Source organism: Manis pentadactyla, chromosome 10 (genome assembly GCF_030020395.1).
Source record: "Manis pentadactyla isolate mManPen7 chromosome 10, mManPen7.hap1, whole genome shotgun sequence".
In the NCBI taxonomy this organism is placed as follows: domain Eukaryota; kingdom Metazoa; phylum Chordata; class Mammalia; order Pholidota; family Manidae; genus Manis; species Manis pentadactyla.
The window spans coordinates 101,076,357-101,186,772 of NC_080028.1; the positions used below are offsets into that span (position 1 = coordinate 101,076,357).

The 110,416-nt window shown below is 51.0% G+C and overlaps 2 protein-coding genes across 15 annotated transcripts; both read left to right on the forward strand.

The window, feature by feature from the left end:
* The first annotated feature begins 857 nt into the window (after positions 1 to 857).
* On the forward strand, positions 858 to 108,353 carry LOC118936110 (monocyte to macrophage differentiation factor 2). 14 transcript variants are annotated; one of them, XM_036932916.2, is made up of 20 exons: positions 858 to 1,020; positions 25,166 to 25,247; positions 26,640 to 26,800; positions 28,822 to 28,896; positions 34,498 to 34,599; positions 35,312 to 35,381; positions 54,437 to 55,034; positions 84,693 to 84,925; positions 86,005 to 86,631; positions 88,519 to 88,556; positions 91,990 to 92,150; positions 96,451 to 96,563; positions 97,295 to 97,532; positions 98,269 to 98,441; positions 104,100 to 104,250; positions 105,246 to 105,436; positions 105,602 to 105,953; positions 106,943 to 107,085; positions 107,455 to 107,594; positions 108,109 to 108,353. In XM_036932916.2, the coding sequence occupies exons 1-20, from the start codon at positions 974 to 976 to the stop codon at positions 108,212 to 108,214; spliced, it is 3,801 nt and encodes a 1,266-aa protein (XP_036788811.2). In that variant the 5' UTR covers positions 858 to 973; the 3' UTR covers positions 108,215 to 108,353. The 14 variants fall into 14 exon arrangements, with proteins under 14 accessions (XP_036788811.2, XP_036788812.2, XP_036788815.2 ...); XM_036932917.2 differs by having other exon boundaries at positions 97,343 to 97,532; XM_036932919.2 differs by lacking the exon at positions 858 to 1,020 and adding an exon at positions 1,295 to 1,335.
* PAPOLB (poly(A) polymerase beta) lies at positions 63,120 to 67,881 on the forward strand. Its single transcript, XM_036932928.2, is given in 2 exon segments — positions 63,120 to 65,727; positions 65,729 to 67,881. Coding segments are annotated over 2 exon segments (2,082 nt in total). The 5' UTR covers positions 63,120 to 63,675; the 3' UTR covers positions 65,759 to 67,881.
* Positions 108,354 to 110,416: the final 2,063 nt, after the last annotated feature.

Genomic DNA, 110,416 nt, shown 5'->3' on the forward strand with positions numbered 1-110,416 from the left:
TTAGAGCACAGAAATGAATTAGATGGAGTGCCTTTGTCTTTCTCCCATCTTGTTCTAGCTACCTTGGGATGGAGGGATTATTTTTCTGAATGTGTAGCAGGATCTCAAATCCAGCCTTGGTATAAGAAGTAGCAGGGGGTCGTCTGGGGCTGGGAACCAAGGGAGAGGAGGGGAAGAGACAGAGGTGTGTGTACAGGAAGGAGGGGCCTGCCCTTCAATTTGGGCACCTGTCCTTCCTCGCTGAAGGTTGTCTTGCCTCTAGCAGCCCCCAAGGGTGTCACCTCTTCCAGCAGGTGGCTTCCCGTAGCCCATAGCCCAGCCAAGGTCTCCTAAAGGAGAAAGCTGGATTTTGTAGAAGATGCAGAGTGGGGTGAGCAGATCCCTGGTACGCTGGAATCCGGCAACCACATGTGTGTCCCCGGTCTGGGCGTCATGAGGGTCATGAGGGTCCCCAGAGTCACAGCCTCTAGGTGGGGGTCCCCAGACAGCGTCCATTCCCGTCGGACCCCTTGCGGCCGTCGCGCCTCGCAGGGGCGCCAAGGCGGGAGGCGCCGGCGGTGCGGGAACGAGCGCTACAAGTCCGCCCCGGGCCGCTCCCCTCCGGAGGGGACTCCGTCTGCCAGGCGTGTCCACGCTCGAAACACTCCAGGCGGAGGGGACGCACGAAGCGGAGCACGAGGCTGCAGTCGGAAGCCCCCTCCCTCCCGGGGCTCCCCTCCCCCCAGCGCGGGCCGGAGGCGACGCCGGGCGGGGAGGGGGCCGGGCGCGGAGACCGAGGCGATTGGCCCGGAGCCCCCCGCCCCGCCCCCGCCCCCATCTGCCCGGGATCGGCGTCGGCGGCTGGGCTGCGCGCCCCCGGCGGCCCCCGCCCGCGCCCGCCTACCTGCTGCTCCCGCGCCTCCCGCCGCCCTCCCGCGTTCGCTCCCGGTGCCCGCGGTCGGAGCCCGGGCCGGGGGCTAATGGGACCGCCGCGATGTTCGCTCCCCGGCTCCTGGATTTCCAGAAGACGAAGTACGCGAGGTGAGCGCGGGGGCGCCGGGACAGAAGAGGTCGCTCTCGGACGGGGAGGGGAGAGGAGTGGAGGGGGGCGGCGGCGGCGGGGAGGGGGCCGCGGCTCTCCCCCGGCCCTCTGCGCGGCCCGGCTCGCGCCCCCTCGCCTACAATATCCGAGTTGATAAATGCGCCCCAGCCCACGCCGGAAGAAACCAGAACCGAGACGCGGTGGTCTTTGTGAGCGCCCGGCTTGGACCCGGGAGTAGCGAGGATTCCCGGCGCCTCCTCTTAGCGGGGCACCCTGAGGCGAGTCGCTGCACTTCTCTGAACCTCGATATCCAGGTTTGCAAGATGGGATAATGAACATCTCCACCCCTGGGGTCCCCGCGAGGATTAAGTGAGATGACCTCTGGGAAGCATTTTGCACAGCGCCCGGAGCAAAATCATCTGATAAAAGGCTTTGGCGCCCCCCTGCCCCGCCCCCTTGCCCTTTCGGCAACACCCCTCCCCTCTTTGCCCCTCATCCCCGACACCCTCACTGAAAGCAGGAGCAATGGGTAAGTGCTTGTTTCAGGTGGCGAAAATGAGGTTTGGTACCCAGGTAGACTAGCGAGTGGTCAGTGGTCTTTCCTGAGCCTTAAGTTCTACTTCCCCTATTGTTGAGTGGAAGCCACCTCCTGTCGCTTTGATCACTGGTCAAGCAGGAGGAGGGTCACAATTACTAAGTTTCTGTAAGACTTGGGGGGTTTGGCTTGCCCAGAAGCTGGTCTGAATGCCCTTTCCTGGAGTCGCCCTCAGCCCCCAGGGGTGGCAGGGACAGGCCATTCTGGTAGTTTGGTTCCTCGGCTCCTGGCTCCAGCCCCTGTGCCTGGTTCAGTGGGGGACCCCCAGCTTGCCCTGCTCACCTCTTCCCCACCCCCCTCAGGCCTTCTACCTCCATGGGTGGAGTGGCAGAAGGATAATGTGAGACCAGCTGGCATCATTTTTGATGTCCACGTCCATGTAGTTCATTGTTTTTTTGGGATTGTTGGGATCCCTGGTCCCATGAAGTCTCTGCAAGTCCTGGGTCAGACTTACACAGCTTGACCACAGAGGCTCTGGGCTAGCATGGATGGGGGCAGGACTGGGGCCTTCCTCCACCATCTCACTCTCCATTTCCTACGAGTGCATTGTGCCTGTCTCCTTCACAAAGTTGGGGAGTCCCAGCAGGAAAGGGGATGAGAGAGGAAGGACTTGGGTAGGCGTGCCTGTGAGTTTTCTCTGGGCTGGAAGGTGGGAGGGTCTGGCTGCACAAATCTCTGGTGTGTCCCTTGGACTTTCAAAGACTGTTCTCAAGGGTCCTGTGTGCTGTTATGAGGTGCAAGCTGGTGGAGTGTTTATCCACAGGGAAGGGAGAAGCCCAGGGCCTCAGGCTGCGGGCTGCAGATGTGGACACACCAGGAAAGAGCTCTGAAGCCTTTGCCACCAGCCTTTACCTGTCCTACACCTGTTGTGTGATCTTGGGTAGCTGTCTCAACCTCTCTGGATCTCAGCTGGTTGATTTGTAAAGACAAGAGGCTCGTCTAGATGCTCTAGGTTTGGACATTGGTGCTACCCGCTCTGTAACTGGAATAGCGCTCTGCAGCTGGGGAGGCAGGGGGCGGGCATGAGCTGCTTCCTTTAACCTTGCGTTGCTGCAGTTTCTAGGGGTGATTAATCCAGTGAGGAGATGGAATGCATCCATTAGAACTGTTTCTGATCCCTTTCTTCTTCGTCTGGCCCTTACTATCCTGTACTCCACAAATTAGGTCCTTAATAAAGGTTTGTTGGGCAAATGAATTTAATACTATAGTCCAGTGCTATCCAATAGAAAATTACACAAGCCACAGACTAATTTTACATTTTCTATTAACCATTCCATTAAACTTGTGGTTGATTTACCATTTGCCATCTCATTGTCATAAAAAGAGAAGAAGAAACAGGTGAAACTAATTTTTTTTTTGCTGAAAAAGATGCTTTCTTTTTTTTATTATTACTATTATTAATATTATTTTTAGGCTTTTTTCACATGAAAAACAATGTGATTACTACATTTACTCATATTATTAAGTCCCCACCCATATCCCAATGCAGTCACTGTCCATCAGTATAGTAAGATGCCACAGATCAACTATGTGCCTTCTCTGTGCTACACTGTTCTCCCCATGATCCCCCACACTAAGTGTACTAAACATAACACCCCTCAGTCCCCTTCTCCCTCCCTCCCCACCCACCCTCCCAAACCCCTCCCCTTTGGTAACCACTAGTTCATTCCTGGAGTCTGTGAGTCTGGTGCCATTTTGTTCCTTCAGTTTTGCTCCATTGTTATACTCCACAAATGAGGGAAATCATTTGGCATTTGTCTTTCACCTGGGTTATTTCACTGAGCATAATGTCCTCCAGCTCCATCCATGTTGTTGCAAATGGTAGGATTTGTTTCTTTCTTATGGCTGAATAGTATTGCATCCTATATATGTACCACATCTTCTTTATCCATTCATCTACTGATGGACACTTAGGTTGCTTCCATATCTTGGCTATTGTAAGAAGTGCTGCGATAAACATAGGGATGTGTATGTCTTTTTGAATCTGAGAAGTTATATTCTTTGGGTAAATTCCAAGGAGTGGGATTCCCAGGTCAAATGGTATTTCTATTTTTAGTTTTTTGAGGAACCTCCATATTGCTTTCCACAATGGTTGAACTAACTTACATTCCCACCAGCAGTGTAGGAGGGTTCCCCTTTCTCCGCATCCTTGTCAGCATTTGTTTTTCTTAGTCTTTTTGATGCTGGCCATCCTTACTGGTGTGAGGTGATACCTCATTGTGGTTTTAATTAGCATTTCTCTGATGATTGATGATGTGGAGCATCTTTTCATGTGTCTGTTGGCCATCTGAATTTCTTCTTTGGAGAACTGTCTCTTCATATCCTCTGCCCATTTGTTAATCAGGCTATTTGCTTTTTGGGTGTTGAGGTGTGTAAGTTCTTTATATATTTTGGATGTTAACCCCTTGTCAGATATATCATTTACAAATATATTCTCCCATACTGTATGATGCCTTTTTGTTTTGTTGATGGTGTCCTTTGCCATACAGAAACTTTTTAGTTCGATGTAGTCCCATGAGTTCATTTTTGCTTTTGTTTCCCTTGCTCGAGGAGATGTGTTCAGGAAGAAGTTGCTCATGTTTATATTCAGGAGATGTTTGCCTATGTTGTCTTGTCTTCTAAGAGTTTTATGGTTTCATGACTTACATTCAAGTCTTTAATCCCTTTTGACTTTACTTTTGTGTATGGGGTTAAACAATAATCCAGTTTCATTCTCTTGCATGAGGCTGTCCAATTTTGCCAACATCAGCTGTTGAAGAGGCTGTCATTTCCCCATTGTATGCACATGGCTCCTTTATTGTATATTAATTGACCATATATGGTTAGGTTTATATCAGGGCTCTCTAGTCTGTTCCATTGGTCTATGGGTCTGTTCTTGTGCCAGAACCAAATTGTCTTGATTACTATTGCTTTGTAGTAGAGCTTGAGTTGGGGAGTGTAATTCCCCCAGCTTTATTATTCCTTCTCAGAATTGCTTTGGCTATTCAAGGTCTTTTGTGGTTCCTTATGAATTTTAGAATGATTTTCTCTGGTTCGTTGAAGAATGCTGTTGGTATTTTGATAGGAATTGCATTGAATCTATAGATTGCTTTAGGCAGGATGGCCATTTTGACAATATTAATTCTTTCTATCCTTGAACATGGGATGAGTTTCCATTTATTGGTATCTTCTTTAATTTCTGTCATGAGTGTCTTGTAGTTTTCAGAGTTAGGTCTTTCTCTTCCTTGGTTAGGTTTATTCCTAGGTATTTTATTCTTTTTGATGCAACTGTGAATGGAATTGTTTACCTGATTTCTCTCTCTGCTAGTTCATTGTTATTGTATAGGAATGCCACAGATTTCTGTGTATTAATTTTGTATCCTGCAACTTTGCTGAATTCAGATATTAGATCTAGTAGTTTTGAAGTGGATTCTTTAGGGTTTTTTATGTACAATATCATGTCATCTGCAAACAGGGACAGTTTAACTTCTTCCTTGCCAATGTGGATGCCTTTTATTTCTTTCTGTTGTCTGATTGCTGTGGCTAGGACCTCCAGTACTATGTTGAATAGAAGTGGGGAAAGTGGGCATCCTTGTCTTGTTCCTGATCTTAAAGGAAAAGCTTTCAGCTTCTCACTGTTAAGTATGATGTTGGCTGTGGGTTTGTCATATACGGTCTTTATTATGTTGAGGTACTTGCCCTCTATACCCATTTTGTTGAGAGTTTTTATCATGAATGGATGTTGAATTTTGTCAAATGCTTTTTCTGCATCTATGGAGATGATCATGTGGTTTTTGTCCTTCTTTTTGTTGATGTGGTGGATGATGTTGATGGATTTTCTAATGTTGTACCCTCCTTGCATCCCTGGAATAAATCCTACTTGACATGATGAATGATCTTTTTGATGTACTTTTGAATTTGGTTTGCTAATATTCTGTTGAGTATTTTTGCATCTCTGTTCATCAGGGATATTGGTCTGTAATTTTCTTTGTGGTGTCTTTGTCTGGTTTTGGTATTAGAGTGATGCTGGCCTCATAGAATGAGTTTGGAAGTATTCCCTCCTCTTCTACTCTTTGGAAAACTTTAAGGAGGATGGGTATTAGGTCTTCACTAAATGTTTGATAAAATTCAGCGGTGAAGCCATCTGGTCCAGAGGTTTTGTTCTTATGTAGTTTTTTGATTATCCGTTTGAGTTCATTGCTGGTAATTGTTCTGTTCAGATTTTCTGTTTCTTCCTTGATCAGTTTTCGGAGATTGTATTTTTCTAGAAAGTTGTCCATTTCTTCAAGTTATCCAGTTCGTTAGTATATAATTTTTCATAGTATTCTCTAATAATTATTTGTATTTCTGTGGTGTCCATAGTGATTTTTCCTTTCTCATTTCTGATTCTGTTTATGTGTATAGACTCTCTTTTTTTCTTGATAAGTCTGGCTTGGGGTTTATCTATTTTGTTTATTTTCTCGAAGAACCAGCTCTTGCTTTCATTGATTCTTTCTATTGTTTTATTCTTCTCTATTTTATTTATTTCTGCTCTAATCTTTGTTATGTCCCTTCTTCTACTGACTATGGGCCTCATTTGTTCTTCTTTTCCTCGTTTCATTAATTGTGAGTTTATCCTGCTTATATGGGATTGTTCTTTCCTGAGGTGGGCCTGTGTTGCAATATACTTTCCTCTTAGCACGGCGTTGGCTGCGTTCCACAGATTTTGCGGTGTTGAATTATTGTTGTCATTTGTCTCCATATATTGCTTAATCTCTGTGTTTATTTGGTCATTGATCCATTGGTTATTTAGGAGCATCTTGTAAAGCCTCCATGTATTTGTGGGATTTTTCATTTTCTTTGTGTAATTTATTTGTAGTTTCATACCTTTGTGGTCTGAGAAACTGGTTGGTACAATTTGAATCTTTTTTTGTTTACTGAGGCTCTTTTTGTGGCCTGGTATATGATCTATTCTTGAACATGTTCCATGTGCACTTGAGAAGAATGTGTATTCTGCTGCTTTTGGGTGTAGAGTTCTGGAGATATCTGTTGGGTCCATCTGTTCTAATGTGTTGTTCAGTGCCTCTGTGTCTTTACTTATCTTCTGTCTGGTTGATCTGTCCTTCAGAGTGGGTGGAGTGTTGAAGTCTCCTAGGATGAATGCATTGCATTTTATTTCCCCTTTTAATTAAGTTAGTATTTGTTTCACATATGTAGGTGCTCCTGTGTTGGGAGCATAGATGTTTATAATGGTTATATCTTCCTGTTGTATTGACCCCTTTATCATAATGTAATGTCCTTCTTCGTTTCTTGTGACTTTCTTTGTTTTGATGTCTTTTGTTTGATACAAGTACTGCAACTCCTTCTTTTTTCTCTCTATTAGTTGCATGAAATATCTCTTTCCATCCCTCCACTTTTAGTCTGTGTATGTCTTTGGGTTTAAAGTGAGTCTCTTGTAGGCAGCATATAGATGGGTCTTGTTGTTTTATCCATTCATGGACTCTATGTCTTTTGATTGGTGCATTCAGTCCATTTACATTTAGGGTGATAATTGATAGGTATGTACTTACTGCCATTGCAGACTTTAGATTCGTGGTTACCGAAGGTTCAAGGATAACTTCCTTAGTATCTAAGAGTCTAACTTAACTCACTTAATATGCTGTTACAAACACAATCTAAGTGTTTTTTTTCTTTTACTCCTCCTATTTCTTCCTCCTCCATTCTTTATATATTAGGTATCATATTCTGTGCTCTTTTTCTATCCCTCGATTGATCTTGGGAATAGTTAAATTAATTGTGCATTTGTTTAGTAATTAGCTGTTCTGCTTTCTTTACTGTGGTTTTATTACCTCTGGTGACAGCTATTCAACCTTAGGAACACCTCCACCTGTAGTAGTCCCTCCAAAATACACTGTAGAGATGGTTTGTGGGAGGTAAATTCTCTCAGCTTTCGCTTATCTGGAATTTGTTTAATCCCTCCTTCAAATTTAAATGATAATCTTGCTGGATAAAGTAATCTTGGTTCCAGGCCCTACTGCTTCATTGCATTAAATACATCATGCCACTCCCTTCTGGCCTGTAAGGTTTCTGCTGAGAAGTCTGATGTTAACTTTATGGGCTTTCCTTTGTATGTGATGTTATTTCTCTGTCTGGCTGCTTTTAAAAGTCTGTCCTTATCCTTGATCTTTGCCATTTTAATTACTATATGTCTTGGTGTTGTCTTCCTTGGGTCCCTTGTGTTGGGAGGTATGTGGATCTCCATGGCCTGAGAGACTATATCCTTGTCCACATTGGGGAACTTGTCAGCAATTACCTCCTCAAAGACACTTTCTAACCCTTTCCTTCTCTCTTCCTCTTCTGGTATCCCTATAATGTGAATATTGTTCTGTTTGGATTGGTCACACAGTTCTCTCGATATTTTTTCATTCTTATAGATCCTTTATTCTCTGTGTGCCTCAGCTTCTTTGTATTCATCTTCTCTAGTTTCTTACTTATCGTCTCCTCCACTGTATCGAACCTGCTTTTAATACCCTCCATTGTGCTCTTCAACAATTGCATCTCCGACTGGAATTCATTCCTGAGTTATTGAATATCTTTCTGTACCTCCATGAACATGTTAATGATTTTTATTTTGAACTCCATTTTAGGAAGAGTCATGAGGTTCATGGCATCTTTCTCAGGGTTTATATTAATTTTACTGTGAACTACGTACCTTTGACATTTCATGTTTGTATATGGCGCCCTCTAGTGTCCAGAAGCTCTACTCTCTGGACCTGCTCAGCCCCTGAGGCAATGTCGGGGATTGCAGGGGAGTGGGATTGGTGCCTCAGGGGAGGAAAGAGCTGTTTACTGCTTTCCAGCTGCTATGCCTGTTTCTACTACCTGAACCAGTGGGCCGATCACACAGATATAAGCTTTTGTCCCAGAGCAGCCGGATATGGATCCCTGCTTTCCACAAGTGGCTGGAATCTCAGTCTCTCCAGGAATTCTGCCTGTCTTAGCTTTCCAATCCCCTAATCACAAGAGTATCATGAAAGCACCATGAATTGTAGGTTTGTGCTCCCAGAGCAGATCTCCAGAGGTAGGTATTCAGCAGTCCCAGGCCTCCACTCCCTCCCTGCGCAGTTTCTCTTCCTCCTGTTGGTGAGCTGGGGTTGGGGAAGGGCTCGGGTCCTGCTGGGCCACAGCTTTGGTACGTTACCCTGTTCCGTGAGTTCTGCTCTTTTCTCCAGGTGTATGCAGTCTGGCATAGTCCTCTTTCCTATTGCTCTTTCAGGATTAGTTGTATTAATTATATTTTTGTATTATATGCGGTTTTAGGAGGAAGCCTCTGTCCCACCCTCACGCCACCATCTTTAATCCTTCAGGTGAAACTAATTTTAAGAGTCTAGTTAACCCTTTATATCCAGTGTTATCATTTCAAGATGTAGTTGATATAAACAGAATTATTCATGAACTATTTTACATTCTTTCTTCTTACTCCTAGTCTTTGAAATCCGGTGTTACTTTATACTTAAACAGCCCATCTCAGTTTGGACTAGCCATATTTCCAGTGCTCAGTAGCCACATGGGACCACTGGCTGCCATTTTGAACAGCACAGGAATGTGCTCCAGGTCGAGAGACTGATGTTTGACTTCGTTTGTTTGGGCTGCTAGAACAAAGTACCGCAGTTTGGGTGGCTTATAAAAGACAGATAACTATTTCTTCCAGTTCTGGAGGCTTGGGGTCTGAGATGAGGGTGTCAGTGTGATTGGGGTCTGGTGAGGGCCATATTTCAGGTTATCAACTGCACACTTCTTATTGTATCCTCATGTGGCAGAAAGAGAGGTAGCTAGTTTTCTGGACTTTTCTTAATAAGGGCACTAATTTGATTCATGAGGGGTTCCATCCTTGTGACTTCCTTATGTCCCAATAGCCCTACCTCCAAATATCATCACCCTGGGAATTAGATTTCTACATAAAATTGTTTTTTTGAAAGAGAGGGACACAAATGGTCCTTAATAGTGTTCTTAGTTAAATGCTGTGTGCAAAAGATGCTTTCGCTCTCTGAGTTTCTGTATCTCAAAGGATGTTTGGGCCAGCTCATCTTTAAGTTTCTAACCTATATCAAGAAAGATACTTGTTATAAAGTTATAGGCATTAAAGACAGGTTAGTGCTGGGTGCAGGACTAGGCAAATTTACCAGTGGAACAGAATAGAGAGGCCAGAAACAGATTCATGCATATAGAATTATCTGATTTTTGACAAAGGTGGTGTTACTTATCAGCCAGTCTATTGAATAAATGGTGCAGAAACAATAGGTAATCCAGATGGAAACAATGAAACTGGAGCCCTAGCTTGCACCATACAGAAAAAGCATTTCTGGATGGATTAAAAATTTATAAGTGAAATTTTCAAAAAACTTGAAAACTTTTAGAAAATATAAGAATATCTTTTGGGCTTACGGGTAGCTGAAGATTTCTGAAGGCACAAAAAGTACAAATCTTAAAAGAAAAGATGGATAGACTAGACTCTATGAAAAATTACAGACTTCTATTTACCAAAAAAATGCCATGAAGACAATAGAAGACAAGCCACAAACACACGGACATATTTGAAACACATTTAACCAACAAGTGATTAACATCCAGAACATACAAAGAAGTGCAATAAGGAAAAGACAAATAACCCAATAGGAAATGTAAAAAGTCATTGTGCAAAAGAGAACAGAGTGCAAGAAATGGTTCACTCGCTTTGGATGTCTACCCAGGAGAAACTGGTGCACTTGTGTGCTAGGGAGATGGCCAAGAATCTTCTTGCTAGCATTACTGGTGGTAAGCAAGACCTGGAGATAACCCAAACATCCATTGGTAGAATGGTGTGTGTTCATATCATGGACTAGTTTCCTACAATGAAAATGAACCCCAGTTCCACGCAACAATAAAGATAAATCTCATAGATGTGTTGCGTGATAGCAGACACAAAAGGAGGTATGGATCCTATCATGTAAAGCACTCTAAAACAGGCAAACATCTCTGTGGTTTAGGAATATGTATAAAAAGCCAGAAAGTGATGATTGCAAAATGACATTAACAGTTACCTCTGAAGGAGGGCAGGAAGGTATACAGGGTGCTTGTGAGTCCTGGCATATTCTAATTCTTGACTTGGGAAAAAAAATAAGCAGGATTCTGTGTGCAGGGGAAGACAGCATCCTGGGCAACGCTTACTCACAAGCCACATGACACGGCAGGGGAGGCTGGGAAGTGTAGTCCAGCTGTTTGTGTCCATTGCTGCCTTCCCTAGGCCCAGAGCAGCACCTGGCATCTGAGTAGGAACCAGTCAAAATCTGGTGAATGAATACTGGCTCTGTTTCTTTGGACAAGCAAATTAGCCTCTGGAGATATTGCTCCCTTCTCTTGCTGTAAGGTGACTTTAAATGGGGGTCATGATAATGCAACTTTATGGTTATAAATGCAACACTGTGGTTATAAATGTAAAAGTTTATGGTTATAAATGCAAATCTGCGCTGCTTGGAGAACATTTTTTAAATTGTGGGAAGTGGGTATGAAAAGGAAAGCACATGTACCCTTAATCCCACCATACTGAGGTCATTATTTTTAAACATGCTGGTTTGTTTCCTTCCAGTCTTTTTTCTGTAGATACACTATAGCTAGCACTGTATCCTAATTTTTAACATTTGACCTGCTGTGATCCTGTCTCTGTTGTTTTTAAGAATTATTTGCAACCCCAGTTTAACGTGGGTCTAGTATCCCAACTCATGATTCTACCCTGCTTTATTTTATTATTTCCCACTTTTTAGGTTGTTTCCCAGATCCATTTCTGTAAATAATGCTGCCAGGGACATCTCTGCAGCCAGGTTTCAGTATTTGGGAGAATTCTCTGTGCAGACACATCCCTTACCTGTTGTCAATTCTGGGCAAGTTCCATGGCTCATTGGTTCCATGTGACACTCACTGGCTGTCCATTTTACAACAACCAGGTCAAGGGACCCCCACTAGGAATGGCCCCTTCAGTGCAGTTCTTGCCACAGTCTTGGAGTTGCTCCTAAGACTGAAAGAAGGTTGGGTCTAACTGTTCCTATGGTGGCATCACTGGGAAGTAGAGGGAGCTTGGAATTTGTGTTTTGATTCTGCCCCCCTTTGCTGGGTTCTCTTGAGCAAGTAACTTATTCACTGTGCCTTTCTTTCCTCCTTATCATTGAGGCTAATGCATGGAGCTGGTAAAGTAAGCAGAGGCCCTGGTAGGCCTTCTGCAGGTTAGCCCCCTGTCCTGCTACCTGACATCCCTTCAAAGCCACTTAGAACTGGTCCTCTTCCAGCCAGGACTCTGACTTTCTGGAGGTCATGGGTTTCATAAGCAATGCGTGCTCTCAAGGTGATGAGGATAGGTACGAGGAGCATGTAGCACAGTTCCTTGGTGCTGCAGAATGGTGGTTATTTATGTCATAGTTACTGGTACTTACAGTACATCTCTTTCCAGAAAGGATTTGAGGCAGTATGTAAAAAACAAGTTTCTCAAGATCCATAGGGTTGTCAGAGAAATCCTTCTGTCTCGGCAAGCCTTTCTCTGATGTTGGCAGGTTTGTGTGGATAGAGAAGGTGTTGGGGGGTGTCTCACTGGTGCTCTGTCTTGCTCAGCTACTGTGGGACAGGAAGGCCCTGGGCTTCACAGAGTAGGGGAAGGTGAATCCTAACCCTGTGCCAGTTGTGTGCCATCCACTTTCCATACATCCTCTCATCTAATAAATAGCACTTTTTAAGGACAGACTTCCAATGGTAAAATAAATAAGTAACCGGTATGTAATGTATAGCATAAGGAATATAGTCAAGATATTGTAACAGCTTGGTAGGGTGATAGCTGGAACCTAGAATTATGTATATAAATGTTTTACCACTGTGTTGTACACTTGAAACTAATGTAATGTAATACTGTGCGTCAACTACCCTTCAATAAAAAATAATTATTTAAAAAAAAAAAATAAATAAATAGCACTTTTTAATCCCTACCTAGTTTGCCTGAGGACTTGTGGAATCTGCATCCTCATTTGCTTAATCATTGGTGATTACTGTGCATATGAAAGCTTGAGAGGCACTGATCAGGACACAGGCACAAGGACAGGCTTAGGGACAGTGCCCCTCTAGTTTAAAGGTGGTTTTGCCTGAACATCACTCTAATAGGATTATCAGATATGCAATGAACTTGCTGCATCCTCCCCTTGTGCCCAGGGCAGACATCACTAAATCGATTGTGTGATTCACATCATTCTTCCCACTGAGCACAGAAGGAGCCTCAGATGCATCAACCTAGTCCTCCTGGTGGGCAGGAGCAAATCGATACCATGACCAGATAGATAAGAAGTGTGATTGACTTTTGGGTAGACTAATTCCCAACATCCAGACTCCCTCTTCTTTGCCCCACCAGTGTTCTTATTAATTGTCACCATAATAATGACATCTATCATTTACCAAGTGTTTTGTACATTCCAGGCTCTGCTCTAGGTACTGCATGCATAGATTCTCATCCGTTCCAGACCCTGCTAGACAGTGAAGTTTCCTCTCCTCCCAAAATGTCCTGAAGGAATCATCAAAAGCATGAGGGGTAAAGGCTGAGCCCTTGACTTCCCTGTGACTCTGCCATGTGGGCAGATCTCCAGCCACATGGCAGGAGCATTAGAGGTCAGGAGGAGGAGGAGAGAGGTTGGGGCTGTGCCAAGTGTATTGTTTGATCAGAGTGAGCATAACCAAGAAAATATTGGTCACCCTCACCATGACACTTGGGTGCACCAGGTATTAGTCTTTATTGCATTTGCTCATTGGTTGAACCAGTGATTACTGAGTGCCTGTGATGCATCATTCTAGGTGCTGGGGTACAGGGCTGAGCAAGACAAATGCCCTGCCCTCATGGAGCTCCCAGTCTAGTGAGAAAAGCAGATACCTGTATGATACAGCTCCAGGTGGTAATGAAGTCAGGTGAGGGTGTGAGGGGCAGGGTGGGGCCCAGCGGGGATGATGGTGCTTTTCTCATAGGACTGTTTGGAGCATAATGTGAAGAAGTGCATGTGAACTGGCATACAGGGAATGGTGCCTATTCAGTATGGGCTGATACAGCGTAGGGTGGGGGCACTTGCTGCCCTGGGGAGCTGTCCTTTCAGCACCTGCAGGTCTGGGTGTGTCCCTTTCCTCCTCAACTGAAAACCTGAGCTGACAGGCAGGTAGGGAGACATAGGATGTGAGATTTATCCATAAACCCCACTTACGCTGAGGTGCAGAATTGCACCTTCAGATTCCTGAGACATAGCCCACCCCTCCAGGTCTGTCCCAAGTCCCAGTACTCAAGCAGGGAAGAGTATGGCAGGTCCCGAATCTTTGCTCACCTTTCTGCAGTCAGATTGTGAGCTGCTTGGAGCAGGGTTGAACTGGGGGCTGTTCAAACCCTCTGTGTCCCCTGAGGGGCCAGAATGGTCTGGCATATAGTGGGCATTCCAGGCTTGTCCATTGCTTGGCCACCCACAGGTGGTTAGTTGGTTCATTGGTTCATTCAAAAACCTTGTTGAGAGCCATGGGCTGGGGCACAAAAATTAATCCTATGCAGGGCTTGCTCCCTCCCCTCCAGAAGCTCATAGTGTAGAGGAGGACTCAGTTTCCTAATAATACTACGTGAACCCATGCATAATTGAGATACTGATAAATGTCCTGGAAACGTATGGTTTGTGCTTGAGTGCTGGAGCAGGGAGCTCTTGAGGGTGAATTTGTTACTTTCAGTTATGAGTAACAGAAGCCTCAGTTTGAACTGGTTTGAAGCAAAAAGAGAAGGAAGGAAGAGGAGGGAGGAGGAGGAGGAAGGGAAAAAAAGAAAAAAGAAATTACTCGTTGTTGAGAACTGAAAACTCTATGAGTTTAGGTTCAGGTACAGCTGGATCCAGGGCCTCAAAGAAGACTCTGGACCATCTACAGCCCTCGTAGACTGAGAGTTTCCTTTTCCCTGCAGGATCACCACTGTTCTGGAATCGAGTCTCCTTGTCCTGGCTTGGATTGCATGCCCATCCTGGAACCTGTCACCAGGTTCAAGGGAAGGACTACTCCAGGCCTCAGTCTCAACTCCTCCTTTGAAGCTTGGAGTTTGGGAGTCAGGCAGGGCTTGGGGTTGGCGTGGGGTGCAGCTCCACCTGAACCCAATGGGAAGGCATAGCTGTAAATGAGAGTGGGTGCTGGTACAGGATTGAGAGGGGATAGATGATAGGTGGGTAAAAACTGCAGGTACCCAGGGCATTTGGTGTGGGGCCTTCAGGATGAAAAGGAGTTCTGGTGGGGGTGGGAAAGGGAAGGGCACCCGTGAGGGCGTGGAGGGGGAGGTGCACAGGTGCCCAGGGAAGAGTCTGTGAGGTGGAGGCCTGAACTGGCAGTGGGGAGAATGTGGGCTGGCCCCCAAGGGCCCTGGGGTGTGCTCCACAGCTGGCCTTCCTCCTGTGGGCTCCGTGGGGCTTTCAGGCTGAGAGCAGCAAGGTCTGCGTCCCCAAAGGGGAGGAACTAGAGAGAGGAGGCTGCTCCGGAGACTGCCGCAGCAGTAAAGAAGTAGGGGGCTTCCTGGGATCTGGGGGGTGGGCAGGTAGTGGCTGGGGGGGCGCCTGTAGGGGCCGTTTGGGGGACATCTGCTTGCTTCCCTTGCAGACCACGGGAGGCTTACTTGCCAGTGTGCCCCTCTACCCCAGAGCCTTCAGAATGTATTTGCTCAGTGCCAAGGTGTGCCCTGTGGAAAGAGATTTAAAACAAAGGAAATTTAGCCTTTAAAAGGAAGGAAGTTCTGATACATGTTGCAACATGGATGAACCTTGAGGACATTATGCTAATAAACCTAATAAAACGTTATTATTGCATCATACTAATAAGCTCATAAACAAAAGGATGAACACTGTGTGATCCCACTTACATGAGGTCCCTAGAGTCGTCACAATCATGGAGACAGAGTAGAAGGGTGGGCGCTGGGGGCTGGGGGATTGGTATTTAATGGGGACAGTTTGAATTTGGGAAGATGAAAAGGTTCTGGACACGGATGGCAGGGATGCTGCCCAACAATGGAATGTGCTTCACGCCACTGAATTAGACACTGAAGAGTGGTTAAAATGGTAAACTTATGAGTATTTTGCTACGATTTAAGAAAATGTTAAAAAAGGAATCTTATTGAAAATGGTAAATATGCAGATCTTTTATTAAGTGTGAGAGGGGCTTTAGCTGCCATGTAGCTGAGCCCACATCTACGTTCTTCCTGGTGCCGCGTTCTCTGCCCCAGGTGCCACCTTCAGCAGATGCCTCTGATTGGGATCCGATGCGGGTGCACTGTGGCGTGTCCCCAGCCCTCTGCTCCGGAATCCACCGGCAGTCTTGCTCTGTCCCCAGACCTTCGCGTTCTCAGGTGTCCAGGCCAGCTGCATCGTAGACTGTGGCTTCCTGTCGGAGGCAGTTTTTCCTAGCCGGACAGAGGCTCTGCGTGCGACTGACACTTCGCTGGTCCTTCTCGGCACCTTAGCAGAGAGGACATGTCCTCGGTGCCTGTCGGCCAATGTTAACCCTGCTCGCTTGGTCACGCTGGTGTCCACCAGGCTCTCTGCAGTGTTACCACTTGTCTTGGTAGTTAGTAGCATCTGGGAGTGGAGTATTTGAGGTTATGTAAATATTCTCCTCCTCTTTTTAGGCAAACTCGTTCATGATAATGAGAGACTAGCATAATGAACTGCTGACGCCTGTGGCCTCCCTGTAGTGAATACTAACATTGTGGCAAATTTGCTTCATCTCTGCTTTTTCTCTGTCTGGTCTTTGAGGACAAATCCCAGGTGACGTTATGTCAGTCCCTATTTCTAACTGGTGAGGACAGTCTCTTCCTTAGCCACTGGACCCCATCATGCCTGAGAGCATCACCAGTAACTCCCTTCAGATGTGGCCAGTGTGGCTGAGGAACTGGATGGCGGGCTTTACTGAGTCCTAGTGAATTCGCATTTATTCTGTCTCGTGGGGCTTGTGGCAGAGGCTTGATCAGATTCAGGGTCCAACGGTCATGGCAAGAAAGGCAAGAAGCTCCGCACCGTGTCTTTCCGGGAGGCATGAGATATCTGTCCGTCCCATTTCCCACAAGGCTGAGATGATCTGAGGCCTCTGAGGAAATCGCCTGGCTCTCGCCCTCCTTTGAATGTCCTGTTGCTCAGCAACCTGCCATCAACCTCTGCATCGTTGGTGATTGTTGTTGGAGTCAGTGGCTTCATCCGGGCCAGTTTGGGATGTTCAGCATCCTCCCCTAACAAAGACCCCAGCCCCGGGCATCCCTGCCCTCAGTGTCCAGAGTGGCTGGGTGGTCATTATCATCCAGGAGAAAGGCCTTGGGGGAAGGAAAGGCCCAGTCCTGTTTGTAAGTAGATGTGTTTTAGGGCCTGTAGGTGGTGTTTCGGCCTCTGTGAACTCCTGGATGTGCCCAGTGTGTGTGCATGTGTACACGTGTGCATTTTGCCATAGAAGGTGTGTCTCTGGGGGAATCTGATTCTTTGCAGCAGGCAGGCACCCCGTTCAGGAACGGAGGCCTGGATCCTGGTCATAGGGGATGGAGTTGGGCTGAAAACCAGTTTCACCAAGTCAGAGAGCCCTCTGCTTTGGAGTTTCTGCGGCTACCCCCGGCCCCAGGATGGCACCCTGGACCCTTGGCCACTGGCAGGGCCAGGCTATGCCAGGGTGTGTGGCACTGTGCTGGCAGGTGTGGCTGCTCAGGGCCTCTGCCATGTTCCACAGGCCCTGGCGAGGCTCCTCACCTGTGGAGTTAGAGCCGCCTTTGCTTCCCCCAGGTGAGCCCCAGCTAATGGTGCCCCGGCAGCGGGGAGATACTTGCTGGTTTTCTCCACGAAGTTCGTCCCAGTAAATCCCAGTCTGGGACATACACCTTAGAGGGTGTAGGATTTGTGGTCAGAGTTCTGGGTGAGGAGGAGGGCATTGTTTTTCCATGAGCGCACCGGGAATGGTCTGGATTGAAACCATATCGTGACATTGGGGAGGGGGATGTGCAGAGATGAAGATGTGGCCGGAGAGTGGCACACTGGGTTTAGGATGGGGGCAGTTCGGGGGTGGCCTGTCTCTTCTAGAGGCCATTGGAGGAGGACAGATGTCCCTGCCCAGGGTGGCCTTAGCTGTGGGGGCTGCAGGCCCACACTCTGGTGGCAGGGCCCAAGGAGATGCCCCTGAGGAGCCCCTGTTGCCTGGCATCCCGGAGTCAGGGTCTGGCTCCACCCTTTCTGAGGGGTTTCTGCGTCTGAAAAATGGCTTTGATAGCCCAGTGCTGCAAGCCGTGGAGTTTGGAGAGCAGCCCGGAAGTGAGTGCAGCTTCATTTTAGTGGGAGGAATCTGAGAACAGACCCTCATTATCTCAGAGGGAAGGCGATTCCCCAGGGAGCCTCGGGGAGGGTGTAGGGCTGGGGTCCGGCCCCAGGTCTGTTGGGCCAGGGCTGCCAGGCGCACAGCTCCAGGGAGTGCAGTTCACATGGAGTGCCAGGTGCAGTAGCCGGGGCCGGAGTTCCCTCCTGCAGACGGTGCTGGGGTCCTCGGGCCCAGCACCCCATCTGGTCTCGGTCCTTCCCATGAGTCTCCTTTCTGCTTCCTGCTCTGTCCCCGCTGGGGTTTTTGAGCCCATGGCTCGGTGAGGTGGCACCAGCCCAAGCACTGTTTCCCCTGCTGTTTCCCGAAGAGGGAGGCAAGGTGCTCTCTGCTCCGCAGGAGGAACCTGAATTCATGAATGGACACAAAGAAGCAGCCCACAGCCAAGCTGGACAGGGAGAGGGTGCCGAGGGCCTGGGGCCAGCTCAGCCCTGGGCTGGCCTCGCCTCCGTGGGACAGACTGACAGACAGACCCCCTTTGTCTGGAAGCCTGGACAAATGTCTTTAGTCCTCTGTCCCGGGGACCCAGGGCTGCCACTGCCAGGCACAGTCCCAGCCCGGGAGGGGCAGCTGCAGGTTCTTCTGAGCTGGGCTCAACTGGGAGAGAGGCAGCCTGCTTCTCTCTGGGGGCTGCAGGCCTGGGCCCAGGCCGAAGGAGAGGGAACAACTGCAGAAGCTCTGAGGCTGGGCCTGACTCCTCCAGGCGAAGTGGGGGAGCAGGAGGGGAGAGCGAGCAGCTGGATGTGCTCAGCTTAGGCTCCGGGGTGGGAGGCCCAGGAGGTGGGACAGGGGCAGGTGGCCAGCCAGCCTTGGCCTTGTTGTCTCGAGTCTGAATGACTTAATAAATGCCTCAAGATGACTGATTATTCAGTTATTTGCCAGCCACTACCTGTTGCATGCCTGGCTCTGCCATGGTGCCAGGAAGGTGAAGAAGATTCAGGGACAGTCCCCTCATTTCAGTCGAGGGGCCAGGAAGACCCAGAAACACCCAAATCCATGTCTTGTGCCATGGTAAGTGTCACATAGGCAGTCATGGAGTCCAAAGGAAGACGCTACTTTCCCTGCCTAGGAGTGCTCCAGGAGGAGAAGAGAGGGAAGGACATTCCAAGGGAGCAACAGCCAGTGTAGTGCCCTGGAGGAGGCAGAGGCAGGTTATGACCCAGTCTGGATGGCGGTGTGAGGGTAGGGATCAAGGAAGGCTTTTCAGAGGGGTCTTTTGACCTGGGCTTTGAAGGCTGAATAGGAGTTCTTTAGCTGGAGAAGAAGAAGGGATTTTTAAGCAAAGATACAGTGTGTGGAAGGCCCAGAGGCACAGTGACTATGGGCCATGAGAGTGCCTCCCTGGGTTGAGGAGGAATTGCAGGCTCTGAGTTGGGGACAGGAAACTGAGGAAGCTGATGCCCTGGGAATGCAGGGTCTTCTGGCTCATGCAGTTGCTACCTGCATTTTTGTTCTTGGCCTTGGCACTGGCTCATGTGCTTCTGGGTCCTCTGGGGCTCTTCCCTGGCCCATGAGACCTGGGAGTCTTGGTGTGGATTTTCCAAGGTGGGAGGGACTAACAAAGCCAGGGTTCTGGGGGCCTGGGGATGATCCCAGGACAATTTGCAACCAGAGCTGCTCGGACCACTGGCCAATGAAATGGTGATTTCAGTAGCTGGCAAATGGCCCTGTCCCTTCCCATCCTTTGCCTCCAGGGCCACAACCAGTCCTCTATCCTGGAGAGGATGCCCAGATACATTATATAGTGTAAAAGACAGATGGCAGAACCCTTCCCATCAGAACCACAGGCAGGGCTGGGAAGGGAAAGCTTGCACAGTGGGAGGTATAGACTAGGAGTCAGAAGGTCTGGATCCCAGGCATAGCTGCATCACCCCCTGGCTTGGAGCTCAGCTTCTCTGAATCCCTGGTTAAAGTGGCAGTTACGATCTTGGCCATGCTCAGTTTACAACAAGATGCGGAGAGGAGGACATTGGAAGTATTTGGGTAACCTGTAAGACAGGGATGTCTATACCCATGGCAGACATTGATAATTCATCGCTGCATTCCCTTCCCTCCACCTCTGAGTCACTCTCAGAATCCTTGTCACTCTCCAACTCCAGGCAGCCCTTACTAGCTGATCGGTTGGAGTTGACATATAAGTCAAAGCCAGTTTTCTGTCCCTGCTGAACCTGGTGTTCATGCTGCGGTCCCGGGGCCATGTCTCACCCCTGTCCTGTGGCACCCGGATGCCCAGAGGAGATCCTGCACCCATCTGGCAGTTTCTCGCCTCACCCCTGGGCAATGGCCAATAGCTCTCTGTCTCCATGGGTTTGCTTATTGTGGATATTTCATGTAAACGGAACCATATAATTTGTGACCTTCTATGTCTTCTTTCAATTAGTATCATGTGTTTGAGGCTTATATACACTGTAGGCAGGTATCAAAACATCATTCCTTTTTATGACCCAATAATATCCTACTGTGTGGATGGACCACGTTTTACCCATCCATCCATCAGTATGTGGCCAAGATTGAAAACCGCTGGCCTAACCCTCTGTAGCCTCATCTTCAAAGCAGAATAATACCATTTACTTTGCAAGGATGTTGTGGGCTTTAAATGGGACACTCTATGATGGGTCAAACACCAGAAAGAAAACAGTGTCTGGGCTCTTTGGGGGCTCCCCAGGGAGGGGTGAAAAAAATTCTTTGAGCACCACTGTGTGTCAGGCACCCCCTTATCTTAAGGTACCTGCAGGCTAGGTAGTATTAGCTCCTTTGACATACAAGGAAGCTGCAGCTCAGAGACAGTAACTAATATTCTCTAGGACACACAGCACCTTAGTGACCATGCAGAGATTTTCCACTCAGCTGTGTCTAGCTCCAAAGACCCCTGCTCCCTCCAGTTTAAGAAGGAATTCAAACTTCTGACCTTGTTCCCTTGCCAGCATGTGGCTCTGGATCTCTGCTCAGTCTGGGATCCCTCCACAGGGAGTTGCCCTCCCCACCCCATCAAATACTGTGGCCCTGGGGGCCATCTAAGCAGCATGGGCTGGCTGCAAAATGGGATTCTGTTCTCCAGAGAGGAGACGGGCAGACTCAGTTTCCTCGTTTGGTTTAACCAGTGACTACCTGCTTCCTAGAAATATCAATTATTTTAAGGGAAATTTCCCATAATGTTGAAAGCTGCCTGACTGCCAGCTCTGTTCTGGAACGTTCTAAAGTTTACCTATGCATGTCATCTGCTGAAAATGATTCCCTTGTCCTCCTGGGGAATGGGGTAAACAAGCCATTATAGACCATACAATGGGATGGCGCTCAGCAATAAAAAGGAAGGAACCACTGGTACACACAGCAACATGGCTGAATCTTACATGCACCAGGCCGAGTGAGAACGGCCACACTCAAAGGGCCGTACAGAGAAAAAGAGGATGGAAGGGTTATTTGGATAATTGCCAAGAACAGTAATGTTCGATTTAGGAACGTCCATCTTGTATAAAATAGGTTTGTCTCAGGTGTGTTTTAAATGGAAAATAAGTAAATACCTGTTTGGGAGTCAAAGAACATTCTCCTCCCCTAAGAATGTGCTTTGAATTTGTACACTAAATTCTCATTAGACATTAAAAAACGACTGTAAGACTACCATCTGCCTCCACTTACAGAACATCCTGGGAAAGGCAGAGCTATAGGGACAGAGCCTGGCAGTGGGCATGGGACTGGGGAGAGGTTTTGGGTACCATGGGGCATGTGGGCATTTTGAGGGGATGATAAATCTGTTATTTATCTTGATTATGGTGATAGACGACTTTCCACATTTTCCAAAACTCATAAGAAACTGTGCAGTGGGAAAAAAGAAAAAAGAAAAAAAACTATACCAAAAGGGCAAATAAGAAATTAATTAAACAATAAGTTCATTGTCCTCTTAAAATGCTTGCCTAGAGGTTTAGGAAGAAAGACATTAGGCTACAAGGAGTTAAAGAAAAAGTCACTGGTTTGGGGGGTGGTGGGAACTCCATTTCTTGGGCGTGTGCCCAGCCCTGGGGCCCTGTCTCCCGGCCTCTTTCTCTGCCTGGCATTCAGTGGCTGCAGCTCCAGTGAGGGACAAGGGAAGTTCTGTGGCGCTCAAAAATAAATAAAAAACTGTCCATCCGGGGTCACCACAGCAACCGTGACATCACCCTTGACCTTGGGAGGCTGGTGCCCTGGGTGGCTCATTGGTGTGTGTGCCAGGGGCAGAGGAGAGCTGGAAACAGATGCCGGAGAGCTCCCTCCACCGGAGACTTGGTGTCACCGCTGGGAGAGAGGTTGGCCTCTGCCCCCCTAGCCCAGCTGGGGGAGTGTAAATGGCACAGCCCCCTGGGGGCCTTTACTCTGAATCCATCCCAGTTAACACTGGTGGACCTGTGTCAGTGTCTCTAGGGCTGAATGCCCGCACACCTGGTGGCTGACGACAGACATTTACTCTCTCCCAGCTCTGGAGGCCAGGCATCCAGAATTGAGGCACCAGCAGGGTACGTTCCCTCCCAAGGCGCTGGGGGAGCATGTGTCCCGGGCCTCTCTCTGGGCATCTGGGGAAGCCGGCCGTCCTCGGAGCTTCTTGGCCTGTGGACGCCTCACTCCTTCTCTGCCTCTGTGTTGCATGGCCTCCTCCCTGTGCACCTCCGTATCATCTCCCCATCTTATAGGGCCCCAAGTCATGTCAGGGCAGGGCCTAGCCTCCTCCAGGGGGACCTCATCTTAACTAATTACACCTGCTCTGCTCTGTTTCTAGATAAGGCCTTGTTCTGGGCCTGGGGGGCTAGGACTTCCACACTGGGATTTGGGGGAGACAGTTCAATCTGTAACACCACGTTGTCGTAGCTACGTTGTATTTCACAAGCCAGTCTTGGCCACCGATGACTTCGTTCCGGGCCACCCACCAAGAAAGTGGGCTCATGATGGAATGGTTGTTTTGGGCTCCTGGGAAGGCTGTACTCATGTGGGGCCCTCACCTCCAGGGGCAGGTCCTTCATCTCTGTGGCTGTAGCCCTGCTAATCTGCCCCACGTGGTGCTCAGACTGGGAGTTGGAGCACTGACGTCTGGCCGGCTCAGCTCAGAAGCCTGGCCCTGGGACTTGCTGTCTAGTGGGGGTGGGGGTGGCGGTGGGCACAGGAGGGGGTTAGTTTACACATCTGTCTCATGGGCTCAGCGTGACCCTGGCTTTGTCACAGGTAGAGTGACCACAGATGCCAGCAGAGAGCAGTGGGGATGGGGGCCACAAATTGGGAACCCCAGACTAGTCCATGTGCTGAGGGGCCAGCATAGGAAAGACAGATCCCAGGGGTGCCAGGGCAAGTGGCAATGTCACGCCTGGTAGATACCCCCAGCCCTCCAGCCTTCACTCCCGCCCTGCACACATGCACTGCTTGCACACTCCCTGTCTTTTCATGCTGGTCCCTGTGCCAGGAGTGCCCTGACCTCACCTGCCATTCTTTCTCCAGGCCAAGTCCTCACTTATTTAACACTTGTGTGCAGGGTGCCCACCAGGTGCCAGGTGCTGTGCTGGGCACAGGGGATTGTGTGTTCCTGTGCCCTGGGAACCACAGACATGGCGTGGACCTTTCCCCTCTCAGGAGCCTTCCGCCTACCCTGTGTCCTTCCTCTGAACCCCTAGAACACCCACTGCCACCCAGCACATAGTCAGAACACAGCAAATGTTTCCTGTGAGAATGAGAAGCATCGCCTTAAATTGGGATTTCTGCTTGGCCCTGACGCCTTCAGGACTGCTAAACTCTGTCCCCACGCTGAGTGTAGAGCCAGCCTACAGAAGGTGTTTAATAAATGCTCTATAAGCTGTACTGGCATGGATGTAGCATATAGAAGGTGCTTATAATTCCTCAGTGAATTGTACTTGGCATTCACCCAGCATACAGATAGTGCTCAGTAAATTCTCAGTGAACTGTACTAGCATGACACCAGCAAACAGAAGTTGCATAATAAATGTCTGACCTGTACTGTATTGAGCCCTTTGTTCTGAACCATATACTCCTTTCCCATTTTTGTGGGTCTTCACTAGAAGAACTGGGATCTTGGGGAAGAATTTTTGGTGTTTTAGTGGAGTTTAACTCCATCTGGTGAATAACAACGGTTGGTGAAGTCTAAGGCAAACTGTCTGCTTCCCTGATTCTGAGCCTGTGTGGGCCGAGCAGGTGACCCCTGCCGGGCTGGCCCTGCTTGCTGACCCAAGAGCCAATTGCATGCAGATCTCAACCCCTGGTTCTTAGATTCTTGTGCCCCTGGCCAGCCAGGCTTACCTTCCCAGCCCAATGTGCACACCCTTGCACAGAGTCGCACCAGCCCAGCCTGGGGCCAAGTGCTGGGCGCTGGGCCATGGCCCCTCCTGACCTCTGCACTGTTGAATCCCCTTCATGAAAGCATGGTGGTGGTACCCTCTGCTTGTGGAACTCCAGTACCAATCAAACGAGGGAGGGAGGGGAGGGAACGAGTCCTGGAAGATTCCCAAAAGACACCAAATATCAGGAATGCTGAAGCCACCTGGCAATTCCACGTGTGGCCCTGTGTCCAGCAGAAATGAATGCAGGTGCTTCCAAAAGGTGTACACGTGAATGCTTATAAGAGTCTTAGCCCTGCCTGGCATGTCTGCCTCCAGCTGACTGGATATAGGAATTGTGGAGCCTCCCTCAGTGCAATACTGTCCTGTAAGGAAGACAGCCGATGGCTGCATCAACACCATGAATGAATCTCACAGTCACCTGGGGCCAAAGAAGCCCGAAGGAGGGACTGTGATCCCATCCATAGGAAGTTCAGGACAGCCTGAACCGCAATGAATTGGGGGGAGATACCCGCTGGGAGGGGGCATAAGGGTGCTCTCTGGGGTCTGGGAAGTGAGCTCTGCTCCTCCCTGGTGGGGCCGTGTGGACATGTTTACTGAGCTGTGCCCTCGGGGAGCTGTGCTGTGTGGCATTGCACATAACGGGAAAATGCTGCACCCCAACATTTAGCAAAGGTTTCTAACAAAACCTTATTGGGGATTAGGCACAAAATATTGGGTAGTTAAAAAAAAAGTGTGATGAAAGTGAGAGGGGGAGGAAGAGGGACCCTCTCTTCCCACCCGTAGGGGCTGAGGTCTTCAGGCCTCATGGGAATCTGACCGCAGCCGCTCCCAGTTTCCTAGCCGAGCTTCCAGGAGTTGTGCCTCTCATTCCAGGTTCATGAACCGCCGGGTCCCTGCCCACAAGAGGTACCAGCCCACGGAGTACGAACATGTGGCCAACTGTGCCACGCATGCTGTGAGTCGGCTCTGGGGGCTGAGAGGGACACTTCCGGGGTGGGGGAGGAAGGCAGCCTCTTTGTCCTCGGAGAGGTTCACCGCCCCTTCCCACGGCACTGCCCCAGGTGGCTGGGAGAGTGAGTGGGATCTCGAGGGAAGGCCACTGGGTGGGTTGGACGGCAGTGCTGGGCATGCCTCTCTTTTGCTCTAAGAATCTTTAGTGGCTCCCTGGTACCTGCTACAGCATCCGGACGTCATAGCAAGCTCCCAGCCGGGTTTTAGCTCGTATGTCTGCTCCCCTCCCACTGCCCTGCTCTTCCCCAAGGAGCCAGCATCTGAACACACTGCTCCCTAAATAGAAGGCACAACTCTGTGCCTTTGCACAGGCTCTTCCCACTGCCAGGAATGCTTGCGCTCCCCACCACAGCCTTGCCTAAGGAATCCTTCTCTGGGCAGTGAACCCCTCTGAGAATCTAATGAAAGGTCTAGTCCTACATTGTCCAGTTCAGCAGCCACTGACTCCATGTCCCTGTTGAGCCTTAGAAACACAGCTTGTCTGATATGCTGTGAGTATAAAATATACTCCAACTTTTGAAGACTTAGCATGAAAGAATGTAAGATATTTCCTAACAATTTACATTACTTACATGTTGAAATGATATTTTGGATATATTGGGCTAAACAAAATATATCATTAAAATTTGTCTCACCCACTTATTTTTCCTTTTTAAAATGTGACTACAAGAAAAATCTAAAATTCCCTGTCTACTGGCTGGTGTTGGCATAGATCCTTTCTGCAGAAAAAGTGCTCCCAGCACACAGAATTGGGCAAGGACTTCCTGCCCTGGTGCTTTGGAGCATCCTGACACTTCTCAGAGGGGACAACAGGCAAACGAATTTGGCTGAGGGAGGAGTTTTCCAGGTGGATGTGATGGGTAGGAACAGTCTGCTGGTAGAAGCTACATGACATGTGCGGCCACAGAGAGGCAAGAAGCAGGGTGGTGTGTGTGGGCACCTTGAGGCTGGGAGTACCAGTGATGTGGCGTGGGGCCAGCAACTGGTGATGTCCCTTAAAGGCAGGGGTCTTGGCTTCCTGTCTTACCACTATGTTCTCTAGAGATGTACTGTCCAGTATGGTGGTCACTGGCCTTGTGTGGCTGTTGAAATTGAAATCAATTAAAATGAAATAAAATGAAAAATTCAGTTCTCCAGTGGCAGCCAGTCACGTTTCAAGTGCTCAGTAGCCACATGTGCCTAGAGGCTCTCCCATTTGACAGTGAGGGTCTAGGACATTTCTATCGCCTGGGAAGTTGTGCTGGCCAAGTGGGTCTGGAGGGTAGGGCAGGCAGGGTGCTTGGGGAAGCTCAGGAGCCCACGCCGAAGGCTGTCCCTATCCCATGTCCACTTCCAGCTCTGGATCATTCCCAGCATCCTTGGCAGCTCCAACCTCTATTTCCTGTCGGACGACGACTGGGAGGCCATTTCCGCCTGGATCTACGGCCTGGGGCTGAGTGGGCTCTTCGTGGTGTCCACTGTGTTCCACACGATCTCCTGGAAGAAGAGCCACCTCAGGTACCTCTGCTCAGCCACGGGAGGGGGTGCCTGCTGGGGGGCGGCCAGGGGCCAGGTCCACTGAGGACCGTGTGGTGAGGCCGAGCCTGGGACGTGCCGGGTGAGCCAGGAGGGTCCAGGGCATGACCCTCACACCGTCTTTGCCTCGGACTGGCCAGGGCCGCATCCTCCAGGGGTAGTGCACGTTGCCCATGTGAGCCTCTTCTCTGAGAGGCCCCTAGAGCAAGTCCCCAGCTCTCAGGGTGGCCACCAGGGGCCCTCGTAACTACCAGGATTGTCGCCTCCGGGCACCCCTTGGGTTCCAGGCACTCTTCAAATGTCATGCCCTGATCTTTTCAATAATTCTGCAGTGTAGGCATTAGAATCCTGGATTAAAAATTTTTCAGTTTGTTTTGTTTTTAAGTTTTTAGGAAATTGTGGTCAGTACACTCAATGTGAATTGACTGTCTTGACCATTTCTGTGCCCAGTTCAGGGCATCAACCACGTGCACAACCACAGCCCCGCCATCTGTCTCCAGAATTTGCTTATCTTCCCACACTGAAACTTGGTCCCCATTAAATACCAGCTCCCCATGCCCCTCCCCCAGCCCAATGCCCACCATCTATTTTGTCTCCGTGGATTTGACGACTCCAGGGACCTTACAGAAGTGGAGTCATAAGGATTTGCCCTTTTGTGACTGGCTTATGTCACAGAGCAAAATGTCCTCAACCCAAGTTGTAGCAGGTTTCAGAACTTCCTTCTTAAGAAGTTAAATGAGTACAGTTGCGCCGTACATGCACACCATTCTGTTGACCCGGTCCTCTGTTCGTGGGTGCCCGGGTTGCTTGCACCTCTTGTGACCGGGCCTTCCCTGAGCATGGTGTCCCAGGGCTCATGCACACAGCGGCACGCACACCCCCTGTTCTGTGGACGAGGACACTGGAGCTCGGAAACTGAAAGGCCTTGCTCCAGGTTCTGCAGCTGGTTGTGTCCAAGCCAGAGCTGGTGCCAAGAGCCCAGGGCTCGCCCCAGAAACCAGGGGATGCCAGGGCCAATCGCGCTCAGCTGCAGTGGCCACACATCCCCAGGTTCAGGGTCCCCCTGGCCAGAAGCCCCATGATGTTTGGGGTGTTCAGTCCTTCCCACGTGGACTTGTCCACAGACACATGGTGGCTCGTGTCCTCTGAAGTCAGTCGTCCAAGAGGACAAGGGAGAGGCTGTGGCACCTTTTTATGACCTAGCCTTGGAATAACACACCATCATTTCTGCCATCTCATATTGGTTACACGCATTTGCCTTCGTCCTCGTGGGAGGGGGCTACACCTGGGTGTGAATGTCAGAAGGTGGGCTCCTTGGGCTCCTTCACCGTTTTGGAGGCTAGCTGCCACCCTGGTCAGACACACTGAGAGCTGTGGTTCATTCTGCAAGGTGAGGTCATAACAAATAGCACATGTCTGTGGAGTGCTTCTTGTCAAGCACTGTGCTAAGTACTGATGCGCTTAGTTCTTTCAGAGGCCCAAGGTGGGCTGGCGACAGCCTCCCTGTTTGACATAGGAGGGAGCCCAGTTCTGGAGACAGTAGGGAACTGTTTCAGGGTCATAGGGTCCCTAAGTGGGGCTGGGATTCGAACCTAGGCCTTCTGGCTCTGGAGCCTGGACATGAACTAGCATGCCAGAAACCAGGGGTCTTTGGTGGTGGGGGCACACATAGTTTTGTTGTTTTGCCCTTTTCTTTTAGCCACTGAATTTTTTCATCATTGCAAATGCTTTGGAAAGCCCAGTATATAAAACATAAGGGCCGAGTCATCCTGGTTAGAGCACAGGAGTTGGTCAGACCTCCGCCTCACAGGGAGAGGGCTCCCAGTGGACCTGTGGGTGCCTCCATTCAGCCCTAGGGTGTAGGGGGCCTGGTTGCAAACCACCGCTCTGGGCACACACAGATGGGGGCCCTGAAGTCCAGGGGGTGGCTGCTGGCCGGAGGTGGGACCGCCCCAGCGCAGGTCCCGACCAGGCTCAGCCTGACCGCCGCCCCTCTGCCCCAGGGTGGTGGAGCGCTGCCTGCACATGTTCGACCGCATTGTCATCTACTTCTTCATCGCGGCCTCCTACGCACCCTGGTGAGTGCCCGCAGCCCCGGACCGGCTGGCTTCCTCTCCTTGAACTTCTTTCTCTATTGGGCTGGGTAATATGTTAATTCGGCACAGAAGAGCGTAGGTAAAAGATGCCCTCTACCATTTTCCTTCCTAGAAGCAACTACTTATTACCAGTTTCTGGTATAAAGTTCCAGAGTTATGTTATGAGCAAAAGAGCAAGTGTGTGTGTGTGTGTGTGTGTGTGTGTGTGTGTGTGTGTGTGTAATTATTCAGTCATAAATTATGTTTAATAATTTGATTTGATTAAAAATATTATTTAATAGTTTGTATTCAATAATTATAGATTAAAATATATTTATAGATTGAATTTAGATACATAAACTAAACACATAAGTATATTTTTATGAAATATATAAAAAAAACAAAATATGTACATGTACATAAATATATATATACATACAGTGTGTAAATATATGTTTTTGTATATGTGTACATGTAAGTGTATATACACATTTGTGTAATATATGGACATACAGACATATATACTTATATTTTATATTTGTAAGTGTAAATTTATACTTTCCTCCTAGAAAAGGAAGGACACTGTACACACCATCCTGCAGTTTGCTTGCACGCTGTGGGTGATATAGCTGGGGATGTCTTTCTGTATTAGTACATTGCAAATTTTCCTATTCTTTTTTAAGATAGCATGATATTCTCTGGCCACCCCTATTTACGGGTACTTATTGCATTGGGACACTCCATTACTTTGCTATAATAAACAGTGCCACAGAGAATGTCCTGTGTGTCATTTTGTACACATGCCTGGACGTTTTGCCTGGAATCATAAGAAATTGCTTAGAGGCAACCTTTTCTGACCTATAGAAATAGTGGGTTTCTATGGTCAAGCCTGGTCTTTGTGGGATAAATTTGAGGGTTGGACGTCTGAGTGGCAGGAGAACCTCTTAGTAACTGGGCTGACTGTCGCCAAATCAACCTCCACAGATTGTACTAGCTTAAACTCCCCCAGCAAGTGACTCAGGGTTTTTGAACCTGATTTGGTAACAAATCCTGAAAGTTCTGGAATAAAGAAACACTCGGCTTCAGGCCTCACGCACAAAGTCTGGGAAACCATCTAGCCCTTGTGAGGGAAGAAGGACCATTTTGCCCACAGTTGGTGACCATGTACTGCATGGCCAGGTGGTGCTGGGGCTGTGACACTGAGGGTCTGGTCAGTGAAGGGGACTCTATGACAGACCAGTGAAGCCATGGTGAGACGGCCTTGTGTACATGCAGCTGTTGGAGCTCAGAGGAGGCAGTGGCCTGGCGTGGGGGCCTCAGGAGGACTGCCTGGAGGAGGTATGCGGCTCTGAGGATCTGCATGTTGGCCTCTGAGGAGTGGGGAGCCACAGAAAGTATAGATCCAGGTGAGGGGCAGCTTCTGGATAGGTGGGAGGCCACTGAAGCATGCCAAGAGCAGAGGGAGAGGAGCCAGCTCCACAGGAGGGAGCTTATTCCATGCAGCCACTGGTCAGCCCTAGCTGCCCTCAGGCACCACCTGCAGTTGCCGGGAGCTGGGTAATGCCAGGTTTCCTCTGGATGTGGCCTGGCCCAGTAACACACATTTCCAGGGCAGTGCTCTGGCCGTCCTCCCCTTGCTGATTTAACGCTGGGTTTCTGGTCTTTATCCCTCACTGTGACTGAGCACCAGCTCTGTGCCCATCCTGTACTGGTATCTGGGGACACGCAGGAACAACAGCACAGGCCCTTGTGGGGCATGTGGTCTCACAGGCAACACGGACACAAGCTTTCAGTGTTGCTACGAGGAACTGAACCACAATGGTGGTAAGTGCCGTGCAAGCGGGGCACAGGTACGGACAGGTGTCCTGTTTTGGGGGCTGTTTTGGAGGAGGAATTGGCAGAATTTGAGGGTTGATTGGATGTGGGGGATGAGAGACAGAGCAGCTTGGTGGTGACCAGTTTCCTGGCTGGACACTGGGTGTATTGTGCAGAGGGGACATGGTGCTAGGTGGTGTGGAATTATTTGATTGGGTACTTTACCTTGTATTCCTTTGGTTTTCATGCTGTTCCCTGCAGAGCTCTGAAGGTTCCCAGAGGACCATGAAGGGGGTGTCAGTACAAATGGCTCTGTGCTCCCCCATCCCTGCTTCAATAAAAAAAAACTTATTTTTTGTTTTAATATTTGTTCTTGATGGCTGGACTTTATATAAAATTCCTGCATGTAACCTTTACTTAAGGAAAGGGTGTAAAAGACAATTGAAAATCTGTGGCATAGTAAAAAGAGAATAGATGGTGGTGTCAGCATGAAGATCTGGCCCTGGGCCAGCCTTTTCCTAGCCAGGGGCCCCTGGACAATTACTGGATCTCTCTGAGCCTCAGTTCCTGATCTGTAAAATGGAGATGATGACAGTGCATACCTCCCAGAGCTGTAGCAAAGAGAGATGAGCTAAGGGCACTGACCAGCACACAGACGTCATTCACTTATTTTAACTAGGCAGTACCATGTCACGAGTCACGGAGAAAAGTGAAGAGATCAAGTGTGACACAGAATCTTCCTTGATGCTTCAGAAAACAGATGAGTTGCGAACATTGAGGAGGGCAAAAGAAACATCACTGCGCTGCTGGACAAGGAAAAAGACACAGTCCAATGCCGTGATTTCAGAGTTAGAAGGTTCTGTAACAGAGTGGAGCAGCAGTGGAGTATGAGGTTCAACCTCATCTGTGAGCAGCTGCCCCAAGGGTTCCTGCCAGTAACCCACACCTGCAGGAGGCTTCCTCATCCCTCCTCTCTACTGACTGGCAGATGCTGGAGGAGGCTCCGTGGGAAAAGTGTGAGATAAGGAGATGAGCAGTGGGGCCAGCTGATGGTCACAGGCTGAGCCGCATAGCTCTGATGGCTTTGGACGGTGTCATCTCACTAATCTGCAACCACGTTTTTCAGATTCCCTTCCCTGCAGGTTCCAGGTGGGATGGTGGAGGTGAAGCAGCGCCTTCTGGCGTGCAGTACCAGGGCTATTGCTGACACCCCTTGTCCTGGAAATGTTTGCTCATCTTGATACCCAGGCATCTCCTCCTGCAGTTCTCCTGGTCTTGGACAAGATCATCTGGAAGAATGCACATTTTTTAAAAAGCCAAAAAATTAAAGCAGTCTGAAAGCAGCTTATAGAAATGATGGACAGAGACAAATCCTTCAGATGTTGAGACTGAAAAAAAAGAAATCACCTACAAAGGGGAAAACTCAGGCTGGCTTCCAAAATGTGGCTGCAAAAACCACTCAATGCTGAAACACAGCATTGACTCTTGTGCAATTTTTCAAAGGTAGGCTTCAGAATAAACCGTCTAGTGAGGTTATCACATGAATGTGAAAAGAACAGGTAATCATTTTCACAGCTGAAGTCAGAGAATCCAGTACCCATGACATGTTCTTGAAAAAGAACTACTTTGAACGACAAAATCTAGCGAATTAAGAGAATATTTCAAAAAGAGAACTCAAGCACGGTAGTGAACCTGGACAGTCTTTAAAAAAGCAAACCGATATCAAAGAGTTGTGTGGATTACAGCTAAAGAACAGAATGTGAATATTACCAACTTTGAGAATGTGCAACAGAGTATCTCTAAGAAAAATGGCAGCTGGTGTGGAACGCGTGAGAGCTCTTGTCTTTCATAGCACATGTCTTTCATTAGAGTTGACAATGGACACATAAAAATTAAGAAGAACATCCTTATGCTTTTCATAATTTATCTTAACTTCAGAGTCAGGAGTGAGTTCTATGGTGAAAAAATGGTTGCTTGAAGTTCAGCAAATTTTTCATTTTCATTTTCTTATGTTAAAGTCAAGTTACAATTAAATATAATACTTCTGATTTAAAAAATGACCTGTGTAATTAGATTCTCACCCTTTCTCCCTTCCTTCCCTGCCATCCTGTCCCTGCATCTGTTTCTCTGCTCCACAGGCCTTTCTACCCATTGACCTATTTTGGTATCTGGAGATCTGGAATGATCTTCACTGATGGTTCCTTTGGTAATGGGTTGGGTTATTATTTTTTTTACCTTTAAACTTTCCAGTATTATTTCACTTTTTAATAATGACAGTTGGACTCTAGGCAGGTTGCTTTTTACTTTTTTTTGGCAGAAGTTTTACATAAGGTTGTTCTCATTCAAGAAATTCATTCCAGAAAAAAAGGGAAAGGACCCCACCCCGGCCACCATCACTGATAGCTATCCCTTTCTAGATGAAACCACTGCTCCTGCTCGGGAAGGGGCTCAGATTGGTTTCTCTGCATTTACACCTGTCTCTTCATGCGTACAAACAGTATGGCTCTGTTATCTCAACTCCCCCCACCCTTGGAGATCTATCCATGTCAGCCCAAACACGTCATCCTCATGTTTTCCAAACTGCTGCGAATATTCCACTGGATGGTGTGTTAGTCGGGGTGTAGTTGTAAGGCAGACATCATACACTGATTCGAATATGGAAAATGTGATAGAAAGGATTATTAATGGGAGATTGAAGTAATGGAAAATGGGCTAATGAGAGGCAAAGACAATTCCGGGAATCCAGTAGTGGCAGATAGAAAGGACATCAGCTCCCAGCCCCGCCTCATCAGCAAGGGCACAGCCTCGGCATGCTGGACAGCCGAGAAGACACCAAGGTGCCCCTGGGTGTGAGTTGCTGGAAGTCAGCCCTCGGTGTGCCAGGGTGGGGGGTGCCACCCACAGGAGGGGCCAAGCTTCATTCCTTGTTCTGGGCCAGGAAGCTTCTGGGAGCTGGGTGCCCCTGGATGGGGCAGTTGAAGAAACACCTCTGGGCCAGTCAGTTATGCAGACAGCAGCTCAGAATCAGCCTGCTGGATGGGAATCCACTTGTGCTCATGGGGGACCCCTGGCATGTACTGTGCATGTGAAGAGCGGGTGCAGAGGCACAGGCCTGTACTGTCAGGGGCCCCTGGCTGTGTGGTCCTGTCACACAGCACCCTGGAGACCCCACTGGGCTGGCAGTGAAGAGAAAAGCTGCCAGGAAGCACCTTCCCTCCTGCAAAGTCTGTCTGTCACCCCCTGGTGACAGTTCAGTATGGTGCCCCCTGCATAGGAAGGATATTTCCTATGGAGGCTTACAGAGCGGAATTTGGAGTTGAGAGCAATGAATTGACGACCAGCACAGAAGAATACTGTCCTTATTTCCCTCCCCCTTTTGGTAGACATTTGAGTGGTTTTCAGGCTTTTCCTATTGGGACAGATGAGTGACCTTTCTGTGCCTCCTTGTGCCCCTGGGGCCGCGAGACTGAGCCCCTGATGCGAGCACCTCAGGGTGTCGGATATGGCCAGGTTGCACCCCAAGCAGAGTTCACTTGTTTAGTCCTGCTCGTTGGAGATGCCCTTTCCCTTCATGCTTGGACCTGATCAGTTTTGCTAATTTTCCTTTAATAATCGTTTGTTTCTACTTCTTCTTCCTTCTCTGCACACTTCTCCCCATGAGAGCCGTGTCCCGTCCCTGAGGCCATAGGGGACAGGACTCCTCTGGGGTCAGTTTTCTGTGACAGGCTGGCCATGGAGGGCTGGGTCCCAAGGCCCCCCTCAGGCCATGCCCTCTGCTCTCTCTCCCAGGCTGAACCTTCGGGAGTTGGGCCCCTGGGCCTCCCACATGCGTTGGCTGGTCTGGATCATGGCCTCTGTTGGCACCATCTATGTCTTCTTCTTCCATGAGCGGTAAGCTAGAGCTGGGGGCTCAGGTGGGTGGGGTGTCCTGGGGAGATGAGACCCCAGACGCATAAGGGCATAGCTCTGCCTGGCATCCCAATGCTCAGGCCCCTGGGTGGCCACCAGGTCCACATCCCATAGGGTCAATCTGAAGAGTCTTAGAAAGACCTGGTAGGTTCCTAGACCCACTGAACCATGTCACATGTTACCTGCCCTCCCTGTTAGCAGATAAGAGACTCTGAGCACTTCGGACTCCTGTCACATCCATCCATCTGGGTGACAGGATGGGAATAATTACATGGGGAAAGAAACAGAGCTATAGGTGCAAAAGGAAAGAACAGACCCCTGGAATCTCCAGGGACAGCCAGCAAGTGTTAATTGATACAGCCACTCGGATGGATGGGGAGTGGCTGCTCAGGCGCTGTGGGGGAAGGTGCTGGGATTGAATAGTAATGTCTGCCTGGGCTTGAGCATGGGGAGTCTCCACACGCATGCCACCCTCATGTCATTCATGGATGTGGAAACCGAGTCTCCAAGAGGGAAAGAGGTGTGCGCAACTCCCAGCTCTGAGGGTACCTGTTGGGTGTAGCTGGCTGAAATCTGAGCCCAGGAGTGCTGGGCAGAGTGAAGGCCCTTCTCCTCACCCTTCTGGACAGGGTGTCGCCTTCTTCCAAGAATGGGGAGCCTGTCCTGAGGCCAGCATGGCTTGTCTCCCTGCCAGGTACAAGCTCGTGGAGCTGCTCTGCTATGCCGTCATGGGCTTTTTCCCTGCCCTGGTCATCCTGTCTATGGTAAGTCCCACCATCCGGCCTGGGGCCTCTCGTCCGGCTGCAGGAGATTGTCTCCAGAGAGTGGCTCTGGAGATTGTCATGTTGAACCCTCTCCTCTTGCAGACGGGGAAGTCTGAGGCCCAGGGGTCGGCTGCCTGTATGCACATAGGCATGCTTGCCTGTGTGCTCTGCCTAACCAGCATTGTGGTCATTGACCCCCTACACTTCAGCTTTCCCTTCTGCTTAAGGATTAAATAAGAAAACCCATGAAAAGTGATCAGAATGGTGCTTGGAACATAGTAAGTACCCAGTCACTCAACTAAATCTTTAATAACGTAACTGGTGACAGGCAGAGCCAACTGTCAGGTCCCCTGGCTATCTCTGGTGTTTCTGCATCCCTAACCTGCTTCTTGGCACATGAACCTGACCGGAGGAGGGGCAACCAGTTGGAAACATTTACCATGCACTTGCTGAGCCCTTCCAAAGTGCAGGAGGCTGACCATTAGATCTTACTTCCTCACCTGGGTGTCTTGGAGATGGCTCTGACCACCCCCCACCCTTGCATTCATGGCACGCAGGCTCAGAAAGGGGAAGGGGGTGGTCAAGTCAGGCAGCCCCGCCCTGACCGGCTGAGCTGGGGTTTGGCCCCACAACCTCTGACTTTGAGTACTGGGACCCAGAGCTGCCCCTCTGCACCCTGTGAGGGGTAGAGTTGTGCAGAGAGAGGGCTGAGGACCTGGCCAGGGAAGAGGAGCAGCTTGCGTGGCACCAGCACTGCGGGGATCGCCTCTCCTCTCTGAGCCTCAGCTGCCCATCTGTCAAACGGGCACAATAAACTCAGCCTGCGTAGTACCTGCTCAGGCCAGTTAACAGTTTATTATTTTAAAATTATATTATTAGTAGGTGTTAAAGTTTTATGTAGTCAAACCTAACAGCTTTAAAAAATTTTTTTTAATTTTATGGCTTTTACCTTAAAGTGTTACAATAGAAAGGCTTCCCTTTCCCAAGGTTATGTAAACACTTATCTATATTTTCTCCTGTTTCTTTTATGGTTTATTTAAAATTTTTAACTGCAGAATAATGTTTATTCCCTCCGCAGTTTCTGTATATGGTGATTCCTCACCAAATGATTAGCTAGATCTTCCATTTATCTGCCATTTAAAAATACTCCTTCTCGCATGTGTATATATATATATATATATGCATCTGTTCTGAGATTTGAAATGCTCCATTGACTGGCCTGTTTCTACCCTTGGACCAAGCCATCTTACCTATTGTGGATTTCTTTGCATTTTAACCCTTGGCACTGAAGTCTTGACCCATTAGTCATCCTGCTCATGATTTGAATTTAGCTTTACAGATGACTTTCCCCCTTGCCCATGTTTATTTTTATTTAAATATGTATATTTAAGTTATATCTATTAAATTAGAGACTAGCCATCAAATTATGTATTATATATATTTAAGTACATATATATATATATATAAATATATATATATATATATGTCAGGGTATGTTTAAATACTGCAAAAAATAAGTCATGTCTGAAAATGTATAAAAGAGCAGAAGACCCTCTCCCCCTGCCCCCAGTTCGATGCCCTGGGTGCAACCACTGCTAAATCTGTTGTGTATCTTTTCCATTTCTTAATTTATATGATGGATTTATTGTTAAATCTCCTATCTGTGCATGTGTAGACACACTGACTTTTTCTTTTACAAAGTGAGATCACACTGTAGGTACTATTCTGCAGTGTGCTTTTTGCACTTAGCACGTGTTAAGGGCATGTTTCCAGGACTGTCACATAGAGTAATATTTGCCTCGTGAAGCCATTGATTGGGAGCAGGTGTCAGAATCTCCTTTTCAGGGATGAGTAATATTCCACTGTGTTTATCCATTCATCTGCTGATGGACACTTGAGTTGCTTCCACCTGTTGACTGTTGTAAACAGTGCTGCTGGGAATCTGGATGTACAAGTGTCTGTTTGAGTCCCTGCTGTCACTTCTTGGGGGTAAATGCCCAAATATATTAAATTTTAGAACAGGTAAAAAAGTCTATAAAATACTTGGAGAATTTGGTAGAAATGCATTGCATTTGGGACTTAACCTGGGGAAAACTGACAACATCACAGCATTGAGAAGTCCACCGGGGAACTGGGGCTGGCTTGCCATCTACATGTTTTCGTTTTGGGTGGGGGGAGAATGGCTGGCTACTCCTCTGACCTGTGCCCCCCCCTTTTTCTTGCCAACAGCCCAACACCGAGGGCATCTGGGAGCTGATGACCGGAGGGGTCTTCTACTGCTTGGGCATGCTGTTCTTCAAGAGTGATGGGAGGATCCCCTTTGCCCACGCCATCTGGCATCTCTTTGTGGCATTTGGTGCTGGTACCCACTACTATGCCATCTGGAGGTACCTCTATCTGCCCAGCACCCTGCAGGCCAAAGTGCCCAAATGAGGTGGCCCAGACTGCATGGGGCATTTGTGCATTTGGAGCAGAGCAGCATGGGAAGTGTGTCTGTGAACATTAGCCCAGAGCACAGTGCCCAGGCCCATCTGCCCTCCCATGGGCAGGGCTTTTGATGGGTCTGAGGATACTTCTGGTGACAGCCAGACCGTCCCTTAGGTTCTAGGTGAGAAAGAAAGCATTAAGTCATTTTTACAGAGGAGAAATTAACCCCGTAATGTGTTTCTATTTTAGACAAGTGTTTCCTAAAGAGCCAATAGTAACATTGTCAGAAAAGGGAACAGACATTGTTTTGCAAATTGGGAAAAGATAGGCCAATATGTGCTTCCAAAGTTCCTGGGGAATCTAGGAAGGAGTCTGGTGGGTTGTTTATGTGTTTATGCTCAGCTGGCCAGGGCTTTCTTCTCTGCACCAAAATCTTGGCTGGGGAATTGTCCCCTGTTCAGGGAAAGTCACCCAACTGCAGGAGCTGGGCCTGGATCCCCTCCCCAGATAGTGTATATCTGTGATCATGGCAGACATCACTAATCAATGGCAGCATGGTGTGGTATCAGAATTCTCAAGACGGTGCTCTGGGCAGCCTCTGCCAATTGACTCAGCACTGACAATGGCACCTGTTGCCTGCCTGGTGTGCTCTGCAGCTGGATGGTGGCCAGACCAGTAAAAAGTCTCCAGTTTGGGGAGCATGTTTATCTCCTGACACTATGCTTCGACTCCCTCTCCCTTGTCCCATTTGGGGAAGCTCCTGGAGTGGGAAGTTTGGGGGCAGTAGAGGGAGACTGAGGCTCACACCCTGAGCAACCCCTGACTTCCTGCTCTACCATCACTGCTTAGTGCAGAGAAGCGAGCAAGCAGGGCTGGAGAGGCTGTTACTTGGTCATTTCTTCTCATGCTGAAAAATCCAGAGAAATTATGAAAGCCATTCATTACAGGGGACAAACAGATCCCGGGGACCTGCTTGCCAGGCTCCAGATTTGGTGTTCGTGGTGCCGACATTCAGATCTTGCTTGGTGCCAGTCATGGTCCTTAGAGGCTCCTCAGCTGAGCCCCAGAGGGAAGGCCTTGCTGATGTGAAAGGCATCTGAGCAGAGTGTCTGGAGCACTGCAGTGTCTGGAGTCCCTGGTAGTCCAAAGACAAGGCTTCCAGGGACCTGGCCTCACAGCCACTCCTGGGCCAGCTGCTCCATACCTGCCACATGGATGTTTACTGGGGAGGACATTTACTGGAATCTCAGAATCTCTGTCTCAGGTTAGATGGGCTTCCTTCTATGACCACCAACCAGATTCAAGTGGGCAAAGATAGAATGCCTTATGCTTACTTAGTTCTAGAACATTCCAGGGTATTTCAGGGCTCCAGCATCTGGAATCTCATGTGTCCAAGCCAGTATTAAATCATTTGACACATTCCTCAGAGAGTGGGTTCTGAGCTGGGACATGCTTTGGGGACGTTTTGTCCTCTTGCATGTGTGTGTATGTGTGTGCGTGTGTCTGTCTGCACTCACCCATGGAAGCTGCCTTTGTTTGGTATGTCTGCCCTTGCCGAGCTCACCAGGTATCTCTCATCCATTGTGGTCAGGGCTGGAGGTCAGGGGGAGCGGACACTTTGTAAGGGAAGGCAGGCCTGGTTGGGGGCAGGGACACTGTGACATGGACATGAGGCAGGGGCTCATGTGAGTTCTGGGCTGCTGTCTAGGGGACCTCCCAAAGCATGGTGCCATGCCAGGCTGAGATCAAAGTCCTGTTACAGGGCCAGTGCTGGGCTCCTGGGGCAATGACCTGGGACTTCTTCAGTGGCCCCACAGCTCCTGCTGACCTCCTCATCTGATACTGGCATCTCCTTATGCCCCCTCCTGCTGGGTATGTGATCTTGTATTTTCCCCTAGACAGTTTGCCTTGTAATGAGGTACCAAGCCCTCTGATGGGCACTCTGTTCACCTCTCATCCATCACTCCTATTTGTCCTTCAAAGCTGTGCTCGGACATCAGCGTTGAGGACCTTCTGGCCTTCTTCTGACTTAGGAGTCCCCCTCCTGCTTCCCAACACCCCCTGTGCTCACCTGCACCATAGCTTAGAGACCTGTCCTTTGTTTCCCTGGTACTTGTACGTGCCCCTTACCCAGGAACTCCTGGAGGGAGGGGCTGTGTCTTGCTAGATTTGGGATGAAATCCAGCACCCACCTTTTGTGAGGGTTTGGGCCAATTCCTGAACCTCTCTGTGCCTCAGTGTCTTCAGCTGTGAGATGGGTATAGTACGGCAAGAGTCAGGATTATCAATGTAGAACAGCTAACCTCATAGCCTAACTAGCTTCCTTAGTTTGCCCACTTGGAAAGCCACGCCTGATAATGGATGTTTCTTCTGGGGTGTCAGGAAACCAGCAAGGTGGAATTTTCCGACTGTGAACAAGCTGGAGGGTGTTGCGTAGGGCTGTGGCCATGTTCCTCCCCTCTCTCCAATTCAGGACATGTCTCCACACACCCTCTCTTCCCCAGCATCACTCTGAAAGCGAGTTGCCCAGGATTCCACTTCATCCAAGCCCAGACCCTCCTCCATGCAGATACTTCTGGTAGACACAACATAGGGAAAAGAAATATAAGGAATCCCAAATCGACAGAGAAACACCAGCTCACCTAGAGGCATGCTGTCCAGGATGGTGGCTATTAGGTGCAGGCGGCAATTTAAACTTCAGCCAATTAAAAATTTAAAAAGTAAAAATTCAGTGCCTCAGTTATACAGGCCACATTTTAAGTGTTTCATAATAATACTTTCATAATAATATGAAAAGTGGCCAGTGGCTACCTCTTTGGACAGCACAAATATAGCCCATTCCATAGTTACAGAAAGTTCTCTCGGATGATGCTGGTAGATCAGTGGCTCTCAAAACTTTTTGGTCCTGAAACCCCTGGGTACTCTTAAAAATTATTTAGGACACCAAAGAACTTCTAACATTCATCATACTAGAAATTAAAACTGACAGTATTTAAAAATACCTATTAATTCATTTAAAGATAAACTCATTACATGTTAACATAAGTAACATGTCTTTCTATTAAAAATAACTATATTTTTCCAAACAAAAACTGACTTAGTAAGGCAGGAGAGTGGCGTCATTTTAGTTTCTGCAAATCTCCCGAATGTCTGGTAGCAAGATGGCAGGATTCCTGTCTGCTTTTGTGTTCAGCTTGTGATATCTAAGCCATCAGGCAGCCTCTGGAGGACTTTGCATTAAAACATAGGAGGGAAAAGGACAAATGATGTCATAGTATTATTATGAAAGCATTTGACTTTTTGAGCCCCCAAAAGGGTCTTGGGGGTCTCCAGGGGCCCAGACCACTGATCTGGAGTTTTCCTCTCCATCTACAGCTGGAACCCTCCATCCGTGGTAGTTGTCACAGACACACACTGTCCCCGTTTTAGCTGAACCTGGAGACTTGGCAGGACAGGGAAGTGGGGGTGAGGTGGGGGTAGCGAGCAGCGGTCTGGGAGACCCTTTCCATGTTATCATTGTCACCGTGACACCCGGCACAGCCGAGCACATGAAAGGTGCTCGGGGCACATTGGCGGAACGAGGCTGGTGAGCTTTGTCTTAGCTTGGTCTCTACCTCCTCCTCTTCTGAGCTTGGAGGGGCCTGGCTGGGGGGCCTCAGGGAAGTGCCGGCCCCTTTGCATCAGCGGTTGGAGAGGCATGTTCACAACCATGGGCTGTCTGCCCTGGCCTTTACTCTTGGTGGCTCTGAACATCAGAATACAAATTGGAATGTGAACGGGAGGCTCCTAGCTAGTTTCTCCCAGCTCAAGTTTGTGGTGAGATCGGACTCTACCCTGAGTGGTCTGCCAGCCCTTGGGAGTACAGGGTGGTGAGATGGAGCCCTAGGTGAGGGGGACAAGGTGTTAATGGCGATGAGTGTCAGGGTGCCTCTGAGGAGGGGCCCAGAAGAGATGCACTGAGGCTCGTCTGTAGTTTGAGGGAGCATATATCCAGGTGACTGGGAAGGGGAGTTGTTTCCTTAAATATAAGAGCTTTTCATTAATATGGTATGTACTTATAAAAGTTTCAGAAAATGCTAGCAAGGTAGAAAATCTTTTAGTCTCTCTGCCTCAGATAACTGCCCTTAACCTTGTAGGGTTTATTCTGTTTTCCCCACTCAGTAGACGGACTTTTACTTTGGTGTTTTCTTCTGTTGCCATACATGCTTTTACATCCAATTTTTTTAAACTTTTCAATTATTTTTCCTTACGATTTCAAGCCCTTTGTAGACAATATTTTAGAAGTCTACCTTGAATGGACATACCACAATTTCACAATTTTTTAAATTCAGGAGAGATATGTAGATAGATCTAGATATATCTGTGATGAGATTCTCTCGACAAAGTTTTCCCCTTAGACCACATTAAGAAGTTACGTGAAACTTGCCTCCTGCCGGCTGCACCTCAGGCACCTGTTCTGCCTGCTGTCATTGGATGGGACATTCCCTGCAGTTGGTCACTGTCCCTGGGGGGATTCTGGGTATCCAGGGACCCACTGCCTGGGTGCTGCCAAAATGCTGGTTTGTCTGGAAGATTTGGACTGGTCAACTCTAGGTGGCTGGCGGGCAGAGAGGGAGGAGCAGGTTGTCAGGGGGATGCTGCAGATGCATAGCTGTGCGGACCAAGTGGTGCCAAGACCTCATCCTGCCTGATGCTGTCAACTGGTGGGAGTTGGTGGGGGTATCGCTGTGCTTTACATGCCTATGGTGCCCTGGAGACCAGGTGTGAAATATTCAGGAACTCAGCAAGTTGTTAAAACCAGTGTCTGTGCGAGTCTGGCCAAGGTGGGAATGTTGACACTATGGAAATGGGCAAAGGCTACAGATCAGAGCTTTGCATTTTGGGAGAGCTAGTTTACCAGCATGCCACTGTGTAGCATGCAGCACCCTGTGCATTTGGAGCAGAGCAGTGAATGTAATTGTTTCTGGGACCCATGGCTGCCTTCCATCCCCCTCTTTATCAACGGAACAGATAGTAGATGCACAATGGGGAGGATGTGCACATTTACAGCCATGGTCTCTTGGGTTTCTCCCCACAATACCTGGCAAGACAAGATTACTGCTTCCATTTTGCATGGGGGAAGCTGAGGCTGCTCAGAGAGACTGAGTGAGTTGTCCAAGGCTGTCCAGCGGTAAAGGGCAGGGCCTGGAGTCCAGGTCGTGGTCCTTGGGTGTCATGTCCTTCCTCTTTCTTCGAACTGAGCTCTGGGTCAACAGGTGAAGCATCTCCTTAACATCTGGGGCCCCTGCTGCTGCTACCCTAGCTGCCCCATCTCTGACCTGCTGAAATCTGAGCTGTCAGTTTTGCCTGTGCCTGGGGACGCTTGAGGATGAGAACACCGGTGTCCTCTGCTTCTGCCTTTGGGTAGGCCGCCCCAGGGGACTGGCGAGGGCTGGGATGCTCCCCAGTGGGTGAGGACACTTGAGCCCAAAGCCTCCCTCATTTCCTGGCACCCTTGAGCCCTGAGCTCTGGGGAGGCCCTTTATTGCTGTGCCTGGTCAGGGAGGCCCCAGGTTGTCTCCTATGGTTCTCACAGCCATGCAGCCAACTTTCCCCACTACAGCCACAAGAGAAAGGCATATTTTTTTAAAGGATTATGGATCCATACATAGAGAAGAAGCAGTTTTTATTGACCTGGCGTTTTGGGGTGAGGATCTGGGATGTGCTGGGCCAGGCACGGCCACGACAGATCATCATGCTCTATGTGGACTCTCCCTGCCCACATAACCTCAACTTGCAATGTCCTGACAACCTTCTCTTTGAAAACCTGGCTTTGTGATGAGATCAAACAGACTCTTGCTCTCAAAAAGTAGGAGGGCTAGGAGGGGAGGTGTCCACATGCCAGCTGTGGCTGGCAGCCCCTATCTAGGGGTTACCCGGGTGCCCTGGCATCTGCCCTTCCCAGGGTGTGGGGCCGGGCTGTGGGTCGCATGAGTCAGCTGCTCTCTTCTGTTTAGTCGCAGATGTGTCTCCCACTGTGATTAATACCCCCATAAGAAATACACTTTACACTGTGATCCCACTGTGTGCGTCCATCCCTGATGTGTGGCCTACTGTGTGGTACGATACTGCCTGCCCTGCCCGTCCACCCTGCCCCGTCTCATCTCACCCTGTGTCATTTTCTCAGGTTGCCAGTTGCAACCCGTGGAATTGATTGATTTCATGGCCCACAAGGGTGTCTGAACCTCAGCTCTTAGTGGTACTCTTCCGGGAAGCCCTGGTCATCAGTTCTAGGGGCTTGCCATCTATCTGCTGTGATTGGCAGGGGTCAGCATGGTGCCATACCTGGGGAGCCTGGGTGCCTCAAGGCCACATGGGGACAGCTAAGGAGAAGGAAATTAGGAGATTCTGAAGATGTGGTTCCTCAGAACCCAGACCCCACTGAGAGGAATACAAGGCCAGATTTGTGGGTGTCACGTCTAGTGATGGCTCCATGTTCCGGGGGTTGCCCTGGGGCTGGCAGGTCATAGGGGCCTCGGGTGGGTGTCATGCGTGAATGTGGTCAGCATTAGTTCAGGCAAGGTTGGGAGGGCAGGAGGGAAAGAGTAAATCCGTTTGAAAAATGAGCAGACCCAGTTTTGGAAGAGCTGCTTTGCCTCTGTAAGCGATTTCAAATTTCAGACTCTGACTCTGCTGTGTGAATCTCCTGCCAGTCCTGTTTACATGGCCATGTTCGCCAGGCATCTGTCCCCTTCTGCATCTTGCTGCTTGTTATGGCCTTTCTTGCAGGAAACAGGAGCTCTGGTTATCTTTCATGCCACTTTTATAGACCTATCACGTCTCCAGTGTTTTTAGAGTGGCATTTGTGGCTTGACTTTTTAAAAAAAATGTCCTGCTGGTACTGGACCCTTTGTGTGTTTGTGAAATGGCTATTTTGTATTAACACAGTATTTGGTAAACATTTGTATTAAGAAGAATAATCCTGCCAGTGAATGTAATTGTTTCTAGTGGAGTAGAAACAACATTAAAAAAATAAATAAAAATTCAAGATGCCTCTTCTTGCCCAAAGTGTCTTTTTAAAATTAAATTTGTCGATCCTTTTTATAAAAGCAATCTCTGCTCATTGTAAAAGACTTCAAATATCTAGAAAAGTATAAAGTAACTAAAAAAAACCCCTATGTTGGCTATCCATTGCTGTATAACAGTTTATCCTAAAATATAATCTTAGAAACAACAATACTTGTCAGGGTCTCTCATGGCTTCTGTTGGCCAGGAGTTCAGAGTCTGGGCCTCAGCTGGACGATGTGGGGGCTGGTGGGCCTCTGAAGGCATGTCCACTCACTGGTCTGGGGGTCGAAGCTGGCAACTAGCTAGGGCCTTCTCTGGGTAGGTTGGCCAAATGCCCTGTTATAAAATGCAGATTTGTTATTTTTCAGATGTGGTGAGGCCAGCAGATCAGGAGATGATTGCCATTGAAAAGATAGTTTGTCCCTCACAGTTCCTAAAAGGAGGGGCTGCCCTGCAGGGCCATATGGGGAAGCACCAGGGTCAGGCGGGAGGCAGAGGGAGCAGGAGGAAAACATAGGCACGAGCCTTTATTGTGATTTCTGCAGGAAGGAACAGGCGAGATGAACAGGCGGGCTTAGGATGGGCTAGTTTGAATGATTCTGGGGCATAGGGGCTGCCCCTGGTTGCCAGCTACTTGGTCCTGGGGTGATGAGGACAGGGGAATGCTGGCCTGAAGGAGAAGAGCCAATAGAGGACTCGGGAGGTACAGTCTCCAGACTGGCTGGCTTGCATAGGAAAGGTGTGCTCACAGGTGAGTTGTTCTGTATCTCTAGGATTGGCTAACCCTGAGGGGGCAGTCTCCCCATGGTCAGTAAGGCCCCAGATATCAAAACAGCAGAAAAGACATCCTTAACACACACCCACAAGTGACTTCCCCATGTGGCCTGGGCTTCCTTACAATATGGTGGCTGGGTCCCGAGAGAAAAAGAGCCAGGCTAGAGACATAACATCTTTGATGGCCTAGCCTTGGAAGTCATGCATCCTCACTTCTACCTTATGCTGTTGTTTGACGCAGCTACAGAGGTCCTCCCAAGATCAAGGGGAGGGAGTGCAGGCTACCTCCCCACCGCCTGTTGGAGAATACAAGTTACAGGGTAAGAAGAGTGTGAGGACGGAATATGTACTGATGTGGCTATCTCTGGAAATTGCAGTCTGCCACAAACCCCCTCACCCAGAAATAATCACCGTGAATATTCCCTACCTATGTTGCTTGCACATCTTTTTGGGTGTGATTTTACAAGGAAGAAGTAATCTGTCATTGAAATTCTGTGATCTCAGGCAAGTCCATTGGTCTCTCGGCTCCAGTGTGGACACTGGACTAAATTATGGGCTTTCCCATATCTTTCCTCAGGTACTAGGAGGAAGACCTCCAGCTGGACCAAGCTCTGTCACCCCACATTTGAAAAATGGCCACTTGTTCCCAATGCTCAGTAAAAAAAAAAGTTAATGCATAGTGTTTTCTCAATCTTATTATTTTTCTCATATGTCTCATAAAACAAATGGTACCTCTAACAAATATTCACAGGCAACACATCAAGGAAACAAATAAAAAACTAACATTAATGGAAATGTTATACCGCACCAAGCTTGTTTGGTTCAGCAGTGTGTTTCCTTGAAGCCACTTGTGACGGTGTCACATATTTTTGGCTAATGAAATTGATCCTAACTCCTATCTGAATTAAAATACAAGTTTTCAACCTGTTCCAAGTCCCAAGAACACTAGCATCTCCCAAAGTTTCACCACACAGTCTAATAACCGCGAGACTAGGTGACTGCTTATGTCCCACCCAGCTTAAAATCTGTGACCGTTAAGTAAATGCGGTTTAAGTTTCTTCAGAACAGAGCAGACACTGAAGAGTAATTTGACATGATCTATTTGAATGCAATTGGCTGTTTTCTTTGTTTTAGATGAACATGTCCACTATCCCGGCTCTATTCCGTACCTATATGCTAATGACTTTGGATCAGTGTTTCCCAGTTAAATATCTCACCTGAGCTAGAGCTCTCCAACCACATGTCTATTGGCTATTTATGTCGGAATATACATATAAACTTCAGACTGAATAATACCAAATATCATTACTCTGTAGTCCTGGGACCCTGTACCAGCCATCCCTTGGGGACCTGCACTTTGACCTTAAGCAGGTGCTTTTCCTTTGGGCTCTTTTGGGCCTCTCCTTGATCAAGGCCCAGGGCTCTGCCACCCTCTGGTGGTCACAGAGGACAGCTCAACACTCCATTTTTGTCCAGTGGATTTTGTTCAATCCTGCAGGGTAAAGTCTTGCTCACCTGCCAGTGGGCATGGTGCTGAGATAAAGGTGAGTACGACTCAGTTCTTGTCCTTGGCAAGCTTTCAGTTGAGGGAGGGGGTAAGAGGTGAGGTGGGTGGAAATCTATTAATTCCTTTGTTTATTCATTTAACAAATATTCATTGAGCCCCTAAGGAGGGCCAAGTGCACGAGTAAAGAAGATAGATGATAAAGGCGCCTACCTTCCTGGAACACAAATCTTAGTATATGTTAAATATACAAAGTAAATAGAAATAAAACAGGGAATGAGGTAGAGAATGACTGCAGGGGGTGGCCATCAAGAGAACAGTCAGAAAACAATAGTGGAGCTGAGTTTTAATGAGAGTAAGGTGCCAGCAGACATGACAGGGGGAGCATTTTAGGGAGAGGAGACAGCAAGCAAGGGGGAAGGTTTCAGAGGAGGGAATGAGCTTAGTGTGTTTGGAAACAAAAGTTCAGTGTGGCTGGAACTCCATGACAGAGGGAGAGAGCAGCTGGAGGAGTCAGCTGGGGCCGGGTGGGCTAGGGTTTGGTAAGTTCTACTTTATCCTGTGCAAAAAGGGAGTTGTAGGATTATAGGGTGAGGACTTAGAATGACTGATTTGCATTTAAGGAACATAGTTTGATAAAACATGGACTTGGTTAATAAAAAGATAAAAAATAAAAGGCTGTAGGAACACAGAGGCGGGGTGTGGAGCCAAGTCTGGGGGGTCAGGGAGGCCTTCCTGGATAAGGTGTGTTAGTTATCTATTGCTGCATAACAAATTGCCCCAGAAACTTAGTGCCTTAAATCAATGATAAACATTTGTCATTTCACAGTTTCTGAGGGGTGGGAATTTGGGAACAGCTTTGCTGGGTGGTTCTGGCTCAGGGTCCCTCATCAAAGGCAGGTAGGATATTGGTTAGGACTGTGTTCATCTGGAGGCTCCTGGAAGGGAGGGCCTGCCTCCCTCCAAGAGGGCGCACTCCCCTGGGGTGGGCGCTGGCTGTTGCTGGGAGGCCTTGGTTTCTCACCAAGTGGGCCTCTCTAGGGCTGCGTGAGTGTCCTCCCAACATGGTGGCCAGCTGCCCCCAGAGCAAGCGATCTAAGGGACAGCAAGGGAGGAAGCCACTTTCATCATGTTGTTCCAGAAGTCATGGTGTCATTTTGGCAACATCTTGGTGGTTACATTACACGGGTCAGCCCCATTCAGCATGGGAGGGGGCTGCACGGGGACATGATAAAACCAGGTGTGAATCACTGAGAACCACTTTGGAGGTTGGCTACCACATAAGTAACACCTAATCTACGTTTTAAGGGATGAGTAGAGATTGGCCACGTGATGAAGACTGGTGCTCCTAGCTGAACTGTGTCGCCCTAAACTTCATGTATTCAGCCCCAGACCCCCAGGACCTCAGAATGTGACTGTATTTGGAGAGAGGGCCTTTAAAGAGGCGATTAAGATAAAATGAGGTCAGTGAGGAGCAAGGCGGGCCCTAATCCAATCTGCCTGGTGTCCTTATAAGAAGCAGATTATGAAGCAGACACAGGAAAAACTGTGAAGCTACAGGGAGAAGATGGCGTCTACAGGCCAAGGAGAGAGGCCTCAGGAGAAACTGACATGGCCAACACCTTGATCTTGGACTTCTAGCCTCCAGAAAATAAATCTCTCTGAGAAAATAAATTTCCATTGTTTAAGTGGCCTGGTCTGTGGTATCTTGCTATGGTGGCTGGAGCAAACTAACACAGTTGGGAAAGGTGTTTCAGGGCAGAAGGAATGGCCTGAACAAAGATCTGGAGGTGGGAAACAGTGCAGTGATACTAAACAGTCGGCATCTGAAGAGCAGGGGCTGGCAAACTTTTTCTGTGAAGGGCCAGACAGTAAACAGTTTAGGTTTTTCAGGCTGTAAAGTCTTTGTTGCACAAAAACCATTATGGACAATATGTAAACAAATGGGGGTAGCTGTGTTCCAATAAAACTTTATTTACAAACACAGCAGCCCAGGTTTGGCCTGCCGGTGGTAGTTTGCCAACCCTTGCTGAAGAAGACTGCAGGGAGGAATGGGAGATGGGCCTGGATCATGGTGAGAAATACCTTAGGAGGAAAGCACAGGCGTAACCCTAGACCCTCCTTCCAGCTCTGATACTTGCCTATCCAGGATTGGGGTGCAGATACATGTTATATATATATATGGGGAGTCCTACAAAGGTTCCTGCATGTATGTGAGGAATCCTATATAGGGTATTATTTAATCACACAGTCCCAGGCTCAAATCTTGGCTCTACTTCTAGCTGTCTGACCTCTCTGAGCCTCTATGTCCTCATCTATGGGAGGACCACTTACCTCACAAGAGTTGACAGGAGCTTTAAATGAGATGACCTAGGAAAACCCCCTTGCATAGGGTCTGGCATATAGTAGGTGGTAAATAAATGTTTCCTTCCCCCACTTTTTGCAAATATGGAGTTACTAAAAATTATTATAAACCTTTATGCCCCAAAAGCTAGGCTGTTAACAAAAAATTTCCCTCCCGGGGTCAGAATTCTGCATCATTATATCCTAGGTTACATGAATCTCCAAGGTCTAGACCACGAACAGCATGGTACAAGGGGCCTGAATGTGAGAAGCCTTTCTCTAAAGTGAAACTGTAGCTGGACAGTTAGTGCCAAAATGAGCTCTAAGGACACGAGCTTCTTTTAAAACAAGTTACCCAAGGAAGGCAGTTGGGCCATAGCCCTGGAGCTGACCTGGTCCCATTTTGCATCCTTTTAAGCAGGAATGCCATAATCTGATTTGTCATTTAAAACTGGCTGCTGGGTGGGGGTCAGACTGTAGGGGAGGTGAAACCCGCCACCCTTGTCCCCTTTCAGTGTCTTAGATGTCCACATTTTGGGGCCACCCCTTCCAGTAAGTGCTTGCCCTATCTTGTGCTCTCCTTTTCTTGATCCTGTTTATAGGGGACTAGAAGGTAGGGACAAAGCATATCACCGTCCCCTAGGGCTTGAGGACAGTACGTGGCACCACGGCTTGGCAGTGGCCCCGCCCCTCGAAGGGCACTCAAGGGTGGACTGAGTAGCCCCCTCCCTCCTCTCCACAACCAGCCCCGCCCCCCCCCCCAGACCCCACTCCTGCCTTTCAGGTCGCGCCCACGTGCATTAATTAGCCGACAGGTGGCGCCAGCGCTCAGCCCAAGGCCACACTGGCTCCGCCCCTACCCTGGAGTCCCCGCCCCCTTGGGGCCTGGTCCCCGTCCATTGGGTGGCCGGCAGGAGGAGCAGCGCCCAGACCGCCTCTTCTCGGCGACGGCCCCGCCCCAGAGGCTCCGCCCACCCGCAGGCCCCGCCTCGTCCGTTGGCGGCCGACAGGAGGCGCAGCGCCACGCGCTCCGCTCTAACGGCGGTGTGGGAGCCGCGCGGGAACGCGGGCGGCGGCGGGCTGTGCTGGAGGTGAGTGTGGGGTGCGCGAGGAGCGGCGGCCGGGGCCCCGGGCGCTGAGGCTGGCCGGGCGGGGAGCCCGCGGGGCGCGCACCGAGCATCTGCCGGGCCAGGCTTATCCAGTTGCCATGGAAACCGGCCGCCGTCGGGCCCCGGGCGCGGCTCCGTGGGGGGCGGAACCCGAGGGCCGGTGAGCGCCGGCTACGGCGGCCCAGCCTGCGGATTCCAGGGGTCGGCTTCGGCTCTCGCCCCGAGACCCTGGAGCCGGGACCCGAGGGCCGTGCATTAATTGGCCGCTCGGAGGCGGGTTCGGCGGCGCGGGCCCGCCGGGGAGCCAGGCGTAGGGTCTGCACCCTCCTTCCGGGGCCGGAGTGACATCCCCCGCCCACAGCCCGTCCTGGTTTTCCAGTTCACACAGCAGTGCGTTCCCCACTCGTGTGCCAGCTGAAGGCATTGTCTCCCAGCTATTTCTGTACCACTTCCAGCCCCTCGACAAACACTGCATCTAAGAAAACAGATGTTAGGTTGGAGTTCCTGGGGGCCCCACGGAAGAAAACTGGCTTATTTCCCATCAGAGAGCCGGTGGTGGGGCCTGCAGACCTGCAGACCTGCCTGCTGGCTCCCAGCACCCCATCAAGTGTTTGGTTAATCTGAATTGCCCAGAAGAATTTTCCAAGTCACTCGTGATTACAGGTGTCACTGGTTAGCACAGGCCACCTCTTGTGCATTCCAGAGAGGAGCCAGTCCTTAATCCCACTGGTGGAAAAAGTCCCCTCTCAAGAGTCTAGCATGTCAGAATTAAATCTGATTAAATTATTTTTGTATTTAAAAGCATGGGCTCTGGCTGGAGCTGTCAGGATAGGATTTATGGATGGTGGGGATGAAGCAGAGCCTTCCAGTCTATCCTCTTCCTTTCATTCCTTGCTGGAAACGCTAATGGATTCCACATTGCAGTGCTGGAACGGCCTTGCCCCTCCACCCATTTTGTCAGCCCCGCACTGACCTCGCTTACTGCTCACTGGTTTGACTTGAGCTTGTTTTCATCAGAAATTGGACTCTTCCCTGAGAACAAGGGAAACACACCCTCGAAGAGAAGTAAATGCCTTGCACCCTTTGCCCGTAAATGTGTGGATGAGAAGGAGAAGGCAGGTCATGCCTCCAAAAACCCAGATCTGGTTGCCCCAGGGTGTGCCCCACTCCGCAGGGCGCTCCTGAACTCTTGTCTTCCAAAAATGAGTCCTTCACGTTTGACAAATGGGCTGGCCTGTGTTCTGTGATCATCCAGAAGGTGGACGAGTAAGCAGTGACTGCCAGCAGTGGTCACTCTCTGAAAATGGCCACAGAGAGAAGGCTCAGAGGGAGAAAAGCCTCCTGATAAAACCTAATAGGGCAGGGTCTGTGTTGACTGTACTTGCTGGGGCTTAAGGAGTTACTGTAAGGAACGGGCCCCATCCTCTCCTGCATTTTCTCTCCACTCTCTGTGACATCATGAGACTGCTGAAAAGGAGGAGGGTGGCCACTTCCCAGACCCTGGGTGGGGACCAAGCCGTTGTGTGTTTGTGATTTTCCATTTCTTTTTTTTTTAAGGCAGAACTGTGTGAGCCTCAGACCTTACAGAACCGGGATCCACCCCTGGGTGTTAGCAGCGGTTCACTTGTGCATTGTATCTGGGCACCTTTTAAATGCCTGGGTTCACTCAGGACTTTTTTGAACATAGGCTTTTTCTGCTTAGATATGGTTTCCATAGTTTTCAGCATCGTGTTTAAATTTACATGCAGACATCATCTCAAAAGGCCACCCTGGGTTTGGGTCAGGACCTCGGGAGCTGTGCTTGAAGGAGGAGGCTAGGTGAGGAAGTGTTTGTCGGGGGTTCAGGTTCTTTGAGACTATGTGGTGGCCCATAGGCTTCTGAGCAAGGAGTGTCCAAGAGGCATGACATTTGAGAGGCAGGGCTGTATACCTTTCAGAAGGCTCAGGTTGGAATTGGCAGTGGCTTGAAGCTGCTAGTCTGGCAGTCAAAAAGCCATGCATTTGTGTGAGTCCTATCCGAAATGATTTTGTTGTAAATTAAATGGAATTAAAATTTTTAAGTTAAATGGAAGCCTTTGATGGGTCCGTGGCAGAGGCCATAGCCAGCTCTGGCCTCCTTAGGGTTTGACAAGGAGACTTGTCCCCCGTTCCTCAGTGGTGGAGAAACAAAGCCCTTGTAGCTGGACTCGCCGAGGCCAGGGAGAACCTCCTGTGCATGTTCTGTACAGGGCACATGGCTGTTTTAAGCAAGTTCAAGTCTCCCAGAAGCCTGTGTATAATGAAGGACTTTGCAGTGGTAAAGTATGAGCAATAGGCTGTAGCAACAGGTGGGGCGCCCCCACCCCACCCACAAAGGGCAGGCATTAATGTTCAGAGTCCGTCTTTGGTGCATGAAGTGACCAGAAGGGTCCCCTGAGAAAGGATGGTGACTGATGGCCCAGGGCTGCTCTGGAGGACTGCTGGGTCTGGTTTCCACCTTCATGCCCCGCAGCCCTGGAGACAGTGGGGAAGAAGCCCAGTTCAGTGCTGGTGTTGGCGCCCAGACATCTCATGGGGCAGTTCCCTCCTGGTCAGTGGGGTCCTTAGGTTTGGGGGCTCCCTCGTCACTTTCTCCTGCTGGAAGCAGTCACCTTTGCTTCCGAAAGCCTTTCCCAGTGCCTGCAAAGCCACGAGGGCACTAGGCTTGTTGTGCACTGACATTTGTCTCAGTGGCAGAACCCTGGTGTTACTGGACTGTTCCAGAACCTTGAGAGGGCAAGCAAGGTGGACCTTGCTTCTTTAATCTGTCTGCTCGGTCTTTGGGCCCCAGCACAGCTGTGGGGCATGGAGTCTAGAGAGAGGTGCCTTTGTGCAGTATTCCACCCCTTCATTGCAAAGCCTTAGTTTTTACAATGCAGAGACCATCTTCCTTATATTCCATGCCCCCTGCTGCCACAGAGCTTTGGGGGAGCCTGATTAACTGTCTTTTGAACTCGAAGCCACTAGGAACACTGAGTGCAGTAGAATTCGGATGTTATGACACCCCAGAGCTCTTTCCTAATTTTCCCAGTAAGATTGTATCTCTGCCCCGGATGGCCCGAATGCCAGGCGGGAGGTGGTGGGTGGAACGCGCACATTCCAGTCATGCCTCTGCTGGTTCCGAGCAAGCCCACTGTGTCCCTTGTAGTCATGTGGACACCACAGTACTGCCACCCAGGGAAGCCGGTGGCCCTTGAGGAGCAGCACTGGCAGGGTTTGTGTTTTGAATGTCTGATGTCTTATTACTCTGTTCATGTGGTGCGGCTTTGCCTGCTTCCTAGTCCCATTTGTGTTTGTGATGGATTTCCCACCATCCAGGCTGTGGTGCAGGAGAGACTGAGTGTAAGGGGATGAGGTGGTCTGCACTCCCGGTGGCTGTAACTCTTCTTTGGTGTGAGTGGGTTAGATGGTGGGCTGCTAGATGAGTGTGGGCCAGCCCCGCTGAGATTCCCCACTGCGAGGGCCACTCGCTGGCTGCCGCTGTTTCTCGGCTGCCTGCCATGCAGAGTGCACCGCCCAGCGCTTTGCTGAAGCTGGAACCCTGTAGCGGAACGGCTTGCCTTTTGGTGACCTCATCATGCTTCCTGGTAACAGTTTTCCTAGAAGGGCACCTCAAACCTGCTTTGTCCTCTGAGATCCCTGCCCCCTTCAGTCATAACGTGGCTCAGGTCTCTGTCGGGACTTGGCTGAGGGTAACATGCTTTTGATTCTATTGGGACGTGGGTCCTGGGAGGTGCCCCAGGAATTTTAAGTCCATTAAAATTCACCCAAGTGTCATTTGCTCTTGCTGCTCCTGATGGGCGATGCTAACCCACGCTATGTCTGTCTCCCAGGACGCGGCCTTCCCCTGCTGTTGGCTGGAGCCCTCAGTTGTTGTCCATGAAGAGCGGCCCACCATGTTTTATGGGACCCACCTCATCATGTCTCCACCCACCAAGAGCAGGCTGAAGCGGCAGAGCCAGCTGCTCTCCAACATGCTGTCCCGGACGCTGAGCTACAAGTACCGTGACCTGGACGCCACCTTCTCCAGCCTGGGCACCAGTGATGACCCTGCGGAACTCTCCACCCAGCTCTCAGCCCCCGGGGTCCTGAAGGTGTTCGGGGACAGTGTCTGCACAGGCACCCACTACAAGAGCGTCCTAGCCACTGGCACATCCAGTGCCCACGAGCTGGTGAAGGAGGCCCTGGAGCGTTACTCCTTGAGCCCCGAGCATGCCAGCCAGTATGTGCTGTGTGATGTGGTAGGCCAGGCTGGTGACTCCGGGCAGCAGTGGCAGGCCAAGTGCTTTCGGGTGTTTGGGGACAACGAGAAGCCTCTCTTGATCCAGGAACTATGGAAGCCCCGAGAAGGCTTGTCCCGGAGGTTTGAGCTGAGAAAGAGGTCAGATGTGGAAGAGCAGTCAGCCAAGGATGTGGACACCATGACAGCAGGTGAGGAGGGGCGAAGGTTGAGGAAGATCCGGGGGCTGCTCAGGGGGGATGACCAGGCAAAGGTGCAGTCTGCATTCTTGAGTTGCTGGACTGTTGGACAGGTGGGAAGGTGTGTTTGCTCTGAAGGGACAGTCAGAACCTCTGTCATGGCCTTGGAGGACTTTCTGTTCACTGCTTTGCCTGAGGCCCTGTGGAGGCTGTGGTTGGTACTGTAGGGCACCTGCTGGGGTCTGGTGGCTCCTGATGTAGTCCTGTGGCACTGTAGGGCAGATTCCTCTTTCATTTATGATCACGGTCTGGCCCTCCAGCAGTCATGTCATTAGTAGCAGAGAGCCATGCACACCCTGTCCAGAACAGGTGGCAGACGCGTTACTAGAAGTCCTATAGCAGCTGAGGCACTGGCTGATTCTTAGGGCTAATGCAGTAAAAGACAAGAAAGTCTGATCTCCATAGGTGATGGGGTGTGTTTGGGTGTGCACGGGTCTGTGGGTGCGTAGGGCAGTTGGAGGAGGGTCCAGCCAGGAGAGTGGGCAGCTGAGTCCCTGCCCCCGGGCTGGAGGACTCTGGCCTGGGGCCACTGCTCTGTGTCTGCCTATTATTTAGTTGGTGGAAAAAAGCTGACTATCTTAGTAGGTAAACGCCATAAAAAAGTTTCTTCAAATGCCAAAAGACCCTTTAAAGCATGTCAGATCATATTTCACTCTTTCTTAGTTTCCTGTAGAAAATTCTGGCTTTACCTTGTGGCCCAGAGCAGAAGGACATCTAGGGGCCTGAGACTTGTCACTTGATGTCATGACAGTCAGGGTGGAAGGGGCCTTGAGCCCTCCTGGCCTGCTGAATGTGTCCCTGAGGTGTTGTGGATGCTTGTTGTCTCTAGTTCTGCTTCTGGGGTGGGGTCTGCCTTGCACCTTTGGTATGTGGAGGTGCGGTGCAGCAGGGCCGGCGGGGGGGGCCCTGGGGTCACTTGGGCCTGACCCAGACTGCGGTGTTGCACGGCTCCAGGTGCCACGACTGGCATCCAGTCACAGGCCTCACGCACATTTCTTCACCTCTTTGGTCTCAGTTTCCTGATCTGGGGAATGAGGGTAGGCCTCTCAACATCACAGGGGGCAATGAAGTGATGTGTGCAAGTACTTAGCCGTGCTCAGCCTGGCACTCAGATCGCAGCTGTGTGTTGTTAGCATCTCCCACGCGTGGTAAGCAGTCTGTTCTGTGTGTGTACAGGCAGAGGCATGCCAAGGATGGGGTTAGGGGTCCTTCTGACATGCCAAGGATGGGGTCAGGGGTCCTTCTGACAGGAGCAGTATCACTTGCGCTCTGAAGAGTTGCTGGCATGCGGTGAGAGTGAAAAGCGGGCCAAGGTGTCATTGACGTTAAGTCTCCTTGGGCGAGCACCCCCTGACTCCCCCACTGCTTAGGCCCTGGCTCTAGGTCTGGTTTTCCTCCCGACCCTGCCTTGTCATGATCCGGCGGACTCTGGCGCCCCCCCAACCCCCTGCATTCCAGAGACTTGCTAAGGGTGGGGTGGGTGCTGAGGGCCGTTCTCAGCAAACAGTCACTGTCAGCTCTGAGACTTCTCTGGTGAATGGAGAGCAGAGAGCACATGGGCCAGGGTCAGCCCTGGCAGTCCCCAAGGTCCCTGTGCCCTGGCTACCTGGGAAGGGCCTTGGAAGGCCCGCTGTGTCACACAGGTGATTGTGGTGGGGCCTGTGGGGACAGATGCTGTCTGTGGGAGGCAGGGCTTTGTCTCCTGTTCGCCAGCCCATTTGGACCTGTTCTTTTTACATTAGTTGAGGCAAGAGAAGGCCCATTGCCCAAAGCCTATTCAATTTGAGGTGGCTTTACAAAACCTTTCAAATAAAGAGTCTATTGACCCGGACCGGTTTTGCTGACACACTTCTGAGCTGGAAGCGTGTTGTGTTACCTGCCCAAAGCAGGCCTCCCAGACCCCAGAGAGATGTCCTCCCTTGCTTGGGGTGTGGTCTGGGGCACTGCTGGGCCTCCTGGCCATGCTGTCCCAGGGCCAGATATGCTAAAGACGGCGTGGGGAGGCCTGCTGGGGGAGGGTGCTGAGCTAGATGGCAGGCCCCAAGGTCAGCTGAGGACAGACCCAGCCGCGGCTCGGGGCTCAGAGTCCAAAACCTGTAAGTTAGCATCTTTGTTTGGTTATTCTGATGATACATGGATACATGGACACAAACATGTGCCCACTGTCACATGCAGGGCCGGATTGTTCCCCTGTGCAGTCTGATGCGGCTGCTGTGGGATTTCAGGTGGCCCTCCCCATATTCCTTTACGACACCTCTAAGATTTTCTCACTATCTCAGGATGGAACCCAGGGAGCTGAGCCTTGATTCTGTCCCTGCTTCCTGAGAGCTGCTTGGTGGCAGTAAAGGCAGCCCAGTGTCCCCCCACCATCCTCAACAGTGGGAACAATGGAGTGACTCAAAGTGGCTATGATGTGGAGGCAGGTGGGGACTGAGGGAGAGTTCAGCTTCACAGTTGGTGTGTGTTGCACTCAGTTGGAAATGAGAGAGAAGCTGGAACTCGCCATCTGCCCTGCAGGGCAAGGGGAGGTTGTCACCCCTGTGATCCCAACACCTGTGGTCATGTCCCTGCCTTACACGCCCCTGGGCAAGGGGGCTCTTCACTTCCTGGGTGGCCAGTCTGGGGTGAGCCCCCAGGATGCTGTCCACACAGTGCTGGGCTGTTGCTGTGAGGCCGCGTGGTGGCATTTGGTGCTGGGAAGCAAATGCCTGCAGAGGTGGGTGCCCCAGGGTGGGCACCCCAGCGTCTGGGGTGGTATGCACCCCTGCAGAGCCTGTGATGGGCCCTGGGTGCTCTGCCTTCTTTCTCCAGATGGCAGGAGAGGCTGCCCTCCTCCCCGGTGAGCCCACAGTCTGCCTCATGCGGTAAAAGTGGGGAAGGAGGGGACTACCGTCTGGGTTTACATGTGCGTGCACTTGTGCGTATGCATGAATGCTGGCCTTTCCAGACTCCACTGCCCCAGTGGGTTTCCTTATCCAGGTGAGGGCTGCCACAGTAAGGCTCTAGGCCTGGCTGGCAGAGAACTGGGCTCACTGTTGTACTGGTCACAGAGTCAGCCTTTAGCTACAGCCCACAGCGTGCACCATCGAGGCTCTCTGGTGCTGAAGAGGTGCTGGGATGGGAGATGGGTGCTGGGAGCTCACTGCAGGCCTTCTCCTGAAGATTAGCTGGGAGCCCCAATAGAAGCAAGCTGTGGGGGGTGGGGTGGGGTACCAGGCTTCCCCAAGCTTCAAAATCCGCTTGGTTCTCCTTTACCATTTGGGCCATTGTCACACACCCATAGTAATGCACTCAGGCACTTTTGGGTTTTGTTTTCCATAAATATTTCCTTTTCACAACTGCCAACTTCCCCCTGATTTCCAGAGTATCAAAATATTGTGTGTCAGTTCTGGGAGAGAGGTGGCGGGTGTGGGTGGGGCTGCAGAGCAGCTCATAACTTGCATTTTGCCTGAGGCCAATGTTCAGGACCTGTGAACATGGCAAGGCCTCTGGGTCCTGTCACTGAGGTGGAGACAGTAATCAGTTATGCTCACTTAGGGGAGGGGTGACAGTGGGCCTTGTGGTTTTTGTCAGCGGCTGGGGAAGAGCTAGAGAGAAAGGTTTATTTGTGTTTCCAGGATGAAAGACTGTATTTAGACGGGATTTTCCAGCCTCAGCCTTGCTGATGGCTTCATTGAGGGGGCCACCCTGCTTGCCGTAAGAATCCAGGAGCGGTCCAGACTGCTGGCCATTAGATAAGGGGCCCGAAGGCAGATAGATGCTCAATGCTCAATGCAGAAAGTGCTGGGGAGCTCATAACTAGGGCAAACTGTTTGAAAGACATAAAACCCAAGAGGAATCAGCACAGGCATGGCCAGGATGGACACTGCAGAGGAGGAGTGTGCCCAGTGAAGGTCACATGTGCCCCCGGGGACCCAGGGCCCTTGGGGTGTCTGGGCACTGGGAGAACTGTCACAGGCATGAGGTGTCAGGTTGAGGGGCTGAACCAGAACACCAGAATTCTCAACCCACAGCTTCTGTGAGCTCAAGTTCCCAATTCCCCATGTTCCTTGGCATTTGGTCCCAAATTGGGATACCTGACATGCGGGAGTAGATGTTTATTGGCTGTCATGAATAACTAGTGATTTTATAAACTAAATAACACTTAACTCATATTTTCTAAAACTTCTTTACAGTTTTACTGAAATTGATTTTAAAATTCTAGAAATATATTTAAAAATTTTCATTAGCCAGCACTTGCTGTCTACTAGTGCACCAAACTGACCTGTTTCTTGATGTCTTTTGTGCTGTACCAAGCTGCAGTAAAGGGGATCAAACTTTTCAAAGTTTTCCTGAAACTGGGAGACATAAAAGCAAATTGTGAATTTGGATAAATGGAACTAGAGATCCCCACTTTGTCCTGTCAACCATCTGAAGCATTTCCAAGAAGTAATCACATATTAACAACAATGTTATTATTTACATTTAAACCATGTTGATATCTGTTGGTTCCCAATAGTGATTTACAATGCTGGTTGAAAGATTTGGGGGGATATATTTAAATCACACGGAGTAGTGTCTCTCATGGGTTTAGAAAGCACACTCATGTAGACATGCTGGGGAATGCTAGCCAAGTGTCTTTTTCTTCTGAAAGTTAAAGTGGCAGAAATGTTTCCCAAGGGTTTGAAAGGTCCTGAACACCTGTTCAGGTACATACAGGGTGAAAAGAGGAAACGCAGCCAGAGCGCACCTCCTCTGCTGTCCTTGCACGGACCAAGCCTGTCCTTGTGTAAGGGCCCTGCTCTCAGGATAGGTGTGAGTGAGACAAGCAGGGGTGGGGGGACTGGCCTTTTTAGTTCTGAGATCTTTATAAAGCCCTGGTAGTTGGTGCATATGGTTTGGGGACAGGAACACTTAACTAGATGGAAGAACAGAATAGAGAGGGCAGAGGCAAACCTGTGTTGACTGACCCGATGGGGATTTAGTGCCATGTAGGGTGAATCACAAGTTGTGGGGAAAGGATTTTGTAACCAGGTTGGGGAAATTGGCTTCTGCTATATGGAGAAAAATAAAGTTGGATCCTTACTCCAAAGGCATTAAAGACCTACATAGCAAAGGTAAAATTATAGAGCCAAATGAAAGATTTCATAAAGAAGGCTTAAAAGGCACAAATTATAATGGGAAAAGGTAGATGGATTTGACAATAAAACAGTTTAAACTTCCTATTCAACCAAGGACACTGGATAATCAAGGTTAAGATCTACTCATGCTGCTGATGTGAACCCAGTTCACTGCTTTTGACTGACGCATACTTTTACATACACCACATCATCCATTCCCCTAACCAGGGATGCGCAGGTTAAATCCAGCTTCTTCCTCCCACAAACAGTGGCACAGTAATCCCCTTGAGGGCCTGTGCAGAGTTCTCTGGGAGTATTCTCCCGGGAATGGAATTTCTGGAATATAGCTATGTCTGCTTCATGTCCCAGTAAGCACTGCCAGACAATAGCTGCTCCAGAAAGGTTACCGTGACAATGGTGTACTTTCTTGTGTGGGCCTTCCACGTCCTTAGGCTCTGATTATGAGCCTCCGACCCATGAAAATCTCCCTGGAAACATCTTCAAATCAACAAATGCCTCAATGTCATGGGTCACTAGAGTCATGTGGCCCTAGAATCTCTGCAGGCAACTGGATTGATTGCTGTGAATTGAGTCATGAAATGATTTTCCAAAGGTCACAGTGTATAGATTTGAAACTGCCCCTCTACCTTATCAAAACTGAAGAAATGGGTCTTTTGGATATTGCTTAGCCAGTGACTCAAAGGAGAAATAATCTTCTTTTTTGTGTTCATTTTTCAGCAAGTGTCTGTTGAGTGCTATACTACGTTAGGTACTTGACTGTGTGTTGGACATACAGCAGCTGACAAAACAAATAGTTCACAGTCTCATGGAGCTAAGAGTCTAGTGGGAAATAAACAATTCCTTGGAAAACAATTACAAACTGATGTGCTATGAAAGAATACTTGTGCTAATTTAGCACAGAGACCAGGGAAGTTCCCTCTGGAGGGATGAAATTTCAGCCAGTCTCAAAAATGACACAACACTAACCAGGAGAAGAGTAGTGGATTGGGGGGCGGGAAGAGCTTTGTAGGCAGAGGAGATAGCACGGTGTGCAGACCCGGGGCAAGAGAAAATGAAGCACATGCAAGGCCCTGAGCAAGGCCCCTGGCAGGAGCAGGGGAAGGTGATGGATGAGAGGCCAGAGAAGGGGGCAGGGGGAGACCAGCCTGGGCTGTTAGGTATGTAGACTGTAGACTACATTTAATGTGAGGCTGAAGGGGTTGAAAGACCACTTTGGCTATTAGGTAGAAAATACTTTGAAAAGATCAGTAATAGGAGATTCATTAGGGGATTGTAGGAGTCTAGGTGAGAGGTGATAGTAGTTTGGACTAGATTTATGAGGGAATAGGTAGAGAGAAGTGGAAAATCCCAAATATATTCTGTAGGTAGAATCAACAATATTTGTAAATGAACTGGATGTTGAGGGTGAAAAAGAGTGAGGTGTCAAGAATGGCTCCCAGGGTTTTGGTGTTCAGAAGAGAATCTATTATAAAAACGTAACCTGTAAACAGGTGATATTTAAAGCCATGAAAAGGGATAGATTACCTAGGTGGTGAATGTACATGATGAGGAAAATGAGGGCTTAACATGGAAAGTGGAAGAATGCCAACTTAAAGGCTAAATAATGGAGGAGGAGTCAGCAAGTTAGGCTGAGGGGAGGCCAGAGGTGTACAAGAGAACACAAAGGCTGTGCTGCCATGGAGGCCAAGACACAGCTCTTATGGGTCAAAAGAGATGCAGACCATAGGCTCCACTGGATTCAGCAAGTTGGAGGTCACCAAAGACCTTACTGATAGCTGTTTTGCTGGAATGTTAATATGCAAAACATATTGAAATGGACTGAAAAATAGGTAGTTATATTTCTGGCAATATTATTTATCTTGGAATTTTAAAATTAATTATCCTGGAAAAAGCTTTTTATGTAAAGTACCTGGAAGTGCTAGATGAAATCTAACAAATTTCCTTTTTAAATGCATAGTTATACCCAAGAAAAATAAAGTAAATGCCTAGGAATGAAAAAAACAAAGAGGTACACTAAACCGTAAGAATCATAGCTGATTCTGAAGCTGTAATTGCCTCAGAGGCATTTGCCAGCCTTTGTAACCCAGAAACTTAAGTTTAATAGCTGTGCAAAAAGAGACATAGACCTTGGGATCTTCAGAGGTTGGGAGTGGAACTGAGACCCCCAAATACAGCTGGAACTTTTAAGGGTAAGATATTGAATGTAAAGATGGGACAGGAAGAATCTTCTGCCTGGTAATAAGAGATGACAGTTATCTTTCTAAACCTGAGCTCTGGGTGGGGAAAGCTTAATATTCTTCCCTAGAATTGAAAACCACTCTTCATCTCACATGTGTTTGGGGTTCAAAATTATACTACTTAGGTGATCTGACTAATCCTTAGAAAAGAAACCAAAGTACAGTGTACATAATTTGATGGTGTATGAGGACAGCTGACAGAAGCAAAGCAAATTGCCTTGGCCAGTACATCCACACAGGTATCCCAAGCCTTGCCAAAGATAAGCTCACAATCCAAAATTACAAGACAGCTATAGCATCAGACTCTCAAAAACATTAGGAAGTGGAACCATTAGTTATATAATATTAAGTATATTTAAGATGTTTGATGAAATAAAAGGTAGAAAGAAAACAGAAAAGAACAGAATATCATCCAAAACGGCTGGGAAATTTTGGAAAAGAACAAGATAATGTTTCCAGTAAGAGAAATGTGTTTTTAAATGGATACTTCAGTGATGGCTTACGCAGCAGACTACAACTTTAGAGAGGATTACAGAGAACTGACAGGTAGAGCTGGCTTCACCCAGCAAGAAATATGAGTCACGAGGCATGGAGAACAGAATGAGACGGTCTATCATATGCCTACATGAAGAAAATAAGAGAATGGTAGGGAGGACACGCCAAGGACGTGCCTGAGAATCTTCCTACCAAGCGTGCCCTGCGTAAGAGGAACGAGTTCACCCCTTGACATCCCGGGGCGGTACTTCCTGGCACTAGGGGCCGATTTTCGCAGCTGCCACAAAGATGCGACAGGTGAGCTGCAGGTCAGCCTGACGGCAGACGACTCACGGGAAGCTCGGGGAGCAGAAGTCAGCGCGCGGGAGCCGGAGGGGCAGCCCCGGCAAAACTGTCATCCAGACCCCGAGGTGGGGACGCTGCAGGAGCCGCTCTCACCCGCCGCCCCGTCCGCGAGGGCGTCGACCAAGGGTGCGTGCTGGCGCGAAGGCCGACGAGACGCCCCGGAGAGGAAGTGGGCCTGAGGCATACGAGGGAACAGCAGGGACTCGGTGGCAGGCCTGGGTGAACGCAGACAGCAGTACCAATGAGGCCCCAAACCTGGGTGCGCCCCAACATGCACCCCCGCCTGAAGCCCGCGGACCCTGAAACTACAACTCCCGTGAGGCGCCCGTTGCGGCACGCAGGCACTCTGGCGTGCGTGCCGTGCGTGGCTGTTCTAGACCGTCGCACCCAGGCGCCATGTTGGGGCCGAGGGGACAGCGGAGAGGCGCCCGAAGCAGTGTGAGCGGAGTGGGAGCGGGTTGGACTTGGGCTGGTAGGAGCCCCGCCCCTCCTGCCTCAGCAGATCATGAGCTGGGCAGCCGCCGCGGAGGTCGCGGTGGCGGGGGACGTGGCGTGGCGGGGCCGGCGCTAGACATGATGCCGTTTCCAGAGACAGCCCCCGCCTCACAGTGGACCCCGCCGCCGCCCAAGCACCACGGCATTCCCTCTCCCATCAGTTTAGCTGCCCCCAAGGAGACTGACTGCGTACTCACCCAGAAATTAATTGAAACCCTGAAGCCCTTCGGGGTTTTTGAAGAGGAAGAGGAACTACAGCGCAGGATTTTAATTTTGCAAAAATTAAATAATCTGGTAAAGGAATGGATACGAGAAATCAGTGAAAGCAAGAGTCTTCCACAAGCTGTAATTGAAAACGTTGGAGGGAAAATCTTTACATTTGGTTCTTACAGATTAGGAGTACATACGAAAGGTGCCGATATTGATGCGTTGTGCGTTGCACCAAGACATGTTGATAGAAGCGATTTTTTCACCTCCTTCTATGATAAATTGAAACTGCATGGAGAAGTAAAAGACTTAAGGGCTGTTGAGGAGGCATTTGTACCAGTTATCAAACTGTGTTTTGATGGAATAGAGATTGATATTTTATTTGCAAGATTAGCACTGCAAACTATTCCAGAAGATTTGGATTTAAGAGATGACAGTCTGCTTCAAAATTTAGATATTAGATGCATAAGAAGCCTTAACGGTTGCCGTGTAACTGATGAAATTTTACATCTAGTACCAAACATTGACAACTTCAGGTTAACCCTGAGAGCCATCAAGTTGTGGGCCAAATGCCGCAATATCTATTCCAATATATTAGGTTTCCTTGGAGGTGTTTCTTGGGCAATGCTAGTAGCAAGGATTTGCCAGCTTTATCCAAATGCAAAAGCATTAACTCTAGTACATAAGTTTTTCTTGGTGTTTTCTGAATGGGAATGGCCAAATCCAGTGCTGCTGAAAGAGCCTGAAGAACGGAATCTTAACTTGCCTGTGTGGGACCCAAGAGTAAATCCCAGTGATAGGTACCATCTTATGCCTATAATTACACCAGCATACCCACAGCAGAACTCCACATACAATGTATCTGTTTCAACATGGATGGTAATGATTGAGGAGTTTAAGCAAGGGCTTGCTATCACACATGACATTTTGCTGAGTAAGGCGGAGTGGTCCAAGCTTTTTGAAGCTCCAAGCTTCTTTCAGAAGTACAAGCATTATATTGTACTTCTAGCAAGTGCACCAACGGAAAAACAACACCTAGAGTGGGTGGGCCTGGTGGAGTCAAAGATCCGGTTCCTGGTTGGAAGCTTGGAGAAGAACGAGTTTATTACATTGGCTCATGTGAACCCTCAGTCATTTCCAGCACCTAAAGAAAACCTTGACAAGGAGGAATTTCGTACGATGTGGGTGATTGGGTTAGTATTACAAATGCCTGAAGACTTGGATGTTCTTAGTATTGATCTCACCTGTGATATTCAGTCTTTCACAGATATGATTTATAGGCAAGCAATAAATAATAAGATGTTTGAGATGGATATGAAAATTGCTGCAATGCATATAAGAAGAAAGGAACTTCATCAACTACTAGCTAATCATGTGCTTCAGAGAAAGAAACTGCATTCAACAGATGGTGTCACATTGACAGCTCTGAATGACAGCAACCTTGACTTGTCTGTGGACAGTGAAATCAGCACATCTATGCCATCATCTACTAGCTCTATGAAGACCGGCCTAAAGACTGGCAGTTCTCAGGGCAGAAACAGCCCTGTCTCAGCAGTAATGGCAGCATCTGTGACCAGCATACAGGTTACTGAAGTTTCTTTGCAAGAAGTGAGCCCTAGTGAAAGCTCGGGGGGTGCATCGAGTGAAAGCGTTACTCAGATTTCCTCACAACCAGCCCTTTCTCCTCCACTGAAGCCCATGGTCTCCAGAGTTGTTTCTTCATCGTGTCTGGTAAACCATCCTTCAAGGCCTTCAGGGAGCACAGCAGCGAACATAGCTAACCCTGTGGTGGGAGTCTAGAGGGTATTCGCACCTCACAAACAAGAAAGGACCAACGGAACCAAGCAGAAGAGGAATATCTCAAACAGATGAGTACAACTCCAACTGTTCATATGGCGGCTTCCTTGTTGGCCTCACAGAAAACATCCCGTGCAGACGTTTCTGCTATCCCAGCTCTGCAAATCCTATTCCTGACAGACTGGTAAAAGCAGGTCCATAAACAATGGCTGCCAACTCAACCTGTTGTCTTCAAATGCTAGAGGAGGAGAATGAAGGGTACCAAACTTGAAATGACGCAAAATAGATGTAAGCTTGTTCGGCTCACTTCCTTTACCTGGCTAATCTCTATCAGAAGTCCAGGTTGGTATGTGAAGCTAGAAGTACTATTATTAGTGTGTCAGATTAGTGATGTGTCAACAGCAGTTATATTAACTATTTCAAAGGACTGTTGCCCTTAAAGAGAGAAAAAGAAAAAAAACCCTCCAGCTCTATTTGTGTCCATGATTGACATCTGGACTGGATTTGTTTCATGCACTGTTGGGGAAAACTTACAATACAAACTGGTCTCAGAATGCCTGATACTGATGATGCACTTTATGTATATTTTTATTAGGAAGTAGAACTAAGTTTAGCTTTTTCAGCTTGATGAGATTTTTTCCTGAAGAGTCTTCTTCATTATTAATTTCCAGACTGGATGTCATTGTGCAGTGTACTATACTTCAGAAAAGACATAAAGTGTATCTAGCTCAGTCCCTGGCGGGTAGCTGTAGCCCTTTAAAATGAAATGTCAACTCTTACGGTATATATTTGGCATTGAAACAGGAATTAGGGTATTTTTCATTTTGATGGACACAACTAAGAAATACACTGGTTTTATCGGTGGAATTGTTTTTAATTTAGAGTGTATATGATCACCAAACAGCAAATATTGTCTTGGAGCCAACAAAACTCCATATTCTTTTGTCCTTAATCACACTTATCCTAAAAAAAAAAGAGCCTTTTGCCTTCTCCCTTTCTCTTTGCTTTTATGCACAAGGTAGGCTTGTATGTTGTTTCATTAAAAACCTCAGAATGCTAGTATTTTCCTAACCATGATGTGAAACAACAATCCTGTGGCCACATGGCGTGAAACACTAGATTTTGGTTCTATGGCTAATATTTTAGTAAAACTTAACTGAAAATAATGAGTGAAATGTTAACCATCTGAATAGACATTTAATGTCTACGTCTACTCAAAGAATATCTGCTCATAGTAAATTTCCAGTTTAAACACATAAGCAAAAAGGCATTTTCTCCAAGCATTTTAAACCAATTTTTTTAAATGACTTACTAAAATTCACCAATAAATTTTGCATGTACAAATAAAAAATAATTTCTTGCAAGCACTTGACATTGGTCAGCTTTCTACTCTTGTTTTATCCTAGAAAAGATTAAAGAATACCTTTCTTTAAATTAAAAAAAGGCCATTCATAATTAAACAGTAGGACATCCATGTTTATGAAACAAATGACAGGTTTTCAGTCAGCCTGGTTCTGGTTCTTCCCCTCCCCGAGTCGTGTTTCCTTGCTACCATGTGCACATTTTTCATGCTAAACTACAATTTCTTAAACCCTTTTCCTATCCTAGATTAGTTCTCCAAAGTTGAAATATGGTCTCTTCCGTTTAGGCTATGCAGTAATTGAGGCTCCCTTTCCACCCCCACTTTCTGATGTCTGGTCCATGGTGTTCCTGTCTCTCACTTCTTTGTCCCGTGGTCGCCACCACCGCAGCAGTAAATCAGGTGAAGTGTGCACGACGCCTGTGTGTTTCCAATAGCTGTAGTGTCAGGTTGAAATTGTCAGGCAAATTTAGTCTTGTCATTTTGTTTACACATTTGGAAAATTGGTTGATTAAATGTGTCATGTAACTATCCTTGTTTGACCAAGCTGAAAAGTGGGAACTTTCTAGTTTTCATTACCTGAATATCAGACTATTTTTTTCATATGATGTATGTAAGTGTCTCATGACTGGAGTTTGCTTTGTCTTACAGTACCTGTACTACTTGTATTTTTCAAGTGCTATTTTGAAAACAGATGATGTATTTCTCCATGAAAAACAATAAAAACAGCGAAGAAGCAAGCACAGGGGTTTAAATGTAATGGTAAGAGGTCACATGTTCTTGCATTGTTCTGGAGGAGGTAAATACACATGAAATTTTTGGCTTTATTAAGTCAAATTCATGTTATGAAGTTAGGGGAACATATATATGAATATGTTAAAACTTCAAAAAAGGTAAAAACTGAAGTTAAAAATTTTTAATCCAAAGGAAGGCAGGAAGGAGGGGGCATAGAAAATAAACATAACATCTAAGACGAAACCAAATACATCTGTCACTATATATAATAAGTGGACCAAACTTCCTGACTGAAAGACAGAGATTGTCAGATTCCATGGAAAAACAGTGCAGCTGTAGGCTATTTTATTTAGGAGAGACACACCCAAAATGTAAGACATAAAAGTATGGAAAAATATGGGCTGTAACAAAAAGAATGTTGGGGTGATGATACCATCCCAACAGATTTCAAACAAATAATTACTAGGGACAAAAGGGACCACTGCTTTAATGATAGGAGAAGGAAGGTAACAGGAAAATGGAGCAATTTAAGACTTATTTTCACTTAATGACTCTCAACATAAAATAATGAGCAAAGATTAACAGAAATTGCCAAAAATGTCATAGAAGATTTTAAAACAGCTCTTCCATTAATTGACGTCAAGCAGACACAGAAATGAAGGTAAACAGTTTTGAACACCACAGTGCTTGGCAAACTTTTTCTATAAAGGGCCACTTAGTAAATATTTTCAGCTTTATGAAGCCCATATGGTCTCTGTCTCAACTACTTAGCTCTGCCTTTGTGGAGTGAAAGCTGCCCTAGACAATATGTAAACAGATGGCCAGGACTGGATTTGTCAACCATCCCTCCAGCTGCTGTTTATCATCCCTGATCTATTGGACATTACAGAACCCTCCAGCCAACAACTGGAAAATTCTCAAGCACTGGGCATGTACAGAAGTTAACCTCATGCTAGGTCAGAAATCCATACTCAAAATATTTCAAAGTATCTGCTTCACAGAACATGTCCTCTGACTACAGAATCATAGGTTAGAAATCAGTAACAGCTAGCATAGAGCATTTCCTCCAGACAACAAAGCTCAGACCATAAGGAAAGCGGTTGAGAACAGAATCTCTTCACTGTATCAAATAACAAACAGTGAAAAGCAGGCTATAGTAGGGAGACAGTTTTATAATACGGAAAACTGATGAGTGATTTCTTTCTGTGATATATTAAAGATGCCCCCCAAAATCTGTAAAAATACCAAACAACCCAATAAAAAATGGCTAAAGAAGTACATAGGCATTGCACAGAAGAGGGACTAGTGTAGCTGTAAACACAGGTGCTCAGCTTTGCTAGGAGGAAGGAAAACCTGAAATAAAGCCACAGGGAGAGTTTACAGAAGTGAAGTCTAACAACATCCAGATTTGGGGAGACTGAGGAGCAGTGGAACTCTGACTCAGTGCCTGTGAGTGCAAATAGTTCAGATCCCTTTGGGAGACTGATCTTTTCTAGTCCAGTAGGCCTGACCGCACCATGTTCCATTTATTCTATTTGCAGGGCTCTGCCACCATGCTGTGGGGCACCTGTGTGCTTCCTCTCTCTGGTCCCCTTACCCCTCAAGGTGCCTGCTCTGTGGGCTACCTCTGCAGCCATGTCCAGAATTCTACACCACCTAGTTTACCTGCAGCGTGCCCTGTAAATGCCATACTTTTCTATATATGCCAAGGTGTCAGAAAAGTCAGGAGGCACTCTCCTAGAGAGCTTGGTCTCTTGGGTCACCAGGAGGAGAGCTTGGGAGTGTTTGCAGCAGCATTTGCAACATCCTAGAGCTCAGAGCAGCCCATGCGCCATAAACGGGGGCTGCATAGACAGACCGTGGTGTGTTCATGCAATAAACAGTACAGAGCCATGAGATTCAGTGAACCATAACTACACACATCAGTGAAGCTGTATCTCATAATGCTGAGGAAAAGAGGACATTGAAGAAAAGTACACAACATGATACAATTTATATAAAGGTTTAAACACAAGCCAAGTAGACCTCTATAATTTAGGGTTACAAAAATGTGTAACATAACTATAAATGGAAAATAAGGGAATGTGAAACATGGAATCCAGAACAGCGGCCCCCATTGGTGGGGTGAGCAGTGGGGGGTGAGGAGATGGCTTTTGGGACTCAGCGAGACCAGAAAGGTTCCACTTTTCTTCAGGGGAGGTGGTAGATGAATGGATGAATAATTCATTTTATTATTAATCTAAGTTATAAATACTTTCATATGTGTGAAGTTTTATAATAAAATATCAATACCAAAGTGATGTCTTAAAAACCTCTTCATCAGTTAGGAATTGCATTTGGCCAGATAATAATAGCTAAGCACAACATAGGTTTATTTTCTTTCACATCATGGAGGTTTAAGTTAGTTCAGGGCTGGCTGGCTGGGTGGCTTTCCTGCTCTCCAGGGACCCAGGCTGCTCCTATCAGCCCCACCATCCTCGAGGTGCAGGATGATTGCCAGGCCGTTGCTGTCACATCTGCATTTAAGGCCAGAAGAAGGAAGGAAGAGGGGCAAGGGCAGAGGTATTCCTGCAGACTGTGCCCTCCTTCCCTGGAGCTCTCCTAGAAGTTTAAGCAGTAACATTCCCTCATCTTTCTGTGACTGAAAGTTAGACATATGCTGGCTGGCCTATCTGCAAGGGAGACTGGAAATGTTTTGATTACCCCATCATTCCCCCCATTATGCTATTAGGCAGAAGAGAATGGGTGCTGAAAGGCAATGAGAGTCTTTTACCCAGACTCATATTTAGAAGTTCAGACTGTTCCAAATAACTCTAGGATCAAAACAGACCCTCTAATGTGAATCACAACTGAGCAGTAGTGAACATGCAACTTAAGTGGTGCCCCTAACAAGGGTTTTAAAAGGAGGGTCACAGCCTGGAATGCTTGTACTAGAAAACAGCAAAGACTGAGAATTGATGAGCTGCCTGCCTGCGTAATTAGTTAAAAAGAAGAATAAATAAATCTAATGAGAGAAGGAAGTAATAAAGAGCAATGAGTAGAAAAAAATGCAGTACAGAGCACCAATAGAATGAAGAGTAAGTAGGTTCTTTGGAAAGACTGATAGTCAAAACTGGGAAGACTGATGAGGAAAAATAAGGATGGTATCAAAGAGCAATCCTAGGGACTCAAAAGAGGATATAGTGCAAACACAGTAGAGGCTTTTTAAAAGGCTCTTATTATAGATAGCTTATGCCAACAAATTTGAAAGCTCAGATGACATGGATAAGCTCCTAGTTAAAAAGATAACCTACCAAAACTCACTCAAGAAAAAAAAATAGGAAACTTGAATAGACACACAACCTTTGAAATAAATTGCATAAGTGGTTTGAAAATACACCCAAATAAAACCAAAACAAAACAAAGCAAAATCACAAAAAATGTAAGACCTGAAGGTTGTACAGGCCAATTCTTCCTAATATTCAAAGGAGAAGGTTATTCCAACATTGTACATCAGACTACTCTAGCAAAGAGAAAAAGAAGAAACATTTTATGAGATGAATGTAACCATTACATCGGAATGAGAGAAGGGAAGTATGATAAAAATTATCAGCCAAGTTCACTTACAAATGTGGATATAAAAACCAAACCAAACCTAGAAATGCATGTGAAATCATCATGACCAAGGTCGATGAATCTCTGCAATGGTAAGGTGATTTAACGTTTTTAATGCTGGCTGGGGCTGGGGCCCCCCACTCCTATCCACCTAGATGCCAGGGTGCAGTGTCCTCACAACACGGTGCTGGCATAACCCAGAACACGAGATCAGAGCAAGGCCCAAGCTAGGGTCCTCGTGACCTAACCACGGAAGCCACACCTGCTATTAAACAGGCACTATTCACCATGGGAGGAGCCTGGGAAAGGGCAAGGATGCCAGGATGGGGTCCTCAGGGGCCACCTAGGAGAAGTGGGGGCACATAGCTGCACTGCAGAGGGGGCAGTGGGCTTCCGTGCAGCAGACAAGGCACGCCCTGGATGGGCACAGAGCAAAAGGGTGGATGCCATCAGCAGTTGCGAGCAAGCGGACAAGGGTGCGAGCTATAGGATGCTATGTCAGCCGAGTTGTTAAAAAATTGCAAAATATTTTTCAGAGATACTGAATACGGGTATATACAATATTTAGCCATCTTTCATATATGGTAAAATGTAAACAGCACCCAGGAATCATGCTGCCAAGTCTGTGTAGCTGTTACTTCTGAACGGTAGAGAGGATGCTTGTGGAGAGCTGTAGTTTTCCTTGTTTTTCAGGCTGGGTAGTGGGCACACTCATGTTCATGACTTTGTTCTTCATGCCTGTCTGGATCCTGAATGTTTCACAGTTACACCGAAGGGTGAGTAGGAGAAAAGAGTCAGGCATGTGTATAGACAACTTTTTCATGGTGTTTGGCTGACAAGGAGGCGCTGTAACTCACGGGCATGGGACCCAGGCCAGAGTGGGTGGCGGTGCAGGTGGGATGAGTCCAGTGGGGAGAGGCCCACCCCCCGCAGTGTGGTGTGTTACCCAACTCCGGCGCCCTCTCTCCTAGTTATGTAAATAGTACATGTTCATCTTGAAGAATCCAATAAAGTAAAGAGAAGAAGGGTCACCCGGAACCCTGCTCCATTACAGCACCATGAACCATTTCCCCTTTTACATATAAAGCATATGAAGAGTCTAACAAAGAGTATAAAGCAAACAGCAGAGCAGCCTGCGCTGGGCCGAGCGCTGGCCGCCCACAGCCCTGCCTCCAGCCTGCGGTGAGCGGCGCTCTGCCACCGTGATCATAGTGCGTCGTCCCCCTCCCTCTGCAGGTGTTTGTACCTAAACAGTATAGCTCAGTGTTGCCCAGATTTGAACTTCACACGAGCCAGATCGTCAGTGTGCATCTTCTGTGCCTCCCCTCGCCATGTTTGTGAGGCTCCTTCGCACCCCTGGGTCACGTCACACCATGTGACTGTCCTGCTCCATCCGTGCTGCTCGATGGATACTTTGGTTGCTCCAGGTCTTGGGCAGTTACGATAGTGCCTCCATTCTCATCCTCAGCCCCGTTTTGGGTTTAATCAGAGGCTGGCAAAGCCGGTTCTCCCTCAGGGTGCCACATGCCCCGGGCAGCTCAGCCTGCTCACAGGGGCACACTTGAAAAATTCAGGGCCTTCAAACTGAAACCAAGGCTTGAGGTTTCTGGACCCCCCCAGGTCCTGTAAATTGGAACACGGCTTTTAAAGGCCTCCTTTGTTTTTTCTTTCCCCCTCCCCATTTTGATTAGTGCCAAGGCAACTCTTCCCACAGCGCCCAGGGGTGGGGTGGGAGGTTATGTGGAGCTCCCTGTCTCTTCTGTGTTCTCATCTCAACATGGGGAGGGTCTCCTTTAGACGCACCAATGTGGGGGGATCCCAGGATTTCAATTTCTGTCAACACCACTGTTCTCATTCCCTGGAACTGGCACATGTCTGCAGGACTAAAGGGGCCCCACGCACTCCGCCCTCTGGTCCTGTGTCTCTGATTGGGGCCCGACAATTCCTTCCTCTGCTGTTTCCGCACCCCTGTCACCAGCTACAGTTGTTTCCAGTGAGAATGTTGTCCAAAGTCAACTACCTAGTTCTGATTAGACCATTGTATTTTAGTGAACAAACACCCCTCTTGATGCTAACAAACAAAACACACATATTTAACTTCACATAAGTGAGTTCATGTGGTGTAAACTTTTTTTATCATGGGATTCTCTCCCCACACCAGGGCCTTTGCCATTCTGACTTCTTCTAATCAAATAGCCTTACATGTGCCTGTGTTAGTTTTCTACTGCTATATGACAAATGAGTGCAAACTTAGCAGCTTAAGTGACTCACAGTTCTGCAGATTGGAAGTCCAGCACCGCGTGGCTGGAACCGCAGTGTGTCACGGGCTGAAACCAGGCTGTCAGCTGGGCCGAGCTGGTGGGAGGCTCTGGGAAGAGTCCAGTTCGGCCCATTCTTACTGTTGGCAGAATTCAGGGCCTGTGGTTGTAGGATTCGGGCTCCCATTCCCCTGCTGGCTGCTTTCCTGCGGCGGCTCCCAGCCCTGTCCCTCGTGGGCCCACACCTACTGGCGGCAGTTCCCCACCAGCTCTCCCTTGTTCTTTGAATCTTTGCCTTCCTCTCCACTTTTAAAAGGTCGTGTTTTAGGTTAGGCCCACCTGGCTAATCTCCCTGGTGATAAACCCAAAGTGAACAGATTAGTAAGATTAATTACGCCTGGGAACACTCTGGTACCATATAACAAAGCGTGGGAGTGTGTTCACTCATTCCCGGTGCCTCCCCACTCAGGGGAGGTGGCCAGTCAAGGGGTTGTAGAATGCTGGCTGCCATACTCTGCCCTTTGGCCCCCAGTGGCCCCATCTGCACCCCATGTGGAATGCACTCACCACCCCCAGGTTCCCCACAGTCTCAAACCACTATAGCATCAGCTCAAGCTCCAAATCCCATCCTTAATAATGTAAATCAGGTGTGGAGGAAGCTCTGGTATAATCATTAAGACTCTTCCACCTGTGAACAACCAAGGCTGGTGATGTGGAGAAAGGGGAGCCCTCCTACACTGCTGGGGGGAATGTAAATCAGTTCAACCATTGTGCAAAGCAGTATGGAGGTTCCTCAAAAACTAAAAATAGAAATACCATTTGACCCAAGAATTCCACTCCTAGGAATTTACCCAAAGGAAACAAAATCTCAGATTCAAAAAGACATATGCACCCCTATGTTTATTGCAGCACTATTTACAATAGCCTAGAAATGGAAGCAACCTAAGTGTCCATCAGTAGATGAATGGATAAAGAAGATGTGGTACAGATACACAGTGGAATATTATTCAGCCATAAGAAGAAAACAAATCTTACCATTCACAACAACATGGATGGAGCTAGAGGGTATTATGCTCAGTGAAATAAGCCAGGTGGAGAAAGACAAGTACCAAATGATTTCACTCATCTGTGGAGTATAAGAACAAAGGAAAAACTGAAGGAACAAAACAGCAGTAGAATCACAAACTCTAAGAAAGGACTAGGGGTTACCAAAGGGGAGGGGTGGGGGAGGGCAGGGGAGGAGGGAGGGAGAAGGGGATTGAGGGGTATTATGATTGGTGCACATGGTGTAGGGGGTCACAGGGAAGACAGTGTAGCACAGAAAAGACAAGTAGTGACTCTGGCATCCTACTACGCTGATGGACAGTAACTTCAATATGGTATGCAGGGGACTTGATAATATGGGTGAATGTAGTAGCCATAATGTTTTTCATGTGAAACCTTCGTAAGAGTGTATATCAGTGATACCTTGATAATAATAATAAAAGACCCTTCCACATGCGGACCTGTGGCCCCGGAGGCTCCCAGCCCAGAATAGGCTGTGGGACAGGCATAGGATAACAGGCGTTCTGGGTTGAAAAGGGGAATGGATGGTGAGAAGGAGTTGCTAGTCCAAGACAGCTTGGAAATCCAGCAGGCAGACTGCAGCTGGAGTTCCCTGGTTAAATGTTAAGGCCCGGGGTGGTCTGCTGGCCTGTCTTGGCCCAGAGCTCCCTTCCTTTTCCTGAAAGCCGGTGATGTGTGCAGTGGGTTGTCTTCAGCCTGCTTCCTGTCATGGCCTCCTTTCCTCTAAGCTGGCGCTATTTCTGCTGGTGGGATTTTCTCAGGAACCTGGAGGCTGGAAACGAGCACTCCAAACTTTCTCTCTCAGGACTGGAGGGGACTTGCCCCACTGGACAGGGGCTATGCACAGGCACCTCCCAGGGCAGCCCCCACTCTGTGCTCTGCAGCGTCCTGGAGCCCTGGCCTGGCGAGGGAGCCTGGGAGGTGCACCCTCAGCCCCCGAAAGGGCCTTTGGTGTGTCAGGGCACCCTGACTGTGTGTGGGGCAGGACACCTTCAGCCTGTCCTTGCACCATGCTGTCCCACAAATGGGCAGGGCGCCCGTCCTGCCTCCTGACATTGCTTGTCACAAGGCAAGGCTGAGAATTTTCATAGTCCTCCAATCCTGGACGCATTCTGTTTAATGAGAGGAGCATGGAGAGATCCCCCTCATTACTCTGTGGGAAAGCTCTGTGGCTGTGTGCTCAGGGTCACCGCACAGCGGGCTCTCCCTGCCCAACCTCTGCCCTTTTCCAGGAGCGCACCCCAAACTTCCTCGGCTTGCTTAGGGTCTAGATTCCCGCTGTGCTGTTCCTGGCAGTGTTGGCGTCCTCTAAGGCAATGGAGGGAGTGCTCCTCACATCCTTCTAAGCCCTGGCAGCAGCATCTTTCCTGCCCACATTCCCACAGGTGGATGTCTGAGCACCGGGTGCTGGGCCCTCCAGGGGGGTCTCACTTGGCTGTGATCCAGGGCCGTGGTCCTTTCTGGAGAGCTCAGGGTTGTTGGCAGGATTCACTTTCTTGAGACTGTAGGACTGATGTCTCCCTCATTTATCTTTCTTCTTTTCCTTTTTTTTCTGCGAGCTGTTGGCCAGGGGCCACTCTCAGCTGCCAGAGCTGCTGTTAGCTCCTTGCCCTGCAGCCGCTCCCAGCTCAGCAGTGGAGAGCACCCCCGGGCAATCCCTTCTCACACTTCATCTCCCTGACTTCATTTCTGTGGCCAGTTGGAGAAAACACTGCTTTGATGACACTCATGTGATTAGGTTGGGCCCACTGGGTAACCTCCGTATCTCAAGATCAACTGGTCAGGAACCTTAATCATATCTACAAAATCTTCTTGGCCCATGAGCATAACCATGGGAATATCCCAGGGGCAGAGATTATGGGGGGCATCTCAGAATTCTGCCCAACACAGTGACCTGCTGTGGTTTTTCTGTGTGTAGATAATCCTGTACAGATCTACTTAAGTATATACATGCATGTGCTTTTGTCAAAAGTGTGTCTTTTTTAAAAAAATGGGGTCACATACTCCATTTTCTGCATCCTTTGTTACCAAACTCCTTTTGAAATTTTCCCATATCATCTTATTATGGTTCTAATTCATTCATTTTAGGGATCATGGAATATTCCACAGTGTGGATAGGGTACTATATATATTTTGGTATCACTAAGAATAATTTTGCAGTATATATCCCTGTAGGTTCTGTATTTCATCAAATAAAAGAGGCTATCAATTGTAAGATTGCAAGTACCTACTTACCACTAAAATGAAAAAATACAAGGACACAGTGCTTTAGTATTGGGATTCTTAGTTTTGTACTTAAAGAGCTCTAATAAACTTAAAGGTTTATTTAAACATGGATTGGAATCTGTATTCATTTTGTACATACAGAAAAGGATAATTATGAGTGAAATAAACTTAAAGTCTGGTTCTTTTCAATTCAGAGCCATGAGTGTGTACATTCCACACAGCATAATTTTCTGTGCCCTCAGAAATACTGGTGTACTCAAGAGGGTGCCCCACTATTATCTCTGGGATTTTCTTCTAAGCCATTGGCATGAAATCTGCCTGTTTGCACACAACAGCTAGAGCTCATGTTCATTCTTCAGGTGATCCTTAAATGGCATGCTGGCTAACATCCCACATGCATATAGCATGCTTTCCAGTCCCCAAGATGTTAAAGTGTGAAAGAGTGTGTGTAGAATTTAATGGAATATATACCAGAAGTGTGCCTGTTCATTCTTTCATTCACTTAGTAGTTTGAAAAGTATATATATTTGGAGACTTTCACTTCTTTTCACCAACATTAATATATGTGCATTAAAACAATGGTTTCCCCACTGCTAATTCAAAACAAAACATAGACTCCACAAATGTCAGTTCCCTTCCCACTTGGCCTTCCCTCTTCCCAGTTTGGAACTCCCCAGAGGGAGTCACTTTCAAATATAAACTATTCTGTTTGGGGCATTTAATTCCACATCTTAAAATAACCAATGTATCCCACTGCTACTTGATCTTTAAAGCTGGAGAGCTGTCTAGGGAACTCTCACCAGGGGGATGAGACCCCGGCTCTTTTCGCCTCCCTCTTTAAAGGCATCCAGCTGCCGTGTCCATGTCCTCTCAAGATAGAGTTATGGTCAGATCTTTAATTGCTTGAGTAATAGCTTAACTGGGTATAGAGCTTGAGAATGAAAATAACTTTCTTTCCTTGAATTTTGAAGGCTTTGGTCCACTTCTTCTAACTTTCATTTGTGTATTCTGACCCTTTTTGCATTTTTACCCTCTATGGAATATTAGACATGTAATGGGACATTTTAATAAAAAACTCATGTTCCTCAATTCTTAAAAATTTTATTATTCCTTTGGCGATTTCTTCTGGCTCTTCTATTATGCAGGTTCTGAGTCTCCTGGACGGGCATATGTTTTTCTGATGTTTTCTTCTCCTAGGGCCTCTTTCCTTTTTGCTCTACTTTCAAAGCTATTTTGTCAACTCTGTCTTCGAACCGGACTGAGCATGGGAGCTCAGTGGCCTGCGGGGTTGAGGGGGTGCGCAGATGCAGCCTGGGGCAGGGGACCTGCTCTCAGGGGCAGGGAAGGCTCTTCTTGGGTGTTAAAACAGAAGATCACTAAGCTCTGGGACAAGAGAGCCAGTTCTCTGGCCAATCCTGGGAATGCCTGTCTGGTAGTGCTGATGGAAATGGTCCCTTCACTAGGTGCTAGTTTGCAAGGAACTCGCCATGTATGCTAGCTTTTGTGTTCCCGTGATCCCACCAAGAAAGGGCTTAGGCATCTTGGGGAAATCAGATGTGGCCTTGGGTTTCAGCTAAAGAAAATTCTTGATCATGCTGCAGTGTTCTCAAGGCCATGGCTCTGAAGGCTCTGTTTCCATTCGTGACTAACAAATGGCTTAAGCATTTCATCTGCTTAGTTACCCTTATCTTAATTAGGTTAGTCCTGCTAGAGAGGGGATGTTATTCCCTTCTCAGGAGTATAATTAGTATTAGAAGGTTGAAGTTTTATCCTGGAGATAATGTTTGTCAGTACTTTGAAATGAAATTTCTCCCCATTTTAAAAAATAAGGCATATCCATTGTTGAGAATTTGGAAAATTAGGGTAAATATAAAGAAGAGGGCTAGTTGCCTATAAAGTTTCCTGTTGGGAGAATATCTCTAAGCATGTTGGTGCCTTTCATCCAGTCTTTTCTCAGCATTGCATTTTTTTTTTGTACATAATTTAAATCAACCTATCTATGTAGTTTATGTCCTCTTTTTTTACTTAATATATTTATTTACTCATATTGTAAGTATAATTTTTAATGCCAGTGAATGGGTGTACCTAACCAGTCCCTATTGGATTTTTAGTATGTTTACCATTTTTCTCTATAAATAATGATTATATAAACATCCTTGTACAGAAATGTTTGATTCCTTTCTCGTTATTTCTGTAGGATAGCAACTTAAAAGTGGAATTCCTTTGTGGAAGGATGGAGACATTTTTAGATATAGACGTATCTGTGGCTAAATATTGATGTAGCTGGCAACATGTCAAGAGCTGTTTTAAAACTGGGCTGGGATCGGTGCCACTTTATGTCCCCTGCAGTTTCTGAGCATGTCCATCTGTCCTCATCCTCACTCCCACGATTCAGGCATTTAAACTTTCTGCTAACTTGACAGGAGAAACACGTCTCATTGTTCACTTTGCTTTTCCTTTGGTGTTTGTGAGGTTGATCAATCTTCAGATGTTTACGAGCCATTTCTCTCTCTCATTCTGTACCTGGCTCTCACTGCTTTCCTCTTCTTTACTTGGAAAAACTTCAAGCACACAGAAAGTGGATGTAGAGTAACATGATGAATTTGTGTATCCCTGACCCAGCTTAAGAAGTAAGATGTTAGGTATCCACAGAGTGCTGGGGCACATTGCTCCCTTAGAAGTGTCCACGGATTTCCTCCGGGGCACGTGGAGAGGACGCTTGTGGAGCTCAGGACATTTGCGTTTTGCCTGGGAATCAAGTTGCTGGGTCACCTGCAGGAAGGAAGCCCTTGGTGGCTCCTTGGACGTTAGCCATGGGGCCCTGGGGAGGAACAGAAGCTGCAGGGCTGGCAGTGAGCAGTGGGCGCTGGCACTGTGTGCCCACTGTGGACAGCATGCTACCAGGAGGGAACAATACTCGGCTCCTCCCGGCAGCAGCTGAATTTCAGAACAGCTAGTGTGGACCAGGGTGGTGTAGATAGTTACCACGGGCTGGTCGGAACTGTCTGGTCTGGGGAGGCAGGAGGTAGAGCCCTCAGCCCAAGCCGCACCATGCTCCTGGTCCCTGGTTCTCTGGCTTAAACCTCACATTTAAGGAGCTGACCTTGTCACTGTCTGTCAACAACCTCTTCAACGTGCTCGGATGCGTCCATGATCAGTTTCCCTTATGATTAGCCCTGTACCCCTGTGTGAGAAGTCTTTGCATACATGTGGTCATGAAGCTGTCTTCCCGTTTTCTTCTTCCCACCCACTTTATGTTCTACCTTTTACATCTGCATCTGCAGTCAGTCTGGGGTTAGTTTTCACGGATGGCGGGAGGGAGGAGTCCTGACCCATTTTCTCCCATACTGAGGGTCGGTTGGTCCAGGGCTGATCATTTCTCTGCGTATGTGAGGCCCTTGCCCGGCTTGCATCTCTCTTCCTCTGGTCTGTTTGTCCTCGTAGCAGTGCCATCCTCTTTGTTCTGGGAACTTGCAATACGGCTGCAGGTCCTCTAGTTCTGGCGTTGTTGTGGATGTCCAAGACCACCTTAGCCCTTGCATCACCATACACGTTTCATCAGTTTGCACACACAGCTCTGCTGAGGCTTCACTTGGGAGTGCACTGCCTCAAGCTTATACATTAGTCTGGGGAGAACTGGCATCTTCACAGTCCATGCACCTGCACTCTCCCCTTCCTGAAGTTTTGCCAACAGTGTTTGGTAGGCTTCAGTGTACTGGGCTTGCACATCTTTTGGTGGATTCTTTTATGTTTCTTGACACTATTATAAATGGTATCTTTTTTTTATTAGGGATCACTTAAAAAAAAAGTCTAATTTCCCCCAATTTTGGTAAAATCCCCTAAACCAGGAATGTCTCATTGCTGCATCAGTCAGCAGTCATAACCAGGTCGCCAGGTAGCAGACATGAACAACAGAAGCTTTTCCAAGTTCTATATATTGTCTCAAACCTTCAGAGTCCAGGGAGAAAAGAGCAAACAGGATCCGGAGGTAAAACCCTCAGGTTGAATTTATTGTCCTAAATTTAGTGACGTTCAGGAAAAGAGCTGTGTTTTTCTTTCCACTGCTGTTCTGGAGCTGCAGAGCACAGAGCTCATGACAGGAGCTGAGGCGACAGTTACCGGCTGTTTCCAAAGTGGATTTTGCCATGCTTGGTATACAGAGTCCTTTCCCCTTACCAGCATTGGGACATCTGTGCCAGCTTCTTGTGGAGGGAAGGGGGTGTGTGTAGAAGAGCCGTCCCCCGCCTCCCCTGCTCAGATGGCTGCCGTGCCCAGGAGTGGCTGACCCAGGGGATAAGGCACTGTGGACTTCTGCCCAGCCGAGCTGCACACAGGCAGGCTGTTCCCTGGGGTTGAGAAGGTGGCCTGAGCCAGTGGCCCAGGCAAGGGAAGCTCAGAGCTCCTCCTTTGAGCACATGTGCCGTGAACAGATGTTGGTGTTCTCGTGTCTCCACCACGCCACACCTTCTGCACATTTGGAGCCCCATCCCCAGTCCCTGAGTGGGAAGCCAGTGGTTCAGGAGCAGGCAAGGTGGCCCCTCAACATCCCAGGTCAGGGCCTGTGATTTAGCTGTGATTCCTTTAGGAGGCAGCAAGGGTTGTTTCAGAATCTCTCCCAGCTCTACTGTCCTGAAAGGTTGGAAAGTAATCACTGTGCCTCTGGGTCTGGGGCCCTGTGTATCAGCAAGTGTGGGGCAGCAAAGTGGGTCCCCTGTGTGTCCTCAGGGTGGGAACAGGACAAGGTGGGCCTGTGTGTCCTTGTGGGGAGCAGAGGCCTCTCCAGGTTCCAGTTACGCAGACCCTCCTTTTGTCCTCTGCTAGGGTGTTTCTTCTTTTTCACCAGAGGCAGATACAGTGCAGTGAAGAGGGGAGCCCCATATCTGCCACCTTTCAAGGAACTGAGAAACCTTTATCTAGAGAAAAATTAGAAATCCAAAACTCAAATTGATGGTAGGTGCGTGAGTAAGTTTTCCAAGCACTCTGTGCATTTCTGTTTTCTCTCCCGGTGGGATTGGCTTGGGGGTGGGAGGCGTGCCTGGCAGTGGTTCCTAGTCCTGGTGCTGTGTTCCAGAAGCTTCTGGGAGCTTTTACAAACTATAGATTCATGGGCGTCCCTCAGATCTCCTGACTCAGACCAGAGCCTCTGATCCGCCAAATTCAATCCCTGGGCAGGGCCAGGCCTCCCGATTCTGTTCAGGTCTCGGCCCTGTGGGGAAGCTCCAGAGTCACACAAGTGAGAGGCCTTCGAGGCATTTGTGATTTTTACTTCAAGGAAGTTTTTAGAACTAAAGAAGAGTGTAAACAGTAATGTAACTGACACCTGGGTATCTTCCATAATCGGCATTAAAGTTTTTATCATATTAGAATTTTAAAAAATAAAACAAAAACATTACATATATAAAGTTACATCTAAAAATGCATTCTGTGATGTTACCCGTACTCTGTGAGCTATAGGACATTCCATTATATACACCCAGCCCTCCCCCACCCCCAAAGACGGCCATTGCTGGAGGTTGCTGTGTGCCTTCTCTGTACCGGTTTTAAAATAGCATTGTGTGTACATATGTGCAACCGTGAGTGGAACACAGGGGTATCTGTGCTACTTAAGGGGTGTGAACAATTGCTCTCATGCCTTACGAATTACCCTCCGGGCTGCAGTTCCTGCCCACCACTGGTACACGCTGGGCCTTGCTCCTCTGCAGCGTCTTCGTCCTCCTGTGAATGCACAGTCCTTATGGGGGCGCTGGTTCACGGCTGTCCTTGCACAGGTGTCTGAGAGCGAGCAAGGGTCCCCCTGCCTGTGCCGCCAGCTGGGTGTGCGTGGGGTCTGTCTGCTGGACTCTGTGGGGTGCCCTGCTCGCAGGCTGTGGATGCGCTGCAGCTTCCCTCCTGACTGCTTTGAGCCAGCACTCCTTGGCCTGACCTTTCAACACTCACGCAGACCCCCAGGACCCGTTATGGAGACCAAGCTTCAGTATTTAAAACTCTGCAGGTAGTTCTGGTGTAGGTGGGGCTGAGAGCCACTGCTTTAGACAGCCAGGTCAGAGAGCCCTTCCCTGGGTGCTGGAAGGATCATCTTCAGGGGGATCTCCCTTGGAGAAAGGGGTCCAGTCGGCTGTGAGCTCCCATGAGGGGCTGCAGCCCCCAGGGACACTGGCCTCAGTCACTCAGGCCTGCTCTGGGAGGTGTCTGGGTGCCCCTGGGAATCTAAGAGAAAGGGGCAACTTTCCTGGGCCCTGACACTGCCCTGGGATCCCAGGGTTTCTGGGTCTCTCTGAGGTGCAGCCTCTCCTACAGCCAATCTAGACGGAGGAAAAGCCTGGGGATGAGAACATCATTTCGGGACTGGTTTTAAATCGGTCTTCTTTCCGGTATGGCCTCATAGTTGTGCAATGATGCCACAGGCCTTGGGGTCTGCCATTTGTAAGAGAGTAGCTGGGGACTGGCTTCCACTGCCCCCCTGCCCCGCCTGCCCACCCTGTTCTTCCCACACCCTGCCCCCCACCTGCCCTGTTCTGCCTGCTCCCTGCTCCCCCCCACTCCTGCTCCTCTAACCCTTCCTGTCCCCCTGCCCCCACCAGCCCCTGCCTACTCCCCCTCCCTTCCCCACCTGCCCCCTTCTGCCTGCTCGCCCCTCCCCCTGCCCCCACCCACTCCCGCCCCTTCCCCTGCCCTTGCCTGCCCCTGCTTGCCAGTGTCTGGTCGGCTCTGCGGCACTCTGGGTGGACAGCTTCACACTGCGGCTGGACTGGCCCGGTCTCCTGCAGCCTGGGTCCCTGCGGGCTGCAGAAGAGCAGGCTTCCTTCTGGAAGGGCAGGTGGGTCTTCACAGGCGGTGCCCTGGCTCTGGCTTGCCTGCTTCATTCCTCTGGCTTTGTCTGGTTTTGTGAGGAATGGTTGTAGGAAGGGATGCTGCAGATGGGGACAGATGGAGGCTGTGAGGAGGGGACTTGGCAGAAGGCTCAGAGAAAAAGCACCGGGGTCAGCCAAAGCGACCAGAGACTGGCGCTCTGGGTTCCATTTGGCTTCTTGGCTCTCCAGCAGCTGCAGCATTAGTTTAAAAGACACTGCCTGGGTGTGTGAGGCAGTCTCACGGGGTGTGCATGTGCGTGTGTGTGCGCGTGCATGTGCGTGCCCGCGCTGACTTGTGTCGGGATGGAGCAGCTATGCTGCCCCGGACAGTCCAGCGGCTCAGCGGGCTGGCTGATGTGGGCAAGTGCACTGCTGTCTCCTTATAAACTGGGGGGATCCATGAACGTTTCTTGTCTCATCACAGCACACGCCATGCTTGCACACACACACAGATTGGTTGGCAGGACGGGACAGGTGGATGAGCAGGATGGGGATGGGGCAGCACATGGAAGCCCTGGCAGTGGTCCGGCAGGTGCGTCCCCAGGGGAGACTGAGGAGTTGGCTGGCAGGGCCGGGTGGGAGTGTGTTATCAGGCTCCTGTGGGGCCTCAGGGTGTGGACAGCTGGGGTACCTGCTCTTCAGGGGAGCCCCGAGGTGCCCCAGCCTTGTGCAGACGTGGTCAGCGGGGATAGTCTGGCCCCCTCCAGGGCTGCTGGACAGAACAGCGACTGGCGTTTGGAAGGGTGGCTTCACGACATCTGAATTCAGAAGGGCTGGAGGGGGGCCTTGGGCTTGACTGTTTACACTGCGCTGCTTCTGTTTCAGGGATAAATGCCCAAGCCCGGAGGCTTCAGCGGAGCCGGGCCAAGGGAACCCCAGCCCTGGTCGCTGGGGGTGCCCAGAGCCCCCCTGCATCCCAGCTGCGCCGCACTGTCAGCGAGACCAGCCTGAGCCCGGCCGCAGCCCAGGGCCCCGAGCAGCCCGAACAGGACGCCATGCGCTACTCCCTCTACGAGTCGCCCCATCTGCTCCTCCTGCAGGGCTACAGCCAGCAGCACGTGAGCACTGCCCCCTCGCCTGCTGCCCAGGGAATTCTCAGAGCAGAGGCCCCCTAGCCAGGAGCTAGGTCAGCTATGAGCTGTAGCTTGTGGGGCTGTAGTCACTCTGGGGAAGATGAGGGGTAGAAATGGGGTGTGTGGGGGCCACCACGTGGGGCCTGTCCTGGACTCTGGAAGAAATGGGGCTCCCTTATGCTTTCCTTCCAGAGCATTCTCTTTGTCCAGGCTGCAGGAGGAGACAGTGGGGCAGAGGGCTCTGAGGATCTGCCCAACTCCTCTGCACTTACCCAGCGTTTGCCTGGCCCCAGGTCCCCTCACAGAGAATTCTCTACCACCTTCCAGATTGGGTCTCAGGCCACTTCCTGGCCTGGCTCTGGGGAAGGGCTTGGGCAGGTGACCAGGGCCCAGGCCTGTAGTCTCCTCCAGGCCAGTGTGCAGGCTGTGTGTGCCTCCAGGGCAGTGCTGGACCCTCTCAGAGGAGGCATGGGAAAGAAGCCACCTGCCGCCTACCCCCAGTGGCATTCTGACCACTTGTCAGAACATCCCGGCTGGAAGAGTCTGGCCCTTGGCTGACTCCACTGGGCCACTGCTCCTCCTTGGCCTGTCCTCTGCTTTCTCTGAGCTACCTTCCTGCTCCACCGTCAGTGCACATGTTGGGCGCTGGGGCCTCTGGTGCGTGGGTGTGAGGGAGGCTTCTGTGCTCGCTGAGCTGTGGGGGTGCTTCCACACGGCCTGTCGTGGATCCCTGGGGGGCATTGGCGGCACTTGGCCTGTCTGTGAACCAGCGTCGGTTTCCAGGTCAGACCTTATCTGGCCTCTTGCGTCTCAGAGCTGGAGTCCTCCCCGTGTGTCTGCTGTGCCACTGTTCTGAGAAACCTCCCCAGGGACAGGGTGGGTGACAAATGGGGGACAGCTGGGGGCACACAGCAGGTTAGGAAGGGCTCGGGGGTGGGGTGTCCCAGGCCCAGGTTCTGGCCACACAGCTTAGGTAGCCAGGGTCCGGGACACCTTTCCTCCCTTCCCACTGACAGAACTGCCTGAGGTCGCGTCCTGCCCTGAGGTCTGTGTTTGCATTTCAGGACAGCCTGGTGTACCTGCTCAACCGGGAGCGGCACACCGTGGGCCAGAGGACCCCCTCCAGCAAGCCCAGCGTCAGCCTCTCAGCACCGGATATCCTGCCCCTGCACTGCACCATCCGCAGGCTGCAGCCCAGGGGCCGAGAGCGGGTGGGGACCAGGCTCGTACTGGAGCCCATCCCTGGGGCACCCGTCTCTGTCAACTTCTCCGCACTGGGTGGCCAGTCGGTGGAGCTGCGCCATGGCGACCTGCTGTCCCTGGGCCTCTACTACCTGCTGCTGTTCAAGGACCCGGAGCAGGCCCAGCCCCTGCCTGCCCAGGCCCTGGCCCGCCTCCGGGCTGCACCACAGAGCTGCAGGCTGTGTGGTGCTGTGCTCCAGGCCCCGGGCGCCCCTACCTCCATGCGGGCTGTCCTCCCCCGGCCGCTGCACCTGGAGTTCGAGCCGGAGGTGGAGGATGCACTACTGCAGAGGATCATGACACTGATTGAGCCAGGCAGTGGCGACCACCAGCTGACCCCGGCCTTCCTCCTCTGCCTTTGCATCCAGCACTCGGCCACCCGCCTCGAGCCTGGTGCATTCGGGCAGCTCCTGCTCAAGATAGCAAAGGCCATCCAGGAGACAGTCTGGGTCAGTCACGGGGTGGGGTGGTTCGCTGTCCCAAGTCCTGGGGCCACGGGAGGAGCTGGTGGGGGCTGTGCCGCTGCCTGGGTGGAAGTCATGAGGCTCCCCCCCAACCACCCAGCCCCATGAGGCCCAGCTTTCCCTGCAGGCCCACACCTCCCAATCCTGGAAGCGGGACCACCAGGGAGCCTGGGCTATTGGCTGTGGCCCCTCCCCCTTGGGGGCTTGGCGATGGGCTTCGTGAGCTCCTGGCTTGTGTTCCTCCCTGTTTCCCAGCCATGAGCCAGGTGCCCAGAGCCCTGAGCCCCCGCTATATCTGGCTTGGGTGCCCTGGGCTTCCTGCCGGGGCACCTAGCACCCCACTGCACAGCCCCCCTTGCCAACTTGTTTGGGGGACACTTTGCTCACTGGAGACCTTTTCTCCAAGACAGGGTTTCTAGGCCAGGTACTATGCATGTCTGGGCAGAATTCCTAGTTGTGGGCCAACCTGGGCCCTGTGGAGTGCTGAGCAGCACCCTGGCCTCCACCCGCACATGCTGGGAGCACCCTGCCCTCCAAGGATGCCTGGTAGTTACACACAGTCCTTCACAGAGCCCTCCATGAATCTTGGTCATGCTTACCCTGGGGCAGGTGCGGAAAAGGGAAAACATTTGCCTGTGTAGATTCATCAGATTAAAATCCGCACTTAAAACGTTTGAAACTTTTTAAAAGCAAAAGCCACCACAGGCAGCTACGAACATCCAAAGGCTTGAACAGGTGATCTGAATGGGTTGTGGGTGTCCGAGCTGCATCTCCAGGGTTCCCCGGGTGGACCCGAGGTTAGTGTCCCCCGTGTGGTTGCTTCTCTCTGGGTAGTCGTGAGTACTGCTGGGTGAAGCCCGTTCAGTGTGAAGGCCTGACCACATCAGGGCCAAAGGTGACCTGGCAGTCTGGGGCTTAGAGGTTGAGTTATAAACCACCATCCTTTCCCAAGTCTTCTCTGTGCCAGGCACTCACTAGTAAATCAGATGCCATTCGATTTAATTCCTGCAGCAGCCCTGGCAGCAGGGGCACCGTATCCCACGTCACAGCTGAGGAAACGGAGGCAAGGAGGTGTAAGTGACCCCTGCAGGAGCAGGGTGCCAGCTAGAGCCGAGTGTCCCCAGTCCCTGCCCCACTGCACAGGCAGGGGAACTGAGGCCCACAGAGGTGACCTCCCTTATCCAGGGCTGAGCTGGTAAGCCAAGGAGTCAGCCTCCAGGTCACACCCAGCATTCATAACCCTCTCCCTGACCTGTCTGGGGCCTGTGCAGCTCATTGCTCATGTGCCTCTTGAGCATTAATAGTTCTCTCTCTCCACTGTGGCCTCTGGTTTCTCACCAGCTACACAAATGTGTGCATCTTGGAACCAGTAACAGCCAGTGCCTAGGGCTGTGCTTAGCCAGACAACCTGCTGCTACAGCAGAAGCAATTTCTTGATTAAAAGTGGCAGAAAATGTTGGTTGAACCTGAGTCCCTGTTGGGACATTAAATGTATCTGTAAATACTCAGCACATAGTAATCGACTTCGTGTCACTGTGGCTGACATTTAAAAGTGTATATATTAAACTTAAGAATAAGATTGTTAGCAGAATCTTCTTTCTGATATTTGTAAAATGTCTTCACTCTTTCTTAAATGGCCAGTTGTTCTGTAAGCCAGATGCTGTGAATGTGGGGATCGTACTCAGGAACGCAATGGGAAGATAGCAAATCAAATGGAAACAGAGCTCAGAGTGAACAGTCAGCAGTGTGGGATGTCTGGGACAACTGCCCTATTTTGTGTGTTGACGGTGTAACATGTATTTCATGGTCTCACTGAACATGTCCATGGTAACCTGTTTTTCCCTTGCTTGTTTTTCTTCTTTATAATTGTAGGAGAAAACCAAAGAGCTAGCAGAGAAGCAGGTGCACCTGTAAGTATGGCCAGGTTCCCATTCCTGCCCCTTAGGCAGTAGCTCCCTGTAGACCTGCAGTTCCTGGAGGGGCGCCTCTGGGGTCAGCTCTGTGCTCTGCACACAGTCCTCCCCTCTCCAAGAGGCCATTCCCACTTCTGTAATCACCACCCTGGGCAGCTCTGTGTTTGGGAAACTTCTCCAGCATGCCTGTGAGCCTCAGTGGGCAAGACCCTCTCTGAGTCTTCTCTCTTCAGCCTACTTCTTTAGGAAAATGTTCAACTCCCGGTTTTGAGATGGGACAGCGTGTCTATGCCAGTGTCTGTTTTCACGGGGAGCACTATTTCTACTCTTCCCCACTGCTGGTGGGACTTGGGCATTAATGGTAAAGACGTGCCCAGCCGGTGACCCAATGGTCCCACTCTTAAGAGGTGCCATAGAGGAACACTGTCCCGGGGAGGGCAGGGGACATGCTGCAGAGGCCGTTTGTTGGAAGTGACCCACATGTGCTGTGGCAGCGGTGCGATTATGTGGCAGCAGTGCGGTGTTTGCTCGGCAGTGGGGAGAGCGGCTGAGCTGCCAGGTGCTGCCTCCGTGCAGTGGGAGCTCAGAGCAATGGCAGCAGAAAGGGCACTGGGGAAGGCACCCGCCATGTGGTTCTGTATGTGTGCTCGTGCTTACGGAGTCCGCAGCTCACCCATCTGCTTACAGAGCATACGCAGGCTGTCACACCCCCGGGAGGGGCCAGCCAGTGGTGGCTGGTACTGCCCACCATGGGGACGGCCACACAGGGGCTGTGGTCAGAGACGTTGGCCTTGTCCTGGTTGTGTGCACAGCTGCCTGTGAGCTGGCTTATCTGTGCACGCCTGGTGGGGGAAGTAGGAGGAAGCTGCACCAGCCTCCCTCTCTCCAAGAGGAGCCCAGGCTCGGGAGAGACCCAAGCCTTGGTCAGGAGCAGTGAGGCTGTGGAGTGCCCAGCTGTCCCCAGGCTGCGAGTGAGGCTCTGACCTCCTGTTGCTTGCACACTGGTGCCCCCTGGCACCTGCTGACACGGGAAGCCCCAGAGACCACCAAGTGGCAGACTGCTGGTGCAGGGGGTAGCCTCTGGCCCTCAGGGACGATGCGCAGCCCGTGTGGGGGCAGTGGCAGCTGCATGAACGTGCGGCTTTGCACAGGGACAGTGGGTACCAGAAGCGTGGGGGTGTGGGGTGCCAGAGCTGAGTGGGCATCCTCCTCACCAGGTGCTGGGCCCTGGGCCCACAGATGGGGCGGCCTTACTGCAGCCATCTGGGCTGTGTTGTTAGGCATAAAAACAGCCCTGTGCCCATCCCTAGGAAGCTCTTTTGTTTTTTCTTTTTTAAAGTTATGAACTTCCAAGTTACAGAAAACCACAGAACATGCCAGTTGCCTGTGAGCCCACCCCTGAATTTAACGTTAACACTCTGCCCCACTCGTTTCAGATCTTTGTATTCTGGGCTTCTTTGCAAATAGGCTTCGAACTTAGTTAGCTGCCTTTTCTGCATCTTTGATCACTGTAAGTTTTTTCTCTTGAATCTGTGAACATGGTCACTACATTAGAAGGCTTGCTGAACCATGATTGAATTCCTGGGATGAAACCACTGGTGGCTTGTGGTTGAACACAGCAAGAGCCTTGTGCTGTTTTCTGCAGAGGCCGTACCACTTTGCATTCCCAGCGACACAGTCTGAGCCAGTTCCCTTCCTCCCTGGAACAGGAGAGAGGTCACCTTGTTTGTGGACAAGTGAGGTTATGTCAGGGAGAGGAGCAGGACTGTGACAGGAAGGAAGCTCGGGGAGGGAGTCCGAGGTCCCACCCCACTGCACAGCAGGGGACGGGCACGGAGGGAAAAGGCCTCAGTTCTCCCAGGACACTTCCTCATGGCCCTGCCACCCAGTGACCCCAGTGGCTTCTCCCATGGGCCCAGCTCCCCAGCAGCCCTGGTGCCACTGTCACTCTAACCACGAGACCCTGAGCTGCTCGTGGAAGTAGCAGGCTGGCCCAGTGGGATTACAGAGCCTGTGCTCTGGGCCGGCCTCAGGGCAGCACTTTCCTGGCCTGATGCCCTGCAGCTGCCTGGTGCACTCCTCAAATCCACCAGTAAGTGACACTGCATTGTTGAGGAGTCCTGGGACCACTGGACAGCCAGCCACATCGCCCCCAGACACACCCGTCACATCTCGATGGTCTGGTTTGCTTGTGAACACCCCTGCCCATTTGTCAGGATGGTGCACAGGTATGGCCATGACAGCGCCAAACGCAAACCCTGGGCTGCTGGAGCGCCCCAGGCACTCTCGGCGGGGCTGTCACAGGCCAGGCCAGGCCAGCTTGCTTACCGCTGAGCGGGTGTGGCCAGATGAGTCCTGCCAAGAAAGGCTTGTGGTTGACATTTGACATCGAGGAATTATCAGGGAGCTCAGCGCTGCCTCAGAGGTGGGGTCAGGACAGTACCGGGAAGCTTCTGTCTGCAGCAGGTGACTCACAGACACTAGGCCCTGCATCCTGGGGCTGGCACACGAGAGATGCAGGAGAGAGGGCTGGAGTAGATCTGAGCTCGGAGGAAGCCCCCCAACCACGGAACCTTCCAATGAGGAGGCAGGCAGCCTTGATGTTGCTGCTGTCCCGGAGAGGCATCTCCACCCCAGCTGGCCATCCCCCACCGTGTAATGAGGATTAGGGCCTAGCTGTGTGCCGGCTGCTCTTTCTGTCTTAACTAACCGAACTGAACGCGCACCTCTGTGTTGAAAGAATCAAACAGTGCGAAGAGTTTGTGATGGAAGCCCCACCCCACCACCCCAGTCCAGCCCCTGACAGTCTCAGAGGCGGCCTCCACCAACTGTTGCTCCAGGTTTTCCTAACAGTCCCTCTGAATCTCAGCGACACTCTCAGACGCGCTCTCGGTGCTCCGGCCTTGGATGTTGCCGTTGGGCTCCTGCGGGAATGGAGCACTTAGTTTTGGCTGTGCACCTTCCCAAATATTCACGTTACTGTTTGTGTCTGCTGTTAACTACATTGTTCACTTAAATAATATGCTGAGTGTCATCTCTCTTGTACTTAAATGACACCCTTACTCAGGTTTCTTGTTCTAACAATGTGGGCTATCCTCTCCCCATGCATACACATCTCCACATATTGTCTCCTCACATTCACGGCTGCCTTATTATCTCATTCCAAGAGATATGGTATGAAAATACTGTCTTTAACAGAGTCCTTTACCAGTGGCAGTGGCCAGGGGCAGCCCTTCCTGCTTCGGTGTCAGATGTCAGGCTAGAGGCTATGTACCTCTGCTTGATTTCCCCAGCCTGAAATGGTATGGTGACAAAAGGTAGCTGTTTTGTCAGTGTCCGATGATACGAATGTCTTCTGGGCACAGAGTAGCGGGCTCGGCCTCCCCGGGGAGTGGTCCAAGTGTAACTCGCTGTCTGTGTGTCTCGGTAGCCAGGACCCCATTTCCTCGGGCAGCTTTACCATGGCTGGCCTGGTTCCAGACCTGCAGCACATTCTTTTCTGGATGTCCAACTCGGTCGAGCTTCTGTATTTCATCCAGCAGAAGTGCCCACTCTACATGCAGAGCTTGGAGGACGACCTGGATGTCACAGGTACAGTGGCCTGGGCGTGGTGTCACCTTGCCATCACAGGGTCGGGTTGGCCATGGGCTACGTCTGGGCCCCTCTGAAAGGGAGTGGAGCTGGTGGTCTGGCTTCCCTGGTGCCTCATGCACAGCACCGGCCCTCTCCATCCCGCCACTTCACGCGCTCAGCGCAGGCCAGCTGTGTCCTGTCTGGGGAGGCAGGGGACTCACAGGCACTGGCGGGAAGAATGCGGTGCATTGGCCGCATGCCAGCGCCCCTGACACGGGCACTGCTATTCCACAAAGGAGGCTCAGTGCCCACAGGAACCATAAGAGGGTGTGGCTCGGATGTGGGGAGGGTGCGTGTTAGGGCTCGCGCACTCCAGTGGGAAGTGCTGCAGCATTCAGAGGCTGGCTGGGCAGTCCAGGAGGGCTTCGCAAAGAGGGTGGCATTTGGCGGGGCTCTGAGGCCTGGGTGGGGATTTCAGCCAGTGTGTGTCTGACGGGGCTGGGTGGGGGCCTGAGGTGGGACCTGGGATGGAGCTGGGGCAGATGTGACAGCCAGGCATCCAGGGGCCAGGGCCACAGCTTCATGTGGACCAGCGTGGCTTGGCCCCACACAACCTTTCTCCTCAGCAAAAACAAAGCCACCCATGTCCCTCCCTCCTGTTTGTGGGGCCTGTCCGGGAAGCTCTAGGCCATCTGGATAGGTGGCCTGGCGGCCTGGCTGGCTGCTGGGGACCCAGGCTGCTGCGGAGGCTGTACCTGAAGCTTGGGAAGGAAGCCAGTGGGCAGGACGGGCTGGCCCAGGCTCCCCAGGGCCTCTCTCTGCGGGATGCTATGGTATCTGTGCTCAGCGGTGTCTTCCAGGGTGGCTGTGGGCTCCACGTGAAATAACTGCAACCACACAAAGTCAGCCTCATGCGGGTGGGGCCCTGCCGTGGCCCTGGTACCGACGGGCTGACTCTCTGACCCAGAGGAGGGGCTCCTGTGGCCCACCGGGCGTGGACTGGTCCACGCAGCTGACTGTTGTGCCAGGAGGCCTGGAGGCCGGGACTCAGGCAGTAGCCAGGAGCCGGGCTGTGGAGACTGGCTGGACCGAGGGCCGGCTGGGCAGGAAGCTCTGGCCAAGCTGAGCTAGAGAAGGAATGGGGCCCCCATGGAATCCGAGCCAGGCCCTGAGGACTGTGCGGTTTGGGGAGGTGGGCCGCGAGGCTGACTGGCCTCGTCGTGGTTCCTGAGCATTACCCCGCTGCACAGTGAAGAGGGACAGCAGTGGAATGTCTGTGGCCCCCTGGGCCTAGAGTCTGGGCTCCTGTGGGTGTGTGGAGTGGAGAGCCAGGTCCTCCTGTGTCCCAGGGGGTGTCCTGGGCCTGCTGGTCTGTCACCTCCATCCTTGTTCCCTGGGGAGGGGGTACTCTGTGAAAGGCGACCAGTCAGACCTCTGCCCAGAGGCCTGGATCTGAACGGACCTGTTGTCTGGCTTTTCCTCTGAATGTGACCTACAGGCTGTCACCTGCAAGGCCCCGTATCCCTCTCCCCAAACGCACTGCCTCCTCAGCGCCTCCAGCCACCCAGGACTGATGTTGCAGGCCCCTCACGGCTTCTGAGCAGAGTCCCACAGGCTCTCTGGGACTTGGCACAGCTGGCGAGCACCTGGGCCTCTGGCTTGTCGCACATGCATGGTGTCCTGTGTGAGATGTCAGGAAGTCGGGGTGGTGACAGGGAGCCCCATTTATTCTGGTCTGGCAGAGGCAGCAGGGAGAACTGGCTCCCCACCGAGACTTCTGGGCTCGGAGTTCACAGGCGAGTCCTGCTGATGCTCCTCGTCTGGCCTGATTTCAGACACCGTGGTGAGAAGCTGTGGTTCCCTTTGGGCCCACCTCACCCCAGCTGGGCTAGTGTGTCCTGCACAGGGCCCTGCGTCTGTGATTCCATGAAGAAAGCTGCTTGCAGTCGATGGGGGCTCTGCTTCCTCTGCTGCCTCTTTTAGGAGGAAGTTATTTTTGGTGCAGGTCCCGGGGCTCGTGGAGCCCAGGCGATGCTGGGAGAGTGAGCATATGGACAGCCAGGCCCGCCTCCACCCACCCCAGGAACGCAGGCAGGGGAAGACACAGCATGATCTGAGTGTCCCAGAGACAATGTCCTGTGTTGGGCCGGTGCTGGGGAGCTCAGAGGAAAAATGACATCAGCCAGAGGGCAAAGGCCAGGGTAGAGTCGGTGTTTTGGTCTCCTGACCGTCAGTGGGAAATTTCTGTGGGAAGAATTCTGAAAACAGATGTTGTACCCTGAGCCCAGGACACCTCACTCACACAGGCAGATGGAAGATCAGCCCCTCCTTGGCTGGTGGGGTGGGAGGGGGGGGGTTGATTTTATTCCCTTAAAATTCTCCTGGATGCCTTCATGGCTGTGCCTTGGGGCCTGTAGATCTGGGGAGTCCTCAGTCCTGGGGACCCCGATGCTCTGAGAGGCTGGGCGGGTGTCCGCGTAGCTGGAAACCCGGCAGAACCACAGCAACAAGTGTGTCAACTTGTGTTCAGTGACGTCTGGGAGACACGTGTGGCCTCTGATCTGTGTGAACCCAGCCTCCTCCTGCTGTGCCCTCTCCCACCAGGACCCCCCAGCCCCACAGGGGTGTTGGTCTGCTTTCCCAGACAAGCCTATGGCAGAGGAGGCCTGCAGTCAGTGCCCTGGCCCCACGTCCAGGTCCCCCAGTGACAGAGTTTGGAGCTGGGCTTCTTGGCCCACGTGCCCACTGGCTTTGACAGGCTGTCAAATGTGTTCAGTCTGTGTGGGCTCCGGCCAGCAGTGGGCCAGCCTTGCATGTGTGTAGCCTAGAGCCTCTGGAAGAAAGCAGTGCTCCAGCCAGCCCACACCCAGCAGCCTGTTAAGAGCCTCTTGTTTCCCCAGGCCCAAGGCCCCTCAGGTCGCCCAATCTGCCTCTCCTCCAGGGTCTAGGGAGCAGCTAGGGAGCAACCCCACTAGCATCCCAAATCAGGTCCCCATGGAGGTCCCAAACTAGACCTTGCAGGCTGGGTTCTGGGGGAACCCTGGGGGGCCGGAGGGCCCCAAGGCCTGAATGGAGAAGCACCGTGAACAGCAGGGCAGGCAGGCCAGGTTTTTTGCAGGGGCTGGTCTTGATGGACTTGCACACCATTTCCTTTCCGTTGGTCCAGAAGCGAGGAGGCTGGGTCACGGGGCTCCTGGGGGCCCTACTTAGTGCTTGGAGCAAAGCTTGCCCTGTCAGACCCAGGGCCTCCCTCCCACAGCCGGGTCCATGCTGCGTGTCACTCCAAAGGCTGCTGCCGAACATGCAGGGATTGAGAGCCGCTGGGGATGGGCCGAGGTGCAGCCCTGTAACTGTCCATGCCATCCGCACTGGACACTCCACAGCTGCTCACCTGTAGCTCCTTGGGATGAAGAAATGAGCACTGCAAGAGAAGGACGGTGGCGGGGAGTGCCGGGAGTCTGCATCCCATCCCACTGCCGCGTGTTAGCAGGGCCCCAGGCGCCAAAACACAGGGTCCCCTCCACATGCTTCCACCTAGTGGAGGGCCTCTGGGCTTGGAGACACGGTTTCCAGTTTGGCCTCTTGCCATTGCAGGAACCCTCTCAGAGGGAAGGAATCACCTGGCATCTGCTGACAGCCCCCTCAGTGCCTGGCAGACCTCCTGCCAGCACCCCCCGACATGCACCAGCTGTGAGGCAGTGAGATTCCAGGGTCTCTGCCATGGGCGGAAGACAGCAGTGTCTTCCCTGAAGCCTCTCCCTGGGGTGCTGGTGGTGGGGTGCAGGATTTTGGGTTTCTCCCTTCTTGAAAAAATGTCATGATTCCACGGACATTTTTACATGACATCCACCACATGATTCCAGAACATGATTCCACATGCCCGATTCCAGCTCTCCTGAGAAGCTTTGGCCAGGTGTCCCCTTGACCTGTGCTCCGAGTGAGTTGAAGTGCGGGGCAGTTGGTTCTAATGGAAAATGATCCCAGAATCTATTACCAAGCTTCTGATGTGCTTGGTGTTGATGCAGTACTGACGTGCTTGGAAGCGCGATGCCTGGATGTCTCGACCACCTCATTCAGCATCTCAGGACCCCTGGGGACCCTGCAAGAGGTGTGGCAGTCAGGGCTGGGGTCACCTGGGCATGCTCTGTGCCTTCGGTTTATCACATTTTCCAAACCCAAGATGGGAGTGTTTGCAGGTGCCTCAGGAGGCGACTGAGCAGGTGTTTGGAGCCACTGCCCTTCCAGGAGTGTCCTGCACGCGCTCCGAGGCCCAGCAGCCCCATGCGTGACCGGTGACCAGCTGTGCTGTCTCCCACAGGCTCCAAGGAGTCGCTGCTCTCCTGCACCCGCACGGCCAGTGAGGAGGCCATGGCGCTGCTGGAGGAGGCCATCCTGCGTGCCTTCCAGCAGTGTGTCTACTATGTCTCCAAGGTGTGCACCGGCTGCCCCTGGGGGAGGTGGGCCAGCTGTTCTGCTCCACTCTTCAGGGGAATCTGGGGAGCTGGGTGGGGTGACATGCTCCCCCACCTGCTACCCAAGGGTCTTGGACTCTGACTGCCCGAGCCCGGTGTCCCGGTCCTCACCTGGCTCTGGTCCCTGTCGTGCAGATGCCAGCCTGGCTGGGGCTGGCACTGGGGTGGGTAGAGGGCTGCTGGCTGGCCCATTGAAAGGCAGTGGTGGCTGTGGCCAGTGGCCCCCTGGAGGGCATGTTGCGAGGGACAGCCTACTTCTCCAGTCTTTTTGGGGGCCCAGTCTCACAGTGACAGCCAGCCTGCATTCAGAAGCCCAACTGTGAGAGACCCCCGGGTGCCCCCCACTGGGATCTCCTCCAAGGGCCAGAGCTGGGGGTACTGTGTGCTCTGGAGGGCACTGTGGCCCTGCCCCCTCCCCTGGCCCTCCAGCAGGCCCAGGGGACCACCAGCCACTCTTTCATCCAGTAAAACCCCTCAGATGACATGAGAGCTGTGAGCTTCCCATCCAGACCCGTGGGGAGTTTCCAGCCCCACACTGGTGCCTGTGTGCACCTCCTGGTGTCGTCTGCACATGTGACAGGAGCCCATTGAGAGACCCCACCCCAGGCATGGGAGCTCCCCTCCCATGGCACTCCCCGAACACCGAGGCCTGTTGAGCAGGGTGTAGCTGGCATCTCCCTTTCTCCCCAGTCCCTGTACCTCTGCCTTCCGGCCCTGCTGGAATGCCCCCCTTTCCAGACGGAGCGCCGTGAGAGCTGGTGCTCAGCCCCCCAGCTGCCTGAGGAGCTTTACCGCATCGTGTCCATCTACCAGGCCACCCTGGACCTCCTGCAGCAGCTGCAGGTCCACCCTGAGATCGCCTCCCAGGTGCTGGCCTACCTCTTCTTCTTCTCCAGCACGCTGCTCTTCAATCAGCTCCTGGACAAGGGTGAGGGCCTGGGGTCGGGACCCACTTGCCTGCAGAATGGCTAGCGTGTCCTCACCAGAGGCCTGTGGGCTGAGGCCCCGAGACGACTCCTGAGAACGGCTGTCAACCAGGGCATCTTGCTCCATGGGGTCCGGATTGGTGGATGGGGTGGGGGGTTGCGGGCAGGAAGAGGGTAGGAGATGTTGCAGAGTGTGGTCCTGGAGGAGCAGGGAGAGAGGAGGGAACGGGCTCAGGGAAGTGATGTGACCTCTGACCTGCCTCTCTGCACACTCTCCCCTCACGGCAGACCTTCCTCCATCGCTCTGCCCAGGGGTTCAGGGCACAGTTCCTTCCAACCAGAGGCCCTGTGTGGGGACATGAGAGCAGGGCTAAGCCCATGGCACACACATATGGCCCTCAGAGCACACGTTTGGCAGGGGGAGGCTGGGGAGGGGTCTGCAGGCAGGATCGGTGGGAGCAGGGGTCTCAGCTGTAGGCCTGAACTATGGCCTTTTGCACTTGGGATTCCATGGCTGTCATAGCCCCTCCGTGCTCTGCCACCTCCCCCTCCCTCCCCTACCCCACCCCCACTCCGAGGGACCTAGAGCAGGTTAGTTGCCTTGGAAACCCGTGTAAGGTCTCCTGTCCTCAGAGGCTTAGCAGTGGGAGGACGGGGCTGGGGGCCAGCTGGGGCCTGGCTCCCTCTGGTGCACCTTCTCTGCGAGGGCAGCTGGGCATCACTCCCTCCTTCCCCTAGGCCCCTCTCTGAGTTGCTTCCACTGGCCCCGAGGCGTCCAGGCCTGCGCCCGCCTGCAGCAGCTCCTGGAGTGGGTGAGGGCTGCCGGCTTCGGGGAGGCCGCAGAGTGCTTCTTCAGGAAGCTTTCCTGCACACTCAGCCTGCTGGCCACTCCCAGGGCCCAGCTCATCCAGGTAGGACAGCACAGAGAGTGGACAGGGGGTGGGGTGGGGTGCATGCTGCTGCCCTTGGGTGACTGGCTTACAGACCAGGCCGCCCCTGCACCTGGCCTCTGGGCCTCTGGGAATGTGTGGAGTTACTTCTGTTCCACAGCTGCTCCTTCCCGTGCAAGGTAATGACCCCAAAGATATCTGTGTCTAGTCCCTGATCTTCAACCCCATGTGGCACTGGGCTCTGCAGAATCAAGGTTAAGGGCTGGCCCTGAGATGGGGAGATGACCCTGGGTCATCCAGCAACCCAATCTAGTCATGTAAGACCCTAAAAGTGGAAGAGGGAGGCGGAGGGATGGGTCAGAGAGACAGGACAGAAGGAAAAGGAGGGATTCAACCATCATGCTGGCTCCGAGGATGGAGAAAAGGTCGGGCCAAGGGGCGCAATGACCCCCAGAAGTTAGAACAGCCCTCAACTGGAGGCCAGCATGGAAATGGGGGGCCTGGATGGTGGCAAGAAACTGAATTCTAATCAAGGAAATGGATCCTGCCCTGGAGCCCCAGAAGGAACACAGCTCCCTGATTTTCGCCCAGTGTGCCTCGGGCTGGATGTCTGACCCCAGACTGTACATCAGGCACTTGTGCTGCTCTAACTGCTGAGTTCATGGTCATTTGTTATAACTGGAAATCCATACATGCCTCACGCTCTTCCCTCACCAGCTGCCTGACAGTCATCACAGACGATCGTGAAACCAGACCAGTGGTGTCCCTTTCCTGCAGAAACACGGGACGCACACAGCACGGTGCTGAGGGCTTCCCGGGCAGCTGGGGACTGAGCCTGCCTCCTGGGCCGCCTGCATCTCCAGGCAAAGTCCTGAGCAGACTCCAGTGCAGCATGATGTAAATGAGGGGACAGTGGACCTTCCAGTTAGGTATAAGAAGTGCAGGAAGTCACCTCCATCCAAGGATCAAAACACAGCATCCCACCCATGCATGCGGCCACTGCAGTTGTCACTAATGCAGTACCTGGGCAAGTGGCTGCTCTGCGTGTGCCCCCCGTTTAAGCTCCGCAGTGACCTCTGCTCCCTGGTGCGGTCACTCAGCCATCAGTCATGGAGCCATTGATCATTCAGCAGATAATAAGAAGCTCCCATGTGTTAGCCACCCTATACCTTGTTCAAGTGTCTTCTTTTTTTCAAGTTATTTAATTTTTATTATAAAAGCAAAACATTTCCCTAAAGAAAGTTCAGAAAATGAATTTACTTTGCTTCCTCCCAGAATACCATTACGCAAAAATCAAGCCATACTTTCCAATGGCGGAAGCCCATGTGGGAAGAAAGAAAACTTGGAGGAGACAGAGACACTTTGGAAGCTCAAACACAGAGGGGTGAACAGCGACCACCTTACAGATCTGCAAAGGACTACTGAGAAGCGATCCAGTTCACCACGGAGCCGCCAGGAGACACAGGGATTCCTGGCAGCAGGCACGTCTGGAAGTTGAGGTGTGGTGGGGCTAAGACAGAGGAAGAGTGTGTGGTGGTTCACTCGGTGGGCACAGCAGCTGGGGCTAAGCCAACACCAGTGCTGAGAACTGAGCCATCCATTTAAGGGCACCAGAGAGCCAAAGAAGCCATGGGGCAAAGGGTAACAGATCCATGGAAGGGACCCCAGACAGCTGCTCTGTGCTGTGCTCCCTGGGGGGCCTTTGGCTCGCTGGGAGCAGGACCCGTGTGATGCTGAGAGCCAGGCCTCGTCCAGTAGGGGCCAGAGCTGGGAAGAGACTGGAGCAGACTTGGCATCTCACAAGCCAGAGATGAATGTGACATGCTTGATGGCCTGAGACCCATAAAAGTTTCCTGTGACATGTGCCAAAGTTCTGGAGCTCCAGGCTATGGGATGGGAAAGACTTTACAACTAAGCAAAAAACCCTGAAAAGCAGAGAAGAATTGCTAGGTGTCTCACAATGCCAAGGAGCAAAGATTTGAGTTCAGGATGCTAAGGGAGTAAGCACCAGGCTCTTGCATGAAACCTTGGTGGGAGTGTCAAGCAGAGGCTGGGCCAGCCAGCCCACCCTGCTCAGCCCCCACTCGGTCTTGAAGATGCACCATCCAAACCCATGGACGCAGTTAAAGCTGTGCCACGAGGAGAAGCTTTAGCCTTAGATGTGTGTGATAGAAAACAAGGAAGGCTGAGAGAGTTGATGGTCAAGCAGGAAAGAGATAAGCAGATGAAACCCACCAAAAGTGGGAGGAAGGAAGGAACAGAGAAGAGCAAAAACCAGTGGAATAGTAAACAAATATACAATAGAGAAAAGCAAAAGCCAGGAGTTGGTTCTTTGAAAAGTTTAATGAAAATGGGAAGACACAAATTGCCAATATAAAAAATGAGGGAGGGGATATCACTCAGATCCTACATTAAAAATTAATAATTGTATCTCAAAAGACTGGGACAAATTTTTTTAAATTAATAGTAAGAAGATATTATAACCAACTTTATGCTGATAAATCTGGTAATTTAGATGAAATAAATAAGAAAAAGAACACTTATTAAAGGTGATACAAGAGGAAGTAGGAAATCTGAATTGTCTTACATCTTTTAAGGGAATCCAAAAAGAAGATTTGAGGTCCAGATGGTTTCATCGGTGAATTACTTTAAACGTTAAAGGGATAAATGAAGCCATTATTTCTTAAATTCACCCCAGAAACTAGGAAAAGAGGACATCCCATCTCATTGGAGAAGGCCAGCACAGTCTTGATACCAAAACCCAGAAGGGGATTTAAGAAGAAAAATTACACATGAAAAGAGGAGTAATTTCATTAATCATCAGAGAAATCTAGTTTAAAACCACAGCGCCTTCAAAACCAAACACATGGGAAAGGCAAAAGCTGGAAAAGCCAGCACGCACCCGGGGTGGGTGGTGGCAGTGCCCCCACATGGCCCTGGGGCTGCGTCGGCTGGAGAGGCTGGGAGCTCTGCCCACCTAGCAGGTCCCCGAGGGAAATGCTCGCACCCATCTTTTGCATGGTGGACAGGGATGTGAAGAGCCCCACTCCTCCACAGCGGGGTGGGTAAGAGTGGGGTACACTCACGACTGGGAAATGCTGCACAGCCGAGAACGTGCCAGCACCTGCAGGCACACGTGAACCCATGTGGTTGGGGTCAGGCTCAGGAGCAGGCATTGTGCTTCCCGCAGTCCAGGGGCAAAGCAGGAGAGCACCTGTGGCACTGGGCGTCAGGATGGCGCCCATGGGGGTGCTGGGGCGGTGCTCCACATGAACCCAGGCTGGGTGCACTGGCGCCTGCTCTTTGGGACAGTTATTGAGTGATGCACACCGATTTGTGTAGCCTTTGTGTACTTGTTGTACTTCAACAAAAATGCCCAGAGAAGGACGCAGCAGCCCAAGGTGCTCAGCTGCCCCTGTTCAGCATGACTGGGTGCCGGCCTGTTTCTTACTCTGGCAGAAGACGAGTATATTTCCACAGTGTTTAAAACAAAGGGTCTCCAGGCTGGGGAGACCAGGATCCCCTCCTGAAAAGGGGGCTTCTGAGTGGCAAAGCATCTACTGAATGTCGGGCCCGGCATGCTGGCCCCACACAGCTTGGACCCCACATGGTCAGGCCCCGGCACGCTGGCCCCTCGCGGCTCAGGCCTGTGCTCCCCGAGCAGGAGGTGGCTGACTTGACAGACCAGGGTGGCCGCTCAGGTGGAATATGGGGTGACTCTGGGTTTCCACAGAGAACCGGCCAGGCCAGCATGGTAAGTAGCCCTGGATGCCAAGCCTGGACTCAGGCAGGTGTCGCCAGGCAACTGTTAGCACTCACCTGAAAGAGGCCCGGAGTAGAGGTGGGAGGACAGGTCAGGAGCCCACAGACTTCTGTAAAGGTAGTAAGTGGTCTTGGCACTGAGGTCTCCAGCCCAAATTCTTGTTCTTGTCTTTAAAGTCCTTTAAAAATGTGAAGCCGGCCTTAGCTTGAGGGCCCTATCAAATAAGCTTGGGCAGTTTGTCACCCCCTGAAACAGTAAAGGGAGAAGAAACAGTAAAAAGAAACATTTATATTGTCATAAAGATAAGAGAAAATACAGTATCCATAGCATAATAACAAGTTCCATAAATAAAAGAAGAAAATGAATTCTTGGAAATTAAAACTATGACAGCAGAGAAGAAAAATTCAACAGCAGGGTTGGAAGATGAAGGCCAGGATATCACCCAGAAAGCAGAGCTGGTAAGGTGGGAAGGGGAGGCACTCCGACCCTGCGCAGGATGCTGCCCCCGCTGCTCGCCCTCCCCTCGCCCACCCTGGAGGACCCACAGGCTTGGGAGGGAAGCCTGGATTCCAGGAACGGCAACAATCTGGAGGAGCCACCTTGGGGCAAACGAAGGCTGCCTCTGGCTGGCCTGTGGAGGGTGGAGGCTCGGGCTGGGGGTCAGCAGGGCGCTGGCTCCTGGGGCTTGCCCTCCCCTCCTCTGGAGCCTTAGGATGGGATCGAGCCTGCCAGGAAGAGGCGTGATAACCACAGCCTCTTAGCATCGGTAGTAAAATCAAGTGAGAGAGTAACAGGAAGAAAGATGGGGCGCTGAAGGACTGATCAGGGAAGCCCAGCGCCCAGAGCTGCCCACAAAGAGCGGAGCACCAGGGCGGGAAGGGAAGGAGACAAGGTCATTCCCAGACCCGCGCGTCCTGAGTCTGCGATTTGTAGACAACGTGCAGCCAGTGGGTGAAATAGCACAGTGCTGGCACGGGCTTGCACCCCAACACCCGGCATGGCAGAATTTCAGAAGAGGGAACCCAACCCCCCGAGCTTCCAGAGAAGAGAGAAGCGTCCTGATGGTGCGCAATGAGAGCGGTTTCTGACTCACTGCGGGCAGCTCGGGATGGGGCAAAGGAGCTGCCTTCCAGGTTCCAAGCCCACTGATTGGGGCCGGAGCTCTGGACCAAACTCCTGCCATGGGGCAGGCAGAGCCGGACACTCCACTGGTGAGGTCAGCGGCGGCCCCCCAGGAGCCCTTTCCGGGAAGCTGCCAGAGGGTGTCTCACAGCGACGAGGGTGAGCCTGGAGGCAGAAGTCGGCGGCCAGGCCACCAGGATGGGAGCAGGGGCCCTTCAGGCTGAGACAAAGCTGCCGTGAGGCTGCACCAGCTGTTGAGTGGTACAGTCACACCAAACAAACCTGCGGCTCCCCAGGTGTCCATCTGTCTCCGTTAAAGAGGCTTTCCCAGTCCTGAGAGCGCAAAGGTAGTCTGTGATGCCTACGGGATGTGGTTTTTGCCTCCATGCACATCCTAACGGACCAGATCTCTTGTGCATGTGAGGCAGGAATCCTGTCTCACTTTACCCTAATCTCCCAGTGGCTTTTCCCTCCTTTCCCAGTCCTGCTTGTGTCTGATGAGGGGCATATCCAGTGGACAAGGCATTCACTGTGGTGCCTGCTGGCTTCTCCCAGGAATGGCCACCCCAGCCAGCTCTCCCCCCAGATACCCATGAGCCGCCATGGGCGAGCTGCCTGCTGGAGGGTGGCCCTGCTGCACGGGCTCTGACCCCTCTGACTTCACTGCCTGCCTGGATCCCAGGGGCCTGGGTATGCTGGTCTGGAGCCCTGCCCTCTGCCTCTACCCCAGAGCTGCCCTGGGTGAGGCTGTGCCACCCTGGGCCTTTGACTGTGAGCTTCTTCTTGTCACCCAGATGAGCTGGGCAAACCTGCGGGCTGCCTTCCCTGCCTTGAGCCCCGCCCAGCTGCACAGGCTGCTGACTCAGTACCAGCTGGCCTCAGCCATGGGCCCCATGAGCGCCTGGGAGCCGGGTGTCCAGGACAGCCCTGATGCCTTCAAGTCAGGTAAGCCCTCCTCCAGGCAGCAGCAAGGGTCCTGAGGGCTGTGCTGGAGCAGATGGGAGCGGGGGCTGGGAGGGCTTCCTGGAGGAGCTCTGGAGCAACTGGCACTTCTACCCTGCACTGCCTTCCTCTGCAGGTGCCCTGCTCTGTCCCCCGCCTGGGGGCCCGGGACCCCCACAGTGGGGACTAAGTCCCAAGCTCCAGGCTCAAGTCAGAGGTCCCCCGTGTCCTCCTGGAGCCTGAGGATGGGGGCTTCACCTTGTGCCTGGCCACTAGGAAGAGAGCAGGGTCTCCACACAGGATGCCACCTTACCGACCCCTGAGAAAAGTTCCTGAGCATGCCTGGCATTCATGCACACACACTGTATATGTGGATATAGACATCCACATATATGTCTTATAAATTAGACATGCATTTCTTGACCTGAACATTACATATAACACAAAACAAAAATGGAATGTAAAGGCTGGTAGGAGATACAGATAGAAATTGGGCTTCCCCACTGTCCTGGTCCCCTGTGTGCTTGGCCTGGACTAGAGGGACTCTGAGTGGAACTGTGGGCTGCCCCTTCCAATTTTCTGAGGCCTGTGTCCGGAGGTGCTCACGTTCAGAGATCAACATGCACACAGGCCATGGGATCCAGGGGAGCAGGCGCTAGCTTGGAGAGAGCAGATGTACTGGCTGAGCCCGCTAGGCTCCCAGCACGGGCAGGCGGCAGGCAGGAGGGGGCACCGGGGCGGAAGTCCTGGAGAGCAGGGCCTTGTTCTCTGTCCAGAGCTTGGGCTCAATGCTGGGTGGTTGCTGGGATTCAGAAGGGATGAGGACGCGTCGTGGGCAGGTCCCCCCTGCCTGGATCCCCCACTCGCCCATCCTTGTTGGGTCTGTCTGCTCGTCCTGGGTTCCCACAGTGCCAGGCGGGGCTTCAGGCGAACCTGGCGAGGGGCAGGCAGATTCCTCTGGGCCAGCTGGTCATGCCATCCTTATCCCCTGCCTTCAGAGGATGTCCTGGAGTCCTATGAAAATCCCCCACCCATTGTTTTGCCGAGCGAGGGCTTCCAGGTGGACTTAGAAGCCGACTGCCTGGACGACAGCATCTACCAGCATCTGCTCTACATCCGCCACTTCCTGTGGGGCCTGCGGAGCAAGCCTATCCCAAGCGGTGGGGCTGCCCAGCGGGGGTGCCCCGAGGTACCCCAGCTGAACACCCTGTCCTGGCTCTGGCTTTGATAACTGGGGTGGGGGAGCAGAACGTGGAGGCAGCACCTGGCTGCTGCCCCGAGGGAAAAGGCAAGTGGGAGGCCCCTCGGTGTCAGGTGGCCTGGCGTCTGAGCCCCTTCTCCCTGCCCCCACCAGGGCCTGCACCATCCCATCCCTGAGGGACATCCTGAGAGCCAGAGCTGCCCCCTGGCTTCCAGGGCCCCCAGCCGAGGAGCCTGTGAAGCTGGCCCCACGTGCTTGCTTCCTTCTGTGGGGGCTCCCCGTGCACAGGGCCTCTCAGTAAGGCAGCCGAGCCGCATGAGCCATGGGGGTCCCCAGGCCGGCTCCCCCCACACGGACTCCTCTTGCCTGCTCACGCCTCCCAGCACCCCACTTGGCCTGGAGCCTATTGCCCCTAACTGGCCCGAACCCGACGGCACCTGCGGGAAGGCGCTCCTGGAAGCGGGGAGGAATGGACTGAGTGGCTTCGGGGAGCCACCTCTGGAAGGTGAGGCCCACCCCCAGGCCCATGCCTGCACCGCAGTCCCCAGACCCTGCTGGCACCTGGGCAGGTCCCCTCGGGTCATTCCACCCACAGTCCTGGTGGCACGTTTGGCCGGGCTTCTCAGTACCTACCTGCTCTTTTTCACCTGTATCCCTGGGCGTTGGAAAGGGATGAGGCCCAGGCAGTGGGGACCCCCTGGGGGCTTGAGGGTGTTGTTCCACCCAGGATAGGGGCAGGGATGGCTCGGGAGATGTGCATTCAGCATCGGGGATGGGGTAGACACCGGAGGCGGCCGAACTGAGGCCACTGGGGGCAGGGAGGCAGCATGTGCATGTGTGTGCGTGGCCGGATGGGCTGCAGGTGAAGCTGATCAAGGGTGAAGCCACCCCTGCCAAGCCCAGCAGGGCACTCGGCAGAGCTCCTGCAGAAGCGGGAGTGTGTCTTGAGGACAGGGGTCATCTGGTGAGCTGCTGCTGAGGTAGGAAACCTGCTCAGGTGTGCTGGGATCAGAGCCCCAGGGCTGTGAGGAGGCCACTCGGACCAGGCCCCGGCTCTGCCAAGGCCTGGCCTGATCTCGTGGAGAAGGCATGGGCCCCTCAGGGTGCTGAGTGGGGGCTGCAGAGCCAGAGAGAGCCCCAGCCCAGGGTGGGGCAGGCTCCCTGGAGTCCTCGTGTGGCAGGGAGCCCTCAATCGGTAGGGTGCTTAGAGGTGTTGGGAGAGGGCAGGGGGCTGGGGAGGCCTGGGAGGGCAGACTTGGGTAAGAGCCTGAGCAGAGCCCTCTCAGCCTCTGGGAACAGCCAGCCTCTGATGGGTCAGTGTCCTGGGGCAGCCACGGTGGGGAACAGAGGTGTCCCTTCCAGGTGCATGGGGTGTGGCCCACAGCCCCAAAGAGGCATATCATTGGAGCTGCACGAGTGCTTTCCCCTGTGGAGAAGTGGCTGAAGAGGACACCCCTGGGCCCCTCACCCCAGCCCACCCTTTCTTGCCCCCAGGAGATTGTGCATCCCCCGAGGATGACCAGCCCCCTCCAGCCCCCTCCAGCGGCAGCTCCAGCACCGAGGACTTCTGCTACGTGTTCCTGGTGGAGCTGGAGCGTGGCCCCTCTGGCCTGGGCATGGGCCTGATTGACGGGATGGTGAGGCCCGCCTAACTCTGCAGCCCCGGTCACATCCTGTGAAGGGGCCACATCTTGTGGACAGGCCCCCAGCCTGTGTGGTCACTGTGAGAGGAAGACAGGGAGGCCCACCGAGGGCTTGGGGCAGGGGCTTGTCAGGGGCATCTCTGGAATTTGAGAGACGGGAAGGGGTTTTGACATGCAGCAGCCACTCCCCTAGACTGCTTTGCTGCCTCTGCTCAGACGTCTGTGTCTGTCCTGGGCCTGCCTGTGGGGACAGTGATGTGTGCAGGTGTCCTTGCAGACACACTGGTGACCATACAAGCGAGCCCTTCCAGGGATCCCCAAGCTGCAGGGGCCACAGACCCCTGAGGCTCTGCTTCCCCCCAGCACACGCCACTGGGTGTCCCTGGGCTGTACATCCAGACCCTGCTCCCAGGCAGCCCCGCAGCGTCAGAGAGCCGGCTGTCACCCGGAGACCGCATCCTGGAGGTGAACGGCAGCAGCCTGCTGGGCATCAGCTACCTGAGGTATGGCGGCCTTCCTGAGGGGCTGGGTGGGCAAAGCCACCTGGGCTGGGCCAGGGTCAGGGCCCCCTGTATGATCAGCCTTGCCTACTCCCCGATCCCACAGGCGGTCCAGTCATTGCCCCATTTTAGAGATGAGTAAGTGGAAACATGGCCCTCCACCTGCTCTCCGTGTCCACCTCTCCCCCTTCCCTCCCCTCATTAGACCTTAGATGACAAAGCAGCCGCCCAGGGGCTGGGGGCAGGGGCAGCAGCGTGAGCACAGGATCTGCCTCGTGACCCCGTGACTCCTAACACTCTGTCCCTGCCAGGGCTCAGTGTTAACTGTAGGGCCACCGCACCCATTCCGGGGGAGCACATGATGGCCAGGCCCACACCCCGCCCTGTCAGCACTGGGTGACAGCTGGGGTGGAGGGTTGGGTCTGCCCCAGGGCACCTCCAGAAGCTGGGTCCACTGCAGCTGGATGGCTGCCTGCGAGCTGGTCCATGCTCTCCACACCCCTGCATTGGGTTGCAGAGCAGTGGATCTGATCCGGCACGGGGGCAAGAAGATGCGGTTTCTGGTTGCCAAATCCGATGCGGAAACAGCCAAGAAGATCCGCTTCCGCACGCCGCCTCCCTAGGTGGGCCTAAGGATGCCCCCAGTGCACGTTGCCCTGAGGTCCTGCCAGCTTGTTCCTGTGTGGGTTCCTCACCCTGTGGACAGTGTACATCTTATTGTATATTTTATTTATATGACAGATAACACTAAGTTGTGATGTTTGTTGTAGAGCGTTTGTTTGAGTATTTTAATGGAGAAGAACAGATTCAATAAACTATCTTTCATATTCTTAGAGCAAGTGCTGTGTGGAGTCAGGGTGGGCACTGTGCCAGACTCCCCAAGGCCCAGAGGGATGGCTGGGGGCTCCACAGGAACCCCCTCCCTCCCTGCCAGTGAGGGAGAGACCCTGGGAGGGCAGGGGAATCACTGTGATGACAGAATGGTTTTAACTAACTTGTCTGCCTCCACCCTGCCCACTATCAAGGAGTGACAGGGACATGCCAGGGACACCCCAGCATCCCCAAAAAGGGCTGGAGCTGCCAGCCAGGTGGTTTGCTTTTGGTAACTACATGCTCAGTACAGTCCCAAGAAAGGGTCTAGAGGCCCCCAGAAAGTTATAAAGTGAGAGTCCTGCCCAGGCCTCCTCCCCCAGCACTCCCACCCCACTTTCCTTTCTGACCCCTGATGCCACGGCCTGACCCTAATACTAGGCTCTTCATCTGCGGCCTGGCTGGCGGCCACCTGGTCACTGTGCCTCCACCCCGGCAGGAGGCCAGCCTCCTTCATCCAGCTGACCACGTGCAGGGCCGTGTTGGTGGTGTGATGATAGCGGGGCTGGGACACCCCCACACTGTGCTCAGCAGGTTCAGCAGCGTGGTGGCAGGCGTGCAGGCGGCTCCCGTGACCTCTTCACAGTGCACAGAGCTTGTGGCTGGGCTCTGGGCCGGGGTCCTCATCGTTGGAAGGAACAGAGAGACTCAGGGACAAGGGGATCCTGGCCAGTTGGCAGCAGGTGCAGCCCTCACGTGGAAAGGGGTCTGGGGGGGATGCCTAGCCATGGCGCGGTGTCCTGGGTCCTCCCGGTGCCCTACGCCCGCAGCTCCATGCTGCCCCCTGGTGAGCGCAGCCGAGAGGTGCGGGAGCATCTGCCCAGGCTGTGGGCGGCTGCTCAGGGCAAGGCTCCAGGGCTACACTACCAAGTTCCCAAAAGGCGAGGTAAAATGTATTTTTCAAAAAGTCATTTTAAATGTGTGACAACCTAAAAAGAAAATGTACGGCTTAACCTAAAATCCTTGGAGCCCAAAACTGAAATGAAGGCACAAGTTTGTGGAGACTGGTGGCCGGCCTGAGGCCCGCTGAGTTATTGGTCTCAACCCTTCACCCCACTGCTCTGCGGGAGGGGGAGTCAGGGCTGGCCATCCAGGCTGCAGAGTCGAACGGGGGACCCCATGTGACTGCAGAGCCCCTGGGAGATGGCGCGCCCGCAGCGTCAGCCGTTGGAGCTTACACGCTGAGCCCTCCGAGTATGTCACAGGCATTAACGTGGTGAATTCTCACATCAGTTCCTTTGGGTCAGGACTGTTATCCCCATTTCTCAGAAGAGGAAACTGGAGTGCTGCGAGATTGTGATTTTCTCCATCATCAGCCGTTGCCATAATAATGCTGTGAGGAAAAGTCACAGACGCAGGGTCTGCAAAGTCATTTGCCCCCAGCCCTGCTGGAGTTGGTGCCGGGTGGCAGCTAGGAGTGCACCATGCATCTGCCACCCTGTGGCCCAGGAGTGTTCTTCCCGGAGCAGCGGCACCGTGCTAGGCAGCAGCCCACCTCCCAGGCCACATGCAGCTGCCCTCACTTCTGCTGACAACCTGCTGGCCAGGTGGGCAGCTCACCCAGACCCAGGCCACAGCATGGCGAGCGTGAGGATTACAACCCCAGGAGTGAAGAACAGAGACCAAGGATTCAGTCTAACAGGCGGCGGCCAGCCAGGATTTGAAACCGGTAGTTGGACTCCAGACCCTCGGCCACCACAAGCCTGCCCTGCAAAGGAGATGGCCTTGGTCCTCAGGATCAGGACTCGCAAACTAGCTCTTATGTAGGTTTGGAAAACACCCTGCGCTGAGCACTAATTGAAAGTAGCACCCAGCAGCTGGCAAAAGCAATAGCGTTTTCCCTAGATGAAATTACATCCCCAACCCTGCCCCCTGGACTTGCCACTCTAGGGTTGAGTGGGGTCGGATGGGCTGGCACCGCGCGGCAGGGTGGGGGCTGGAGGCTCATTGAGCAG

Bases quoted from the DNA above. Each gene is read 5' to 3' on its own strand.
- LOC118936110 (XM_036932916.2), top strand. From the start codon at position 974: ATGTTCGCTCCCCGGCTCCTGGATTTCCAGAAGACGAAGTACGCGAG. The intron at 34,600-35,311 runs GTAAGCTAGAGC...TCTCCCTGCCAG, and splicing joins GTCTTCTTCTTCCATGAGCG to GTACAAGCTCGTGGAGCTGC. The intron at 107,595-108,108 runs GTATGGCGGCCT...ATTGGGTTGCAG, and splicing joins CTGGGCATCAGCTACCTGAG to AGCAGTGGATCTGATCCGGC.